The 125,758-nt window shown below is 41.5% G+C and overlaps 2 protein-coding genes, 2 non-coding genes and 1 pseudogene across 16 annotated transcripts; 2 read left to right on the top strand and 3 right to left on the bottom strand.

Annotated features, from left to right (window-relative positions):
* Nucleotides 1–17,814: 17,814 nt before the first annotated feature.
* Nucleotides 17,815–17,921, bottom strand: LOC120094412 (U6 spliceosomal RNA). The gene has a single exon (XR_005488736.1). It is a non-coding gene; the product is annotated as a U6 spliceosomal RNA (small nuclear RNA).
* Nucleotides 17,922–30,800: 12,879 nt separating this feature from the next.
* On the top strand, nucleotides 30,801–106,992 carry Rnf111 (ring finger protein 111). Of its 12 annotated transcripts, XM_039081135.2 has the most exons (15): nucleotides 30,801–31,141; nucleotides 31,595–31,657; nucleotides 66,807–67,693; nucleotides 74,009–74,135; nucleotides 79,251–79,414; nucleotides 80,419–80,613; nucleotides 84,888–85,204; nucleotides 88,872–89,127; nucleotides 94,145–94,493; nucleotides 95,412–95,564; nucleotides 96,802–96,928; nucleotides 100,938–101,030; nucleotides 101,854–101,949; nucleotides 103,118–103,245; nucleotides 105,326–106,992. In XM_039081135.2, the coding sequence occupies exons 3-15, from the start codon at nucleotides 66,826–66,828 to the stop codon at nucleotides 105,441–105,443; spliced, it is 2,991 nt and encodes a 996-aa protein (XP_038937063.1). In that variant the 5' UTR covers nucleotides 30,801–31,141; nucleotides 31,595–31,657; nucleotides 66,807–66,825; the 3' UTR covers nucleotides 105,444–106,992. The 12 variants fall into 12 exon arrangements, with proteins under 12 accessions (XP_038937063.1, XP_038937065.1, NP_001100306.1 ...); XM_039081137.2 differs by lacking the exon at nucleotides 31,595–31,657; NM_001106836.2 differs by lacking the exon at nucleotides 31,595–31,657 and having other exon boundaries at nucleotides 30,839–31,141; nucleotides 95,439–95,564; nucleotides 105,326–106,986.
* Snora20 (small nucleolar RNA, H/ACA box 20) lies at nucleotides 68,049–68,178 on the bottom strand. Its single transcript, XR_005488770.1, has one exon. It is a non-coding gene; the product is annotated as a small nucleolar RNA SNORA20 (small nucleolar RNA).
* Polr2k-ps1 (RNA polymerase II, I and III subunit K, pseudogene 1) lies at nucleotides 91,078–93,135 on the bottom strand (annotated as a pseudogene).
* A 3,113-nt stretch (nucleotides 106,993–110,105) lies between the features above and the next one.
* Ccnb2 (cyclin B2) lies at nucleotides 110,106–123,364 on the top strand. Of its 2 annotated transcripts, none has more exons than XM_063265775.1 (9): nucleotides 110,106–110,256; nucleotides 112,263–112,383; nucleotides 112,461–112,574; nucleotides 117,775–117,945; nucleotides 118,031–118,189; nucleotides 120,032–120,268; nucleotides 120,793–120,933; nucleotides 121,947–122,057; nucleotides 123,031–123,360. In XM_063265775.1, the coding sequence occupies exons 3-9, from the start codon at nucleotides 112,554–112,556 to the stop codon at nucleotides 123,139–123,141; spliced, it is 951 nt and encodes a 316-aa protein (XP_063121845.1). In that variant the 5' UTR covers nucleotides 110,106–110,256; nucleotides 112,263–112,383; nucleotides 112,461–112,553; the 3' UTR covers nucleotides 123,142–123,360. The 2 variants fall into 2 exon arrangements, with proteins under 2 accessions (XP_063121845.1, NP_001009470.1); NM_001009470.1 differs by having other exon boundaries at nucleotides 110,165–110,256; nucleotides 112,255–112,383; nucleotides 123,031–123,364.
* The last annotated feature ends 2,394 nt before the right edge of the window (nucleotides 123,365–125,758 follow it).

Below are 125,758 nucleotides of genomic sequence, written 5' to 3'. Positions count from 1 at the left end.
GTAAGGCACCTGTCTATCATACATGAGACCCTAGGTCAATCTATTACTGAATGGGCAGGAAGAAGAATGAACCACAAGAGGGATGGGATGCAGCTCAGTGGGGGTGTTTGCCTAGCATATGTGAGGCCCGGGGTTTCATCCCCAATAGTGAATATCAAACAGCCAACAACACCCCACTGGAACGAACTATGGAAAGGGTAAAGGGTGGAAAGTATGAAGGAATCTTAATCAGTACTTTGGCAAGAAAAAGATTTTAGACTCAAAATGAATAACTTAAGAAAAAAATAAAAATTATTTGCGAAGATGATGGTGGGATATATGAAATTACATGGTTGCATACACCTTTAATCTTAGCACTTGGAAGACAGAGGCAGGCAGATCTCTCGAATTTGAAGCTACCTTGGTCTACAAAGCAAGTCCCATGGCAACTAGTGTTACATAGAGAAACGTTGTCTCAGAAAATAAATCAAAACAAAAATAGTTGAATAAATAAAAATAAAACCTTAAAGAAAAAGACACAAATAGGAGAGGTATACCTGAGAAGGCTGTCATTTGGCAGGCCTGTGGCTCAAGGTGAGAGAAGGACCTCCGTGGGTAACTTCATAGCAAGGCAGCCATTGGGCAAGGTGGGGTTGAGGGTAGGGTCATAACAATATCTAGACAAGCCTTTATGTGGATGACTCTATAGAAGCTGTTAGGATTGTAGGATGGGTTGGCAAGGTTTGCAAGCACAGTATCAGAACAGGATAACCAATTGCATTTCATTGCATCATTTTTTAACAAATCTTTGGAAAAAATTACTGGGTGTAGCCATGCATTCCTGCACCCCAGAACTGAGAAAGCCAAGGAGAGTTGATAATGAGTTTCAGGCTGCCTTGGGCAACAAAAACAAAACCCTGTATCAAACCAAACCAACCAACCAAACAAGACACGACAAAACCCAAACTCACTGTTTAAGATTACCAATACTTACACAATCTGGTTCCAGTCTAAAGACAAGCAACAATTCATTCACAATACTATAAAGAACACCAAGTGTCCAGTAGCAAGACAGCCGTGGGAGACACTACATGGAAAACTGGAAAACTGACACAGTATTAGGACAAGTAAAGAAGACCTATAAGTAAAGGGAGAGACACCTAGTTTATAGATTTTTTTAAAACACTTAATATTGTAAAAATATTCATTCTAAATGTATTTACTCAATTTGATTCTAGTCACAATACTAACCTCCTTATTTGCAGTGTGAGCAGAGGAACTCATTTGGATTTTGTACAGAATGCAAATGGCTAAGAATACTCAATCTCTTGTTGCTCTGTCGTGCTCATGATCAAATCCAGGCCTCACTCATGTTACCAAAAACGTTTAAAGGAAGAAATGAAAATCAGCATGTGTTCTGTGTACATCAAGTACTTTTGTGGAATGTGGTCTTAACAGATAGTGAAAATGGGACAAAATAGGAAAAACCAAAACAGGCCTATGAAGTTGATTTTTTTAAAGACTTATTTCATGCATATGATTTTTTCTTTTTCTTTCTTTTTTTTTTTACTTCTGTGTATGTCTGTATACCACATGCAAGCAGTTTTCTCAGAGGCCAGGAGAGAGTGGCAGACAGTGGGCTGGTGTGAGCCCTCTGTAGGTGCTGGGACCCGAACCCTGGTCCTCTGCAACAGCAACCAAGGCTCTTAACTGCTGAGCCATCTCTCGAGCCCCATGCACTTGATTTTTTTTACCCAACTGGTACCATAGAGCATTAGTATAAGGACAGATTTAAAAAAAACAAAGTGAATTACACTGAAGCAAAAGAATCACCGTGAATCAGGGCTTGTCTGGGCTATGTAATGAACTCCAAGCCAGTGTGGCCTCAGTGTGATATCATGTCTCAAACCAAAAGTTCATTGCAATTGCTATTTTACACAAAACACAACTGAATTTCATGTAGATCATAAATTTAAATGAGTCAAAATAATTTTTTTTTTAAAGCCAGGCACAGTGGCACACACTAAAGGCCAGCCTGGTCTAAATAGAGAGTTTTAGGCCAGCTAGGGTTATTTAATGAGATCCTGTTGTTGTTATAATAATAATGATGATAATAATAATAATTAAAGATTATCATGCAAAAAAATACATGAGCATGCCATCGGTTTCAGTGTGTAGATATAACATGGAAATGAAAGTGGAAAAGCACAGGACAAAGTGTCAGCAGTGTGTGCACAGCGACTATGACAGGAAACCTAGAGATGGCATAGTCCTATGGCAAATAGGGACAGTAATGAGGTTTTTCTGTAACAGCATAGTTTTTTTTGATGCAGGAAAATTTTTTAAAGGATCCTTTTCCATTGAACTGAGTTGCCAGAGGGAGGAGTAAATCATTAGTTCATACATATGTCTCCTCAACGTCATTTTGGGAGCGTGTGGTCAGGAGTTTATGGTAGGAAAAAATTTAAGTACACCCTAGAGACCAACAGCAAAGGAAAGGACTTACAGAGATGACTTCAGTGTGACTAAGAATTTCTGGACATGGGGGATGTCACTCTATTGGTAGCGGGCATGTGTGCATGCACTAGCCTTGGCCTTGGGTTCCATCCCCAGCACTGCATAAAACCAAGTCTGGTGTTGCACACGAATAACCCTGACCCAGAAAGTAAAGAAGGATCAGCAGGGGCAGGGCGATCAAAAGTTCAAGGTAATTCAAAGCTGTGTATTCTTTTTAAAAAAAAAAATTAAATATATATAGTTCTTTTAGTATTCTTTTGGGTTTTTTGTTGTTTTTTGTGGCTGTTGTTTTCAAGACAGGGTTTCTCTATGTAGCCCTGGCCATCCTGTAACTTGCTCCATACACCAGGCTGGTCTTGAACTCAGAGACCTGACTGCCTTTGACTCCCCAATGCTGGGATTAAAGGCGTGTACCACCACTCCTAGCTGAAGCCACATATTCTTTTGAAGCCAGCCTGAGCTAACACAATGCAACACTGGTCACCATAATGATGATAATTAATAATTTGTTTTAAATTTCAGTAAAAAATGGTCAAGATTTGAAAAAGCACTTTGTCAAAATAAAAATTCAAGTTTAACTTATACATAACTATATGTAACAAATACATTTATTTAAAATACAATTTGTGTACATAAAATTAAAATGTACATGAAAATTGGAATCAGCATAGTCAACCCGATGCCTTGTCTTTAGATCCCAGTATCAGAGAAGATTAATAATGGTATGGTTGAAACTCAATAGTGCTGAGAGAAAATACAGGTGAAAGCACTAGCAAGCATCTAGGCTAATTTAAGAAAATTACAGGGGTTGGGGATTTAGCTCAGTGGTAGAGCGCTTGCCTAGGGAGCGCAAGGCCATGGGTTCGGTTCCCAGCTCCGGAAAAAAAAAAAAAAGGAAATTACAGATTTACATATTTCTTCTACCTAGAAGTATATTTCCATTTTTAAATATTTATTTATTATATCTAAGTACACTGTAGCTGTCTTCAGACACACCATAAGAGGGCTCCCTCTGTCATTACAGATGGTTGTGAGCCACCACGTGGTTGCTGGGAATTGAACTCAGGACCTCTAGAAGAGCAATCAGTGCTCTTTTTTTTTTTTTTTAAAGATTTATTTATTTATTATATATAAGTACACTGTAGCTGTCTTCAGACACACCAGAAGAGGGCATCGGATCTCTTTACAGATGGTTGTGAGCCACCATGTGGTTGCTGGGAATTGAACTCATGACCTCTGGAAGAGCAGTCGGGTGCTCTTAACCGCTGAGCCATCTCTCCAGCCCGCAATCAGTGCTCTTAACCACTGAGCCATCTCTCCGGCCCCAGAAACATACTTCTAAACATGTGCTCTATTGAAAAACAAACACAGCCATGTGCCACCTAACATTTTAGCCCTTGGTGGTGCCTTAATATTGCGTTGTTCAAGGCGGGAGAGGTGGTGGAGCAGCTGAGTATGAACCACTCTGGCTGGAGAGCCAGTTCACTTTCCTACCCTCATGTTGCACTGCCCACAACTGCTTGTAACTCTAGCTCTCAAGAATCTGACACTTTCTTTTGGCCTCTATTGGCACCTGCACTTCTTTGGGCGTACACACACACACACACACACACACACACACACACACACACACACAAACATACACATGATTAAAAAAATATTTTTTAAGCGGTAAAAATGAAAAAGTCCTATCACCGGTGACACCATCGCCATCTGGTTTATGTAAGCACTCTCTCTGATGTTCACATAATCACTCGGTGATGCAGTTCTCAGATCATATCTGTGTTGTTAAGCAACACATGACTGTGCACATAGCAGCAGTATCTGTATGCCACACCTCACAAGCCACCCAAATGTCAATTAACAGAGTAGATACACAGATTGTGGTATAGTCAGACACTGTCATATATATTCTCTAGTGCTCGGTATAAAGCAAGTATAGTTTCCTACAGCAATATGGTTACATGTAACAGAAATATTGGGGAAAAAAACAAATAGACTAAGGAGATAGAATATGGAAAGATACCTAACTTCAACCTGCAGTTTCCTCACATGTGCATAGACACACACCACACATGGAAATAAATGATAAATGAATTAAAAAATTTTTTAAAAGAAACCAAATATAGGGGGCTGGAGAGATGGCTCAGTGGTTAAAGCACCGACTGCTCTTCCAGAAGTCCTGAGTTCAAATCCCAACAATCACATGGTGGCTCACAACCATCTGTAATGAGATCTGATGCCCTCTTCTGGTGTGTCTGAAGACAGCGACAGTGTACTCATATATAATAAATAAATCTTTAAAAATAGAAACCAAATATAAAAGATCATAAATTATGTCATTTCATTTATATGATTTTTTTAAAAGGTTGTATTTTTTATATAACCATCAAAGATCTAAAAATGACTGCAAGCTGGCTGTGGTGGTCACACCTTTAGCCCCAGCACCTAAAAGGCAGAGGCAGGCAGATCTCTGAGTTGAGGCCAACCTAGACTACAAAGTGAGGTCTAGGACAGCCAGGACGACACAGAGAAACCCTGTCAGAAACAAACAAAAAGGGCAGCAGAAATATGATTGCCATGTGAAGGCTGTGCTCACTGGGACTGAGCGTATGGAAATCTTTTCATTCAAACCCTAGAACAAAAGAAAGCATAAAGTAATACAAATACTGGACTGTGCCAGAAGTAAACAGAGCTGAGGCAGGTAGAGAGGAAAATATTCACTTGGTAGAGTGGAGGATCAGAAAGTCAAGGTTAACCTCAGCTACATAGCATGTTTGAGGTTAGCCTGGGTTATATAAGCCCCTAAGGGGGCGGGGGGGGGGGGAGGACACAGAATCGATTATAAAATTCCTAATGAACTAATGAAGGTAAAATCTAGGGTGATGGGGTTTTTTTTAGATTTTAATTTTACATATATAGATTTTTGCATCTATACTGTGTGCATGTGAGCTACAGAAGCTCAAAAATGGTGTTAAATCCTCTGGAGCTGGAGTTACAAACAGTTGTGAGCCACCCTATGAGTGCTGGGAATTGAATCTGGATCTTTCCAGAGCATCAAGTGCTCTTAATTGCTGAGCTATCCATCTGTGCAGCCAGCCTAACCCCTTTTATATTAAAAATAAAAATAAAAAGCGTAATTTTAGGAGTATTTGGCTAATGTTGCTAATAACTGCCAACTTTGTAAACATGTAATATCAGCAACAAAAGCACTCACTATTATCCCTTTTAATGCAGGCGAAGTCTGTGTAATGAACAGTAGCAAGACAGTAACAGATTTGAAAGCTGACTCTTAAGATGTTTCTTTCAACTGCTACTTAGTTATAAATAATGTAACCCAAACAGACATAAACCTACAGACCCTGAGTCCTATGGGACCCATGGCCTCCTATTTAGAAGGCTCAAAGAATATCACATTGATGGGTTTTCTTTAAAGTAACTATTTATGTTTTAAAAATAACAAACAGCCGGTCAGTGGTGGCACATGCCTTTCATCCCAGCACTCTGAAGGCAGAAGCAGGCTGGTCTCTGAGGTTGAGGCCAGCCTGGTCTGCAGAGTGAGGGCCAGGTCAGGCAGCCATATTCACCCAGACAATCCAATTCCAACTTTCTAAGATCTGAATTTGATGTGACCTTAATGGAAGGTTTCTCCTAGCCATCCCATCAAAAGCAGGAGCATCTGGACATGAAAGTTTCAGACTTTTTTTTAAACAAAAAACAATCTGAGGAGCATGTTGCATCCCTTCTTTTAAAAATAAGAAATGGTGATGAGGTGAAGCCGCACAACCAGCATGTGGGGAACAGGAGACTCAAGGGAGTACTGCTGTCAGGAGACTGCATGTGTTGCAAGGGAGAGATGATGAGACATGTCTAGAGAGGCAGCACCAGGAGTCTCCTGTGTGCTACTTTGAAAAAGGAGGCAGCAGGACCAGTTAGGGAGCAATTAGTATGTAGAGTGAGGTGGGGTAGGAAGGGACGGATGACAGAAGTACAGTCCATAGGCCTTAGTCATTAGGTGGATGGGGTATCATGACATCAACTGCGATGCTGAACTCAGATAAATGATATTCACAAAAGAAAGTTATTAGAGTTGAGTTTAAAGCTAGGAGCCTCAAGGATCCAGAGTATGGTTAGAACAGAAGTGCTTTCTTATATGAAAGAAGCACTGGGTTCCAGCCCTAGCACTACAGGAGAAGAAATAGGGAAAGGAGGGACAAGGAACAAAAGGAGCAGCATAGGGTGGAAGGATAGTAATAAACTCTTCTTTCTTTCTCTCTTCCTTTCTTTCTCTCTTTCTCTCTTTCTCTCTTTCTCTCTTTCTCTCTTTCTTTCTTTCTTTCTTTCTTTCTTTCTTTCTTTCTTTCTTTTTGTGGGGCTGGAGATTGAGATGGGGTTTCTCTCTGTAGCCTTCGCTGTCCTGAAACTCGCTCACTCTGTAGACCAGGCTGGCTTCAGACTCAAAGAGAGTCACCTGCCTCTGCCTCCCATGTGCCAGGATTAAAAGCGTGAGCCACTACCACCGGGTAGATAAAGCTGGGCTCTACCCCCAGCACTGGAAGGAAGAGGAAGAAGAGCGAGGAGGAAGAGGACAGAGGGTAAGAAGGAAAGAAATTCAAATTTTATTTTATTTTTTGGTTTAGGGATGTAACTCAGGTGGTAGAACACTTGTCTAGCATGAATGACGTCCTGGGTTGCACCTCAAGTAACTGTGTAAAACTGGGCATGGTGGTGCATGCCTATAATCCCAGCACTCAGTCAGAAATCACACTGATTTGTTTTAATCTGTCTTGTCCTTATCTTTCCCTTTACAGGAAGCATCCAAAAAAAAAAAAAGCCGTCTCCATTTGCTCTGCACTCCCTTTCTTCTCATGTCTCCACTTCTTCTGAACTCCTTTTGACATGGCTTCTGTCCCCATTGCTGCACTGCATTTGCCCTTCCTAAATTCTCCTGTCACCTGCTGAGCACTAGAATAACATAAGCTTTCAAGTATTTAAAGTGCCAACCACCCGCTCAGCATTTGACGATAATTCCTGTTTAAAACTTCTTCCGCTCAAATTCAGCTATATTGCCATCTTCCAGTCTCTACTCCATGTGGTAACATCCTGCTTCACTTGGAGATTCTCCCCAAACATTCTAGTACTCAGGGTTTATCGGAGGCTGTACTAAAGGTCAAAGGCAATACATACCCATTTTAATTCCTCTTTCTCTAGCTCTCCTCTCTATAGAAAGATGAAACCCTCAGTTCTTTACTTTGAAGTTATGGAGAGCCATGTGCCACAGTTTAGGATCATGAAGCTTTCTTTTCCCCTTAAGAAGGTTACCTGACGGGGTTGGGGATTTAGCTCAGCGGTAGAGCGCTTGCCTAGGAAGCGCAAGGCCCTGGGTTCGGTCCCCAGCTCCGAAAAAAAGAACCAAAAAAAAAAAAAAAAAAAAAAGGTTACCTGACAGGGCTGAGATTGTGGCTCAGTGGTAGAGTGCTTGCCTGACCAGCCCAAGAATGGCCTGAGCTCAATACTCACTACTACAGGAAAAGAAAAAGAAAAAAGAAAGAAAAGCATGTGGCAAAGAGAAGACTTCATTCCTACAGCATGCATGCAGAATGAGAAGGGTACTTGCGATTGTCCAAGAGTGACATAAAGATGGTGTAGGAGAAACAAACAAAAAAAAATTAAAAAAAAAAAGATGGTGTAGGAGAAAGATGATGGTTGCTTGCTGCACCGTTCAGGCTTGTCAACAGCACACAAGGCTCACATCCAATTTTCTTACTGCATAACTAAATAAACTATGTGTTTGTTCTTAGCTAAATTAAAATTCTCTATGATAGAATTCTGTGCTCTTAGATCTAGCCCCACCTCTCATTATGGTAGAGGGAGATCTTAGCCACCGTCTTGACTTTACTCATCATCCACATTGAACTAGAAAATCCACATCTGGGGCTGGAGAGATGGCTCAGTGCTTAAGAGCATTGACTGCTCTTCCAGAGGTCCTGAGTTCAATTCCCAGCAACCACATGGTGGCTCACAACCATCTGTAATGAGATCTGATGCCCTCTTCTGGTGCATCTGAAGACAACTGCAGTGTACTTATATATAATAAATAAATAAATCTTTAAAAAAAAAAAGAAAAGAAAAGAAAATCCACATCTCCATCCAGACCTCTCAGTTTAGGAGCCATGTGTCCCTCTGCCTTCTAGAACCTCCACTTAGATGTCTATCTCCAAGAAACTTAAAATGCGTACATTTTCTTGTGCCTACCAGTTTTAAATAACTAAGATATTTTCTAAAGTATGACAAACTCTTGAAAGAATAAGTGTACAGGAGTTGATTATAGACAAATCTGTCTGAGATTTCCATATCTCCCAATTTATTCTAAGCCTTTCCATGTGAACTCACTCATCTAAGTAAGTGGAGACAGTGATATATCGTCTCATAAAGGTAGAAATGTCTGGGTTGGAGACCATGACTGGACAATAATTAGTGATGAAGATTCCTATTGGAGTGTGAGCTCTGAGGAAGATTCTGCTTGACCTCAGGACCCACTGTCCCTTCCTAATGACTGCCATCTATATAGAAAGCTGTATAGCAACACATTTCAGCTAAGATTTTACTTCACCTTCTGTGGGAAGGGGTAGTGTCTAACTCTGCTTTGACTCCATGTCACTAATGACACATCCTTGAAAATTCTCATCTGAAACATAAAGATGTTGACTAATCTTTTAATATACAGTGAGCCAGTCTGACCAAAAGGCCTGTCTAGGTTCAAACGTGGAGTGATCTCACAAGGCAATTCACTGTGATTAAACCTATAAAGGAGCTAGGAAGCTAGTGCTCCCTCCCTCCTCTCTCTCTCTCTTCTCTCCCTCCCTCTTCTGTCCCCTCTCCCTCCCTTCCTCCCCCTCTCTCCTCCCCCCCCTCTCTCTCTTTCTCTCTCTCTCTCTCTCTGTATGTGTGAGTGAACAACATATCAGGCCTACCTTTATTCCTCATGGTGGTCAGGAGTTCAGGTTGTCCAAGAAAATGAGTACTCTCCAGGCCAGAGGCACCAGAAGGATGGGCTCAGTTGCTTTTGATTTTACTTCAGAGCTGGGGTGAGGCACAGTGAGGCAACCACAGTTGCAGGGTGAGCAGATGCCTCTCCTGAATAGTTCAACGGGCTCTCTTCAAGGAGCCTACTTGGAGTTTTCATGAAGCAGGTCTACCAGTGGTTCTTCAAAGGGATGAAGCCTTTTCTTTGAGTTTTGGAACTTATATTTCTTAGACTTGAGTAATAGATAATTAAACCACGTAATTAGAGTAACACTTAGAACTGGAAAAACAGGTTCATAATAAATCCATCTGATTCATGGCACACACACAGCCCAGCTTCTCAGGCAGAAGTCAGTCACACTGGCAAGCAGCCGTCCCATTGTGAGTGCTCATGCTCTGAGTGTCAACCTAGTCTACAGAAGAACAATAAATAAGTATTACTACATTATGAGAGGAGGGTGATAATGTTCCTTCTCTATATAGGAGTCTGAGCAGTATGAATTGGCTCTGTGTGGGAGTTTGAGGAGGCCTCTCCACCCGTCCTTGTTTTCTTCCTCCTGTAGCTGCCATGGATTTGAAGGGAAGCTCCTCTGCTGTCCATCGCTAACTTCACATTCACTTGTTTATCTTTCTGTGGTACTGGGGACCAAGCCCAGGGTCTTACCTCCGAGAGACATCCTGAGCCATACCCCACAACCTGTGGAGAGCTGTAGGGAGAGCAAAGTTATGTGGTCTGTTCCCCCTGGGTACTGAGGGAGTTTGGTTAGTGGGATGTGGGTGGAACTGAGGTAAGGAACATTTCTACCTCGTCCTTAAAAGCCTGGTGGGCGACCTTCCAGCCTCCTTCTTTTTTTTTTTTGGTTCTTTTTTTCGGAGCTGGGGACCGAACCCAGGGCCTTTCACTTCCTAGGCAAGCACTCTACCACTGAGCTAAATCCCCAACCCTCCAGCTTCCTTCTTACTATGGCTTAGAAGACTTCATATTCTAGGTGACACACAGTTGCTAGATGTCAGAGAATCACCTGAACAAGATGTGGCCCAAATTGAGAATTAGATTTTTGCAACATTAACTCTGTGAGATTGGTCAGTCGTGGCGGATTGTGTTTATCATAATGAGCACACCGTTCCCAGCAGCAGAAGTGGATACGATCGCTTGCCTACAGGAAAATCTGAATGTCTGCAGAACAATTTGGGGAGAGAAAACATTCCTGAACAAAACAAATGTTCATGATACATTCTTCTGTAATACAAATAACAGTAAATGTGTGTATTTTCATCTGTTTCATATTGATAGGGGCATATTTGAAGAAATGTGATGTTAAAATTCCTATATGTGGGCATTATAGACTGTACAGAAACTAATATGGCGATAATATCACTAGATGATAGAATTTTTTGCAAGGTGTATTTATTTTTATGAGAATGAGAATTTGTCTTCGTGTTCTGTGCGCTGTGGCTGGGTGTGTACGGTGTCCTTGGAGGCCAGAACTATAGTTCTCATCGCTTGTGAGCTGCAATATGGGTTCTGGGACCCAAACCTGGGTCCTCTATAAGAGAACCATTCTTTTTTTTTTTTTTTTGGTTCTTTTTTTCGGAGCTGGGGACCGAACCCAGGGCCTTGCGCTTCCTAGGTAAGCGCTCTACCACTGAGCTAAATCCCCAGCCCCAAGAGAACCATTCTTAATCACTGAACCATCTCTCCAGCCCCAAGATGATTGAATCATGTTATGAAATAACTGTTGTTACACGGGATCCACGAGTGAACATTGCTTTATATCGAATATATTTGACTCATGACAACATTTTTAGTGGCCAGGAAGAATCCACAATATGTTTTTCCAATCAGTTCCTGCCTTCTCCAAGATAACCCACTTCTGAGTTATGTCACAGTCAATTCAGTCTGTATATTTTTAACATTTATGATGGATGTAGATACTATTTACTCTGTGAGGGTCTCTCTTACACACCACAGTGTGTAGAATGATGTTGGTGCATGTATCAATACCCTGACCTGTTGTAATATGCTGTGTGATGTTATATTGTCTGAATTTCAAATAGTCAATGATTAATTTTCCTCTCAATAGCCATTTAAGCTATTCACAGTTTGTGGCTGTTGTAAGAAAAGCTGAAGAACGAGGCTATGAAAATCCTTGTATTTGTCTCTTTTTTATTGTTTTGGTATGTGGGGCGAGCTTTGTTAGGAAATGCTTTCCCGGTTCATTTTTTCTCTGGTCTGCTGTAGCATGCTCCTAACAATAACAGAATCAGCTATATCGGGGATAGCCAGTGCGCACACCGTGTAGTATTTTCCACATGCTGTGCCCAGCTCAGTGTTATTGCCCCTGTACTAAAGGACACCAGTTCTGGCCAACATGACATAGTATTCTATTTCAGATTTTCTCTAAGCAAAGCAGTTGGCGAGAATGACCAGTTGCACATTGCTCTGTCTGATCTTCAGAGTCAGCTTGTACCCCAGCACGTACTGTCTGCTTTTCCTAGAACACCATAGCTGTAGCTGATTGATGCCACAGACTTTTCGGCACCTTTGTAGTCACCACCTTCCTGCTGTAAGAGGGCAATGGCTCCCAAGCAAGGGCAACCACAAACGAGGCCTGGGAGTGAGGAAGGTTTGCCTGTGTCTTTTGTGGATAAATGCTCTCAGTGAAGCTATGTATCTATTGGTAGAATTATGAAGCCCAGGCTAGACCTATGGTTAGCATCTTGCTGGATTTCTACATGAAATTTAAGATTTTCTATTTCTGTGAAGAAGGTCACTGGTATTTTATAGGTGTTTGGAATCTGATGATGGTTTTGGATATTATAACTGTTTCATAATCTTAATTCTACCAAACGTATGCATGGGCGATCATTCGTTCTTCTAGTATGTTCAGTTTCTTTCCTCATAGTTCTTTAGAGACAGAACTCATGTAGCCTTTAACTCACTAAACAGACAAGATAACCTCGGACTTTTTCCTCCAGCCTCCACCCAGCCATGTGTTGTTATCACAGCTATGAGCTACCATGCCCAGCTCTTCAGTGTGTGGTCTCGGTATTGGAGGTCTTTCACTCCCTTTGTTAGCTCAGTCTTAAGCTATTTTAGGTTACTGTGAATGGGTTTTGTTTTCCTTGATTTCTTGCTTAATAACTTATTAGTAGAAAGAAAAGCTGCTAATTTCTGTATTTTGATTTTTGTGTTCAGAAGTTCTCTGGATGTGTTTATCGTACCTAATTCAGGGTTTCCTGATGTCTCCTTCCTTTCTTATTTATGTCATTTTTTCTTTCTCTTGACTTACTGCTTCGCTAAAACTTCAAGCCACGTATTGAACAAGAGCAGTTCAGGTGGACTGGAGAGATGGCCCAGAAACTACCTTACATCTCTGCTAACTTATAATCTCTCTTTTTGTTTTGTCTTTTCTATTTTCTGAGACAGGGTTCCTCTGTGTAGCTTTGGCTATTCTGGAACTTACTATGTAGACCTCAAGTGGAGATCTGCCTGCCTCTGCCTCCCAATTGCTGAGATGAAAGGTGTGCCCCACCACTGCCTGGCTTTCATAACCTTAACAAGTTATCAAAAATGCTGGTACAAAAAGTGGCAAATACAGACTCATCCTGAAGGAAGTCAGGGTGGGTGGGAAGCAGAGGGTAAAGTGGACTGATTGGATAAGGGGTGGTGCACACTCTTAGAGAGTGACATCATTTGATTAAAGCTAAGGAGAGAAACGGGCCTAATAGCAGAAGTTACAGCCAACTTTCTTTGTTCCCAATCTTAGAGCAAGAAGTTTCAGAATTTCACTGTGAAGTATAATGGCGATTATTTGTAGACCCGTTTAACTGAAGATCTTTATATTTAAACATATCTTGTTTATTTTCATGTGTCTGAGTGTTCTGTCTCATGTATGTGTTTGCACTATTTACCTGGAGCCAGCAGGGGTCAGAAGAGGGCACCAGATCCCTTGGAACTGGAGTTACCCATGGTTGTGAGCCACCATGTGTGTGCTGGGAACTGAACCCAGGTCCTCTAGAAAAGCATCCAATGCTCTTAAACTGCTGTGCCATCTCTCCGGCCCCTGAAGACCTTTTAAACTATTTCATTCTTTGAGAATCTCATACTCGTGTCTGATATAGTTCAGTTATAGCCATTCCCTACTACTCTTGGATCTCTCCTAACTCCATGTCTCCTCATTGTTCAAAACAGCACACTGAGTCTCAGTTAGTGCTGGCTATATACACCCGAGGGTGGGGCCATCCACTGCAGCATTGGCCATCTACAAATGGCCACACTCAAAGAGGAAATGACTCCCTTCCTCAACGGTCATTAACTACCAGTAGCTCCGCAGCTAGAAGAGGGGACCTGTGATCCCTCCCTCGTCCATGCTGGAATTGCTACAGTCTTCATCTTGTGTGGATCACCACATAAGTACTGTGTGAGTCTGAGTGCAGCAGCCATGGTATGTTCAGAAGTTGGCAGATTGCAGACCATCTTGAAGGCTTAATTTTTCAAATCTTTTGCGAAAAATAACTTTAAAAATTGTATGTGTGTGGTTGTTTTCCCCCAATATGTGTCTGTGCACCTTGTGTGTGCCTGGTACCTTGGGAAACCAGAAGAGGAAGGCAGGTACATCCCTGGAACTGGAGTTGTAGACATTTGCGAGCCACCATGTGGGTGCTGGGAACTGAACCCAGGTCCTCTGCAGGAGGAGCCAGTGCCTTTAATCACTGAGACATCCATGAAGCCCCGCACTGTGAGGACCTTTTACATTCACAGTTCGCCGTGACTTATCACGGATTGCTGTTGAAGTTTGTCAAATGATATTTTTGAAGCAATTGGAATAATTATAAAACTTTCCAAGATGAGAATAGAGCAACTTAAATGGGCTATTTTTCAACGAAGTGAAGCATGTGCTCTGTGATAATCACATTTGGTAATGATACATTATTTCTTTGTATATCACTGGGTTTCATTAGTTAAAATCTTTTTTAAGATTTTTTTTTAATTGTGTATATGTGGGTGCCTTTGTGGGGGTTTGTACATGTAAGTGCAGGTGCTTGTGAAGTCAAGAAATAAGTATTGTACTCACTGGAGCTGAAATTACAGATGGTTATGAACCTTCTGACATGGGTGATAGAACTGGGCTCAAACTTGCAAATTCCTTCTCTATGTTTAGTATATTCCTGTTTATGGTTTGGTGTCTCGTGACTGACTGTGTATGATACAGACTGCTTTGCTTTTTTTTTTTTTTTTCAAGACAAGGTCTCTTTGTGTAGCCCTAGTTGTCCTGGAACAGCTCTGTAGATCAGTCTGGTCTCAAACTCACAGAGATCCTCCCAAGTGCTGGGACTAAAGGTGTGTGCACACCGCCCAGCATCTAATACAGACTTTGGTGTAGCCAGACTCCTAGGCATTTGTGGGTGGTGTATAATCCTGACCACCATCGAAAATTTTAAGGATTTTTGTATCTGCATGAGGAGTGTTAGTCTAAAATTTCCTTTTCCAATCCTTGGTGTTGTTTTTGGGATGATCTGGGACATACAAGTTGAGGCACTCGCTCATCTATTACCTAGATTATATAGAGTTAGTGTGTTTTGTCCTTAAATATTTTACAGAATTCATTGGCAAAGCCATTTGGACCTAAAGTTAAAAAACGACCAACAAACAAACATGTACTGATATGCACCGCTGTCCTCCATCCTGTTCCTGGTACCACAGAGAGAGTCCTTCCTTCTCTGCTCTTCCCAAACAGCATTCAGTGACAAGCTCTTCAGTTGACCTTGTAGAGTCAGGGCTAGTTCTCCACCCCCCTCTTTCTTTTTTCTTTTCTTTTTTTTTTTTCCGGAGCTGGGGACCGAACCCACTCTTTCTTTTTTCTTTCTTTCCTTTTTCTTTTTCTTTTTGTTTTATTTTTCAAGGCAGAGTTTCTTCGTGTAACAGCCCTGACTGTCCTGGAACTCACTTTGTAGATCAGACTGGCTTCTAACTCAAAGAGATCCACCTGCCTCTGTCTCCGAAGTGTTGGGATTAAGGGAGTGTGACACCTTACCTGGCCTAGATACATTTTTATTTATTTATTTATTTATTTAGTTAGTTAGTTTGTTTGTTTGTTTGTTTGTTTGTTTCCAAGGCAGGGTTTCCCTGTGTAGCCCTGGCTGTCCTGGAACTTGCTCTGTAGGCAATAGTGTTTTGGTTTTTTTTTTTTTTATAACAAGCGAGGTGAGTTCTAGCTCAGATGATAAGGCCACTGCTAGTTAATGATGGTAGACTCCCCGCCTCTGGTGTAAAGACCTTATGACACACAGTGATTCTGGAGAGCCTAAGTCTCCAGACCTCCATCACCATATCAAAGTCTGTATCAGTCAGTCACAAGACACTGAAGAAGCAAACAACAGAATACTAAAAACAGAGAACGAATTTGGAAGTTCAAGCCCAGTATTGGCCCAAAGCATAACAGGAATCTCTCTCTGAATTAATGAAGTGTGAAGAAATGAAAGAAAGCGAAGCTGTTGGAGTGGAGCGAGTGTTGACGTGATTTACGGTCATGCATGCTTTAGGAAGCACCTTCGGATATGAGTGTGAGAGCAGAGAAGAGGAACTGCAGGCAGCAGACATCCACAGGGTTGATATTCTGACCAGAGTGAAGGAGTAAGAGACTTAGCAGGGTATTTTTTTCTGGGCTCATAAACTCTTTGTGTGTGTGTGTGTGTGTGTGTGTGTGTGGGAGGGGGTAAACTGAGGCAGAGTGGCGGCTCCCTTTGGAGTCTGTGCTGTGTGTGCTTGTGTACCAAGAATACTGCTTATACATAACATGAGCTCTTCCTGAAAAACAAAAATAAAATTTTAACTTTTAGGTGGAGAATAAGTAAGAGTAGAAGTTAATGGAATGGCAAACAAAACCAATAAACAAACACTGACAGTGCTGGGCATGGTGGGGTCACGCCTTTAATCCCAGAGGCAGAGGCAGCCACATCCTAAGTTCCAGGGCAGGGAATCTGCCATCAGTAACTGGCCTTACCATTTCAGCGAGAACTCACCTCGTTGTTATTTAAAAAACAAAACCAACCAACCAAACAAACATTAGTGAGATATTTCTCAGGGTCTACTAAGAATGAAAAGATGCTTTGGGCCGGGTGGGGTTGGGGGGTCCAGTTCAGTTAGTAGGTGCTTGCCTAGTATGCATGAAGCCCTGGGTTCTATCCCCAGCACTAACATGGTCGTTCATACCAGGAATCCCAGCACTCAAGAAATGGAAGCAGGAAAATCAGTAGTCCAAAGTCCTCTTTGGGTACATAGCTGATGTGTGGGCTGGCCTGGGAAACATGAGACCCTGTCTCAAACAAACAAACAAACAAACAAACAAACAAACAAACAAACAAACAAAAACAAACCCAAATGGTCTGGTCTACATAGTGAATTTCAGATCACCCAATGGCTATATAGTGAGACCCTGTCTCAAAATAAAAATGTAAAAGGCCTATGAGATGGCTCAGCAGGTACAGGTGACTGCTGCCAAGCCTGGCCACCTGAGTTTGATCCCACAGACCCTCACTGGTAGAAGGAGAGAACCGACCTCTGCAAGCACACTGTGCCACTTCTGTTGACCCCAGGAAAGAAATAAACATAATGAAAACATTGCACCTTTGCTATTAGATAGCTTTATTGTAAGATGTCCTCTGCGTCTTACTATTCTGCCAAGGAAAACACCAGTGCAGACCCTCACGCTTACATGGCAAGCATTAGACTGACTGAGCCATCACCCCGTCCACTGAACAAGTTCATGTCTAAGTAGGGCATTCCTGGTTCCACTGAGTTGGGTGCACAGCCTGTGGACAGCCTGCTGCCCAAGAACCACTGAGGGTCTACAGTTTCTCTTCTGCTTGCTCTCTGTTTAATGGAAGCATAGGACACTGTAAAGCCTCTTCTTTCCCCAATATAAATACTTAATGCTGTAATTTTCTCTGAGAGCACTGCTTCAGTGGCATGCCACAGTTTTTTAATAGTCGTGGTTTTATCTCTGTTGAGCTAAAAATATACTTTTCTGATTCCTTGACCTGAGTCCTTAAAAGTGGTTTTTTTTAATTAGCTTCCAGTTTCAAATATTTTTTTTCTGTTACCTAATTTAATTTATATTTGTACATGAATCTGTTTATTCTAGATTTATAAGCATTTGCTTTACGGATGGGAGTATGATATAATTTGGTAAATATGCGCTGCTGCCTTGGTGAGCATGTGTTGTTACTGGATGTAGGTCAGGTTGATTAATATTGTAGACTTTTCCATGACTTTCATTTCTTTAAAAAAAATATATGGAACGCTTCATGAATTTGAGTGTCATCCTTCACAGAAGCCATGCCGATCTTCTCTGTATCATTCTGACTCTCAGTCTACGTGCTGCCGAAGTGAGCACAACTGTACTGGTGTAAAAAGTTATTCTGTCGGGGTTGTGGATTTAGCTCAGTGGTAGAGCGCTTGCCTAGCAAACACAAGGCCCTGGGTTCGGTCCCCAGCTCCGAAAAAAAGAAAAAGGAAAAAAAAGTTATTCTGTCAATTATCAATAGCAGAGTTAAAGTCACTAACAATACGTATTTGTACATTTTGCACTTAAATCTTGTTGTTTTATGGGGTGTGAGGCACATGACTTTAATTTCAGCATTTGAAATGCAGAGGCAGGCAGATGTCCGAGTTCAAGGCCAACCTGGTCTATAAAGAGAATTTTAGGCCATCCAGGGATTCTGCCTAAATATAATGATAACAACAATAATAGAGCCTGGAGAGATGGCTCACACTGGCTGCTCTTGCAGAGGACCCACATGGCAGCTTACAACAATTTTGTCATTCTAGTTCCAGGGGGTCCAGTCCTCTCTTATGACCTCTGTGGACACCAGGTATGAAAATGGTGCACAGACATAAATGTAGGCAAATACCCCTATACACAGACACATAAATACATAAATAAAATAATGCATAAACTAAACCTTTGGATGTAAGAACCAAATGACACGTAGATTCAAATCTGATTATGTGCCTCTTTGAGCTTGGAGTTCCCATGAAATAATAGGGTGGAGATACAGAATAGGCAAGATCGGGACAAAGATATAAAACTGAGACATCAGCACACATTCGAAGTTGCATACATAATTCCTCAGGAAAAAACCACACAGGCAGAACATCTGGGCTAGATAATTGGTACTTGCCATCCCACGGCAGATAACTAAAGAGATGTAAAAATCAAACATCTTGTAATTTTGTAGGAATTAGAAGTAAGACACGATCTAGATCTAGGGCCCAGAGTGAGCCATTTGGGAGCAGTTTTTTTCTATATTCTTTGCAGACCCTATGGAGGCAAATGAGACACTGAGGCATTTAAAGAAACCTTCCTGGGCTGTAGGGTGACGGCTGGAATATAAGCCTTCAAGGATGGCCATCCACAGGAGACATGGATAGGGACTTGACAGGCTGTGTCCTGAGAGGGTGGGTGTGGACCACAGTCCTCTAGCCGGGCAGTGATGGAGCAGATCACACACCTTTGTCCTAGACTGTGTACTGCTTTGAGCGCTTGACTGACACAACCAGAATCCCTTGAGAAGGAAGTTAGCATTGGGTGATATCTGTGAAAACCACTTCAAGCTTAGTGTCCTGAACTCACAATGAGAAACTATGAGGCAGAACATGAGGAAAAGGAAGTGACCAGAGACTCACAGGAACTCCAGAGACTGAACTTACCAGATACAGAATTTGAAAACAATGTTGGCTGTTGTGTTTAGGGGACAAAAAATTGGAAATTTTAGCAGGAAGCCATGAACTATATTCTTTGAAACAGTGACAGACACAGCATATTTACAACACAAACAATTTTAGAAATCAAGAATTATAATACCATATCTGGCATGGTGATGCCAGCCTTTAATTTTAATACCTGGAAGTCAGAGGTAGGTAGATCTCTGAGTTTCAAGGCCAGCTTAATCTCCAGCAAATTCTAGGACAGTTAGGGCTACATAGAGAAACCCTGTCTTGAAAAGACAAAACCAAGCCAAACCAAAATTATAATACCAATTAAAAAAAATGAAATTAGTAGATTAGACCTCTACTACAAAGAATTGATGGGTTCGGTCCCCAGCTCCGGAAAAAAAGAACCAAAAAAAAAAAAAAAAAGAATTGAATGAAATTCTAGAATGAAGTAAGAATTAATTTTAAAATGAAAGTAATGATGTAGACATAGGGATGTGTTATATGCACACAGAGACACAGACACACACACACACAGACACATAGACAGACATACATACACAGAAAGGCATATACACACACAGACACACACACACACACACACACACACACACACACACACACACACAGACACACAAAACACACATAGAGTTTTAACTAAAATGTCTATGCTGCCAATGGATAACTAATTAAAGGATGTAATTGTAGGGTATTCACCATGCAAAAAAGAAGATAATCTTGCATGAAAAAAGTCAGGTGAGGGGCTGGAGAGATGGCTCAGCGGTTAAGAGCACTGACTGCTCTTCCAGAGGTCCTGAGTTCGATTCCCAGCAACCACATGGTGGCTCATAACCATCTGTCACGGAATCCAATGGTGTCTTTGGTGTGTCTGAATTCTGCTACAGTGTACTCACATACATAAAATAAATAAATAAATCTTTAAAAAAAAGTCAGGTGAGCCAGTGTAGTGGCTCATTGAGTCCTTGCCCCAGTAGCCTGGTGATCTGAGCTTGATCCCTGGAACCTACATAAAGGTGGAAGGAGAGAACTGACACCCACAAACAAGTCCGTTGGTCCATGTGTCCAATGTGGCACACCGATTACCCTCCCATTGTGCACACACACAACAAACAATTTTATTTGTTCATTAATTTATTTGTTTTTTTGTTTTAGACAGGGTCACACTATATAGTCCTAAATGACCTGGAACTCACTATGTGGACTTGGCTGGTCTCAAACTCAGGGTGGTCTGCTTGCCTCTGCCACCTGAGTGTTGAGGAGAAAGCAGGTATCACTATAACTGGCTACAATCATTTTTAAAAATAAAAATAGGGGTTGGGGATTTAGCTCAGTGGTAGAGCACTTGCCTAGCAAGCTCAAGGCCCTGGGTTCGGTCCCCAGCTCCGAAAAAAAGAATAGAGAAGAAAAAAAAAAAAAATAGAAGCAAAACAAAAAGAAACAGAGGGTGTAGAAAGCAGTGGAGTGCGAACAAAGCTGAACCTGGTAGCCTAGTCCTGTAACCTTATCCACTCAGGAAACTGAGGCAGAAGGATGGTAAATTCAAAATTTTCTGAGCTATACAAGGTTGAAGTCAGCCTGGCTAATTTAGTGAGTTTTTTTGTACAAAAGCAGGGGAGGGGGGTGGAAACGGAGAATGGAGAATGACTATGAATAGATATGTCATATTGATTATGAAAATAGGGTTATGCAAAGCAGTAGACTGTGAGAGGTAAAAGTTAAAGAATTCTAGCACATGGTAGAAGTGAGTACGTTAGTTAGGGATATATATATAAAATATATATTATAGTATATGGTAAATGCTATTAAATTATTTATAGACTTTTGCCCAGGACATTAAAGGTATCAATACCAATCAAAATCTTTTCTTTAGATTTACTTTATTTGGGCTGGAGAGATGGCTCAGTGGTTAAGAGCACAGACTGCTCTTCCAGAGGCCCTGAGTTCAATTCCCAGCAACCACATGGTTGCTCACCACCATCTGTAATGGGATCTGATGCCCTCTTCTCGTGTGTCTGAAGACAGCAACAGTGTACTCGTATACATGAAAAATAAATAAATAAATCTTTTTAAAAAATTTAAAAAAGATTTACTTTATTTCATGTGTTTGCCTGTACCTATGGATGTGCATCATGGACATGCAATGTCTGAGGATGTCAAAAGAGGGTCTCAGGTGCGGGTGCTGGGAATTGAACCCAGGTCTTAACTGCTAAACTGCTAAACTGTCTTTCTAGCCCCACATTATCAGGGTTTTGATTTTTTTTTTTTAATTCAGGATAAGGTTTCTCTGGCTGTCCTGCTGCTCACTCTGTAGATAAAGCTGGCCTTGAACTCACAGAGATCTACCAGCTTCTGCCCCTGAGGGCTGGGATTAAAGATGTTTATCACTAGCACCGGGAAGGGACAGGTTTTGACTTTCTTTTTGTAGACCAGGCTGGCCTCAAACTAGAGATCTGCTCAGCCTGCCTGTACCCCTACGGCTGTCCTTGCCTCTGTGCTGGGATTAAAGGGTGTGCCATCACTGCCCAGCACATTTTGAATTTTTTAGAAAGGACTATGATACTTTCTAAGGTACTCACTAAGAAAAGAACACCCCCCCCCAAAAAAAAACCCACCAGTGTGACCACAATATATACCACTTCATGCCTCCTCACTTGGATGACTTATCAAAAAGACAAACTGGGAACCCAGCTAAGTGGGAGGCCGGCATAGGAGGAACACGTGAGCCCACATGCTCAAGGTCAGCTTGGAAAACACAGTGAGGGCAGGTCTCTAAAAACAAACAAACAAAACCAAACAGGACAATAACAAGGGTTGGTGTAGGGACACTGTAGCACTCTTGATACTGTCTTTTTGAAGTACACGTGTGTAGCTGCCATGAGAGACAGACTAATGCTTCCTTACTAAGTTAATCACAGAGTGACCATTTGAGCCAGCAAATCCTCCTCTTAGGTATATACCCTGAACCAACAGCAAGGATTCAGACAGACACCTGAACCTAAATGCTTACAGCAGCATTATTTGCAGTGCACAGAAGGTGTCTCAGTGGGTAATTCAGTAAGCCATTTTAGAATTCAGAACTCTTCTGTAGTCCTGGGAATTTAATAGGTTTCTCAATATTTCTTCTTCTCCCCGTGAAGCCTGGATGCCTTTGATCCCAGCACTTGGGAGGCAGAGTCAGGGGATGATCTCTGAGTTTGAGGCTAGCCTGGTCTACAGAATGAGTTCCAGGACAGCCAGGTCTATACAGGAAAACCTTGCCTTAAAACAAACAAACCGAAAACAAAAAACAAAAAAAAGAAAACTCTTAATAAGAAACCCCTATGTATTATAGCTGATATATAATATATATGTTTTTATATATCATATTATTTCATATATGGTTTACATATATATCATATGTGTTATATATCTCTATATATGTATAGTGCTGTAGGCTGCACCCTTACCTTTTCTTTTGGTATTCCTTTTTTTTTTTTTTTACATCTTGAAAGACTTTCTTGCTTTTATCTTTCAGTTTGTCTACTGAATTTTAATCTCTGAAATCATGATTTCAATTTCCAAGCATTCTTCCACGATTTCTTCATGACCTTTGGTCCCTGTCATAAGACTACAGTGTTGGGCCATAGACATGATTCATCTGTTGAGAGTCCCTGACTGCACTTCTACAAGACCCAGGTCCTAGTCTTAGCATCAAGCATGGTGGCTCACAACTGGCTCCAACTCCGGTTCCAGAGGATCCAGTGCCCTTTTCTGGCCTCTATGGATGCTGTGCACATGTGATCCACAGAAATACATTCGGGTGAAATACTAATTAATCCCCAAAGCCATGAGAGACAGTCAAGTCATGACAACATTTTTTAAAGCTTCAAAAAAAATGTTGAAGACTTGCATTTTAAATCTCTGAGTCTATTCGAGAACTTAAACCATTTTCCCTTTTATTTGTTGGATTACCCCCACCAACTTAGTCATTCAAAAACATTTACCCATGTCTCATTCATGTTCAGCTTCTCATAAACTGGCCTTTCTTCTCTGTCAATGAATATTTACAAATGTCGTAGTTGAAACACCAAACCTGAATTGTGCACAAATGGGTACCGTTGACTGTAGGCAGGCAGGTGTGGGCAGGTTGGCCCTGAGCATTGGAATGGGAAGTACTTGTTAGTCACAGCTTGCCCCACCTGCTGCTCTGCCTCTCCACAACTAATTCAATTGGTTTCTCTACTCAATTCCTGCCCTGTTCTCAGCCAGTATTGAAAGGCCTAGGTACCATATTCTTTATCTGTGGTGAAGAGAGAAGTGGAGAGGCCTGTCCTCGCCACAGAGAGACTGAAAACTACTCTCTTTCTCTACCCATCACCTCTTGTACTCTTGGCTGGCTTGCTCGTGGCCTGAGTCCCTGTCCTCTCCAAACCAGCGAGACATAAGCCACCAGCCTGCTCTGACAGACGCCTTTGCTGGTGCCTCTTCCACAGTAGTCTGGGTTACCTGATTCCTCTTCCAGACATTTGACGGACGGACTGACTTACTAGCGACCTGCTCCCATATCTTGTGTTAGGTTTGTATCTTTTTAATGCCTCTGCTTAGTCGTCAGAGAGATGTCGGGGATGATAAACACGCGTAGACAGCCTTTTTATCTGTGCCTGGAAGGAAAGATTAAGTTAAATCGCATGACACTTGCTGCATAAAGATCTGTTTAAATGTACGCTGACACACTTTTCTTCTACAAGGGAAACCACACCATGCATGTGGAGGAGGTCACAGACAACGTTTAGGAATTGATTCTCTCCTTCTACCATGTCGGTCCAGGGACTTGAACTCAGGTCATCCGTTTTTATGTTAAACACCTTCATCTACAGTCATTCCACAGGCCCTCAGATGTACATTTTTGAGAAGACAAATATCACACAGTCTTCAGAATGACCTGCGTGTGGAGTTGCTTCAGTAGCACCGATTCAGTAGGTGGCACCATTTCCCAGTCCAACACTGTCCCACTTTGGAGACCAAAGGGCTCTGAGTTGTACTTACCTGTGTACCTGAGTCAGCATTAGCCAACTGACTAAACTTCAACTGCAATCTCTAAGTCATTTCAAGTCTCTGAGGCATTAGCACAATGGTGACAATCTGTGGGCTGGCCATACTGTTCACTGATAGAACATTCCCAAGCCTGCAGTAAGATGCAGCATTTGATCCCCGCCCCCCAACTCCCAGCACCTCCAAACGTATTACCAGCAGCACTTAGTGCCAGCAGCATTCAGATTCAAGCTGTTAAGTAGTTCTTAAATCCACGCTGAGGCAGCTTGGGGTGATGACTTGGTGGTTAAGAATGTGTACTTCTCTTGAGGAGTTTCTGAATTCAATTTCTAGCACTCAAATGGGGCCATTCACAACCACCTGTTACCACAGCTCCAGGGGCATCTGATGCCTCTGGCCTCCATGAACACCTGTACACACACAAATCCTTTTTTAAAAACTCTCCCTTTGGGGCTGAAGAGATGGTTCAGTGGTTAAGAGCGCTGATTGCTCTTCCAAAGATCCTGAGTTCAATTCCCAGCAACCACATGATGGCTCACAACCATCTGTGATGGGATCTGATGCCCTCTTCTGGTGTGTCTGAAGACAGTGACAATGTACTCATATAAATAAAGTAAATAAATGATTTAAAAAAAAACACCTCTCTCTTTAGTACATGGGCATTACATTTCACTGTCCTTTCTTCTTTGTGCTAATCTTTATAAGAAGTACACTCTACAGTGCTATCTCCCGAAGTCAGTCAAGACGTCCTTTACACAGTCGAATCAATACTAAGGCAGTACCTGCTAATGTTCTTGAAAAACTTTACCTGGTCTATGGAGAATAAAAGAAAAATGTATAGGGGCAGCTTTACTTCCTGCTCTGAATTTACCAAAAACTTTAACCAGTATGGATATCACACATGAAATTAATCTTCTCAGGGTTCATATAAACCCAGTGACTAGCAAATGTGAAATGTAAGAACTCCGAGGGCCTTTGCCACGTACGGAGCCTTGTTTTTCAGTAATCGGAAACTTTCTCTTTCTTCTCTCTAGCAGCGGCGAACAGTTCAGAAATTATAGATTTCAAAGACAGCACTGCAGAGCTTGGAAAACTACCGAGAGCTACCTCAAGTCAAAGTTCAGACCGCAGCCTGTGTTGCCGTGGCCCGGCTGCAGGGAAAGTCATGTGACTAGCACAGTAAACCACCTCTGAAAATGGCTTTGAGTCAGCTGAGATTCTCAAAGTCCTAATTCTAGTCCTAATTTCTCACCAGTGGTGTGGCAAGGGCTTTCTCTTTCACCTTTCTACAGCTTTACTTAAAAATGCTTTCCTAGAACCAGCTGGCCTCCCTGGCGCCCAGAACTTGGCTTAATACCCAGAAATATCTGAGGATGCATGAACTTTCAAATGCTTATCTTTAAAGTTCCAGGATGGGGAGGGCAGTGTGGGCGGGCGGTTTTGAGACAGGGTCTAGTGTCACTAGGCAGTCCAGGCTGGCCTTGGTCAGGATCTTCCAGTCCCCTACGTGTTGACTGCTGAAGTCACAAGTGGGCGCCACCAAGTATGACTAAGATTCCAAGTATTCTGTATCACTTTGTTAGAACACAGTCTGTGACGTTAGTTTTTCAGATACTGAGCCTCAGAGAATTAGTTACTAATGATTCGAAATATCTTTTGCATTTCTCTCTCTCTCTTTTTTTTTTTTTCTTTTTTTCGGAGCTGGGGACCGAACCCAGGGCCTTGCGCTTCCTAGGCAAGCGCTCTATCACTGAGCTAAATCCCCAACCCCTTGATTCAAAATATCCTAAAGGTTAAATTCAATGCAATTAGAGAAACTTAAAGAATCATAAATATCCTTAAAATTTCTCTTTTGAGCTGGCTGTGGTGGTGCAGGCCTTTAACCCTAGCACTTGGGGTAGAGGCAGGTGGATCTTTTGTGAGTTCAGGGCCAGCTTGGTCAACATAATGAGTTCTAGGATAGCCAGAGCTACAGAATAGAGAGACGGTCTCAACAAAACAAAACAAAAATTATCTTTTGGGGTTGTCATTGAATCAAGTAGCTCTCATTTACTAGCATTTTACTAGCAGAAAATGAAAGTGGTGTCTACTGACCACCTTTGTCTCTACCCCCTTATATATACAATAAAAACCATGTAGTAGCACTACTTGAACTGCATGGTCTCTGTAATCAAGTAGTCTAAAATCTCATAAATGAAAGTAGAGAGCTCAGTCAGTAAAGTGCTTGCCGTACAAGTATGAGGCCCTGAGTTCAACCTCCCAACAGCACCCATAGAAAAAGCCTGCAATCCCAGTATAGAGAAGACAGAGACAAGAAGATCCTGGGCTCACCAGTGGGCCAGCCTAGCCTAATTGGTCAATAAGAGACCAAATTTATAAAAAAAAACAACATGGATGGTTACTCCAGGGTTGAACTCTGACCTCTGGAGTAACTGTGTGTGCATGTGTGCTCCCGTGTGCACACATCCACACACACCCATCCACATGCATACTTGGGTGTTCACACAGAGGAGATGGGCTACATTAGCTAAACTTGAGTGTTCTCAGAAGCTTTTCTGAGATTATTCTCATCCTGACCGAAGATGTCACAGGAAAGTAGCTCTGTAATACTCTTGATAATCTCCCAAGATCTTTCCAGACCATTGCCTTGTATCACTAAGATTTGCTTCACCGTCTTCATTAGAAATCTGACCAGAGCTCATCTCAGTGGTCAGGTTTATTCAGCTGTGATGGATGCAGTGGACAGTGCCCCCACTTTTTTTCTGGTTCCTGTACATTTGTAGAAACTATTATTTCCAGTTGTTTAGTATTCCCATATTACTTTTATTAAAATTTAATAATTATTTGTATGTGTGTGGGTACTTTGTCCTAGTATATGTCTAAGTACCATGTGTGTGCCTGCTCTCCACAGAGGCCAGAAGAGAGCATCAGATCCTGTGGAGTTACAGATGGTTGGTACCATGTTGGTGCTGGGAACTGAACCCAGGTCCTCTGGAAAAATAGATTCCCCTTAACACTGTGCTCTAGATCCATGTAATTTCATTAATACTTTTTAATTATGATTTTTTACATCTATTCTGGGGAGGCATTCACATGTGGAGACCAGAGAACAGCTTCCGGAGTCCTATGCCCTCCTCCATATGGGCTCCAGGGTGAAACTCCCGGGATGAGGCTCAGTGACAAACACCTGCCCACACACATTCTGAGCCACCACATCTGCCCCGGTGTTTCTGTTTAGACCAAGCTCCTAAAATTCCTGTGTGAAATGAAGAGAGTTAGACGCTGCTGACCTAGGAACTCAGGATAACTCCTTAAGTTTTATTTTGCTTTAGTTTCAAGAAATCAGATTTGGGCTGGACTATATATGGGTAATACTTTCCACAAGTAACTTCAATTAATTGTCAGCATTTTCAAGTGATTTGGTCAAAATTATAGATTGGCAGATTAATGATCGTATGAGTTAGTCTTGAGCAGGAGAAGGGCTTCTCCTTTCACTCCAACAGGCAAATGTGACTGCCCAAACAGAAGGCTACTAATGCTGGGACAGCAAACCCAGGGTTGGTGCTGGATGCTGTATTGGCTTGTTTTGTTTTGAAAGTGTACAAGAAACTTAAGAAGAATACTGAAATCTACCCATTGGGTAGGGGCAGGGTAGTAAGACCTAGCATGAAAAGATACTGTAGAATCTGGATTTTGAGCAGTTTTGTCAAACTAAGGTTTTAGGACCCGACGGTGGTGAGGGTTATTAAAAGATTTTAACCTATTTATTATCTCTGGTTTTGCTCTGTCCTGACAGTTCTTTAGAGTTTAACTGATGGTGGTATGGGAGTATGGGCGGGGGCAGAAAAGGCTATTGCATTAATTCAGGTGCAAGCTCTCTTTCTCTCTCTCTCTCTCTCTCTCTCTCTCTCTCTCTCTCTCTCTCTTCCTTCTGAAACTTCCGTTTACTTCAGCTCTTTAAATAACATTCCACATATCTATTTCCTCTAATTTCTACCTTGGTTGACCTCACCAACATTATTGCTTCAACTGTCAGGTAAGTTAATGAATCCAAATCTCCATCATTAGTCTAGCAGTCTCCTCAGTTTTAGACTTACACACTCGACAACCAACTGGAATCAACCCTTTGGGTAGACATTCTAAAACTCTACCTGACCAGAATAGATAAATCCTGCCTCTTAGCCTAAAGTCCCCAACCCAAGAAGCTAAGTTTTGTTAACCTGCCTTTCTTGAACATCATGAACATTCAACCACTTACCCATCACCATAAATCCCGAAGAGCTGGAATGTCTTCTTTATCTCTACATACCATTGGCCACCATCTTTCTTCTCCTTTTCTTTCCTACTCTCCTTATTCTTACTCAGTTGTCATCCTACTTTGTCTCTCACAGGCACTCTTGTCCTCTTTCCATCCCACCTTCAAGACAGAGTTTCTCTGTGTAGCTCTGGCTATCCTGGTACTCACTCTGTAGTCTGAAGAACAGGCTGGACTCAAGCTCAGAGATCTGCCTGACTCTGCCTACTGAGTGCTGAAGTTAAAGGCAGGCATCGCTTAATTCTATGGTATCCTAGTACTCAAGTCTGATAATCAGTATTCATATTATGCTTTTTTTTTAAAGACAGGGTCTCACTATTCAGATTAGTTTTCCTTAAGCCAACACTGGGAATGGTTTAGTGGTAGCATGTATGAGGCCCTCAGTTTGATCCCAAGCACCCCAAAAGAAAACTAGCAAACAATTGAAGAAAGCTTTGGTATAGAGAATTTTGTCATGGAGAGCTATCCTGTGCAAATAGGACATATTAGCTATATCCTGTATTTCTGCTTAGTAGATATTTATCCCCATTGAGTTAGGATGATTAAAAAAAATCATCTCTGATGTTATTAGTAAGTGGGAAGGAATTATCCCATCTGTATTTTGGCATGTGTGTATTTCTGAGATGTGTAGCTAAAATCCCAGGCTAATACCATGTTGGAGTTGATTTCAGAATCAATACACCTGAATAATGGGCTCTTCTGATCTTTATATTAATATCGTGTATGATTTTTTGTAAAAGACACAATAGACCACCTTGATAGCCTATTAACCCAAACAAGTAGAAATATTACTTTAACATACAATCAATAGTAAAAAGTATTGGGCTTTTCACATTTGTGTACTATAGTTCTGAAAGTTGATGTAGTTATTGCTTTATTTCAAGTGTTAAAAAGTCATATGTGGCAAGTCTCTCCACATTCTTATTAAAGAATGCAGGTCAAAAGATTCAGGAAAACAACAACAACAACAACAACAACAACAACAACAACAACAACAACAACAACAAAAGAGGGACAGATACAGAGTTTTGAGACATCATGAGTCAGTAACAAGTCCCGGGCGTCCATAGTCTCAGTCTACTTGTAGAGGGCAGCAATTAGGGACGCTAAGGAAATCTGAATCCACTATCTTCCATTTCCTCGTCGTTTATAATTTAAAAATACTCCCAGCACTTGGAAGGCAGAAACAGGTGGATCTCTTTTGAGGTCAGCCTGGTCTCCAAGAGTGAGTTCCAGGACAGCCAGGCTATTGCATTAATTCAGGTGCAAGCGCTCTCTCTCTCTCTCTCTCTCTCTCTCTCTCTCTCTCTCTCTCTCTCTCTCTCTCTCTCTCTCTCTCTCCAAACCAAAAGAACGACCTTCTTCACTAAATATGGAGAACATGAGTGAAGAAAACTATCAAGGAGCTGATGTATAGGGAAAGGATTAATGCTTGTTAAGTACTTAATTGGTAATATAAGGTACTTTATGTAAATCGTCGTATTTGACCTCACAAGGTCATTTTGAAGCATATACCGCTATCTTGGTTTATAAAGAAGGAAAATGAGATTTGTAAAGGTGTGAATAAGTTAGCTTGGGCACCCTCACTCTGCTTTCTCACCGGAAGGCTGTCTGACTGCAGAGCCCATGCTTTGTCCTTACGTCTTTCTAGGGCACATAATAAAACATTGCAATTTTGTGTGTGTGTGTGTGTGTGTGTGTGTGTGTGTGTGTGTGTGAGAGAGAGAGAGAGAGAGAGAGAGAGAGAGATAATTAGACGTCTTCTGCAATTGTATAGCCAGAGGTCCCAGGCTACCTAATACTACGCTTGAAATGATTCTGGAAATTAACTTGAATTCACTTTCAACAATGAGATGAGATCTCTGTTTTGGGTATCATCTGCTGAGAAAAACACTAACCCATGTTTTTGGTTTAACAGCACGACAAGTGCAGTCAGTAAGCTGAAATAATTTTTAGTTAGAGAAAAAGTAACCAGGATGTAGGCGGAATTATGTCGAAGTACTGTTGAGTTCGAAATCACGGAAGAAAGTGAACGCAATCAGCTTATTTTTAACTTCGTTCCACTGGGCCAACAGTTCGCGAAAGCCAATGCAAAGAGGAAGGACTGGGACGCAGTGGGGCGGGCAGGGGCGGCCGCAGGTTCGCGCATGCGCAGACATGCTGCTGTGAGAGGGCGTGAGGGTTCGACGCGCTCGCTTTCCGAACTGTCGTAAAAGGCCCCCGGTGTCGCGCTCGCGCAGTCGGGGAGGGCCGGCCCAGGCTGCGGCGGCGGCGGCGATGGTAGCGGGGCGCTGGGGCTGCGCGGCGTAGAGACGCCGGCCGTTCAGGGTCGCGAGCGCGCGTGGGCCGCGATCGGGTGCTCCGAGCCGGGTCGAGCCGAGCCGGGCGCAGCCTCACATTCCGCGGCGGCGGCGTTGTCAAACGCCCTCCTGAGGACAGCCACCCGGCCCGCCTCAGCGTCACCCGGCCGAGCGCTGTTCGCCAGCCCGCGCCAGCGAGTCCCGGACCTGGCCGCACGGGGCCTGCGGACTCGGGTGAGGGAGCCGGCGGAAGAGGGGGTGCGGGGGAGGGGAGCGGCGCGGCGGCGCTTGCGCGCGGCGGGGGAGGGGCCGAGCAGTAGGGAGAAAGAGGAAGGGCCGCGGCGGGCGGCCGGGGTCGGCGACAGGGGGATGACCGCTGGTCTCGGGTGGCGCGGAGTGGCTCATTGTGTCCCGGCGACAGTCCGCCCGCGGACACACCCACAGCCTCTTGGGAGGGAGTGGGTGAGGGGATTGCTCCCTGTGGCCGCCGCTCGCCAGCAGGACGGGGGCTCAGGGCCGAGGAGTGGGGGTGACAATGGAGTGAGGAAGGTAACCCCGGCCGGAGCCGGGAGCCGCCCGGTGCGGGCGGGCACGCGCAGTCCGCGGAGCAGAAGACAGGCGCGTCTGATATTGTGTGGAGTTGGCTGGTTAGTCATTAAAAAAAGATGTTTTCTTTATCCTGCCTAGATAATTGATCGGAGTCAGCAGTGGTGCGGTGGAAATATCGGGTTTTGTTCTGGAGAAATAGAGGTTTGTCGCCACACTTCCTAGATTATAGAGCTTTATAGATAATGTTTTAAAACAAGTGTGAGTTTTTAGGGTCAAAAAAAAAAAAAAAGAATACCAGGAAGTCATAGCGTCTTCATTTAATTTGCTCGTGTCTGTAGTGTGGGCTTGACTCCATTGTATTGTTGAGAGCTTTCCTGTTCCTTGATTTATGTACAGAGTGAGTTTAGAACTCCTGAGTAGCAGTGAGAGAGCCAGCTGACAGACTTCATTGTAAGAGTTCTGAAAGCTCTTGAACCTGCCTTGATCCAAACTTTATTTCGTTTGGCGTGTTATCTTTAATTTTCTTGTTTTGGGGGACCTCTTTAACCAAAAAGAGCAGAATCGGATAAAAGATGAACAGAGGTTCCATATCCTTAACATTTGTCTTTGCAATAACTATCATGCGATTCTGACTTTATATAGATATTCTTTCCATAATTCTGATTTTACTTAGCTTTATCAGGATGAATCTACATTAAAAAAAAAAAACCAAACAAACCCAAAAATTCTTTGTATGTGTATATGTATGGGTCCTTACATGTGAGTGCAGGTGCCTCTGAGGACAGAAGAGGATCTACTACTCTGGAGCTGGAGTTAAGGAAGGTTTTGCACTGCCCTGTGTAGGTGCTGAGACCCGAAGTTGAGTCCTCTGCCAGAATAGTAAGCACTCTTGACTGCAGACCATTTCTCCAGGTCTGGATTTACATTTTGTTAGTTTGTTACTAAGTGGGTTTTTTTTTCTTTTAGTAAAAATGTTTATGTAGAAACTGGTAACTGTAATATTGTGTTACATTGTGACATAGGTTATAAGGAAGCTCTTCTAATTTGAAGAGAAACAAATAATTTAGCTTTAAATATTACTTTTGTAACAGGAGTGCTGGGTGTGAAGGCTCAAGTTGCCTTTAATCCTGATATTTGGGAGGTAGAGGCTAGACCCTATTTTAAATACCTACCCCCAAATTATGTATATTACGTTTGATACTCTCTTAGGGTGTGGCCATGGACAAATCATTTCATTGTATCCTGTTTGCTTGTAACCTAAGATTCCCTGTAGCATTTGAAAAAATTACGGAGGACATTTGTGAGTTGGCTGAATGATATTGGGGAAAACTAGGGAGGATAGTTTTTTCTTAATGGTCAGGGTTGAGTGTCCTATGTGTGTTTTCTTTTGTTATCTTTCCATCTTGGTCTCAGTGTATTGGTCACTTGTATCCCAGATGTTTCAGTAGAAATAGTTTCACTAGAAATAGTCAGTCTTCAGCTCTGACTTGCTCAGCCTCCTGAGGAGCTGGGACTGAAGGTTTCTGTCATTGTACTTGGGTCTAGAGACTGTACTTGAAGAAAGCTATAATAAACATAATTAGGTTTAATGAAGAATGTGTGCTAGCTGGGGTTATATTGAGCACGTTGTTTGTTTGTTTGTTTGTTTGTTTGTTTTGGTGCTTCGTATTTGTGAGGTACTGAGACGTGGTTCTACTGTGTTCTAAGAGAACAGCAGTTTACTTGCATAAAGCCAAGGAGCAGCACATTTTTCAGCAGGTACATCTGAGTACATTTTTTTTTTCAAGTTGAAAATATGAAATAGAAAACTCATTGTATCAAAACATTTAGAGCTTTAGGGGCTGGGTATTTAGCTCAGTGGTAGAGCGCTTGCCTAGGAAGAGCAAGGCCCTGGGTTCGGTTCCCAGCTCCGAAAAAAAGAACCAAAAAAAAAAAAAAACATTTAGAGCTTTAAGTGTTAGAAATGCCATGGTAATAAAGGGCCCGTGGTATTGTGCATTAAGTATAGCTTAGGTATATGTGCCCCTGCCTTTACCCCAACCCCAAGGACTGGGACCTTAATACAGGGAAATAGACTGACAGGACAAACAAATTAACATTAAGATTTCTTAGATTTGTATAGGTGTAGTGTGGTTGCTGTACATTGGATCTATGAGTTTATTGTTAACCTTTCCTGAGGTTATAGCCTTCTCAATTAGTAAATTGGGTATAAAATTCATGAATGTTCATTTCTAGCCTCCGATTTTGGGTGCGTGTGCGTGCGTGCGCCGCATTCAATAGCTTCTAATTTTAGTTCTTTCACTATTCACTGTTAGATTTATCAGGACAGATCTCTAGAAAGAAATGGTTCTGTGGAGAGTATAAATGATGAGTGTATACAAAGTAAAGCACATACATAGGCTTCACCTATGATGAAGCTGTATTCGTTCGTGGTAGTAGATAATTCTGTCCATTGGAGAAATTACTCAGAGTGTTTTGTTTGTTTTGTGTTTTCCTGAGATGGAAGTGTACTATAACCTGGTTCTCATCATGAATCCCAGGCTGGCTCTTATGTCACCGAAGTGCTGGAGATTACAAGTGTGAGCTGCTACATCCAGCTTTACCAATCTTTTACAACTTTCAGGAGGTTCTAAAATATGAATACTCCCTGCAAACCCGAACCCCTATCCCTGTTTTTGAGACCAGGCTCTCAGGCATCTCAGGTTAAACTCACTATAAAGCCAGAAAGTACCTTGATTTTTTTTTTTTTCCTCCCACCTAACCCCTCCCCCCTTCTCCTTCCCTCCTACTCCCCTCCCCCTTCCTTCCCGCCCCCTCTTGGTTTCTCTGTGTAGCCCTGGAATTCACTTTGGAGACCAGGCTAATCTCAAACTCAGATCTTCCTGCCTCTGCATCCTGAGTGCTGGAATCAAAGGTGTGTGCTACCACTGACTGTCAAGTACATTGAATTTCTAATCCTCTATTGGGTGTTGGATAGTATGGGCTACTACATTGTTTATAAAAATGAGACTTTCTGATGACATCCTTTTTTTTTTTTTGAGACAAGTTTTCACTATGTAGCCTTCCATAGTCTGGAACTTTATTGTAGACCAGGCCTGGAACTCATTAGAGATCCTCCTGCTTCTGCCTGAAGAGTGCTGAGATTAAAGGCCTATGCTACCATAACTGGCTTAATGTTATCTTAAAAGTAGTCCCTGAGAGGGGCTGAAGAGATGGCTCAGCGGTTAAGCGCACTCACACAGACATATATGCAGGCACTGGTGCACATGGGAAAATAAATCCTGAGAGCTTTAATCTCAGCACTCAGGAGGCACTGTCAGGTGGGTTTGAGGCTAGCTTGTTTTTTCAAAGTGGGTTCTAGGTCAGGCAGGGTTATGTAGAGAAATCTCTCAAACAAACAGAAGTCCCAAATAACTTAATTTCCTTTCAGAAATGTGTGATTATTGCTTAGCAAAGTTCAGAATTATATTTTACCATCTTATTCTATTCTCTCTTGGGTTTCTGTAGGTACTCAGAAATTGCCATCAGATGAAAAGCAAGCTACAGATGATAGAAATGTAGCAGAGCTGATATTTTACATGGAGGTTTTCCATGATGATTTACTTGAAGTATGTGTTATATGTATGTTATAGGCACTGACACTGACATTTGGTTGAGTTACAACCTCATAAACAGGATAATTTAATTAGTGGTGATTGCCTTGAAGAAAATAAGGCCATGCAGTAGGGAAGAATGGAATTGGGCTTCTTGGATAGATTGAAAGGTGGTACAGCCACTTTTTAATCTCAGATGAGATAAATGTGATACTATGTTTACTTACGTAGGAACATGTCCATAGATTTTAGAGGAAGAGACTAAAGAGTGAGAAAAGGGGATGGAGATTTAACTCCAGGGTAGAGTGGTTACCTCAAAATTTCAAGGGCCTGAGTTCAGTCTCCAGCACTGAAGGGGGCGGGGAGGTTGGATGACAAGGTTCAATAGTAGAGTTCTTATCTGTCTTCTCTTGTCTGCATGTTCATGTGTATGTGGAGGCCAAAGGATACCCCTGAGTATTGGTCCTCAGATGATGTATTAGTAAGGGTTCTCAAGAGGAACAGAACTTAATGAATCTATTTATATATAGAAAGGAAATGTATTACAATGGCTTATAGGCTGTGGTCCAGGTAGTTCTAACAGTGGCTGTCTACCGGTGGAAAGCTCAAGAATCTAGTAGTAGTTCAATCCATGAGGCTGACTATCTCAGCATGTACTGATGTATAAAGATATCAGTATTACTTGGATGTCTTCAGTATACACTGGAATCCAGAAGTAGGCTCTAATGCCAGTGAAAGAATGAACTTGCTAGCAAAAAGGGGACAAGCAGGCAAAGAACAAAAGCTTTCTTTTCTATGACCTTATATAGGCTTCTACCAGAAGGTGTGCCCCAGATTAAAGGTGGATTTCCCTACCTCAAAAGATCTGTATTAAAGGTAGGTCTTTCCACTTCGAATCATTAATTAAGAAAAGTCCTTCCTAGGTGTCCCCAGCCACTTGGGTTTTAGTTAATTCTAGATGTGGTCAAATTGACAACTAAGAATGCCCATCACATATTCAGTTTCCCTTAGTTTTTTTGGAGTTGGGGTGGAGGTAAGGGAGGAATCAGGGTCTGTCATTGGCTTGGCATTCAGTAGGCTAGACTGGCTGTTATATGAGCTTCAGGGATTCATCTGTCCTCCCCTTCCCAGCACTGGTATAACTAGGGAGTGTCTAGTTACAGGCAGTTCCTATAACCTTTTCGTGTATTTCATAGCCATTCTACCACCCGTGTGTGTGTAAATGTTTTATTATTTATCTTTTAAAATGTTTTTTTGTTTCTTTGTCTTGAGACAACCTCTCACTGTAACACTAAGCTGACCTTGAATTTATAGTGCATTACCTCTGCCTCCCTAATACTGAGATCAAAGGTGTGTGGCCACCATGCACAACCTTATTTTTTACAATTTAAGCTGCCTTTTGCAAGCAATATTTTAAATTTATTTTTGAACCAGCTACTGTTTAAACATGGTTTTAAAAATCAGTTTCAGAATGCTAAAAATAAAAAATAATCAGCATCTCAAGTCACTCACTAATAGTTCCACATTTAGTCTTTTTTTTCCCCCGGAGCTGAGGACCGAACCCAGGGCCTTGCACTTGCTAGGCAAGCGCTCTACCACTGAGCTAAATCCCCAACCCCCCACTTTTAGTTTCTTTTTTTTCTTTTTTTTTTAAAGGTTTATTTATTTTATTTAAATGAGTATACCATAGTTATCTTCAGACATACCAGAAGAGGGCACCAGATCTCATTACAGATGGTTGTGAGCCACCATGTGGTTGCTGGGAATTGAACTCAGGACCTCTGGAAGAGCAGTCAGTGCTCTTAACCACTGAGCCATCTCTCCAGCCCCACTTTTAGTTTCTTAAAAGTTACAGTTCTGGGGCTGGTGAGATGGCTCCATGGATAAAAGTGCAATCTCAATTCCATCCTTGAATTCTTGAAAGTTGTCCTTTTGACCTCTACATGTGTGCCCATATATACATCATACAGCTACATTAATAGAATAAGTATTTTACTAGGGGCTACAGATGAGCTCATTAGTAGAGCATTTACCTAGCACAGCCAAACCCTAGGTTTGAATTATAATACTGCAGGGGAAGAAATAGAAGGAAAACTATCTTCTTTGTGTGTATATTTGTATTTCTTTCCTTTTTTTCCTGCTGGCTGTGGATTGAACATGGGCACATATTCTACTGCTGAGCCTTCTCCCTTCCCCCCCTCTTTCTTTTTCTCTCTCAATGTCTCTGTCTCTGTCTCTCCCTCCCTCCCTCCTTCTGTCTGTTTCCATTTAGACAAGGTCTCTTTATATAGCCCTGGCTGACCTGGAGCTCACTATGTAGACTAGGCTGGCCTTGAGTTTACAAAGACTCACCTGCCTCTGTCTCTCAAGTGTGGGGATTAAAAGCATGCATTGTCATACCTGGCCCTGCTGTTGTATATTGTCTAGAAAGCAGCTCAATGTATGAGGAGTAGAGTATACTTCCAAAAGCCTGCCAGGTTGAATCTATTTCACAGTAGTAATAACGTTTTATTTGTTGTATTAATAATGTCATCAGGAATGGACATTTGCAGTAAACATACAAAACAGCACTAGCATAAGTCACGACAGTGGCCACTATCCTAGCCATCTCTGGATTTACAGTGATGACAGTGACCACTACCCTAGCATTGCTGTATTCACAGTGATGACAGCTGGCAGCTGTGTTATCATTGTACTCATGGTTAGACATACACTTTTAAAAAGCTATTGCATTTAAGAATCCTATTTTTAACATTTTAAAAAATACTTTTCATTTTATGAGTATGGGTGTTTTTGCCTGTATATATTAAATGTTTGCTTGGTGCTCACAGACCAGAAGAGGGCATCAGATCCCCTGGAACTGTAGTTCAGATGGTTGTGAGCCACTGTGTGAGTTGTAGGAATTAAACCCAGGTTCTCTGCAAGAGCAGAAAGAACTCAACCACTGAGCCATGTCTCTGCCACTTTAAGAATACTCTTTATGAGTAGTCGGAATTATTATTTTGTTAAATTTACCTCAAACACATGCACTTTGTAATCCATGCGATGAGGCTGAGCATAGTGGCATATGCTTATGAAATGCCAGTTTTCAAGAGACTGAGAAAGTCTAGTTATGAGTTAAGGCCATCCTGGACTGTTGGGGATTCTAGTCAAGCCTGGGCTGTAATGAAAGACTATCTTTAAAAAAAGAGTCTAGGATGTAGTTGATAGAGTGATTGCCTAGCATGCTCACTCACCTGAGTGCAGGCTTAGTACCCTGTTGTCATGGTGACATGTGCCTCTTGGGGAGTAAAGGTAACAAGATCAGAAGTGCAGGGTTATCACTATAATCAAGTTTGAGATTATAGTGGTGTACATGAAACTCAGTCTTAAAAACAGAAAAACAAAAAGCAGCAACAAAAAATGTTCCGTATCATTTCATGTGAAAAATAGGATGTTAGGTTAGGTCAGACTTCTACTTACTGAGATGTAGTGCTTGTCTGCAGGAAAAGGATGTGAATAATGAACGAGTGAAGTGCACATGTGATTTCGAGAACAACTGAACATCTTACTCAGCGTTAACCTTAGAAAACCGAGTGTTGTTACGAGCCTGGTGGTTTCTCAGCACTTTGCTCAGAGAAAGTAATAGTTATGGGGCACTGCTGGTGCCTGAAGGAGTGGGGGTGGGCTCTGTCACAGGGCTGCACTCTTACCCCAGTTCCCAGGCTGTCTTCAAATTTGCATACTTGCCTTAGGCTCCTAAGTGGCTAGGATTACCTGTTGCTGTGCCTAGTTGTGAGCTGTGATAAATATCAAAATCTATTCACTTCTGCAAGGTGTGCATTTATTTTATTTATTTTTTTTCTTTTCTATTTTTCGGAGCTGGGGGCCGAACCCAGGGCCTTGCGCTTGCTAGGCAAGCGCTCTACTGCTGAGCTAAATCCCCAACCCCACATTTATTATTTTTTAAGTGACCAGTTGTGTCACATTAGAAAGTCATGGATAGGGAAAGATCTGTATGAAATGCAAGACAGAGCAGGAGAGTTTTGTTTTTGAGACAGGGTCTCACTGTATTCCATGTCATCCAGGCTGGCCTAGAACTTGATTTGTAGCTAAGGTTGGTCCTTGAAGCCTTAGGCTCCCAGGCCTAGTATTAGCAGCATGGGCCATAGCATTTGGCAAACAGACAGTGCAATTATATTGAAAAGTTTGACTGTTACAGCTTCAGATTCCACACTGTAGTTCTCTGTTAAACGACCCTTATTGCTACACTTACCTGAGAAAGGAATTATAAGCACTACTTCCTTTTTATAGTAAATAGTTACCTGAAACTGGACTTTCTTATAATTTAACCAGTACAACCAACCTATCAAAGGTTCAAAACTATTGCAATTCTTCTGTTACTTTAAATAGAACTCAGCAAAAACTGATTGAATGCCAACTCTGTTCTGCCTAAGCTTTGGGGTGAAAAATGAGTAAAGTTTGTAGATGATTATGGATATGAGCTAGAGAAAATAGTGGGTGAAGTAACTTTGTGTTTGATTTTTCAGAAACAGGTTAAAATTGTGATAACTTTTTAGAATTTGAAGGGGATAGTGTGGGTCTGTTGATAAGCATCTGAGAAGACATAAAGGAAGTGAGCAGGTGAAAGTTCCAGGAGCCTACACACTCCAGCAGGCAGTTCCTGGAGAGGGCTAGCTGAGGGTAGGGGTGGGGGAGTGGGGGGTGGGGAGGGTGTTGGGTTGTGGAGTAATCATGGAAGAAAGGGACTGAGGCAGAAATCCTTTGATTTCTGAGCCATATTGTCTCTCTTCATTTTGAGTTTCTGTCAGTTGGATGACAGGAGTTTTGTAGCCTTCTTTCTTTTTGTTGTGAAATTTAAAAAAATTGTCAGTGTATTAAGAATCGAAGAGTATTTAAAATGAAGATATGCCTATCATTTACCTTGTTTAAACAAAAATGAACTTTGGATAAGAATGATTAAGTTATATTACTGACATGATCCTAGGCTTTCTTTGCAGCTCTTCGTGGTAAAATGAGGTTTAAATATGTAAGCATGGGGCTGGAGAGATGGCTCAGTGGTTAAGAGCACTGACTGCTCTTCCAGAGTTCCTGAGTTCAAATCCCAGCAACCACATGGTGGTTCACAACCATCTGTAATAGGATCTCATGCCTTTTCTGGTGGTGAGGACAGCAACAGTGTACTCACATACATAAAATAAATAAATCTTTAAAAAATATGTAAGCAAATGCACTTTTTACATATTTAAAGAGTGGATTGATTTCACAAAACCTAAGCTAAATTCTTTAATACAGAATAATGTTTATTTAATGAAGAAATGTATAAATATTTATTTAGAGAATATAAAACATGGCTTATTTTTGAGTATTTGATATTTTCTATGAAGTTATATTTCCTTTTAAGATTTATTTCTTATTATATGTGTGTGTATGTGATTCCTGTAAGTGTGGATATGAGCATATCACAGTATAAATGTAGAGGGAAAGAGGATAACTTTGAGGAGTTGAGTCTTCCCCATACAATCTAGGGACAGAACTCAGGTCTTACTTTTCAGGGAGCACCTTTACTCTGAGCTATGCCACCAGACCCAAATACCACTTCTCAAAGCCTGCCAAGTCAGAAATTTCTCTTTTGGAAAATAAATTGTTTTTATATTTATATTGCTTTCTAAAGAATCAAGGCTTGTTTTCATTTCCCCAGGGCATACCCTTTCTCCAGCAAGAGAGGAAGGTTGATGACATCTTTGCGATAACTGGGAGCAATTTACTTTTGTGGACTTCTCTGAGTGTGCTAGCTTTTTACAGTGGACTTGAAAGTCAGCCAAGTGGGGGTTGGGGATTTAGCTCAGTGGTAGAGAGCTTGCCTAGCAAGCGCAAGGCCCTGGGTTCATTCCCCAGCTCCGAAAAGAAAAAAAAAAAAGTCAGCCAAGCTACTACTAAGCTTGAGTTGGTTTAGTTTGGAAATTCATGTGGTGCTATATCTGGTGTTTGTTCATCACATATTTTCCTTCTAATATTTTATTAACAATTTTAAGTGCTCTAGAAAATGAGTGGGTTGTGTACACCCAGATTCTGTAATTTGGTGTTTTTCCTCCAGATTTCTAGTCATCTATCTTAACTGTTCCTCTAACCAACAGTCAATCCAATAACTTCTTTAAAAAATTAGATTTGTTGGGGTTGGGGATTTAGCTCAGTGGTAGAGCGCTTGCCTAGCAAGCACAAGGCCCTGGGTTCGGTCCCCAGCTCCGAAAAAAAAAAAAAAAAAGAAAAAAAAATTAGATTTGTTAATTTTACGTGTCCCCCCCCCCATGTGTGTGTGTGTGTGTGTGTGTGTGTGTGTGTGTGTGTGTGTAGTAACTGGAATAGTTATGAGCAGCCAATGTGGGTGCTGGGAGTTGAACCCAGATCTCTGCAAAAGCAGCAAATACTTGTTGTAACCACTGGGCCACCTCTCCAGCCCCCTTTTGTAACTTTTTATTTATTTGTGTAGAGACATCATCTTCCTGTGTAGTTCTTGAAGCTTGGAATCCTGCTTCCTCTTTTTGAGTGTTGGAAATAACAGGCATGTATCATGATTAACATTTATTTTTAAGTTGGCAGGGTTTGGACTCTAGCTCAGTTTAGAACTCAAATGTACCAGACCCTGAATTTAATCCCTATCATCACAGTGACCAGAGGGAAAACACTTTGTAGGTATCTACACATTTTTAGACTTCCATTCTAAGTTTCTAGCTGGGAGTGGTGTGCACGCCTGTAATACCAGCACTGGAAAACAAGCCAGAGGAATGCAAGTTTGGCTAGCCTGGGCTGCAGAGCAGAACTTTGGGGAAAAAACCAAACAACCCTCCAAACAAAAAGAACACAAGTTCATTTTATTAACCACAGTTGTATATTTATTTACATTTACTTTGCCTTTAAATTTTACTTGCAGTGAAATGCATCTTTTGTTTTTTTTAAAGCTTTGCCCCTTTTGCTTGACTACACTGAGCAGTAAGTGATAGTAGATCACAGAGTGCCTGCTATGCCAAAAAAATGAAACAAAGGAGTGTTTCTTTGAAAATCTCCTTGGTATTTAGCTCAGTCTGCCTGGAATATGCAATTTAAATAAAGTAGAAATATCACAGGGGAATTGCTGGAGTCTTAATTACCCTAAGTAACGCCCTAACCCCGAGTGGTCAGAACTGCCATTTCAAGTGCTTATCTATACTAGAGGTACCTTTAGTTTTGATGGAGTAGTACAGATACTGTGTGTCTACTTTGTTCCCCTCAGTGGAGGTCCTGAGGTTTTCCTATGTTGCTGCTGATTGGCATCTCCTTGTATCTGTGCTCTGTCTAAAATTAACCATCAATAAAGCTGTGAACGTCCATATACCTTTTTGTACATGTTTTCAGAACTTGGTATTGAGTTACTGGATGGTAAGTTAGATGTCTGTATAACTAATTAGGAGCTTCAGAGTGCATAGCATTTAATTATGACGCTTCTTGGGGGTTGGCTCTTTCTACTTTTAGCTTTGTTTACATGTGTAATGGGAGCTTTCTGTAGTTTTAATTTATGTTTTTTTCTGGTGATTTTGAGATACTGAGCATTTTATTTACTGGCTATTTGTGTTTGATTGTTTGTTGTTTTAGAAACATCTGTTTATGTCTTTTGCCCATTTTATGGTAACCATGAGGTGTGTGTTTATCGTGAGTTTATCCATGCATTCTGTATGTGTGTGTAGATTAAAATTGCATATGCATTTGTAATCTTTACTATTTTTCAGTTTTTTACTACTATTTCTGAAGAGGAAAAGGTTTTGATTTTAGTAATGTCTAGTCCATCAGTTAAAAAAGAAACTGTCCGTTTTTGCTCTTGATTGACTGCCTGTTTTCTTGCAGAAGTTTTATGTTGAAGCTCTTAGGATTAGTTTTGTATTTGGTGGGATCCATACACTGAGACTCATTTTTTTCCCCTACTGCTCTTTGGTTGTTTTGACTAATGCTGTTGGAAAGATTATCTTGTCACTCTTGTTGGAGATTATATGATGGTATTTATAAGTATTTCTGGGTTTTCTGCTGTTTCTTTTTGTTGGTAGTGCCTGGGTGTGGAGCCAGGGCCTTGGACATGCTAGGCAACCACTGAACCACAGAACAGTTACCTGCCATCCTAGTGTCTCTAAGCTATTGACAGCTGCTTGCTTCCTGTTTGTTCCAGCTGTTTTGTGCTCCAGTTTTCTTCCTTTCTCTTGTCTCTTTTCAGTTGATTACAGTGCATTTTAATATCACTGTTGGTTGGCTTTAGTTTTGTCTGTTTTCCATGTGTGGTCACTTTTGAGTTTATATGGTACCTTTTTAACTTTATCATAGTTTGTCTGCCTTCAAGGAATGGAATAGTGGATTGTTGTTTCATGTATCATGTAAGTAATCTCTGCTACTGTGAAGGTTGAGTGAAGAGGATAGTCCCCGCAGTTAGGAAATGAAAACAATAAGCAGGACCCAGTTGTGTCATGGTGAGGACCTGCCCATCACATTTAAGGTCCTGCAACCGAAGCTACCACAGAGAAGTTAGGAGAGACATTAGGAGTAGTATATATGAATTTGTTTTAGCATCTGTCTCTTACTTATAACTTGGGGAAGGTTTCTGTGTGTGAAACTGGAATAATCCTTGTGTGTTCTAGGAGGGAAGTGCTAACAGTGTTCATGATAGAATAACGAGAGGGAAGTGATTTATAGAGACTGATACAATTAAATGTTTTTTTTTTTTTTTTTTTTTTTTTTGGGTGGGGGCACAGAGATCCACCTGCCTCTGCCTCCTGAATGTTGAGATTAAAGGAATGTGCCACCACTGCCCAGCTGAACTTTATAAGTTCTGAACAGAGTTGTAATACTTGAGTGAAACAAGGTGACTAGATTATATACACCTTTCTAGAAGTGTACCAGCATTAGAATTCAGACTATTGGTGTGTGGTGTCTGAGGGTCTGGGTTCTTTAAAAAACATTTCTTATACTATTGTGTGCCCTTTTTTTTTTTATTTGTCCAAATTTGTAAAGCTTTAGTAAATACTGGCCAAGATGATAGACACTAGTCAGGCCCATACTCAAGATTCCCAGAGTATGATTGTGTGCACTTTTATATGTAGGGTGAATAACTGCTAATGTTTGTAACCGTTCATGTTTTTCAGTTCAGGTTATACTTTCAGGGCTGTATCGATTGAGAACATGGTAAATAATGTGTTTATATTCTTACATGATAATGGCTTTCAGCACATCTAGAATAGATGTAGGGTAAATTTTAAATGTAAACCTCATTTTATATAGCTGGTTTGCAATCTATACAGATTCTGGGATTGATCTTGTTTTTTTGTTTTTGTTTTTTTAAGAAAAACATTAATTTAAAAAAGTTAAAGCTATGGGTGGTCAATACATATGTAATGAAAAAACTACTTTCCAAAGCAAAAGGTACTGTTTTTTGTTTTTGGGTCTCTGTTTTGTTTGTTTTTTTCTGAAACAGGGTTTCCTTGTGTAGCCTTGGCTGTCCTGGAACTCACTCTGTAGACCAGCCTGGCCTTGATCTGCTTCTGCCTCCACTTCCTTGTAGACCTGCATTATTTTTAGTTTTTATTTTTTTTTTCTAGTGCCCTGTCTGGTTTCATAGAAGATGGCTGTGTTCTCTACCTTCCTTTAACTTGTGGTGCTACACACGAACTGCTGAAGGGTGATGAGGGTGAAGGAGGGGGCTTAATGCTGAGATAAATGAGGAGAGTAGAGAACTTTCCAACAATGCCCTCTTCCAGCTAAGCTGCTGTGAAGTCTTAGGTCTTCTAGATCCTGGAGGCCTTTATCCAGTCTTCCAGATGTTGAAAAGCACCTATGATTCTAGAGAGATGGTTTAGCAGGAAGAACACTGGCTGGTCATCCAGAGGCCAGGTTTCAGTTCCCACATGTAAGCTCTCAGCTGTAACTCCAGTTCCAAGGGGATCTCACACTTTTGCACAGACATTCATGCAGGCAAAACACCAGTACACATGAAATAAGTTAATTTTTTAAAATCATTTCACTTTTTTTTTAAGATTTATTTATTATATATAAGTACACTGTAGCTGTCTTCAGACACACCAGAAGAGGGCATCAGATCCCATCACAGATGGTTGTGAGCCACCATGTGGTTGCTGAGACTTGAACTCAGGACCTCTGGAAGAGCAGTCAGTGCTCTTAACCTCTGAGCCATCTCTCCAGCCCATAAGTTAATTTTTTAAAAAGTACTTTATGAAGTCATCCCAATTTTGCTTTCCGAAAAGTAATTATTGTAGATAAATATCTGTTTTGAAGTAGAATTAATACCTTTGAAGAATGTAAATTGTCTATCATTATTTTCTTTTTCATTCTTTCAAGTAACTTTTCAATACATTTCCTTTTTCTTTTGATTCTTTTTTTTTTTTTTTTTTTTTGTTGTTGTTGTTGTTGTTGCCCTCTCACCCACCTCTAAGTCCTTTTCCCAAGGTCAGGCATCGGATAAAAGATAGCATCCTCTCACGTGCTTGAAGATAGTTCCTACTTGTTAAAAGGAACCATCCCCTTTTTCTCTGTTCAAAGGAATTTGTGGCTCTCCACTAACATATGACTGTGGTGCCTATTATCTGATCTCTAAACTTCCTCTGTTCCTGCTCACAAACTTTGGCCCTAGCTCACAGGATCCTTTCTCCCAGGTGCCTTGGCAGTTTAGGGTAAACTTTACCCCCTTTTACCAGAGTGGCTTTTTTTTTTTTTTTAAAGATTTATTTATTTAATGTATGTGAGTACACTGTCACTGTCTTCAGACACACCAGAAGAGGGCATCAGATCCCATTACAGATGGTTGTGAGCCACCATGTGGTTGCTGAAAATTGAACTCAGAACCTTAGGAAAAACAGTCAGTGCTCTTAATCACTGAGCCATCTCTCCAGCCCCCTATTTTTGGTTTCTTTACTGTACCCATTTTACTCATTTTGGAGACATCTTTCGACCATGAACTCATCAGGTAGCCCAGGCTGACCTTGATTTGTGTCTGTAGCCTCTCAAGTGGTGGGATTACAAGTATGCGCCATTGTAGCTTTTTCTGGTATAATTCTCCTTAAGGATTAGACCAGGGCTATTTGTTTCAAAGTGAGTGTCTGACATACTGCCTACATATGGCATTTGAATTACACCAACACACCTGTCTGCTAGACTAGAACATAGTAAGGTCACTTCTGTCTTATTTTTGTATTGAAGCACATTTAAGGTGTTCAGACAGTGTTTATTACAGTGACTTAACAGAACTGTATGTCTTAGAGTTAGAGAGTTCAGGATCAAGCAGTTGGCCATTTCTTTTGAGACCTGTCTCTTTCCATTTAGCCACCTACTTGCTGTATCTTCATATGGTCTTTCATATGGTCTTTTATTTGTATGTTTATAGCCATCCCCCATTTTCCTGAATTTCCTCTTAAAAAGACATTAGATTATGCTAGGAGCCATCCATATACTGAAGACTGTGAGTCAGGTGATGTGGCCCAAGCCTGTGATCCCAACACTAGGAGGCCGAGGCAAAAGGATTGCAAGGTCAAGGCTACATAGTTCCAGGCTATCTTTATCTACAAAAGATGTTTCAAAAACAACAAAAAGTCTCTCTGTGTCTGTCTGTCTATCTGTCTGTTTGTCTGTCTGTCTCTGTCTCTCTCTCTCTCTCTCTCACACACACACACACACACACACAAGAACTAGTGACTTAATTTTCATATTTTATTCTCGGTGACTTACCTAGGTTGCTACCATTTTACAAATAATGTTTATATTTTCATATCACAAAACTAGATAAAATAGACACAGATATGCCTAAGCATACGTGTGTTGCTGTTTAGTAAATTTTTAATGTATTACTGCAGAATGTTAGCAAGGTGTGCTTATTTGCAAATTAATTACCTAATTAATATAAGGTAACATAGGCCATTCATTTTCCTACAGAATATCCAGTGAATTATGCAGAATCTGTTAGTAGAATCCCAATGGAATGACATAGTTAGGAATCATCTTTTCACATGGTGGTCCCAGCTCTAGACTCTCTTCCCTCTTGTGTAAAACTTTTGGAGCTATTTGTAAGGGAAACTCTGTTTCTAAATTGTCCCCTACCTTTTCTAGATCCTAGGGAAGTTTTGTAAATAATAACTTCTATTTCTAAACTGATTTTGCAATAACTTTACATTTACAAGACAACGGTAGTATAGTATTCCCTTATGTCCCTCACCCAGTTCCTACTCCTTGTTAACTTCCCACCAACTGCATGTATGTATCTACAAAGAGATGACATTGAAGCATCTCTATTAGCTGCATTCCAGGTATTTAAATGCAGTGTCTGGCTTCACAGTTGCTCTAGGTATTTTCTTGCACATTATGGCAATATTACACATTTGTTATGTGTTTAACAGACTGTGCTTCAGTTTGTTTTGTGGGATAGTTTTATTATGATTATGGGTTGGGAGAATGCCTCAGCTGTGATGTTCCCTTATCGTTTCATAGTAGCCACATGACCATTAGTGATGTTGGTGGTGAACAGGGAAGGAACTAGCTAGCATTTGCCTGTTTTTTCCTCATAATTGCCCTCTTATCCACTTGAGGATAGTGAAAGGGGCTGTTGTCTAACTTCTGTGAGAGGTTGTAAAAGCTGACTTCCTTCTGACAGGAAGATTTGCTCATTTCAGTATGGACTCATGAATATCTGTTATTAGTGGAAGTTAGAATCTAACTAACTTAGTTGCCAAATTGTTTCAGGTTTGTGCTGGGGAATTCTTTCACATGGGTTACAAAAAAAATTTTTTTAAAGTAGGATCTCATGTAGCCTATGAACTCAGTAGGTAAGCAAAGATGACTGAACTTTTGATCCTCCTACCTTCCCCAAGAACAAGGACTAAAGGATTGTGCCACCGCGCCCAGTTTATGTAATGCTGGATATTGTGCCTGGGGCTTCATGCATATTAGGTAAGCATGCCACAACTAGGTAGATCCTAGCACAAGGGTTGGTCTTTTTTCTTTTTTCTTTCTTTTTTTTCTTTTTTTTTTGGTTCTTTTTTTCGGAGCTGGGGACTGAACCCAGGGCCTTGCGCTTCCTAGGCAAGCACTCTACCACTGAGCTAAATCCCCAACCCCGTCTTTTTTCTTAAATGTACAAATAAATGTGCATGCAATGCCACGTGTGTGCATGTATACGCGCAGAGGCCAGAAAAGAGTATCTGATTCTCTGTGATGAGTTATCCATAGGTGCTGGGAACCGAATGTGAGTCCTCTAGAAGCTCTAGAGTTCTTTGGTTTTGGATCCTGGGGACAAGGACTGAGGTGCATATTTTATATGTCAAAGGCTTGACCTCAGGTTCTCCTGGCTGAGCTGCTCTTCACCTCAGACATTCTTCCCTTACTCTTCCTCCTTCCTCCCTATTTCCTCTTTCCATAGTGACTTCTTGGCCTCTGCCCTTGGGGCCAGTAAACATGCCTGAGAACAGCTTCCCAGTAATGCCTACATTACTGTAATCTAATCTGGTTTGAATTGGCTCATTTCACCCATAGAGAAGTAACTTATCACTCTAGCCCCTACTCAGTCATGTCCTGAGGCATCTCATTTCATTGCTCATTTTTGTAGATACTGGGTTCTACAGCTCCTTTCATTGGCTTTTCAGTTCTGAGTCCAGGAAACTTGGATCGGGATATTTGTATGTGCAGTGGAGGTGGCTTCAGGGACGTGCATTTGTATCGGTAGTCCTGAGTAGCATCAGTGTGTTGACTCTTCTGCTAAGTAGCCTTTTGTTTGTTCTGTGACATGGTTTTCCTGTGTAGCCCAGGGTGGCTTTGAACTCATTCTTTTTGCCACAGCCACCACAGTTCAAGAAGTTATTTTCTTTTCTCCCTTCCTCATCCCTCTCTCCCTTGTTTCCTTCCTTCCCTTCTCCCTCCCTCCTTTTTTTTTTTAATGTAGCTTTAGTTGGCTGGGATTTGCAAGTATAGATGAGGCTCGCCTTGAACTCAAAAGATCTGCTCGCCTCTGTCTCCTGAGTGCTGGGGTTGAAGGCATGCACCACTATACAACTTTAGCACCGGTTTAGGAAATAGCTTTTTTTCTTTGTTTATTTTTTGTTTCTTTTTGACAGGGTTTCTTTGTGTAGCCCCAGCTGCCCTTGAACTTGATTTATAGACCAGGCTGTCCTTGAACTCAGAGATCTGCCTGCCTCTACCTCTGGAGTACTGGTACTAAAGGTGTGTGCTACTCCTACTCCATTTAGGAAGTAGCTTTTTAAAAAGCACTGTGAAGATTTTTATTCTTAAACGCTAGAGGGCCTGCAGGATGTCTCAATGAGTGGAGGCCCTTGATAGCAAATCTGAGGACCTGTAAATCAGCATGGTGAAGAGCAAGGAGAGGTCTAATCTTCCTTTGACCTTCACACATGCATCTTGACATGTTTACACACACATATTAAATAAAATTTAATAAAAATGTAAGTAAAAGTTACTAGAAAACTTGAGGGAAGGAAAGCATGTTTGTGTCATGGGGAAGTATGGGAAAGTTCGGTTTTTTCATTTGTTTTTTTTTTGTTTTTGTTTTTTTCCTTTTTTTCGGAGCTGGGGACCGAACCCAGGGCCTTGTGCTTGCTAGGTAAGCGCTCTACCACTGAGCTAAATCCCCAACCCCCTTCATTTGTTTTTTTAAAGATTTGTTTATTAAATATGAATACACTGCTGCTGTCTTCCTTTGGAAGAACAGTCAGTGCTCTTAACCACTGAGCCATCTCTCCAGCCCTTCATTTTGTTCTTAGCTTTTAAAAACAAAAATTTTACCTTGGTGCCAAGGGTAATTGCCCTGGCTTGGGGAATAAAGTAGGTATGAGTTTTTTCTAAAGAATCATCTTTGTCATCAATAATAGTGATATAACTACTAATAATGTTATTTTGCTATAAATGATGTTAGTACAGGCTTTAATCAACTTCATTTTTCTTTTCAAATAGTGGAAGCTTCCTCCTGTCCTCTCCTGTCCTCTTTTCACCTCTCAGTAGGATCTAGAAAGCCTTTTTTCCTTTTAATTATAATGAGACTGATGGTGGTGTGTGTGTCTGTGTGTGTGTGTATGATTTGCATGTGTAGGGTACATGTAACGTGATGTATGTGTAGAGGTGAGAGGGCAACTTTGGAGTTAGTTTCTGAGCATCAAGCTTTAAGCCAGAGTTGAAGCCAGTGCCCTCACATCTGAATCAGCTTACCACCCCTTTCCTTCTAGTCAAAAACGTTCGTTAGACCTGACTTAGGGCTTAGGACAGATGAAGAGGCGTGGAACCTCTTTCATTGCTCTAGTTCTATTAATAGGAATCAGAACATTTGCCTGCTTCCTCTTAGACACTCAGACATCCAGAAAGTAAGTGGACTGGTTTTAGGAGAGTTCATTGTTCGCTCACGTGTTCACCTGTGCCAAACCTGGTGTGCAGTAGCAGCTGCAGTTTTAAGAAAGGTTTTGGCTCGAGCAGCAGTTTTTTCTTATAACAGTTAAAGGAAGAGCCAGTGGGTTTTATTAGAGATTTAGGTTTTCTTTTTAATTTTCTTATTTCTTGCCATTTTAAAATTCCATACCTAAGTTTTGCTAGTTTGTCTAGATTGTAAGATTTGTACCACTTAGGGACCAAACTGGGAACATAAATTGGGAACATAAATTTGCTAATTAACATTTTCCCAAAATAAGAGATAAAGAATAAAAATGAACAAGCTGTTATGACAGTATAGAAGCACCCACCCTTTTCTTTATGGCTGTGGCACCAGGAAGTGGGTGGAAAGATTATTAGTCACTCTTCGTGCTAACCCAGTGAAATAGCTAAAACTCTTCTTTGCCTGTTCATTGGAGAACTTACCTGGGTATCTTTCTTTGTAGCTTATTCCTTTTATTCCCATATTTGTTAGATTTCCCTAAATGATGTTAGGCAGTGTGATCCCTCATTCTTTGATAATTTGACTCCAGTTGGTTTTCTCCTACCAAAGACACAAAACCAGGAAAACTCCTCAGCATTTGAAGGTCCTACATCTTAGGACCTTAGACATGTTGTTAGACAGATCTGTTCTTTTCACCCTTCCTTCACAGTTTCACTTGGGTAGCATATTTGCAGGAAGCTGGGTGCCAGAGTTCCTATGTGCTGCATCCCCTGTGTTCCTCCAGAGCATGATGTGTGTTTTGGCTCCTTAAAGTCTGTAAATGTAATTTTTATTGGCCTGTATTAATAATTGTCCTTCTAGGCTCACTGCCTCAGTCTGTTAACCTAGGCCTAGTCCTGGAAGCGTCTAGCTTCCATGCAGTCTAACCTAGGCCTAGAACAATGTTTTCTGCCTCTGAGACTTAGTCTTAAGCTCACCCTTTCCCTAGTTCTTCCTGAGCTCTGCCTGGCTGGTTCGATTTAGCTGTTCAGGCTCAAACTCCTCTTCAGGCTCAAACTGCTCTTCAGGCTGACTGAATTTGACTTCTCTCAGCTCCTTCTGAACCGCCTTGCTTGCTTCAGACTAACTAGCAATCCATTCTAATCTCCTGGCGCCTTCTCCTTCTCTGGCTCATCTCTCTTGACCTGTGTCTAGCTTGTTCTCTCTTCAGCCTGTCTCTGTTAATCTCTTCCGGTAAAAATGCCTCTTTTTTTTATTTCTTCTCTCCACACCGCTCTCTTAAGTAGCTTCCCTTTCTTCTCCTGATAGGTGGGCATATCCTATTCTGTCAAATCTTTGTCTGCCACTAAATTAGACATCACATGGTGCTTCCTTCTTCAAACTAACTTTACCTTCATATTGGGGATTAAAGTGTGTGTGTGTGTGTGTGTGTGTGTGTGTGTGTGTGTGTGTGTGTACTAAGGGTGTCTCTGTACTCCAGCCAGAGGGATTAAAGGTATGTGCTAGGGGCCGAGCCACAACACAACTAAACACAAGTTTTTCAGTAAATAACACAATCTTGGGGTTCACAGTATGGTCAAGTATCCTGCAACAAAAGTCAGGTTCTGTTTGATAGTAAATTGTGAGCTTCCTAGAGTACTGGATCTTGCTTTTCTTTCTTTTTTTTTTTTTTTAAAAAGAATATCTTGTTTTGTTTTTCGTATTACCCACAGTTATCCACAGCTCCAGCACATGGTTATTTTGTAATTATCTGAATAACCAAGCACAGAAACATTTTCGTTTTTACTGTGGCTCACTGTAATTTTGCTTCACATTGCCTGTTTGAAAGAGTTTTCATCTCTAACAGACATTCACTGTGTCAGTGGGCTTGTTCTCTTTGCAGAGTTCTGAATGAGCAGATCTTGTCATCTGAGGTAGGGTTGGAAGTTTGAGGCCTTATATAGAGACCCTGTGTGAAACACAGTACTGTGTGTGTAAACCACAGTAAGTATACTTACTTGTATTCTGAGATCTTTATTGTAATTTAGAAAAAATGCAATACTTATTCATTTACATTATTGACAAAAAATGTAGTTCAAGATGTTAAATGTGTAGCTGGCTCAGCGGGGCTGGTGAGATGGCTCAGTGGCCAAGAGCACTGACTGCTCTGAGTTCAATTCCCAGCAACCACATGGTGGCTCACAACCATCTGTAATGGGATCCAATGCCCTCTTCTGTATGTCTGAAGAGAGCCACAGTGTACTCATACATAAAATGAATGAACAAATAAATAAATAATCTTTAAAAAAAAAAAAGACCTAGGGGCTGGGGATTTAGCTCAGTGGTAGAGCGCTTACCTAGGAAGCGCAAGGCCCTGGGTTCGATCCCCAGCTCCGAAAAAAAGAACCAAAAAAAAAAAAAAGACCTCAAGAAAGCTTGCTTAGCATGCCTTGAAGCCCCGGATTCAGTACCCAGTACTACCCATCACCCCACATGGGCTGACTTAAAACAGCAGTGTGGTTTAACTCTATGTTTTCTTTTTGTAGAGGTATCTTTCTGTATATTATGAAAACATTAAGATGAGCACAGTGGGGGTTGGGGATTTAGCTCAGTGGGTTCGGTCCCCAGCTCCAGGAAAAAAAAAAAAAATGAGCACAGTGGCTCAGACCTATATTCCCAGCATTCAGAAAACAAATAGCAACAATGGTAATGACTTATGAAATACCAGTTATCTTCAAGTTTGTTTTAATTACTTTAAAATAGAGTACTTTTAGCTTGCTGCCTCCCAGTCACCAAAGAAACCTGGAGGCAGCTTGCACTTCAGTTTTTTTAGGAGCTGAAAAATGAAGTAAGAAATCTCTGGTTTGTAAGTTTAAAGCTTTGACCATTAGCAGATGGGAAGTATGGAGACTGTTTGCCTTACATGTTGCTTTCTGAACTCATTCTTTTCCTGACTCAATGTTACTGAAGCCAGAGTTTGAGCTAGGCTTCTATGTCACTGAGCTAAATGCCTTAATTTTCAATTCATTTTTTCTTTGTTTGTTTTTTTTTGTTGTTGGTGGGTTGTTTTTTCTTTTCTTTTTTTTTTGGAGACAAAAGTGTTTCTCTGTATAGTCCTGACTATCCTGGAACTTATTCTGTAAACTAGGCTGACCTTGAACTCAGAAATTTAGTCTCTGAATCCTGGGTGGTAGGATTAAAAGTGTAAGATATCACCACCTGACTTTATTTTTCAATTCTTTTCTTACTGACTTTTTTTTTTAGCTAACACAATAATAATTATTGTACTTTTTTTTATTTTTTTACTAACTAGGAGTTCTACTCCTTGTTTACTCTAAGAATTTTCTCTCTCTCTCTCTTTTTTTTTTTTTATTAACTTGAGTATTTCTTATATACATTTCGAGTGTTATTCCCTTTCCCGGTTTCCGGGCAAGCATCCCCCTCCCCCCTCCCCTTCCTTATGGGTGTTCCCCTCCCCATCCTCCCCCCATGCCGCCCTCCCCCCAACAGTCTAGTTCACTGGGGGTTCAGTCTTAGCAGGACCCAGGGCTTCCCCTTCCACTGGTGCTCTTAATAGGATATTCATTGCTACCTATGAGGTCAGAGTCCAGGGTCAGTCCATGCATAGTCTTTGGGTAGTGGCTTAGTCCCTGGAAGCTCTGGTTGGTTGGCCTTGTTGTACATATGGGGTCTCGAGCCCCTTCAAGCTCTTCCAGTTCTTTCTCTGATTCCTTCAACGGGGGACCTATTCTCAGTTCAGTGGTTTGCTGCTGGCATTCGCCTCTGTATTTGCTGTATTCTGGCTGTGTCTCTCAGGAGCGATCTACATCCGGCTCCTGTCGGCCTGCACTTCTTTGCTTCATCCATCTTGTCTAATTGGGTGGCTGTATATGTATGGGCCACATGTGGGGCAGGCTCTGAATGGGTGTCCCTTCAGTCTCTGTTTTAATCTTTGCCTCTCTCTTCCCTGCCAAGGGTATTCTTGTTCCCCTTTTAAAGAAGGAGTGAACCATTCACATTTTGATCATCCGTCTTGAGTTTCATGTGTTCTATGCATCTAGGGTAATTCAAGCATTTGGGCTAATAGCCACTTATCAATGAGTGCATACCATGTATGTCTTTCTGTGTTTGGGTTAGCTCACTCAGGATGATATTTTCCAGTTCCAACCATTTGCCTACAAATTTCATAAAGTCATTGTTTTTGATAGCTGAGTAATATTCCATTGTGTAGATGTACCACATTTTCTGTATCCATTCCTCTGTTGAAGGGCATCTGGGTTCTTTCCACATTTTCTGTATCCATTCCTCTGTTGAAGGGCATCTGGGTTCTTTCCAGCTTCTGGCTATTATAAATAAGGCTGCGATGAACATAGTGGAGCACGTGTCTTTTTTATATGTTGGGGCATCTTTTGGGTATATGCCCAAGAGAGGTATAGCTGGATCCTCAGGCAGTTCAATGTCCAATTTTCTGAGGAACCTCCAGACTGATTTCTAGAATGGTTATACCAGTCTGCAACCCCACCAACAATGGAGGAGTGTTCCTCTTTCTCCGCATCCTCGCCAGCATCTGCTGTCACCTGAGTTTTTGATCTTAGCCATTCTCACTGGTGTGAGGTGAAATCTCAGGGTTGTTTTGATTTGCATTTCCCTTATGACTAAAGATGTTGAACATTTCTTTAGGTGTTTCTCAGCCATTCGGCATTCCTCAGCTGTGAGTTCTTTGTTTAGCTCTGAACCCCATTTTTTAATAGGGTTATTTGTCTCCCTGCGGTCTAACTTCTTGAGTTCTTTGTATATTTTGGATATAAGGCCTCTATCTGTTGTAGGATTGGTGAAGATCTTTTCCCAATCTGTTGGTTGCCGTTTTGTCCTAACCACAGTGTCCTTTGCCTTACAGAAGCTTTGCAGTTTTATGAGATCCCATTTGTCGATTCTTGATCTTAGAGCATAAGCCATTGGTGTTTTGTTCAGGAAATTTTTTCCAGTGCCCATGTGTTCTAGATGCTTCCCTAGTTTTTCTTCTATAAGTTTGAGTGTGTCTGGTTTGATGTGGAGGTCCTTGATCCACTTGGACTTAAGCTTTGTACAGGGTGATAAGCATGGATCGATCTGCATTCTTCTACACATTGACCTCCAGTTGAACCAGCACCATTTGCTGAAAATGCTATCTTTTTTCCATTGGATGGTTTTGGCTCCTTTGTCAAAAATCAAGTGCCCATAGGTGTGTGGGTTCATTTCTGGGTCTTCAATTCTATTCCATTGTTCTATCTGTCTGTCTCTGTACCAATACCATGCAGTTTTTATCACTATTGCTCTGTAATACTGCTTGAGTTCAGGGATAGTGATTCCCCCTGAAGTCCTTTTATTATTGAGGATAGCTTTAGCTATCCTGGGTTTTTTGTTATTCCAGATGAATTTGCAAATTGTTCTGTCTAACTCTTTGAAGAATTGGATTGGTATTTTGATGGGGATTGCATTGAATCTGTAGATCGCTTTTGGTAAAATGGCCATTTTTACTATATTAATCCTGCCAATCCATGAGCATGGGAGATCTTTCCATCTTCTGAGGTCTTCTTCAATTTCTTTCCTCAGTGTCTTGAAGTTCTTATTGTACAGATCTTTTACTTGCTTGGTTAAAGTCACACTGAGGTACTTTATATTATTTGGGTCTATTATGAAGGGTGTCGTTTCCCTAATTTCTTTCTCGGCTTGTTTCTCTTTTGTGTAGAGGAAGGCTACTGATTTATTTGAGTTAATTTTATACCCAGCCACTTCGTTGAAGTTATTTATCAGCTTTAGTAGTTCTCTGGTGGAACTTTTGGGATCACTTAAATATACTATCATATCATCTGCAAATAGTGATATTTTGACTTCTTCTTTTCCGATCTGTATCCCCTTGACCTCCTTTTGTTGTCTGATTGCTCTGGCTAGAACTTCAAGGACTATATTGAATAAGTAGGGAGAGAGTGGGCAGCCTTGTCTAGTCCCTGATTTTAGTGGGATTGCTTCAAGTTTCTCTCCATTTAGTTTAATGTTAGCAACTGGTTTGCTGTATATGGCTTTTACTATGTTTAGGTATGGGCCTTGAATTCCTATTCTTTCCAGGACTTTTATCATGAAGGGGTGTTGAATTTTGTCAAATGCTTTCTCAGCATCTAATGAAATGATCATGTGGTTTTGCTCTTTCAGTTTGTTTATATAATGGATCACGTTGATGGTTTTCCGTATATTAAACCATCCCTGAATGCCTGGGATGAAGCCTACTTGATCATGGTGGATGATTGTTTTGATGTGCTCTTGGATTCGGTTTGCCAGAATTTTATTGAGTATTTTTGCGTCGATATTCATAAGGGAAATTGGTCTGAAGTTCTCTTTCTTTGTTGGGTCTTTGTGTGGTTTAGGTATAAGAGTAATTGTGGCTTCGTAGAAGGAATTCGGTAGTGCTCCATCTGTTTCAATTTTGTGGAATAGTTTGGATAATATTGGTATGAGGTCTTCTATGAAGGTTTGATAGAATTCTGCACTAAACCCGTCTGGACCTGGGCTCTTTTTGGTTGGGAGACCTTTAATGACTGCTTCTATTTCCTTAGGAGTTATGGGGTTGTTTAACTGGTTTATCTGTTCCTGATTTAACTTCGGTACCTGGTATCTGTCTAGGAAATTGTCCATTTCCTGTAGATTTTCAAGTTTTGTTGAATATAGGCTTTTATAGTAAGATCTGATGATTTTTTGAATTTCCTCTGAATCTGTAGTTATGTCTTCCTTTTCATTTCTGATTTTGTTAATTTGGACACACTCTCTGTGTCCTCTCGTTAGTCTGGCTAAGGATTTGTCTATCTTGTTGATTTTCTCAAAGAACCAACTTTTGGTTCTGTTGATTCTTTCTATGGTCCTTTTTGTTTCTACTTGGTTGATTTCAGCTCTGAGTTTGATTATTTCCTGCCTTCTACTCCTCCTGGGTGTATTTGCTTCTTTTTGTTCTAGAGCTTTTAGGTGTGCTGTCAAGCTGCTGACATATGCTCTTTCCTGTTTCTTTCTGCAGGCACTCAGCGCTATGAGTTTTCCTCTTAGCACAGCTTTCATTGTGTCCCATAAGTTTGGGTATGTTGTATCTTCATTTTCATTAAATTCTAAAAAGTTTTTAATTTCTTTATTTCTTCCTTGACCAGGTTATCATTGAGTAGAGCATTGTTCAATTTCCACGTATATGTGGGCATTCTTCCCTTATTGTTATTGAAGACCAGTTTTAGGCTGTGGTGGTCCGATAGCACACATGGGATTATTTCTATCTTTCTGTACCTATTGAGGCCCGTTTTTCGACCAATTATATGGTCAATTTTGGAGAAAGTACCATGAGGAGCTGAGAAGAAGGTATATCCTTTGCTTTAGGATAGAATGTTCTATAAATATCTGTTAAGTCCATTTGGCTCATGACTTCTCTTAGTCTGTCTACGTCTCTGTTTAATTTCTGTTTCCATGATCTGTTCATTGATGAGAGTGGGGTGTTGAAATCTCCTACTATTATTGTATGAGGTGCAATGTGTGTTTTGAGCTCTAGTAAGGTTTCTTTTACGTATGTAGGTGCCCTTGTATTTGGGGCATAGATATTTAGGATTGAGAGTTCATCTTGGTGGATTTTTCCTTTGATGAATATGAAGTGTCCTTCCTTATCTTTTTTGATGACTTTTAGTTGAAAATGATTTTATTTGATATTAGAATGGCTACTCCAGCTTGCTTCTTCTGACCATTTGCTTGGAAAGTTGTTTTCCAGCCTTTCACTCTGAGGTAGTGTCTGTCTTTGTCTCTGAGGTGTGTTTCCTGTAGGCAGCAGAATGCAGGGTCCTCATTGCGTATCCAGCTTGTTAATCTATGTCTTTTTATTGGGGAGTTGAGGCCATTGATGTTGAGAGATATTAAGGAATAGTGATTATTGCTTCCTGTTATATTCATATTTGGATGTGAGGTTATGTTTGTGTGCTTTTCTTCTCTTTGTTTTGTTGCCAAGACGATTAGTTTCTTGCTTATTCTAGGGTATAGCTTGCCTCCTTATGTTGGGCTTTACCATTTATTATCCTTTGTAGTGCTGGATTTGTAGAAAGATATTGTGTAAATTTGGTTTTGTCATGGAATATCTTGGTTTCTCCATCTATGTTAATTGAGAGTTTTGCAGGATACAGTAACCTGGGCTGGCATTTGTGTTCTCTTAGGGTCTGCATGACATCAGTCCAGGATCTTCTGGCCTTCATAGTTTCTGGCGAAAAGTCTGGTGTGATTCTGATAGGTCTGCCTTTATATGTTACTTGACCTTTTTCCTTACTGCTTTTAATATTCTTTCTTTATTTTGTGCGTTTGGTGTTTTGACTATTATGTGACGGGAGGTGTTTCTTTTCTGGTCCAATCTATTTGGAGTTCTGTAGGCTTCTTGTATGCCTATGGGTATCTCTCTTTTTAGGTTAGGGAAGTTTTCTTCTATGATTTTGTTGAAGATATTTGCTGGTCCTTTGAGCTGGGAGTCTTCACTCTCCTATACCTGTTATCCTTAGGTTTGATCTTCTCATTGAGTCCTGGATTTCCTGTATGTTTTGGACCAGTAGCTTTTTCCGCTTTACATTATCTTTGACAGTTGAGTCGATGATTTCTATGGAATCTTCTGCTCCTGAGATTCTCTCATCCATCTCTTGTATTGTGTTGGTGAAGCTTGTATCTACAGCTCCTTGTCTCTTCTTTTGGTTTTCTCTATCCAGGGTTGTTTCCATGTGTTCTTTCTCTTTTTTTTTTTTTGGTTCTTTTTTTGGGAGCTGGGGACCGAACCCAGGGCCTTGCGCTTCCTAGGTAAGCGCTCTACCACTGAGCTAAATCCCCAGCCCCCCATGTGTTCTTTCTTGATTGCTTCTATTTCCATTTTTAATTCCTTCAACTGTTTGATTGTGTTTTCCTGGAATTCTTTCAGGCATTTTTGTGATTCCTCTCTGTAGGCTTCTACTTGTTTATTAATGTTTTCCTGTGTTTCCCTAAGGGAGTTCTTCACGTCTTTCTTGAAGTCCTCCAGCATCATGATCAAATATGATTTTAAAACTAGATCTTGCTTTTCTGGTGTGTTTGGATATTCCATGTTTGTTTTGATGGGAGAATTGGGCTCCGATGGTGCCATGTAGTCTTGGTTTCTGTTGCTTGGGTTCCTGCGCTTGCCTCTCGCCATCAGATTATCTCTAGTGTTACTTTGTTCTGCTATTTCTGACAGTGGCTAGACTGTCCTATAAGCCTGTGTGTCAGGAGTGCTGTAGACCTGTTTTCCTGTTTTCTTTCAGCCAGTTATGGGGACAGAGTGTTCTGCTTTCGGGCGTTTAGTTTTTCCTCTCTACAGGTCTTCAGCTGTTCCTGTGGGTCTGTGTCTTGAGTTCACCAGGCAGGTCACTTGCAGCAGAAAAGTTGGTCTTACCTGTGGTCCCGAGGCTCAAGTTCGCTCGCGGGGTGCTGCCCACGAGCTCTCTGCGGCGGCAGCAACCAAGAAGTTCTGCGCCGCCGTTTCCGGGAGCTTCAGTGCACCAGGGTTCCAGATGGCGTTTGGTGTTTTCCTCTGGAATCAGTAATGTGTGCAGAGTGCAGTCTCTTCTGGTTTCCCAGGCGTGTCTGCCTCTCTGAAGGTTTAGCTCTCCCTCCCACAGGATTTGGGTGCAGAGAACTCTGTACTTTTAATATACTGGGTTTATGAGATGAATTTTAATGATTTTTCTATTAATTAACATATCTATAAATCCGGACACTGGACTAGTGTTAATACTGAGATTACAGCATATGTGTTATGCAAGTTTCCTCTAGGATAGAAATATTCTATCTTACCTTGCAGGGGAACTCCTTAGTCAGGAAAGTAAATAACTTATTATATATCCAGGCAGTCCCTGAAACTGTCTAAATTCACTAGACTTCTCCCTGTCAGAGTAAATAATAAAAGTAAGAGTCCTCACACAAATTGAGTAGCAAAGATAACTTTCAGAGGAGAAAGGCTTCAAAGAAGACTCTGAGATCAGACCAGCTGCCTGCAAGCAGTTGAGACCAGGGTCCAGCTTGGAAAGGACACTCAACCAGTTGAACTGCCTGCAGGCTGTGCCATGGGTTCAAGTTTCCCAGCTTTTGTGAGCTGTCAGTCATGCTGGGTGGGCCTGGGCAATGAGCCATTTCTGCTCCTGTAAGCAACTTCTCTCATAGTCCTGAAAGAAACTCCAGTGAAACTCATTGGTTCACCAAGTTGAACTTCGGTAGTATCTAAACTTTGGTCTTTCGTGGGATCCCTGTCTAGGGTGAGTAGATGTCTGTGCTTTCTCTCCAGGAAAAGTTTTGTTACACAACAGTAGTATACTCTGGTATCACATTCAGTTTCCCTTTAGGTTTTGTGTATAAATACATGGTAGACAGATTATATAGGCTCTGTGCCTCTCTTATTAATTTTGCTACTTTGGTACTAAGTATTTTACTTGGGTAGGTTGTTACGTATTTTCTGACTAGCTGTTTGTATAAGGGATAGTCAGTGATTGATTTTATCTGTCAGTTCCTTGCAAATAAAGTTACCTAGGTTTTCATTTTCTCTTCCTTCTCATTCGAAGGATCATTTGAGGGAAGTCTTAATTAGGGTTTTACTGTGGTGAACAGAAACCATGACCAAGACAACTTTTACAAGGATGACATTTAATTGGGGCTGGCTTATAGGTTCAGAGGTTCATTCTGTGGCAGGAGCATGACAACATCCAGACAGATGTGGGGCTGGAGGAGCTGAGAGTTCCTTCCACCTCTTGTTCTGGAGGCAGCTAGCAGAAGACTGGCTTCTAGGCAGCTAGGACAGGGGTCTTAAATTCCATGCCCACAGTGACACACCCACTCCAACAAGGCTACACCTCCTAATAGTGCCACCCCTTGGGCCAGGCATAACAAACCATCACAAAGGATAAGACTGATATTTTCAGAATAATACTGTATACCAGTAAATAGTCTTTCTTTTCCTTGTTAGGTATTTCACCATTAACCATCTTCCCACCCTTGCTCCTTCCATCAGTCTGTCTCTGTCTCTTATTACAAAGGACATACAGAATGGACTTGTGAGCAGAATCTAGCCAGTCCTCTCAGATCCTCAGAAGCTTGAAAGTTTTACAAATTACATTTTTTGACAACTTCATGCAGGTATTATAATATATTTTGATTACTTTGACTTTTCACCCTTTCTTACCTTGCTCCCACTCCATCAATCTCTTCTCCCAGTCCCCTTGCTAGACTCATGTTTTGTTTTCTTGTTTTGTGACCCATTGAGTTTTAAGTAGGGCCATCTGTGCATTGTGGATATGGAGCTATCCATTGGAGCTGGGTGGTTCATCACTGGGCACACAGCTAAAGACAGTGCCTGCCCCTTCCCCAGAATTCATCAATAGCCAATATTTAGCAGATAGTGAGAGTGCCATCAGCCCTTCTCTAATCCATGACATTTCTATTGAGAGGCCCAGTCTTAAGCCTGGCTCTGTGCAGGCCACAGTAGTTAAATGGTGATGAGTACAGGGTTTGTGTCTTACCCTGCAGATGCCATCTCATAGCCCTTCTCCATGGTTTCTGGTGTTTACATTTTTTTTGTCTTCTCCTTTTACAGTGTTCTCTAAACTTTAGAGGGGGTGGTATATGTTTGGAACTTGAACATATATGTAACTGTTATTTAACTGGACACTTTGAAAAGGCACAATTCTATGCATTCTCTTTTGTTTACTGCAAAGAGAAGCTTCTCTGATTAAGACTGAAAGCAGCATTCATCCATTGCTATAAACATAAATATTTAGAAGGGAGGTTGGTACCATGTCAGTTTAGCTAAACGATTAGTTTAATTCCCACTTAAGGCCTGTAACTTCCTCAGAGCCATGGGTTTTTGATTGGGTTTATAGTCCCAGGCGTGAATCCTCCCCTCGCATACAATCATCAAGTGGTTGATTAGCCCCATAAAAGTAAACTGCCATACTACTATTGCAGCAGTGGACACACCTTGGCTGGCAGGTTGGGCATATAGTTTGTACGGTTCACAGCTGGGTAGGACAGAGATGCCTTTTCTCCTCTCACAATGTACATGGCACCTTCTGATACCCTGTGAACATGTGAGCAGGGGGGAAACTTAGAGCTCAGTTCCAGCTTGATCTGTCTTGCAACAAAGGTATGTGGTGTCTTCAGCAGTAGAATCTTATCATGTAGTATTATTGGTAGGCAGTCGGAAACTTGAAATCTTAAAGAAAATAAAAAGTGGCCTTTGTACAGACTTTCTAAAGATGTGGTTATTTATTTATAGAATATTTGTTTTTAATTGCAAAGTAGCATACGGCTACAGGTAACAATTTGAGACACTTCTAAAAAAAAAAAAAGGAAGCCCTCTCGCATAATCTAATTCTTAAATCATTCACAGTCTTAGGCAACCACCATTCTAATTTTTATGTCTAAAGATTTGACATTTAAGAAGTTTTAACTGCATAGTCTTCACAACTTTTAAAAAACTAGGTTTAATTTTTTTATGCATATGAATACTTTGTATTTGTATATATGTACCATATATGTGCCTGGTGCCTGTAAAGCCAACTGGAAATTACAGATGCTTGTGATCTGCCCTGTATATGTTTCAAACTGAACCCTGGTCCTCTGTAAGAGCAGCAAGTGGTCTTAACTGCTCAGCCATCTCTCCAGCCCTAACTGTATACTCTTATGATTGGTTAGCATGATGTTCATTTGTGTGTAGCTTAGAGCAACTTAATTTCTTTTGATTGCTCAGTTATAACACCATTGCATGGGTTTGTTCAATCAGCAGCTGATTCTATATTGGTTTTGGTACTGGGGAATGAACATATCCTTGAATGTGTTCTGCCCCTGAGCTATTCCACATGCCCTAGACTTAATCTTTTGAGGAAGTGCTAGGCTACTTCTCAGTCTGGCCACATCATTTTACATTCCCATCAGTAACATATTATGATTCTCCTTCTGTCTCGTCTTTTCTTTTTGAGACAGGGTCTTCCCATGTATCCCTGGCTGGCCTGGAACTTGCTTTGTAAACCAAACTAGCCTCAAACTCTCAGAGATATGCCTGTCTCTGCCTTCAAGTGCTTGGATTCAAGGTTTGGGCCACTATACATGACTGGTTCCAGTTTCTTCCATCTTTTTCAACCTTGATTTGTATCTGTTACTAAAACCAGTGTCAAATACCTCCTTCCCTCATGTTAATACCAACCTGTGTGCCTCATCCTTTTGAACTATTCTTTCTTGCCCTTAGTTGTGATCATCTTGGTCTGACTAGCTGCCTCTTGTGAATCTGTTGTTTGCTATGCCCTTGTGTTTGCTCACAGTGCTATACTCTAGGTAGGATTTAATAATGATTGAGCTTGGAAACATTATTGCTTGACCTTGTAATAATCATGCAAAGAAAGGGTTGAATGGCTTTTTCTAGGGATAGGACATTGCAGTTTTTACTTTTATGCAATAATAGGGCTGTGAAGTAAAGCACAAGACCTATTATGCCTTTTGGTAACTTGTTTGCGGAGAGGGAAGAAAACCCTTGATATCAATTACCTGTTTTGTTTTTTAGAAATGATTTAAAAATGTCTGTTAAGTGTGAAACACTTCTATCATTTTGGAGGTTAGGATAGTGATTCCAACTATTGTTGGATGGAGGTGATGAGCACTAGTGATGTTTCTTCTGGGTACTAGTTGCACAATAGCTCACCAAGCTGGGTATGTACATAATAAAAGCTGATGTTGAAAATAAGGTAAATCCAGGTGTGGCATACATCTGTAGTCATGCCTACTTGAAGCTGAGGGAGGAGATGCCCCTGATTCTGGCAGTTTGAGACAGTCTTAGTAAGGTACTGAGACTGTCTTAAAAACATACACCACATTTACCCCTGCTTAGCGTCTTCTACTTTAGTGCAGTGCTCCACTTGTCAGGCTAACTACCTTTCTAGTGACTGCTCCATTTTGAGTGAAGTTCACAATTTTACATCATCATCCTTCTATGTACAGAGCTACACTGTGAGTCAGCGAGATGGCTAAGCAGGTGAAAGGTACTTTATATTCAGGTCTGACTGTTGGAATTGGCTTTCTCAAGAGAACCAACTCCACAGAGTTGTCTTGTGCCCTTCACATAAACACCATAGGACAAGTGCCATACACATCATGCATACAAAAATAATAAAATTTAAAAGGTTACATTACTATTGCTGTAAATTAAGCTCTTTTGGTCAGCAGCTCAGTTTCAGAAGTGAGATGATTTAAGCACATTTAGATCAGATTTTATTTTCTGCTGTGTTACTGATTTAACAGTGATCTTTAGCAACTTAGTTCTTACGCTGGGCTTTCAGTACTGACACTAAATGTATTAGCTGTGTCAAGCTTCTCTTAGAATTAGGTTCTTGTTAGAAAAAGAATGGAGTCATAGAAAGAATCTATATTTCTATTAGTTTTTAATGTAAAAACCATCTAAATGTACAGAAAGTATTATTAAACAGTTTTAACATGATGAATCAAAGGGAAGACATGAACTTTTCTGAGGAGAAGTGAACAAATGTCTCTTTATTCCAACTGGGTATCAGTGATAGAAACAACCAATTCAGCCATGGCTTGGTGAGCCAGTGAACGTAGCTGGGGTTTCTTGGGAGGAGTTGACTGCACTGCAGGAGCAGTCTGTCTTCCAACAACAGCTACTGGGGAAGGATGTGTGGCCTTAGAAGCTTGCCTCTGCCCCCAGCAGATGTTAGTAGTCTGCAAATCCTGGGGTGGGGTGGGCTGGGGTGACTTACTGCCTGTGCCTCAGCAGTAGTTAACTGTAAACCCTTGGGAAGAGGGAGGCCTCATGAGCCCTTTTCTTTGAGGGAAAGTTGATGGCCCAATCTTGTACAAGTCTCCTGGCACTCAGATTTGCTGAGAGTTTAAGAGGGCAATGACTGTATTACACCCTGAAGGCAATATTCCACAAAACAAGGCAACAAGCTAGTCCTTAATTTTTTTTTAAGGGTTTGGGGTAGGGCTGTGGAGGGTCTCTTGGGACAGCGTCTGTTGTGACTGGCTTTGCATTCATTGCAGCACTTTTGCTTCAGCCTCCAAAGTGTGCGATTACACCTGGTTTCCGGTTATTTTATCCTTTCCTTAGAACTTAATTACATCATATTTTAAAGTTTTTACTTGCTATGTGAATTACATACAAGATGGCTCTTGTTCTGACATTTTTGTTCATGTATGTAATGTATTTTAATCATATTCACCTGTTTCCCTCACTTGTGTCTCTTCCACTCTCACTGATTCCTTTCTTCTTCCCAGGTATTTCCTCTTTTGCTTTCACATCTTTGGTGCTGGTGATGGTGAGCTAGAGCTTCGTTAGGGAAGCTAACAGGAACATGAGTAAGGGATTATTTGCAGGAGTATGGCCAGCTTATCAGTGGCTACACTAGAGAAGAGAATGCCTCCCCTCCTCTAGCATCTGGTGACTCCTCAGGAGGAGTGTAGCCCCTAAGTTTAGTTTAAATGATACATAAAAACCTAAACATTGTAGATGTTTTTCAGTACCATGTGATGTTTTGATGTGTACATAGTGATGTTCAGTCAGGTTACCATGCTTCTACAGACATCCTTCTCTAGGATATAATTTTCAAAATCTTCTCTAGCCATTTGAAACACAAAGTCTAGTATCATCAGGAATCACTTTTATTGCACACTATCACCAGAATTTGTTAGTCACATCAAGCTGTAACTAATACCTATTGACTAGCCTACCCCACCCTCTCCAGCCTCTGGTAACCTTAATTCTGCTCTCAGCTTCTGTGAGATTCAGTTTAGTTGATCCATATGTGAATAAGGTCATGTGAAGGTTCTTTTCCAACTGATTTATTTCACCCAGGGTAATGACTCATAATTTCATCTAGATCATTACAGATGAAAGGATTGTATTCTTTTTCTATGGGTGAATGGCATTCCATTGTATATCTACTTTAGCAAACTGGCTTCCTTTGACTGTACCCAGAGGTGGGACTGTTGGGACAGGTGGCAACCTTTTGAAACCTAATTCTCTTCCCTAGTTTAATGAAGGAAGCTTTAAAGGAAGTGTTTGATTTTGACCAAATATGCTATATTGTCAAAGTTAGCAGGAATGTTGCAAGGCCCATTTGGTTATTAGAAGTTGTCAAAAATTGTGTACTAGTTAGCTGTGTCTGTGGGTAGCTAGAAGCAGAGATACTAAAAGAGTTCACGAGAACAATCAAGTGGCTATCTCTGCTTAGTCAGACTATGTCCTCAAGTGGAAGGATAGTTGCATTATGGCTGCTGAAAACTTTAGTTGGTTGGGTAGCATAGATGTACTTAGTTCTTTAAATGCCTGGCTTGTGTCTCCTAGGCCTTCCCTAAAGTTTCCCATGACTCAATGGACTCCTGAATATAACGAGCTCTACACCCTGAAAGTGGCTATGAAGAGTGGGACTCCTCCTGATGCGCCCACTACACAGGAGAGTCTGAAGGCGGTTCTTCTGCACCCACAGCCCCTAGGGGCCACTAAGAGCTTCCCTGCAGAAGTGGAGATGATCAATAGCAAAGTGGGGAATGAATTCTCTCATCTGTGTGATGATTCCCAAAAACAAGAAAAGGATATGAATGACAACCAGCAAGAACAAGAAAAAAGTGGTGTTGTGAGAAAAAAGCGCAAAAGCCAGCAGGCTGGCCCCTCATATGTGCAGAATTGTGTCAAAGAAAATCAGGAGATCCTCGGGTTGAGGCAACACCTAGCGACACCAAGTGATGAAGATGACGACTCTTCCTTCAGCGAGTGTCTGTCTTCTCCCTCATCTAGTCTCCATTTTGGGGACTCTGATACTGTGACTTCAGATGAGGATAAAGAAGTCTCAGTGAGACATTCCCAGCCTATTCTGAGTGCTAAAAGCAGAAGTCACAATGCAAGGTCCCACAAGTGGCCTCGAACTGAGGCAGAGCCTGTGCCAGGTTTGTTGATGAAAAGACCTTGTTTTCATGGCAGTGCAGTGAGGAGAGTCCCATGTAGAAAGAGGCCAGTGAAGAGCAGCTCCTCACAGAGGACACAGAAGCAGAAGGAGAGGCTGCTAGTGCAGAGGAAGAAGCTGGCTCAGAGGAAGTACGCTCTTCTCGCCAGCTCCAGTACCTCCAGTGAGAATGACCTCAGCAGTGATTCCTCTTCCAGTTCCTCCACAGATGGAGAAGAGGACCTGTGTGCATCTGCCAGTGAGAACCCCAGCAACCCCGCTGCTCCCTCAGGTGAGAAGGCTGAAGTGCAGGTATATAATGCCACTGTGCCTGTACCCAGTTCTTAAGCAAGTTCTCTTAGCTTTTATTCTTTTATTTTTGAAGCTATTAGCATTTTTTGATAAGATTTATTTATTTATTATATATGAGTACACTGTAACTGTCTTCAGACATACCAGGAGAGGCAATCAGATCTCATTACAGAGGGTTGTGAACCACCATGTGTTTGCTGGGATTTGAACTCAGGACCTTTGGAAGAGCAGTCAGAGCTCTTAACCACTGAGCCATCTCTCCAGCCCAGCTATTAGCATTTTTAATTAGTGTAAACACCATTGATTAAATCCCCCTCATAGGACATTCACACATAAGGTACCAAGAACAGTGTCTAGACAGACAAAACACACTCCATCTCCATGTATAATGGCCCAATATTGTTTTATTCCATGTGTATAACCACTCTTATCACTGACAGACAAGAGCAACAGATTAATGGGAAACTCTCAACTTTTATTGTTTAACAGTGTAATCAACTGTGTCAAACCGTGACTGCCTCCAGATACTGAAAGAATTTCTATTGACAAAAATTAAGCCATTTGATTTTCTATGTGTATGTAAATTGGTTTTGTAAGCAACAATTATAACTAAATGACAATAATGGTGGTGACAGTTATGATGATGATGAGTATAAGACAGAATCTCATGATGCAGCCCTGGCTGTCCTGGAACTCACTATGTAGACCAGGCTGGCCTTGAACTCAGAGAGCCATTTGCTTCTGCTTCCAGAGTATGTCACAATGTCTGGAACATAACTAGAATAACTTTTAAATGACTTGACTTGTAGCCAGTTTTTTCTTTTAGTACTTTTTCACTTTAGTGGTTATTTTAACAGATAACTCTATAATTTTTCCCATGTTTAATCCTATTAAGAACATTTATAATCACAGTAATGTCTGCTTAATCTTACTTTTCTTTTACTTTCCTCTTGCTTTTTTTTTTTTTTTGGGAGACAGTCTCCTTGTTGTAGCTGGCCTTGAACTCTTGATCTTTGTGTTTAGCTTCTCAGTGATGGGATTACAAGCATGTATTTTGTCACCACAATCAATTTATCTTCCTTTTTATTGCTAAAAAAATTAAGTTTAAGTCAGTAAATTGTTTCTTTGGAATGCACACCTGTAATCCCAGTGCTTGGGAGGCTGAGGTAGGTGAATCTCTGTGAGTTCCAGAGCAGCCTAGACTGCACAGTGTGATCCTGACTCAAAGAATAAAACAAAAATAAATGGAAATGTTTTAGTGGTTTTGCTGTTTGGTGTTGCATATTAGGGCTTGCAACCATATCCTTCACATGTTCTAAGTAAACATGTACCTAAGGTGATAGGGCTCACATTAATCCTAATGGTACTTGTGGAGTGCATGATCATTTGTCCTTGTGTCATGGGTTTTCTTATGCAACTTGACCTCCTTTCAAAGGAACACATACATAGAAAACCTACATTAAGTAGAATAAGTTATGCACATGGATGGCAGCAGAGGGGTAAGAACATGTGTGTGGAGGACAGAGGTTAACCTTGAGTGTTGTGTCTCCCTAATTTTGTTGTGTCTTTAGCTTTTGAGACAAGCCTTTGTTGGAATCTGGAACTCAATGGATTGGGCTAGGCTGGTAAGCCATCAACCTTGAAAGATCTTCCTGCCTCTGTCTCCTATCACTGGGATTTATTTTTTTGAAGACTGTGTCTCTTCCCCACTCTCCTTCAAATTCATGGCCTCTTTTTTTTTTTAATTGTTATTGCATACATATATGTATATACATATATATTTCTAAATATAACCTATTTAGTCTATATAATATCACTTGTGTGTATGTTTTCAGAACTGTCCATTTGGCATTGGACAACCAGTTGGTATGTTCTTCCCCTTTTCTTTTGTTCAGCTACCTATAGGCAACTCAGTTTTTTGTGTACAGTTGACACCTTAGAGGCTATTCCCCTTCTAGTTTTACATAGTGTCTGGGCTCTAACGTGCTTCTGCTTACATAGCACTTTAGTGTCTGAACTGTCTCCCATCCCTAGGAGAGCTTTGCAGATGTGTAGGGAGGGGTTTCTGTGACAGAATTTTCCCCTTTTGTTTGATATCCAGCCTACCAAGGTTCAAGCTTCTACTCCACTCTTGAGGCCTGCTGTTTCCCCTCTGTCTTCTCTCTTCTTCCCGTTACTCTTTACTCACCAACTTAGTTCTTACTCAGTCAGGCTTCATTTTTTCAGTCTTCTTGAATGTTGTTTGAGAAGTGTTCACTGAGCTCACATAATGCTGCAGAGTTTCATGGAGGTTCTTCCCTCATACCTCAGAAAAGAACAAAGTACTCAGGGTTCTTTTGGGTAATCGGTTACGTTTTTTTCAAATGGTCTGAATCTAAAGACTGATGTTGGGAAGGAGAAGCAGAGCCCAGTGTCTGTTTAAAATCATGAGGTGGTATGTTTGTGTGACATTTGGTTGAGGAGTTTGTCTTGGGAAATGAGGTTTAGCACTACTGTATCTGTGAGGGGGATATAAGTGAGCTCACCTGTTAATCCTAGTTATTAATACCCAAAGTGAGTGTCAGTGCACTTACTTATGTACTTGTCTGTCTTGGCAGTGTTAAATTACCACAACTACACTGCTTTTAGACATTAACATCAGGGCTGAAAGACAAGGCTCAGTGGTTAAGAGCACTGGCTGCTCTTTTGAGGACCTGGGTTCAATTCCCAACATCCACATAGAGACTCACAACCACGTGTAATTCCAGTTCCTCTAGAGGCCCTTTTCTGGCCTCCTTATGCATCAATTACATGCTTATATACATGTAAATAGAGCACTTGTGCACATAATACAAAGAAAGAAAAGCAAGCAAGCAAGAAAAACATTTATCTGGGGAAACACATCCTGAAAGTTTAAATGAACCTGACATTTCTTGGTTTCTAGAAAAATATTTTAAATTAGTTTTTTGTTGTTGGTTTTGTTTTTTATTTTTTTGAGACAGGATTTCTTCATGTACCCCTGGCTGTCCTAGAACTATCTGTGTAGACCAAGCTGGCCTCGGAGATCTGCCTGCCTTTGACTCCCCCAAGTTTGGGACTAAATTCATGTGCCACCACCATCCAGCCTAGGTTTTTTTTTTTTTTAAAACAAACAAACAACAACAAAAACAAGGACTTAGGGTTTGGAGAGATGGTTCAGAGGTTAAGAGCATTGGTTGCTTATATAGAGGACCTAGTTGAATCACCAGCACCATCGTGTCTAACAGCTGTATACAACTCTAATACTAGGGGATTTGACTCCCTTTTCTGACCTCGGTAGGCACTGCACACATGGTGCACACCATGCATGCAGGCAAAACACCCATATCTCTAAAATAAATACATTTCCTCCTCAGAGAATCCTTGATTTTTTTGGTTAGTTGAGACAGGGTTTTCTCTGTGCAGCCCTGGCTGTCCTGGAACTCACTCTGTAGATCAGGCTGGGCTCAGCCTCAGAGATCCTGCCTCCTCAAGAGCTGGGATTAAAGGTGTGCACCATCATTCCCTGGCCAGAGTTTCCATTCTTATTGTCCAGAAGCAATAATTGTTAACTATTACTTGTTAATTAATAAGTTTAGAAACCTCTCCAACAGAAAATAAGAAAGCATCTGTAGAGGCAAACAATAAAGGTTTTTATATCAGCATGCACAATTACACAATTCTGTGCTTGAGTGCTCCCTGTTTGTTCACCTAGCTCTTTCTGAGTTCTTGCTGTACAAACTTGCACACCTGTGTAAGCTTATCTGAGAGTGTCTTAGCTTATCTACACTAAAATGTCACCAGCTGCAGTGCCAGATGCCCAAGGAGTTATGTCCAGATCCTCTGCTCTCAGCAGGGACTGGTGCTGAGAAGGTGCCAGCTCCGGCCACAGTGTAGTCCTGAGAGTTTTATGTTTCTCATTTCAGCTTCTCCATGTTTTTCTGCTTATAGCATTTAAAGAATCATTTTAGAATAGCATATAATTCACAAGAAACTGAAATATTGGTGGGAATTCCTTTTTCTTTTTTGTTAAATTTCAGCTCTTTGGAAGTAGTTTTCTTTCTCCCGCAACATATATGAACACTGACATTAAAAGCATCATATGCCCAGTGACTGACAAAAGCCTCACTGGTAAAAACCTGACCTTGAGTCCAGGCTTGATGACTAAGTCAAGCATGCTTTAGTCAGAATAGCATTGGGGTGTCAGCTTAACTACTTTTTTTTTTCTTCTTTCTTTTTCTTTTTTTCGGAGCTGGGGACCGAACCCAGGGCCTTGCGTTTGCTAGGCAAGCGCTCTATCACTGAGCTAAATCCCCAACCAGCTTAACTACTTTTATCTACCAGTATTGCTTTACTTGGGTCTAACAGTATATATCAGCATTGTGGGCTCGTTGAGTGACTGATGGAAATCTGAGCCTTTTTAGTGCTTGTAAGTGCTAAGATACAACAATTTTACCTTACCCACTGCTTTTGCCAATTGACCTAAAATAAACTAGTTGAATTTAGTATTGGATATTGTTTTACAAGCATTGTTCACCAGAATTCTGAGAAATAGTTCTCTCCTAGTGCATCTTTATTACTTGGCTTCTAAGTTTATCAAGGATTTCTGTTCATAAATAGAAGACCAAAATGAAGTGTCAGTTGGATTAGTAGCAATTTTGTTGGACATTGTGTTACCCTAACTTCAAAATATTTGGAGACAGGATCTCACTGTGTAACCCTAGCTGTTCTGGAACTCACTGTATAGACCAGACTGATCTCAAACTCAAAGATCCTCCTGCTACTGTCTCCCAAGTGCTGGGATTGAAGGCAGGTACCATCATGTCCAACAGAATTTAGTTATTTCAAGATAATCAAATAAACTTAGGTTCAAATATAGATGCTCATTTTAGTGTTTTGTTACTGTTGAGTGAGCCCTATCTGACTCACCCACTGGTTTATTTTTGTTCAGTTTAAATTTTTTGGTAATTATTTCACTTATTATTATATATTTGCGTACCATGTGTATATAGTGTCTGCAGAGACCAGAGAAGGGGATTAGATTCTGTAGAACTAGAGTTACAGACTTGTGAGCCATCACTGTGTCCTGGAAATTTGAATACAGGTCCTCTGCAAGAGCAGCCAGTGAATCATCTCTCCAACCCCTCATTAATTTAGTTTTTAAACTTACTGTTTTATACCACTAAAACCTTGGAGTTTTCAGTTAGATATGCATATGAGACTTCTTATAACTCCCCCCACTCCCCCGTGTGTGTGTGTGTGTATATGTGTGTGTGTGTGTGTCTGTGTGTGTGTGTGATATTTACTTTGTGTGGTGCACATTTCTGTCAGTTGTGCATATAGTTAGGTGTCTCTTCTTGGTTTCTCTCTTATTTTAATATATTATATTTTTAACCTGTTTGTTTTATTTGAAAAGAATCGGTCTCTTACTGAAACTTCAGCTCACTATTTGGCTATGCTGACTGGCCATTGAGCGTCGAGTATCTACCTGTCTCCACATTTTACATGGGTTCAGGGGTTCTGAATTCATGTAGCTATCCTGCTGTTCTCAAATATATCCATTAACATTTCCCCCTATGTGTTTGAGATGACATCTTTGTTATATGTTAAATGTTGTTTTTATTTGGATTTACTATTGGAATTTTTAAAATTTGTTTACTGTCTGTGTGTGAGTGGTTGAGTGTACGTGTAAAGGTCAAAGGATAATTTCTGTTCACCCCTTCCACTGTTTGGGTCCCAGGGGTAGAACTCAGAACAGCACTCTTGGTAACAAAGTGCTTTTATCTGCTGAGCCATCTCTCCTACTCCTGATGAGAGGTTTAATATCTCATTTGTCTATGCATTCCTATAGAAGGACACACTTTGATTATAGAATCTTTAGCATTTTCTTAATATTTTTGCTTATACTTTCAAATATGCTTTATAATTGGTTTGCTTATCTGTAAAAGACCCAGTGAGAGCTCTTGGGATGTGGTTCCAAGTCCAAAGCTCATGAGTTTTGTACCCACTCACCACTCAGCACTCATTCCTACCCAGAAGAACCATCCACCACCAGCTGCTCTCACTCCCTCGCCTGCCTCTGTCGCCCTCTGCTTAGCATTTCTGCAGTTGGATTGGTTTTGACTTTTTAGGCTAATTTGCTGGCTCTTCAACAACAAGGATGCTGTATAACTCCCCATCATTTTCATATTACTTTAATATGAAAATAATTTAATTTTCTCCAAGGTCAAGATAAATTTTTGCTTAGTGGTTAGTATAAACATGCCTTTTAAACAGGTTTGCTTTTTTCTCTCTCCAGGAAGTATTGATGAAGATGTTGTGGTGATAGAAGCTTCCTTCACTCCCCAGGTCACTGCCAATGAAGAAATTAATGTTACCTCAACTGACAGTGAAGTGGAGATTGTTACAGTTGGAGAAAGCTATCGGTGAGACTTTAGTTCTTAGTTGTCTATTTGAACTTTTTAAAAAAATTGGTTATTTTATTTATATTTCAAATGTTATTCCCCCTTCCTGGTTTCCCATCCACAAACCCCCTATCCCCTATCCCCTATCCTCTACCGCCTTCCCCCTGCCTCTATGAGGGTGCTCCCCCACCTGCCCACCCACTCCTGCCTCAGTGCCCTAGCATTCCCCTACCCTGGGTCATTGATCCTCCACAGGACCAAGGGGCTCCCCTCCCATTGATGCCAGATAAGGCAGTCCTCTTCTACATATGCAGCTGGAGCCATGGGTCCCCTCACGTGTACTCTTTGGTTGGTTGTTTAGTCCCTGGGAGCTTTGGGGAGGGGTGGGGTCTGGTTGGTTGATAGTGTTTTTCTTCTATGGAATTGCAGACCCCTTTATCTCCAGTTCTTCCCCTAACTTCTCCATTGGGGTCCCCGTGCTCAGTCTGATGTTTGACTGCTTGCATCCACATCTGTATTGGTCAGTCTCTCACATAGCCTCTAAGGAGGCAGCTATATCAGGCTCCTGTCAGCATGCACTTCTTGGCATCAGCCATAGTGTCTGGGTTTGGTGTCTACAGATGGGATGGATCCCTAGGTAGGGCAGTCTCTGGATGGCTTTTCCTTCAGTCTCTGCTCTGTTCTTTGTCCCTGCATTTCCATTTGTGAGGAGGAATTCTGGATTAATATTTTTGAGGTGGGTGGGTGGCCTCTTCAACCGGAGGCCATGTCTATCCACTGGATATGGTCTCTACAGGTTCTCTTTCCCCTTTGTTGGCTATTTTGGCTAATATCATCCCTGTTGGTTCCTGGGAACCTCTTGGGTCCCTGGCATCTGGGACTTTTTAGTGGCTCCCCCAAGTTCTCCCTTCCCTACTGCTATACACCTTTCAAATTCCTGCCCTCTGTACTTTTCCTCCATCCCCTGTATCTGACCTGGCCCCTGTTTTTCCTCCCCCTCCTCTCTCCTTCCCAGTATACTTGAACTTTTAAATGTAGATACTTGACCATGTTTATGGTACCAATTCCCTCCAGACCCTCAGCTTGATACAAGGCTACATTAGATTTACTTTGGGGAGGCAGTAAAACTCACTATTGTAAACATTCTATTCTCAGACCAGTGGAGCTGGAATATTAGGGGATATATATTTTTATCATTACCCCATTTGCTCTAAGTAAGCAGCAGTTTTACTTAATATTTTTTTAACATGGGCTTTTTAATTTGTAGCACATAGAATCCATAAACTATGAAGTTTGGTTGTGGGTAAAATATAAATATTGGGTATAATTCTGAATTTACAGATGAAGAAAACTAATGATATATAAAAACAGCACTTGCTATTTGTGTACATCAAGACTGTCCTCATTGTTACGTGTGAAAACTGTGCTCTTCTGTTATAGGAGCCAAGTCTAAGGCCCTTGATGGTACTGTTTTCCATTTAATCATGCTAGCTAAGTTCTGAACTAATAAGTGAGTAGAAACATCTCATTTGTTTAGATAAATATTTGGACATACAATGACTTTTTTAGAATTACTTCTGACACCATGTCCCCTTGTTTGAAATGAAAAAGTTAACATTTTATTTACTCCATGCTTAAGCTGATAATAAATATTAATATTAGTGATCAAGAGTTGTTTATTTGATACATCAGACTACTCTGTGGATGAATATTAATTTTCATGTCCAAATATATTCAGAAGTACATTTGAGGATCTCGATCCTTTTCTACTCAGTAATTTTTTGTTGGAGTGTGGCTTCTGATGATATGGAAGTTTTCTCCCTCTCTTCTTAAATAATAAAAAAATTGTGTGGGTTATCATTTATTTGTATAGCTTTTAACTGCATGTATGTATGTTTATCATATATGTGCTCTGCCATCGGAGGTCAGAAGAGGTCATCTGGTCCCCTGGAACTAGAATTAAGAGAGAGACTCATGTGGGTGCTAGGATGACACAGATCCTCTGTAAGAGCAGTCAGTCTTCTTAACCGTTGACCCATATCTCCAGTCCCCTCCTCTCTGTCTTTGGTTTTGGTTTTAAGCGATTTCCCTAAACAGGAAATTGGTACTCTAGTGTGCCAAAGGCTGTCACAGTTAGCCTGCCACTGCTCACAAGGCAGAGCACCAATTCAGTTTTTATATGTTAGCTCTCGGCTGTTAGAAAACAAGATCCGCTTTTCTTGTGGAATTGGAGGTCCTTTTATCAAACAAACATTTCAAGTAAGAGTCTCATGATCCCCAGGCAGTTTCTTGTTAGTACCTGAAATGCACCTTTGTCATGGTTGGGCTGTCAAGGGTTCTCGGCCCTTCTGGTGTAAGAGAATATTTTTGTCTGTCTGCCTGCCTGCCTGTCTATCTGTCTGTCTAGGGTTTGACAGTTGCCATTGTCATAGTGGCCTTGAAGACCTCTGTGACACTGTTGCCTTATGTGTGCACTAGAGCTCTGTCCAGTAACTGTCTGGCTAGAGGAAGATCAACCTGGGGTGCCAAAAGAGCCATAAAGTAGCTGCCTGCTGTTGATGGCTTTCCAGAGAAGATAGATAGACAGACATTAAACATACAGACAGAACCCCACATTCATCATAGGCTCTGGACTTCTCAGGAAGGTCTTCTTTTTTTTTTTTTTTTAAATTTAGCCCTCCTTCTCCCCCCTGTCCACCTGACTCAAGGCAGGGTTTCTCGGTATATACCTAGTTATCCTAGAACTAGCTCTGTAGACCAGGATGGGCTCAAACTCAAAAGAGCTCCATCTGCCTGTCTCAGCCTCTGCCTACGAAGTGCTATACCACCACCACTCAGCCTAATTTAGGTTTTTTTAAAAATTATTTTATGTATGTATTTTGTCTGTGTGTATTTTTGTGCATTACAAGTGCTCCTAGTCAGGAGAGTATGCTGGATCTCCTAGAAGTGGGCTGTTAATGGCTGTGAGCCGCCGGTAGATGCTAGGAATGGAATCGGGATCCTCTACAAGAACAAGGAGTGCTATTAACTTCTGAACTGTCTGTCTCCCAGATAGGGTGTGTGCGCGCCTGCCCGGTTGTATGTCTTTCTGTCTGTCTGTTCATGAATATGTGTACTTGAGTGCAGGTATTCAGAGGCGAGAAGAGAATGTCAATTCCTTTGGAAATGGAGTTAAAGATGTGAGTCACCTGATGTGGGTACTTGGAACCAAGAATCCTTTGCAGGAATAGCAAGTGCTCTTAACCACTGAGTCATTTCTTTTTTTTTTTTTTTTTTTTTTTCCGGAGCTGGGAACTGAACCCAGGGCCTTGCGCTTGCTAGGCAAGCGCTCTACCTCTGAGCTAAATCCCCAACCCCGAGTCATTTCTTTAGTAGCCCTTTCTCAGAATTTTTTTTTTTTGAGATTTTATTTATTTCATGTATATGAGTACATTGTAGCTGTTCTCAGACACACCAAAAGGGGGCATCAGATTTCATTATAGATGGTTGTGAGCCACTATGTGGTTGCTGGGAATTGAACTCAGGACCTCTGGAAGAACAGTTAAGGCTCTTAACTGCTGAGCCACCTCTCTAGCCCATCTCAGAAGTTTTTTTGTTTTTGTTTTTTTGTTTTTTGTTTTTTTTTTTAATCTTAGAAGTTTTTAATGAGGATATTTGTCCTCATAAGAAAGTATTTTTATTTCAGGTTTGTTTACAGTGGTGGCTCGTGATATGCAGTGCTTTCTCACATATGCATTGTCTTAGGAATTACCTTTCATACTCTTATCTCTTCAGAATTTTAGGTTTCTAATTTCTTTTTAAACTCTTGGGCTTTAGTGTTGATAAAGACAGTTCAGCCCACTTTGAATTTTTATATATTTTCTTAATAGTGGAACCCCTGCTAACTTTGCATTTATAAACACATTACTTAATGGATCTGACTCATGTTTGTCACTTGTGCTGATAACAAACATAATATTCATAGTTTATGAATATTCATAGTTTAGTCTGAGCAGACAGAAGACACAAATTATGTAACAACTTGTGACTTATTTGCCTCATTTTTCAAAAGCAGATTTAATTGTTCTGAAGCCTTGAGTAGGTTAGGAATATTAGCATACTATCTGTAAATACTCTTCCATAATTATTATGATTCCTTAAGAATCATCTAGATGCTTGTGAGTGATTGAAAAGAGTACAATGCCATTCACTTCTGGTATTTAAGGTTGTGATTTAATGCTTAAAGTAAGTAGTTCAAGCAAGTAATGCTCTTTATGAATCACAGATTCATAAACTAGCCAGTGTTTTCATCTTTGCCAACTCCAGGGACCCTCCCTGCTGTCTTTATACTTCTGTGTATTATGTTAGGAGAAGACCAGAAGCATAGGGACCAGAAGCATGGCATAGGGTTTCTAAAGTTAAATTCTGCAAACCTAGCTTGGGACATAATTATATACATGACTCTTTGTCTTATTTGTGTTCCTTTATTATAATGGAATTTGTCTTGGTAAGGGTTTTACTTCTGTGAACAGATAACTATGACCAGAGCAACTCTTATAAGGACCACATTTAATTGGGACTGGCTTACAGGTTCAGAGGTTCAGTCCAGTATCATCAAGGCAGGAGCATGGTGGCATATAGGCAGGCATGGTGCAGGCAGAGCTGAGAGTTCTACATCTTCATCTGAAGGCTGCTAGCAGAAGGCTGCTAGCAGAAGACTGACTTCCAGGCATCTAGGATGGGGGTCTTAAAGCCCACAGTGACACACCTACTCCAACAGGGCCACACCTTCTAATAGTGCCATTTCCTTGGTTTAGCATATGTAAGCCATAACACAGTGTATGGTGATATTCACTTAAAATTCAAGTGAATATTTAAAACAGTGGCTATTAAGAGCAGTGTTTCTGTCTTTCCCTTTTCTGAATGGTTGATCTGACATCATCTATTGTCTGCTCTGGTTGGTGGTACCTTCATTTAGCAGCTTATTGAATGCCTGGCATTGCATTGGTCATAGTTTCTAATCCAAGGACCGTTATTTCTTGGGAGAGTCATGTATGAAGAATTAAAGTGTTTTATAAGCTTGTGGCACTTAAGAGTGACTGAAAAAGGATCTACCCTTCATTTATGTTTACTAACTTGATACTGACATCATTTAAGGTCTCGTTCAACCCTTGGGCACTCCAGATCTCATTGGAGCCAAGGTTCAAGTTCACACACAGGCCGGGCACAGGAGCCTCGAAACCGCAGTAGGATCTCTACTGTAATACAGCCCCTGAGGCAGAACGCAGCAGAAGTTGTGGACCTTACTGTTGATGAAGATGGTAAGTTGGAACTGTAGCTGTTGGGTTATGACGAAAATTTGATAAACTACCTTAAATGACTGTTTTGTAATCTGATACTTGAAATTTACCTTAGTCATAATTTAATTTTTATTGGAAAATATTGATGAGTGTTACTATTCTTAAAATATTTATATTTGTGTTCATTTATATTTATAAAATTTCAAAAACCAAGGCATGGAAAATGAGATGAACATAAATTTTAAAAGTCTTAGCTAATGTTGTGACCTGGTTGCTATGTGTAAAGGGTTAAAGTGAGGCGCATAATCAGTGATCATGTTTTGTCCTAATAGTCCCCTGTAGACACACCTTTGTTTATTGGTATGGTAAGGACACGAAGAGTGGTTAGTAAGCTAGCATTGTCATACTGTGGTAAGTTATAAACACTGGCTGGGCAGCCTGGCTTGGAATTGTGCTGTGCCAGAGAATGCAGTTTGTGACTTGAATGTGGCCCAAGGGCAGAACTTGGACTTCCGTCCAACTTTTCTTTTTTTAGTGGTAAATAAACCAGAAAACTTAGTAGGTACTGAAAACCTTTCTCTCTTGTTACTGGGGATTAAACCAAGGGTGTCAAATATGCTAGGTAAGTACAGCCCTAGTCCTCCTGGAAAACTAAACATCTGACCACTAGGTCGTACATGCATGTTGGGTTTTTAAATACAGTTCTTATCTTTCAATGACATTTTGGTTTGGTGTTGCAGTGACGTTTTGTGAGAGCTTTATTGTATGTTATACTTACTAGGAAGTTTGTTCTTGATGCTTTTTTTTTTTTTAAATTTAGGCATTATCGTAGTGAGATTAACTTGTCCAGGTGTGGGGCGTGTATGTATAAGCAACCCTTGGTAGGCCATAATAGGGGAATTCTGAACCCAACCTATCTATAGTAAGAGACTGTTTCAAAGAAAAAAAATAAGTTGCTGATTCAAATTAAAATACAACCTGTTTAATCTTCTGGTAAAGCTAAATTCATGTTTTATGTTTTTTAGAACCTACTGTAGTACCAACCACTTCTGCTAGAATGGACTCACAAACTACTAGTGCTTCCATTAACAATTCAAATCCATCTACCTCTGAGCAAGGCTCTGATACTACTTCAACTGTGGCCAGTAGCCAGCCTTCCACAGTGTCAGAGACTGCAGCTACTCTTACAAGCAATAGTGCAACTGGTTCTTCTGTGGGCGGTAAGTAAGAATGCTGGGATACTCTTTAACCAGTGTTGGCAAGAGTGTATTCCTTATGGTGCGATACTTCATGTTAGCAAGGCATTGTCAAAAAGGAAAAAACAGTCTATAGAGTGTAAGAAAATACATTTGTAACTCATGTCTGATAAGGGTTCTAATAACAATACAAACAGTATTCTGAAATAATAAAAACACAGCAGCCTAATTTAAAAATAGATAAAGTATTTGACCAGATACTTTCAAACAGCCAATGAACAGTGAACTTCATGCAGAGATGCTAAGCATCACATTGATTAATGGAACACGATGGAAACATGTTGAGGTACATAGTTACTTCACACCTACACAGGTGTCCATCCATAATTTAAAAGAACAAAGAGGAGCAGAGTCACCAGAACTGGTTGGTCATAGAGAGGAATTGGAACTCTAGTAACATGCTGGTAAAATGCAGATGGTATAGCTGCTGCTGGGTAAAACACTGGCTGCTCCTCACGAAGTTGAACAGAGTTCCCTTGTGGCCCACCAGTTTTACTCTTAGGCATAGTTTGAATCAGGTAAGATGGAGATAGGAGTCTTAAAGGTTTCGGTGATAACACTTTTCTCTACTTTTGCCTTGTTCTTCTGGCATTATACATAAGAAACTTTGCCTAACTCAAGTCCAGAAAGAACATTCTTTTGTTTGTTTGGAGTGAGCTGAGGATCTCATTTGTGTTGTGTGTTTTGTCTTTTTGTTTTGTTGTTGCTGTTCTTTTGTTTTTTAAGATGGCTTTCTTGTATATCTATAAGTCCACTGTCATATCCTCAGACACACCAGAAGAGGGCATCGGATCCCATTGCATGTGGTTGTAAGCCACCATGTGGTTGCTGGAAATTGAACTCAGGACCTCTGGAAGAGCTCTCAACTGCTGAGCCATCTCTCTAGCCCTTGAGTGTATTTTTTTTTTTTTTAAATCACTGAGCTATAACCATCCTAAAGAGTTTTGTATTTTCAGCACTGATCACATTATTTCTTTGTTCCAGTTAGCAGTTATATTGCTGGTTCTCTCTTACTAGCTTAAGGCAGCTTGGTGGCTCTGCACAGTGGTACAGATAGGAACTCACTAACAAGGACACACATGATAGATACTATAGCTCATAAATTGACAATATCACTATTTTTAGTGAGAGCACTTTATGTTCTTTCTGTAATATATTTTGCTTTTAGTTCTGATAACATCTTTGTGACTTTCATCATTCATCAAACTAGAAAATGACTGAATGCGAAAAGTCTTTCTTTTCTGGAAGAAAACTAAAGACAGAATTGAGATATTCATGGAAGGGTTTCCCATGGATGCCTTTCAGATGCCATATTCTCTGAAAGGAAATGGAGGCAGAGGCAAATGGACTTTAATTTACTAAGTGCATATTCTTTCGTGGCACTTTACTTGGATATTTTACATGATTTTTTTTTTTTTTTTTTACATAATTTTGTTTTTTAAACTTGGTACCCATGGAACTGGAGTTATAGACAGTTGTAAGTCACCATGTGGTTGCTGGGAACAGAATCTGGGCCTTGTAGAAGACTAGACTTTTTTTCTAAAGGATTTATTTATTCAGTTTATGTATACAAGTACGCTGTGACATCTTCAGCACACCAGAAGAGGGCATCGGATCCCATTACAGATGGTTGTGAGCCACCATGTGGTTGCTGGGAATTGAATTTGGGACCTCTGGAAGAGCAGTCAGTGCCCCTAACCAATGAGCCATCTCTCTAGCCCCAGCCAGAACTCTTAACCCCTGAGCTATTGCTCTAACCCCTTTTATGTGATTTCATGTTGTCATTTAATACTTAAAAATGCCTTGGTATTTGCATTATATTTCCCATTTTATATAAGATGAAAATTTAAAAGCTAAATACTTAATTTGGGGTTCATAGTATCTTTGTGGTAAGGATTTCAACTCTCCATTCACTTTTCTCTTGATAGCATTAATACTGTTCTTCCTACCTACATTTCATAATTACCTTACAGCTTTCATTTATGTATTATACATGACTACTTATTTTTAGTAACTTCTGTTTCATTTCTTAGGTGTTAAATTCACTGTAGTTCCTGACAGTTTGTTCTTGATATTACACTATACAATTTTTGAGACAGATGATTGTCCCAAGCCAAATTGTTATACAGAAACTTGATAAAGTGGCATATGTAGTTGTACTGAATTAAAGCAGTTGGATTGTGTTTCCTCTTCACATTCAAGATCATATGGAATTGTCCGTTCAGCTTTCAGCTTTATCACTTGTTCCCTGATCCATACAGGTTTTCTACTTTGAATCATTTAAGCCAGCTAACTACCTGATATCCAAATAACTAAATGACGCAGTTAATGACCAAATGTGCAAGCCGCTGCCTCCATAAGTGCTGAGTACTTTATGGTAGGCTCTTCGTAGTGATTTGCCCTTCATGTTGTGTTAGCTCTTCCCCTCTCACCCCCCCCCCCCGCCCCCCACCCCGCCACCATGAATTTCAAAATTCTGTTCTTTTTCTCAAGGCTTTCATCTTTCATGGGAAGGAAGTTAAAGAATAAATTCTCGGGCATGTGCTTCTATAATAGAGGACCTGATATTAGCTTCATAAAAGCCTTTGTGTGTTTAGCTTGCTGTTCTTCCTAAATGCCTGATCCCCAACTGTCTATTTAGAATCCCTGAGTCTGTGTTCTATCTCCATTCTTTTTTTTTTTTTTTTTTCCCCCGGAGCTGGGGACCAAACCCAGGGCCTTGTACTTGCTAGGCAAGCGCTCTACCACTGAGCTAAATCCCCAACCCCCCATCTCCATTCTTTTTTTTTTTTTTTTTTTTGGTTCTTTTTTTCGGAGCTGGGGACCGAACCCAGGGCCTTGCACTTCCTAGGCAAACGCTCTACCACTGAGCTAAATCCCCAGCCCCCCCATCTCCATTCTTAACCTTGTGTTTTCTTTGTCTTTATTGTCTTCACCAGTTCCGTTTCCTAGTGCATGTACAGGGTCTCCTGCAGTCTCTGTGCGTGCTACGGGTTTCCATTCTACATTCTTTTTATCGAAGTTATCTATCTGTGAAGTTATCTATCTGTGCGTGTGTGCGTATTCACACCACAGTGAGTGTGGAAGTTACAGGGCAACTTGGTGTTCAGGGATTAAACCCAGGTCTTCAGACTCTGTGGCAAGTGCTTCCAACCACTGTTTGATCCCTGTTCTTTAATTTGCTTCTGACTTATTCAGAGTGACAAAGCATGCATTATGCCTGTCATCTTCCCGGGCCTTTCCTTGGCCCTTCTGTATCATAATTGAAGTTGTTTTCACCTGCCACTGGGAAGCTGATAACTCTCATTCTGTGACTTTACAGTGTTGTCCTGTCCTTGTATAAAGTTTAACTGTCCTTGGACATGGTCCCTGGACTATTCTGGAGTCGCCCTCAAACATATACTCTAAACAGCTCACTTTTCTAGCTTGTGCATATACTTGAATTGTGCAAGTAAAAAGCAAAAGTGTTCAGCCTCCTGATTGGACCCCTGTTCTACTGACCCCTCCATTTTATGTGCAGTGTACAGTAACAATTAATTCGATTCCTTGGAGTCACATTTTGTTACCAAAATTAGTTTTATCTGAGTTTGGGCAGCAGAGGAAATGAAAAGATTGGGAGATAGTGATCCAGCCAGATAGTCATAAGGTGGATACTGCGGCTTCCAGTTTAGTTGAATATACCCAGCAGACTACAGTACGGAAAGTGATTTGTGTTACTGGTTAAAGGGACTTAGAAGATCTTTTCTTTGTAGAACAGAGCGGAAGAATTCACATGATACTTTTGAAACTTTATTGCTAAGAAATACTAAGAAAAGATAATCTCTTTGTCAGATTTGATACATATGAACTCCCTGAAGAATTTATATTCTCAGAAGAATCATAGTGGAAACACTACACAACATTGCATACTGTGTGTTAAGCATATTACCATCATATTATTTTTTTATTTTAAAAATTAGATTTTGTGTGTGTATGTATGTGTGTGTGTGTATATACATGTATGCACACACATGTGCACTTCAGAAGACAACTTGAGGTGATAGTGATTTCTTTTCTTCTGTCATGTAAGTCCCAGGAATCTAACTTAGGTGTTTTGACTCAACAGCAAGCCCCTTACTATGCTGATCAGTCTCACCAGCCCACTCTCTTCTCTACATCAGATTATTTTCAGATTATACACAGTACTTATTTTTATACACTGGTATTTGATCATTTTTTCCATTTGTTTCTGTTTCAAGATGACGTGAGGAGAACTGCATCAAATGCTGTCCCAGAAAGTGGTCCTCCTGCAATGCCAAGGCTACCTTCATGCTGCCCCCAGCACTCACCATGCGGAGGGACATCACAGAGTCACCATGCATTAGCACATCCACACTCAAGTTGTTTTCAGCAGCATGGCCACCATTTTCAGCATCACCACCACCACCACCATACTCCCCACCCAGCTGTCCCAGTTTCTCCTTCCTTCAGTGACCCTGCTTGTCCTGTGGAAAGACCTCAAGTACAGGCGCCTTGTGGAGCAAATAGCAGCTCTGGTTCCAGCTACCACGACCAGGTGTGTGGGTTTTACAAGTCACTTCCTCCCTTCTCCCTGTACCCCTTTCCTTCCTTTCTCTTCCTTTTTTTTTTTTTTTTCTTTTAAACTTGGGTTGTGTTCATAAAGAAGTAGAAAATCCCAGTGATATATTTTAGTGTATGTGTTGCCAAAATGAATTTGTTTATAAACTAAGCCATATTCTTGAATGCAAAAATGAACTAATTTAATGAGCTGTGAATTTTTAAATTGAGTCTTGGTATACAGAAAGTTAAAATTATTACAAACAGTTAAGGGGAAAAGTAGACATGATAGCTATCGTAAAATTCACTTGTCGGGTCATGGATATGGCATGGTGAGTAAGAGCACTTACTGCCAGGCCTGACCTGAGTTCAGTCCCTGGAACCCACATAGTGAGAAGAGAGAGCCAATTCCTACAAATTGTTCTTTGACTTACATATGCATGAGCACTGACACTCTCTCTCTCTCTCTCTCTCTCTCTCTCTCTCTCTCTCTCTCTCTCTCTCTCTCTCTTTCAGTGCAATTAGAAACAAAAACAAACCCAAAAGATACTATTTCAGGGAAGTTAATATAACTTTTAGTTGTCATGTGGCTGAACAGAGCCAAGATACCTTGAGAAAGGCTGCCTTTCTGTGTCTCTTGACCTTTCCTGAAGCACCAAGTTTTGCCTTTAAATTTTGCTGGCTGTCTCTTTTGGGACAATAATGGAGAGGTCTTCTCCAGTAGGAATTTGAAAAGAGTTAGTTTAATAATGAGCAGGATTTCAGATGTTGTTTTGCTTCTTTGTGTTAACAGTTCAGGATATTAAATGGTTATCTGAAGCTTTTGTACTTCTGGGGAAGGAGGTATGTTGAAGGCTCTGCCATAAAGGAAAGCCTCCTTTTACCAGCAATGGGAGTTGAAAGGAGAGGAAGTTAACTAGAGTTGTAGGCCATGGCAGGGTAGCCCCACCAGCTTCCCCATTCTTGAGAGAGCTCCCAACAAAGGAGTTTATCACATAGTGTTCTCTTGTTGTAGTTGATAAGAATACAGTTGGCTAAGAGATAACTTCAGTACTCTGAGATACAGAATGCTCTGAGTTCAAGGACAGCCAGGGCTACACTGGAAAAATCCTGCCTTGAAAAAGGAGGGAGGTCTGAATTCAAATCCTAGCAACCACTTAGTGGCTCACAACCATCTGCAATGGAATCTGATGTCCTCTTCTGGTGGACACCAGATATAATAAATATTAAATATGTACTCATATGTAATAAATAAATCTTTTTTTTTTGGAAGCTGGGGAATAAATAAGTCTTAAAAAAATTTTTAAAAAAGAAAAGAAAAAGGAGGGAGGTGGGGACAAACAGAAGTCAGACAGAAAGGTAGCTAACCCTAGTACTCGAAGCAGAAGCAGGTGGATCTCTGTGAGTTCTAGGCAAGCCTATTCTATAGAGTTCCAAGATAGCTAGGAATATGTAATGAGACCTTGACTCAGAAAATAAAAGATAAAGGTGCAGGTGAGATTGAATTACAGAAACAATGCTTCCTTTTGCTCAGAGTCAGTAGGTGACTGTCTTTACCAGTTCCAGTTACCTTAAAACAGTGGTTCTAAACCTGTGGGTCATGACTCTTTCTGGGGGTTGGACAACCCTTTTTTTAACAGGGTCACCTGAGACCAGTGGAAAACACAGGTATTTCCATTACAATTCTTTTTTTTTTTTTTCCTTTTCTTTTTTTCGGAGCTGGGGACGGAACCCAGGGCCTTGCCCTTGCTACCACTGAGCTAGTAAATCCCCAACCCCTACATCACAATTCTTAACAGCAAACTTACAGTTAAGAAGTAGCAGCGAAAGTAGATTAATGATTGGGTATCACCATAATATATGGGACTGTATTTAAAGTGTTACAGCATTAGGAAGGTTGAGAACCACTGTTTTAAAGGAAGGGATAGCTTATCCCAAAGTTGTCTCATGGACAGCAGACTGGTGTTGTTGATAGGGATGAACTCTAAGAACTGTCCTCTCTGCCTCCCCAGTGCAGAGATTACAGGTGTGCACTTAGCTTTTCGTGTAGATTCTGGAGGAATCAAACTTGTATCCTCATTCAGAACCATCTTTCTATCCATGTTTGACACTGGTCAGGGATAAGATCTTCACTATGTAGGCTAGGCTCACCTTGCTTCTTTTACCTGAGGGCTAGAGTGACAGGTATATCAACCACACCTGGCCAGATCCATTTTGAAAGCACAACTGTACTGAACCTAACTAGTAGACATTGTGTTTAAAATACTTAAAAATATCAACAGTAAGAACAACCCAACAATTATTTCTTTTTTCTTTTTTTTTTCTTTTTCTTTTTTTCGGGGCTGGGGACCGAACCCAGGACTTTGTGGTTCCTAGGCAAACGCTCTATCACTGAGCCAAATCCCCAACCCCCCAACAATTATTTCTTTGTAATCTGCTTTAGAGTGAGACCCAAGTGTTCCTGGGGGTTTTACATAACTAACACATAGTTATGTCTGTTTCTCTAGATGGTAATTTTGATACATGTATATAATGAATATGTGAAGATCAACAGAGTAGCCTCATGTCTATCACAAAAGTCATCATTTCCATGTAGGGAACATGAAGACTCTTACAGCGGAACATGAAGACTCTTACAGCTATTCTGAGATACTCATTGTTGTTGGCTGTAGTTACCCTACTGTGTACTTTGAACTTTTCAAGTCACATACTTTAAGAGGAGAAAATGTTAACTCTAACCCACTTGTATATGTCAGGCTGGCCTCTAGTTCAGAGTCTTCCTACCACTGCCTCCCAAGTGTGGGACTGGAAGCTGTGGGCCACCATGTGCTGCTTGGTTTTCTTTTCTTTTCTTTCTTTCTTTCTTTTTTAAATCTTTTTTTCCATTGTTAGTTTTAATCTGTTATAAAACAATGTAGAAATTTTTGACAGATTGTTACTAGAATTCTGATATTTTCAGTGCTGTGATAGCATACTGTCTCTGGAGTCCTGGTTAGAATTTCAGAGTAAAGAAGGTGTGCTTTCTTTCTTTCTTTTTTTTTTTTCCGGAGCTGGGGGCCGAACCCAGGGCCTTGTGCTCGCTAGGCAAGCGCTCTACCGCTGAGCTAAATCCCCAACCCCGAAGGTGTGCTTTCAAACCTTGTGTTCTCAGTTGTACATAATATAAGAACAATCAAATCTTTAATTTGCTTTTCAAATTTTGTGTGTGTGTGTGCGTGCGTGTGCGCGCGCATGCGCGCGTGTTCTTGCTTGTCTTTATACACCTCATTCTTGCATTCATGTCCATGCCTAGAAAAGGGCCTCAGATCCTCAGATCCCTGGAACTGAAGTTTCAGGCAGTTGTGAGCTACCTGCTTTGGATACTGGGTATTAAACCTAGGTCTTCTGCAAAAGCATCAAGTTTTTAAACCATTGAGCTATCTCTCTAGCCCCAAGAAATAAATCTTACAGTAACATTAATTGTTTATCTTATATTTTATATTTAAAGCTCTAGCTTTACATATTATTTTCTTTGTGCTTGATTTTGTCATACAAAGAATTGCCATTTCCAAATTCATCAAAGACCTTGTTTTTCTAGAGAACTATAGGGATACTTTTTTCATGTGACAAGAAATGATGTTTTCATGAAACTTTAGAAAGGTAAACTCTAATTGTTCTTTACCCAGCAGGCATTGCCAGTCGATCTGAGCAACAGTGCTCTCAGGACTCATGGAAGTGGGGGTTTCCATGGTGCATCTGCCTTTGACCCTTGCTGCCCTGTCTCTTCTTCCCGGGCTGCAGTCTTTGGCCATCAGGCTGCTGCAGCCCCAACTCAGCCATTATCAATAGATGGCTATGGCTCCAGCATGGTTGCACAGCCCCAGCCCCAGCCACCTCCACAGCCTTCTCTCTCATCATGTCGGCACTACATGCCACCTCCTTGTAAGTATGAACTGAGGGGCAAAGAACTAGAGTGTGAAAATGGAATTACACCAGTCCTAGCTTATCAGTATTAGTCAGCTTTAAAAATGGACTTATTTTTCCCATATAACTGTCTATGAAATTGAGATGTATTGAGTGGTACCTTATATTCTTACACAAAAAAAATTTTTTTTTAAGGAATTTGGTTTAAGAGTATGAAGAAATGTGAAAACTTTGTATCATCTCTAGGCACAGTAAAGGAAATCTGTTCAAGAACTCTTAAATTTTATTCAAATATTTCTGAGTCAACTAAGACATAAGAGAGAGGGCTGTGACAGAAGGTCTTGCCATTTGGAAAAAGAGTTTTATATATCATCTCAAATGGGCAGCTACAGCAGAACCAGGCATAGCAGCTATATAAGGAAACTGGAATCTACTAGATTGGGCTATATTACCTAGTATTTTGTTCTTTTTGTTCTTTTTGGTTTTTTTTGTTTTGTTTTGTTTTCCGGAGCTGGGGACTGAACCCAGGGCCTTGCGCTTGCCTAATAGGCAAGCGCTCTACCACTGCGCTAAATCCCCAACCCTAGTATTTTGTTTGAGTCTGAGCTAACTATAAAATGGAAGCTTAACAAATCCTGTTAATAGCTCACGTGAGAGTGGACCAGCGAGTTAGTAAGGAAGCTGTCTTTCATATTGGTTGTGTACATTTCTGTTATTTATCTTGACTTTGTTCTACTTCAGGAGTAAAATCTCTTCCTTGCAGACACATCTGGTAGAATCAGGCCAAACTTTGAACAATAAAACTAGTGACATATTATTTGAGCCTCACTATTACAGTATAAAATACAAAGTTTAAGTTGGAACGTGTTTAGAAACAATTTGTTTTGCAGTTAATGTGAACACTGAGACAACAATGAACTATTCTGTTAAACTTGCTGCTGGTCCTCAGGCCTCCCCTTCCTACTCAGACCTTCTGTGCGGCTTCCTGTCTTTCCCTTATCTATGAGGCAGAGGATGTAATTTGACTGCTGCTATTTGACTTAAAGTAGTTTTATCTTTATCATAAAAGTGTGTCATATATATTCTACTGTTCTTTCTTTCTTTCTTTCTTTCTTTCTTTCTTTCTTTCTTTCTTTCTTTCTTTCTTTTCTTTTCTTTTCTTTTCTTTTTTTTTTTTTCGGAGCTGGGGACTGAACCCAGGGCCTTGCGCTCACTAGGCAAGTGCTCTACCGCTGAGCTAAATCCCCAGCTCCTATTCTACTGTTTCTAAACCAGAATATTGTAAAATGAAAAACTAAAAGTTCTTTTTCCTGTCTCATTAATCTTAGTTCCTCAGAGGAACTAGTTCTTTAGAGTTTATTATAAAAACTCCCAGATTTTTTTCTTTGTAAATATACATAAGTATTCTACCCTTTAAAAAACATTAGCCTTTTCATTATACAGCATCCTGTTATTTTCTTTGATTTAACAGTACATTATTTTCTCATCATACTGACTCATAAAACTCAGTAGTATTTGTCTTTTTCATTCCTTTCCCTTACTTTTTTCAAGAATTGAACTCAGGACCTCTGGAAGAGCAGTCAGTGTTCTTAACCGCTGAGCCATCTCTCCAGCTCGTTACTGTTGTTTTTAAACACTATCGGAATATTCCATTATATTAAATCCACTCTCTCTTGATGAATATTTAAGTTGTTTGCATTTGTTTGAGTTTTTCTATAGCCAAACAAATGTGCTTTCAAGTCAGTATTGTTAAATTTCCCTCCACAGGATCATCCAGTTTATATTTGTTATTAGGGGACTCTGGGAATGAAGGTAGGGTTTGACTTTTCCTGTGTCAAAGGTATCTTGACTAATGGCCCCATTGTTTTTCCTCAGTAAAATGTATTTGTTATCTGTGTAGGTTCCCTGCTTCCCCATTTCTGTTTAAAAACATTTCTAGTATACTTTAGTTTATGTATAATACATGCTGTTCTAATATCCCCTTTTCGTTGAAATTGCACTGGGAAAAGTGGTTAAAGGAACACAACTGGGTTTTCCATGAAATGATGGTCTGAGTGGACTTCCCAGCTCTGAGGAGGTAGCTTAGTGACCTTGGGCGAGTTATCTACCACTTTGTTTTCAGTTTCTTCACATTGGCCAAATGGGAATGATTCTGACTGACTATTACAAAATTTTGACCCAAGTGACTGACTTGTATACCACTAGTACTATTATGTTAGAAAAATATTTCTTTGCTTTTGAAAGTATTGAGTAGGCAATGAAACCACTATATTTGGAAAGCTATTTTTGAAATGTTATCTATAAAGCTGTGCTATGAGATGATAGCTATTATGTAGGGAGGAGTTTGAGTCAGTGCCTTAATTATGTGCCCTGGTACTCATGATCTGCTTCTTGCCTCAGACTTCTGAATGCTCAAATACAGACATGTAGTACCACATAAAAAGAGGCTCTTTTTCAGCCATGGAGCCATGATGCACACTGTGTGACAGTTTAGTAAGTATGGAGTTAAGCAGTCTTGATACTATAAGTGACTAGTGGAGCTTTTCTTAAACCAAGATTTCCTTTATGTATAGTATTAAAATACAGTCACTTTACTAAAATGAAATCATAGGTATACAGTTGTATTTATAAGTAAGCTAAGTAAAAAACTATATAATAAAGAGAAATAGCAGTGGAGCAAGTGAAGTTTGAATAAAGATACTCCTGAATTCCGACATTTCATCAAGCATCATAAACCACCAATCTTTTAGGCTCTTTCTTGTACATTAGTTTCTATTCACATTCCCTGCATCTGACTTGATTCCTGGGTTTTATTTCATTTTCAGTGTGACCCTCTCCCCAGTTATATATCATCAGCTGTTGCTTTGGGATTGAGTGTCTTTCTGAGTGTCCATTGCTGTGTCCTCTGAAGTCAGAAGCAGCTTCCCTTCTCTGTGACAAGTGGAGCTTTTAGGAAGAAATTTCAAGAAGAATTTATTTTAAATTTTACTTTATGTGTAGTTGATACACATCTACTTAAACAGATTTTCTAACTTGGTAACAGTACCTATAAACTTTGAAAGGATGGATTTAATGGCACATGCCTGTAATTCCAGCACTTTAGAGCTTGAGACAGAAGACTCTTAAATTTGAAACCAGTCTGGGCTACCTAGTGAGACCCCTTGATGAGAAACCAAACAAGAACATAATAAAAAGTAATGGGATAGGGGCTGGGGATTTAGCTCAGTGGTAGAGCGCTTACCTAGGAAGCGCAAGGCCCGGGGTTCGGTCCCCAGCTCCGAAAAAAAAGAACCAAAAAAAAAAAAAAAAAAAAAAGGTAATGGGATAGGATTGGGAATGAAGAGCAGGTGGCCTGTGCAGGTAGCAGGCTGCCCCTTAGAATGCTTGCTTAAGAGTTCTAAAACATTGTAAACAGAACTCTGAGATGCAGGCCATTTGGTGTGAATAGTAGTAACCTGCTTTATCACCTGACTTCTCTATCAGCTGACTTCTGGGGCTGTGTGCCTTCTTGAAGAGTAAATCATTGATTTAGTAAATTACTTGAAAAATGGTGTTGGGCCAGAAAAATTATAAACCATGCTGAGAATACTGCCATATAGTTCCCCTCTGCCCTCCTGTGTGCCTACTGACACATAGACAAATAAATGTTAAAAAAAAAAACAAAAAACCTTAAAGGCAGTTCTCTGCTAGTGAACTCTTGAGTAACTAGTTCTAGACTAGACACCTAGACTGTCTCCAAATAATGGTTTGGGAGGGGCTATCAGCAAAGTGCATATTGTACAAGCTTGAGGACCCGAGTTTCATCTCCAGAACCCATGGGAAAGGGCTTAGTATGATGGCATGTGCCTGTCGTAGAAGTGCTGGAAGAACAAGACTGGAAGATCCCTAAGGTTTTTTGGCTAGTGCATTAACCCCACTGAATCATTGAGCCCTGCTTCTCAATGAGAAAAACCTCAAAAAATAAAGTGGAGTTGTCCTAGTTAGGGTTTGTTTCTGTTGCTGTGATGAAACACCATGACAAAAAAAAAAAAACCAACTTGAAGAGGAAAGGGTTTATTTGGCTTACATGTATGTCCACATTGCTGTTCTTATTGAAGGAATTCAGGACAGGAGCTTAAAGCAGGGTAGGAACCTGGAGGCAGGACTGATGCAGAAGCCATGGGAGAGTACTGCTTACTGGTGCCCTCCTCTTGGCTTGCTCAGCTTACTTTCTTATAAACCCATGACTACTAGCCTAGGTAGGGATGGCACAACCCACAGTGGCCCGATGCTCCTCCGTCAGTCACTAATTTAAAAAATGCTTTACAACAGAATCTCTTAGGGGCATTTTCTCAATTGTGACTTCCTCCTTTCTGATAATTCTAGCTTGTGCCAAGTTGACATAAAACTGACTAGCACAAGAGTTAAAACATTAACTACATTCCATGTCAAACTCTGGCATACACACATACATGTGCACACATACACCCTTCCATCCAAGTACTTTCAAAGAATCTGTGTTCAATTCCCAGCACCTACATGGTGACTCATAACCATTTGTAATAGGATCTGATGTCCTCTTCTGTCATGCAGGCATACATGCACTTATATAAGAGCACTTATATACATAAAATGCACATACAAATAAATCCTTAAATATATATACTAATATATTGGTAAAATTAATGAAAATCAAATCTTTTATTAAATATTTGGTGACTGTGGGATGGTAAAAATGTATACCAATGTCTTATAGATACTCATCTATATTAATTATGGTAACCTTTAAAAAGCCTGTTTGTCAATAGCTATATGTATTTAAACTATTTCTGACCTATACCTCCTTATTGTAGGAAAGGTCTGACTGAGCTTGTGTGTGTGTTTGAGAGAGAGAGGGAGGGGAGAGAGAACAAACAAACAGCACATATGGATGTCATTCAGCATTTACCAGTTTTCACCAGGGACTTTTCCAGAAATTTTGGTACAGTCACATGATAGGATGTCGTGATGTTTGAATGAAGGGCTATGAGTATTGACAGAAACATTTTTCTTGCAGATGCTTCCTTGACAAGAGCACTGCACCATCAAGCCTCAGCTTGCCATCACTCTCATGGGAGTGCTCCTCCTCAGACTCAGCCTCCCCCTCAAGTGGATTATGTGATTCCGCATCCTGTCCATGCTTTCCATTCTCAGATTTCTACTCACGCAGCATCTCACCCTGTGGCGCCGCCGCCCCCAACACATCTAGGCAGTACAGCGGCACCCATCCCTCAGCATCTTCCACCTGCTCACCAGCCAATTTCACACCATATTCCAGCCCCAGCACCTTCAGCCCAGAGACTGCACCCTCATGAAGTGATGCAGAGGATGGAAGTGCAGAGGAGGAGGCTGATGCAGCATCCCACGTAGGTTTTGTGGGTTTAGGAAGACCGTGCTTGCTTTCTTCATGTTCTGTTCACCTTTAAAGTATGACATCTTTGATGTTTTGAACTAGGTTTCACTGTATATGCCAGACTGGTCTTGAATTTTTAAACCTCCTGCCTTAGCCACATAGTGCTAAGATATATACCATCACACCTAATTGTGGGAAGCGAAATGAAAGAAACTTAGTAAAACAAAGCAATGTGGATCTCAACTTACTAGGAAATTAGCCTTTTTGTTTTTTATTTGGTCATGCTGGGAATTGAATCCATGGCTATGCACCTAATGGACATGCTGGCCAATACACACAGGAAATCCTGTCTGAAAAGCCCACAAAAAAACCCGTTCTTTTATTACGACTAGCAGAATAAAATTTTCTATCCTGTGTTATATATTTATGTGATTTATGTAACTTGTTTGTACATATGATATGACATTTGTTCTTAGGTGTTTAACATTTTGAAGTTAATATTTCCATTCTATTATTCTCCCAATTAAAATATATATTGGGGAAGTTTCAAGAGAACATGAAAATTACCATTCTCATGGAATGATTTTTATTTTTGCTGTTGTTGTGTTTTGGTTTTGAAACAGGGTCTCATTATGTAGACCTGAACTTATAGAGACCCAGCTGCCTCTGCTTCTGACTCCCAGTTCTGGGATCAAAGGTTTGCACCACTATTCCTGGTTTCTGGGATGATATTTAAATTAGAGATGTTAGAATAAATGAGCATTAAGTTTTTGTAGAGAGTATCATGGACCTTTTTTTTCCATTTAATAAAAGTTTTATAATACATGTTTCTTAGTATAAATTAATTTCATGATTATCTGTAGATTTTCGTAATATAATAGGATTTTTTTCCCTTACATTAAGAAATAACCAATTATTCAATTATTTCCAGTGGTCTTTTTGTGTTCTGTGTTTCCAGGCGGGCACATGAACGGCCCCCACCCCATCCACATAGGATGCACCCAAACTATGGCCATGGGCATCATATTCATGTGCCTCAAACCATGTCTTCACATCCTCGCCAGGCTCCGGAGAGAACTGCCTGGTCAGTACCTTCTTTACCTCAAACTGTGCTAAGTGGTAAAACTGGGGGAAGAAGTGCTTTGCAGTGGAGTGCATGTCCTAATGTGTGGAAAGACAGTTCTGCTGGGACTAATCATCTCTGGGTGATAAGACCCAGACAGAAAGAGCAGAATCTTGAGTCCTGGGGCAGGAGCCACTTGAATCGGGGAAAGATTCGTTGGTTTTCAGTCAGATAATAATTGTGTGGACTGGGTTCATTGTAGAAGGATCAACTCAGGCAAAGTTGTGTATCCCTACCTCAATATTTATCATTTCTCTGATGACACTTAAAATCCCCCTTTTAAGTGGTTTATACTGTGTAACTATTGTTGCCACTTCATCCACGAGGACATACCATAGAAACTCAGAACTTAGTCCTGTTGAACTGAATGTTTATCTCTGTTGACCACAGTCTTCATGTTCCCCTGTGCTTCCTTCTGCCCACACTCCAGTTCTCTACAGCCGAGTTGGACTTTGACAGATTCCGTACATGAGAGGACTAGAGCTCTCTCCTGTTTTCGTGAGTGTCTGTCTCTGAGGTCAGACTCACGATGCGGCCCTGCTTTAGCCATCTCCCTAGTCATGCTTATGTCTGCTGCACCTGCAGTGTCCACCATTGAAAGGAGAGATCTAGTCTGTGTTCTGAAGAAATGAAGGGCTGGCTTTAACCTGCTTGCCGCAGTTATTGTAGCACAGTACGCAGTGGGAGTGAGTAAGGAGTGGGCCTTCAGCAGAAGCCGCTTCTGCCCTTGCTGTAGAGGCGCTACTCTGGCTTTAGGCACTGAAGAGTTTTTAGATGTAGAAGCGCTTCTAATTGTAACTGACACCAAGAACCCAGCAAACATAGGCCCTGGGGGAGCATGTTTCACAATCAGATGAACCAGCTGAGTCAGCTCTATTTGGCGTGGTCCTTCAGGTCCTGGGTCAGAAAAGATCCTTGCAGCCACTCAATATCTCTCTTACTTTTGTGACTGAATAAAACTGAGCTGAAATGTTCTCCTGCTTATACTCAAAAGATGAAGCTTTTTGAACATTTATTTCCGAAATGCACTTAAAATTATCAGTAAAATCTGGTGGTGCTAAGATACATTTGCCTTCGCTTTGTAAGTTAAGAAACTTTAGAGGATTTTTGAAATTCAAGTCTATGCTTCCATTCTCTTGCACTAAAAAGCCAGGCTGTAAGGAAGACACACAGTTAAACTGCTCCTCATCTTTCTCAGGGAACTGGGGATTGAAGCTGGAGTGACTGCAGCTACCTACACACCTGGTGCACTGCACCCTCACCTGGCCCATTACCACGCCCCGCCTCGACTTCATCACCTACAGTTAGGAGCACTTCCCTTAATGGTAAAGTGGGAACCTTTAACATTGTGAACCATTTGCCTTAAAAGTAACCTCTCTTTTGGAATTAAGTATTGTATTGAAATATTTAGGTACAGTAGATGTTTTGCTAGAATTTAGGGATAATTCTCCTAATTAACCAGCTATTCTTTAAGAGTAGATATATTAAAATAATGGGTTTGTAATTTGAATTACAAAATATACTCTGATGTCCAAAATGCTGAGAAGTGGGCTTTTCTGCACATTGAGATGACCATGACCAGCTGTCATGGAGATGCATTGGTGCATTGGTAAATTTGCCATCAATGGATCAGTTCTGCTTTGATGCTATCACAGTATAGCAGCTTCTGATCGACAGGTGCAGATTTTGTTGTTACAATGTTAAAAAAGCTATTTGTAATACTATAGACATGAACAGAAAAGGCAGTACTCTAATTGGAGAAGTACTGCAGAGAGGCTCATTGTCCCTTACCCGGGTCCGCTTTGGACTTGGGTGCTGCTTTTGCAGAAGCTAAGGCTGAGGAGCTGTCAAATAGGAACAAGCACTAGGAGTCCATGTAAGCTAGTGTTTCCAGATATTCCGGCTGCTAGAGCATTTTTGGCTCAGCACTCATGAACTCATGAGCCTGTGTTCAGCACTGAGAGAGACAGACAGACAGACAGACAGACAGACAGACAGAATATGAATATGAAGCTGCTCTGACAAGAAACTGGGATTCAGCAGCTACAGAGGGTATTTTGTTGTTTGCTGTTTGTTGTTTTGTTTTGTTTGAGACAGTGTCTCTCTGTGTAACCCTGGCTGTCCTTGAACCTAATATATAAACCCCACTGGCCTCCAACTCAGAGATATGCCTGGCCTCTGACTCCAGGTGACATATTCTGATTGTATTTGTGCTTTTTGAGTGATTTAATCTGATTATCGTTGAAAATGTTGCACCTTCTCAATTATAGGAAAAGTAGATTGAGAGGTGGAAGAAGGAAACTCCTTTAAGTGTTGCAGTATATGACATAAAGGTATCTGAAATATGAGCACGGGGAGATGGCAGCCAAAGTACCAGGACACAAGAAGTACCAGGACACAGGCTTCACTGTGTTGGAGAGTATTAGATTTGAGAGTTAGGTGGGAGGTTTTGGACTTACTGAATCTGAGATAGTTGTGTCCAGCAAGAAGTTTTTTTGCTCTGGACAGAACTTCTTTTATATCTGGGCTAAACATATGTTTTTGACCTGACAAGAGATCACGCAGTGCTAAGGAATCCGAGGAGGAGGAGTAGATTTTCAGAGAGAATGTAGAAGATGAAAGACGGTAAGCAGACACTAGAACTAGAGCGATCAACTGACCGTGCACCTCAGTCAAATGACAAGAGCTGCCTCCAGAGCTGAGAAACAAAGCAAGAGTCAGTAGTGTCTGATCACATAAAAGAATCAAGTTTGGAAAGTGTTGCCATTGGAATGGGTTTTGTCAGTGGTGTAACTAGCTGGTAAGAAAGGAGATGGTTACATTTTCTTTCCTTCCCTCTCTCCATCTCCTTCCAGTCTCTTTCCTTTCTTGAGGTAGTAGAATTGAACTCATGGTCCTGTGCTTTCTAGGTAAGCACTCTACCACCAAGATACACTGTTCACTCTTGGGGTACTTTTTAAGAAATATGAAAACTTGCAGACAGTAAATACACATTACTTGCAGTTTGGCTATGAAGAGTAAAATTGGTAGAAATTCCAGTATTAAGGAACATTGAAGTTTGGAGGAACAAGAACTGTTTTATCTTGACAGAAAGCCAGGAGAAAGAACTACTTGTTCAGAAAGAGAAATAAGAAGTGGTCAGTTATTAAGTATGGACCAAGTAAGTAAGTAAGGGAAAAGAGAAGACTAAATTTGAATAGGAAAAGGAGATCCATTCACAGAAGGTAGAGGAGAGAGAGAGAGAGAGAGAGAAAGGGTTTCAGAAGAAAGATTCACATATGGAGGCAGGATTGCTTTTTACATTGCGTGGAGGATTTGTTACTCGCCCAGTGTGATCTTAGTTAAAAATGAAGCAACAGATAATGTAATATGCCATTGAAGGTTAAGAGCTCTGCCTCCCCCCCCCCCCCCCAGCCGAGGACCGAACCCAGGGCCTTGCGCTTGCTAGGCAAGTGCTCTACCACTGAGCTAAATCCCCAAACCCAAGAGCTCTGCTTTTAAATTGTTCATTTTTAATTATTTTTCCCATGTAAGAGTTATCAGTATATTATATAGTCTGCTAGAAGTGTGTTTTGATTGAGCACAGGCTGATTGAAAATCCAGCACTGGCTGAAGAGATGGCTCTGTGGTTAAGAGCACTGTCTGCTCTTCTAGAGCCCCAGGTTCAATTCCCAGCAGCCACATGGTAGCTTACAACCATCTATATATATAACTCTTGTTTCAGGAGATCCGACTCCTTCATACATGCAGGCAAAACACTAATGTACATAAAAATAAATTATCAGTTAAAATATAGTGCTGGAGAAGAATAAGAAAACAATTAAAAATCATGTTGGAGGTTTATTTATAAATTGATAGTTACTTATAAAGACAGAATAGTTCTCTGTCTCCTCCTTTATACGTTCAGTTGATTTTTGGTTCTGCTACAATAATGCCGCACAGTGACTGGAAACACAACCATTATAGAGTAAATAGAGTGCTGTAAGCTCCTAGTCGTGATCCTTGGCTTGTCCGTGATTCTGTTTAATCTCTGATCTAATGTATACTGATTTGTTCCCAGAGAGCATGCAGCTGTAGTACTACAGTGCATACCTGAGCAAAACTTACCTGACATATGTTTGCTCTCCAAGCAAAACACAGCCTTCATTGGGGTAGAAATCCTAAACAGTGCTTGAGATCTGTTTTCAAGCCTGTGGTTGAAAGTGTCACAGGAGAAGCATGCCACTAAGTAGATGCAGGAAAGCTGAAAGGGCAGGGCCTACTCAACATCACTGGGAGCAGCAAGTCAGTCAGTACCAGTTTCGCAACCACACACTGCATGGCCATAAATGGCCATAAAGAACACGTGTTCCTAGTGTAACAAATAAATTTAACCTGTGGCCAGCTCACAGAAAATGGAATCTGAAGTATTCAGGATTTACTTACACTGAACAGAATAGTTTTTTTTTTTTTTCTTTTTGTTTGTTTGTTTTTTTTTTTTTTTTCTTTTTTTCGGAGCTGGGGACCGAACCCAGGGCCTTATGCTTGCTAGGCAAGCGTTCTACCGCTGAGCTAAATCCCCAACCCCCCCCCCCTTTTTTTTTTAATTGTTAAAATTAGATTCACTGACAGAATCAAGATGGGTAATCAAGAAAATTTCATGCTGATCTTATGAAAACTTTAATTTCTTTCAAGTTCCTTTGCTACTACCAAGAGACCATCAGCTTAGTAAACTTGAGCATACACAGAATTAGTTAATTAATTAGTTTACTTATTTATTTTCTGAGATAGGGTTTCTCTGGGTAGCCCTGGCTGTTCCAGAACTCTCTGTGTAGACCAAATTATCCTCAAACTCAGAGATCCACCTGCCTCTGTATCTTGAGTGCTAGGAATCCAAGGCATGAGCTCTCCTATGCCTGGCTTTTTTAAATGAGGGACTTTATTTTACTATGTTGCCCAGGTTGACCTTGAAACGAGAGCTAGCTTCAAACCACCTTAGTCTACCTTACCTGAGCCCTCTGAGTAACCAGGGCTGAGTATGTCTCCCAACGTCCATCTGAATACAGTTCTTTGTGTAGGGTTGTATTTTTTTTTTTTTTTTGGTTCTTTTTTTCGGAGCTGGGGACTGAACCCAGGGCCTTGCGCTTCCTAGGTAAGCGCTCTACCACTGAGCTAAATCCCCAGCCCCTTAGGGTTGTATTTTTAAGGGGAGCCTAACTGTCCCTCTTAATAGAATGTGTAGTTGGGAGTCATGGCTTGTCTTTTGAGCTGAGTATATGAATTGAATGGTGTTGAGTAACTTCAAAGTTATCACAAATCTCAGTTGATTTCATTCATCTCTTGTATGACAAACAGGTCCCTGACATGGCAGGCTATCCTCACATCCGTTACATTTCTTCAGGATTGGACGGAACATCATTCAGAGGTCCTTTCAGGGGCAATTTTGAGGTATGAAATAAAATAAATGAAGATATTTGCCATGGTGTTTTTAGTGCAGACTGAATTTATTGTATATTGATGACTAAGTAATATGGCTACTGTGGCTGGGAATCAGCAGCAAAATACCTGGTTTTCTCGTGTTGCTTCTGGGACTACATGAATTGAATCTTCTGGTCAGAATTAACTATTTAAAGGAGAGTGAATATAGCCTGGCAGTGGTGCAGAACTTTAATTCCAGCATTTGAGAAACAAACAGACTGGTCCCTAGAGTCCAGGCTCAGCGGCACTCCACAATAAAACCCAGTCTTAACACAAAGTAGGAGTAGCAAGACAGCTCAGTGGTTAAAACCACTTACTGCTCTTCTAAAGGACCCAGGTTTAGGTCCTTGTACCCACTTGGTGTCTTAGAACTGTCTGTGACTCCCAATAAACAACTAAATCAGTCTAAGCATCCAATAAAGAACCATTTGAATGTGGCAGGAAAATTGTAATTATTTTTATCAAGCTTTATTTGATAAACAGTTTGGAGAAAGGAAAGCCAAGTGATTCTTGTGCAGCTTTGGATCTGACTTATGGTTGGCATTCCTTAGAACAGCTTGTTTCCTTGACGTAATGGGTAGAATTCATCTTCTGCCCCCTCCTATGTGCATATCCAGACTTGCCCAGTGCAGTGGTTACTTATTTACATGGCTAGCCATGCAGTGCCAGCATTGATAGTGTCTGTAGTATAGAGCTCTGAATATTTACATTTGTCACATTTGTAGAGTTGACAGTGCTCTCCGAGGGAATTTCATTCACTGTGGTCTTAATCCTAGTTCTTTATTACTTTCAGGAATTGATTCATCTGGAAGAAAGATTAGGAAATGTCAATCGTGGAGCCTCCCAGGGAACAATTGAAAGATGCACATACCCACATAAATACAAAAAGGTGAGGGTTCAGTCCACAGACTCCTAGACGGGTATGGAAATGCAGGAAATGAAATGTGATAGACCCTTGAGTCTGGGATTCCTAGGATGAAAAATTAGCTGAAACATATTCTGAAGTTGTAATCTCATCATATATCCCTGGTCTTCCTTTTCAGACAGGAAGTCATAGAGTTCTTAAGTGTTCTCCAAGATACTTTTATGTATTTTATAAGACTTTACTACATTTATATGTATATATTGTAGGTTAGAAAAGAAACCTACAAGGGGACACTTAGGGTTCACCACCTTTTATTTGTGTGTAACCTCTCACCTATGCTATGTAGCCCAGGCTAGCCTTACATTTAAGCTTCTTCTGCCTCAGCCTCCCAAGGTGGCATTACAGATCTGGCTGCCATGCCGAGCTTCCATCTTCTTTTTAGTGTCTTGTGCAAAATTCTATTATGTTAATGCTACAGCTTTTTAAACTATGTAATCCCAGTCCGAGAGAGCCTACAGAAAAGGATTGCATGGGTTTGAGGCCAGCTTGGGTATAAAAAATAAAACAAGCAAAAACAATGAAAACAATGACAAAGGGGAAAGGAAAAACCATAGGTAAAACACATAGCCAGACCTCTTCGCTGATGTCTAGATCCTATTTCTCATAACTTTAACCTTCTCTCTGTGTAGTGTTATGTGGAAATTCCAAATTAGACATGTGAAACCAGCTGTTCACAGTGAACAGATAATGCTTAATGTTGTATGAGGACAGTAAATGTGAAAGTTACTGCTGGTATTTTTCATGTTTTCTAAGAGTGTCAATCAGGCATTACCACTAGCTACGTCCTGTCTAAATATTGTAATTGCAATTAATTTATAAAGATGTTTGAAATAGGCACTAGAAGAATAATTTACTTAACAGTGTTGAAATAGTAATTATACAGAGTATCATCATCACGAATTTACAGTAATAGGATTTAACCTAGAGAATTTCCTACAGTATGATTGCTTATGCTGACTTTCAGGAGTCAATAATTAATTGGTAGTTGCTTCATTTATCTTCTAATTCATGACAATGTTGTGTAGGAAATAAGTTGCAAATGAATATGTGGTCTTGTTTTTTTGTTCTTGTTTTGTTTTAAATAAACACAGACTTTACTCAGTTGTTCAATAATGTCATCTCTGCTAATAAGGTAACAACTGATTGGTTCTCACAGAGGAAACTGCACTGCAAACAAGATGGGGAAGAAGGGACTGAGGAAGACACAGAGGAAAAATGTACTATCTGTTTGTCTATTTTAGAGGAAGGTGAAGATGTGAGGTAACTAGAGACTTCTTACTTAAAGTCCACTCTCTTAAACAGAAAGATCTGGATTATGGCTCAGTGGCAAAGTGCTTGCCTGGTTGCATGGCCCTGGCAACTTTGTGCCACAGATAGGTGATTGATTCACAAATAGATCAGTAGGTCTTAAAAGGGCATGTATTTAAAAGGAAACTCGAAACTAAATACAGACTGTTGCTGATGCACCGCTGCCAGCTTTGTAAGCAAATAAATGAGAGGATCAGAGTCTCCCTGTAGAAGGCAGAAGCATGGTGGAGAGTGCTACAGCAGTCTGGGCAGGGCACTCTGTAGTGAACACCATCTTCTGGAGATGAGTGCAGGAGAGAGTTTGAGAGGATTTTCATATCTGCATTATAAGGGATCAAGATCATCTCTGTGTACTTTTTTCTCTCTCAGTTTTCTGAGACAGGGTCTCACTGTGTAGCCCTGGCTGGTCTCAGGCTCACAGAGAACTGTGTGCCTTTGTGTGCCTGTATGTCCAGCATAACCATACTTTCTTTGGTGATTTAGCAATGATCTCGTTCTAACATATTATTTGAAAGTATTTTCTTTGTATAATTGCAAAGATGATTATTTTGTTGTTATCTTGACTTTTAAAATAATAATAATATGTCATATCAAATATAACAGAGCTGTGGGTACCAGTTTTGTCTCTGTGAGGATATCTTTATCATAACCTTTTACTAGTAGCTGAGAGAGGAAAAAAGATAAATTATTGTCTACTTTTGTACATCATGTACGAGCAGGTGTCCAGAAGACAGTGTTAGGTCCCCTGGAACTGGGTGCTAGAAATCTAATTGTGGCCCTTTGGAAGAGCTGCTGGCATTCTCTAACTGTTGAGCCATCTCTGCAACCCCTGTATTTTTTTTTTTTTTTTAAGCAATCTTTCCAGTGATGGCATGTAGTTATTAAGTCAGTCTCTTATGGTATTACTGGGAGTGTTAAAGAAGGAAGAGAGCACTTGTAGGTATTTTTTGTGAGAAATGTTAGGCTATTGGGATGTGAATAGCACTCTTAATAATAAGTAAAAACCTAATTAAGCAGCAGTTTCATCCATCCCACTCTTAAATTTTGATTTAGTGTTACCTGGCCTTCTCTGTCAGCTTTATTTTTCAGTTTCTAATTGGCAATTTGGTGTGATATTCTGAAATGAATGTCTCCCATTAGCTCACCTATAAAGCAGTAGCATTTCACTAAGTGGGTATCCTGGTTGTCCTATGAAAACATTATTCCTTACCTCAGGAATGTTCTTCAGCCTAATGTCTAAAGAGTTTCAGGATTGAAGTATTGTTACATATTACAGTGTTCACTAATTCCTACAGCATGGCTGCTGCTACAGCAGTCTCTAAAGCTTTTGGAAGGCAAGCATATTACTATGTATTTCAAAGAGTCTTCACAAGCATCATAATGATTGACAGTTAAAAAGTATTTGCAGCATCATACAACAGGGTATTTTCATCTCCAGCACTTTGGCCACTCATTTACAAGACAAAGCTAGAGTAATTGCCAGTGCTGCTTGACAGGAGTGCTTCTCAGGAGTTTTATATAGTTTGCTTCCATAGACATGCCAGTTAGTGATCTTGGTAACTCATACATGATACTGTCCAGAATGCCAGTTTTATAATGAGTAAATCTTCTTAGAGAAGGTGTGTGCATGCTTTTTAAGTCCCATGGTACACATGCTGAGGTCAGAGGACAACCTTTGTTCCCACCTTCTGCTTCCTTTGAAGCAGGGTCTCTGTTTTTGTTCACTATCGTATGTACCAGACTAGCTAGCTGTCTAGCCTTGGGAGTCTCTCTCCATTTCATATCCTTTTAGGGCATCCTGAACTGCAGCTATGACATGCCACTGCACGCTGCTCTTCACGTGGGTTCTGAGGCTCTGAGGTCAGGTTCTCAGGCTTGCTCAGCAATTACTTTGCCCACTGAGCCATCCTAGCCAAGTCCTAGTCTTCATAACAGAGAGGTGCTTAGTAACTTCATAACATTTATTTGCAAATCAGTACCCCACGGAGTTGTTAGGAAATTAATTTTTGCTTTTTGTTTTCTTCAATGACAGACGGCTTCCGTGTATGCACCTTTTTCACCAAGTGTGTGTTGATCAGTGGCTGATCACCAATAAGAAGTGCCCCATATGCAGAGTGGACATCGAGGCCCAGCTGCCAAGCGAAAGTTGACATTGTGTTTCAGAACTCTTGCTGTCCCTCTCATTCCCATCCTTCCTGGTACTGCAGTCAACCAAAGATGGCATGACTTACCTGCGCAGGTCTGGAAGCCTTGATCTTGAAGTGCTGACTCTGCTACATGGTACAGCTACCGCTAGACCTACAACTTATGTACACAGTTGATTTCGATGTATTTATAAAAGCTTTTGTGTTTTTTTCTAGATTTGACATTACTTCCTGTATCATTTTACTGTATTTTTGCATGATTCCTTGTATTGCATTTCTTTGCACATATTATGGGCTTGTGACCCTAAACTTGCAGGCAAGATTAGCTGCTTTAGTAAGTAGTATTTTGTGGTCTTTTTGGTTTTGTTTTGTTTTGTTTTTTGTTTTTTGTTTTTTTTTTTTTTACATAGTACCTTGAAAATTATGAATTTGTTTTTATCCATTACTAACCTTTAATTTAATCAATCATGTACTTTAGTTTAATGTATAAAGATCCTCTAGGAAATGATAATATTGTGTATTAAGACATTCCTTCATTAAATTAGGACAAAATGGCTGCTGTATATTTACAATATGGAGTTCTGAGTTAAGTACCACCCTTAATACTGGGAACAGAATGTAACCCGTGTCAATCAGATGCAGGTGGTACTCACGACCAGAGTGATCAATAGGAATCTTCTTGGTGTATCCTTTCTTCCAGCACAGTGCAAGATAGAGTTGCTGTTGATGCCGTATGTTTAGACTGCTGTTCTGACCCTATTTATCTCTGCCATTTGGAACTTTATCCCTAACCCAGGTTTTGCTGCTGTGAAACAGCGTTGATGAACACTAAATATTAATTTGAGATAGCTGGATTGTATATACTTGCAGATTTAAAAAAATAGGGAAATTGAAAAAGACATGTAGAATTTTGTTAGGTCTTCTGCTAAGCACGAATAAGATATCTGCTTACATTAATTTTATAAAGTCATTCAGTCAGAATTTAGGATTCAGTCATTGGCAGGTATCTATGCATTCGTAGAACTTCTAAGGGTCCCAGGATCACTTTTAAGGGATTTTTTTTTATAGTTTAAATAAAGTCAGCTGAATCTACATGTCTCTTGTTTTATTTCTCTCTAAACTTGAAAACAATAAATCTGCAGATACTGTGAGGCACAGATTATATTGTCAAGCTACTGTTGCTATGGTTATAGACACCCACTTCAGACATTACCAAGAGTCGATCACTGACTTAAAAATTTTAATTTCTATAGTTAAGATTTACAACATAATATAGAGTAAAAGTTAACATACTAACATTTCTCCTTTGGAGGAAGTTTTAATCCACTTCAGGATGCATATTATCAAGATACTTTCATATACAGGATAGTCTAATTTTATTTGTTTAAATATGCTTAATATGCCCAAGATTGCAAATGCATCCAGTCAGTAATACCACTGTCTGTATGTGGAAGACATGTTCCCATGGATCATATGTGAAGATGTCAATAAGCTTGCATTAAGCCACCTGCTTTGTAAGTGGATTGATTAATAAATAACTTATATTTCTATTGTCTTTGTGTTTCATAATTAGTGTTTATAAAGTGGTTTACATTGGACACTTTGGACTTTAAGTGATATCCACCTGATCGGTCACTGTGTATTCTGGTGCTTGGATTCATTCAGTTTTGCCCTTTATATTAGTAAATGTCATGGCACAGTAATTTTAGTATCAACAATGTGTCTACAGAGTATGCATGTTGGGTGAAGGGTGGACATAGTTAAAAGTATACTTGTGAGCTAGCATGAAGCCTGATATTAAGACATTTCTAAACTGCAGGGGTCCTGAGATCCATGACTGACATTGCAAAAAGAGGGCAAAAGCACCTCTGCTAACCAGTGTACATTCTAGAAGATCAGGAAGAGATCTAGAAGATGGGTAGTATCTGCTCTCTTAGAGGAAAAGCCCCAAAGTAGACTGTGATTCATGTAGGATTGCCGTCAGAGGACCTGGTGTGTGCAGGGGGCTGAGAATAAGAGGTGATAATGAAGGATGTGTGGAGAGATGACTCAGTGGTTCTCTCACATATTACACGAGGTTTAGATACATAACTCCCTGACCTGTTTTATAAAACAGTCGTCTTCGGCATTCATAAGAGCTTTAGTTTTCTTTTGTCCCATAGTCATGGGAGAGGCTGGTCCATGTGTATTTTGCTTCTCACCTTATAATCACAGTAGCAGTATGTATAAACAGTGCTAAATGCTGTGTCAGTCATGCTGCTGGGGGGTGAGGATTGATGCCTTCTGCTTTAACATTACATTTTGTGTGTGTGATGGTGGTGTATGTGCGCATATAGATGCTGTAAGTCACCATTGTGCATCCTTCTCCATTGCTTCTGTTTGCCAGGGCCATGCTGTTTTGTCTGCCTGGTGTTTTAGAAGTAGGGTTCTTGCCAAGACCTTGCTCTGGACATACTGTCTTTTGTAGGTAAACATTCTCTGGAATCAGAAAGATTGCCAGTTGCGTCTGATTCCTGCTTCCATGTTGTATAAACATGCTTCAAGACTCTTATCTAATGGCAAACATCTGGAAATGCACTCAGTTTTTCTGTTGAGCACATTGAGAGTTCAGATTTTTAAAGGGATCACATGTCCCAACCACTATAGTGTATCTGTTAGCCAAAGTGTGGCCCCATGAGAAGACAAAAGCATATTAACCAGCAACAAAAGACTTGCTTGTCATCAGTGTTTTGTGACAACCACCGCAAAACTTGGTTTCAAGTACTTTGATTTGCTCACAGATGCTCAATTAGGGTAATGCTAATGGGGTCTAGCACATCTTTCACTGTGGTGTTCCTATAGCTGCATTCATCTTAGGAGTGCTACTGGAATCGTCTGTCCAGTATGCCTGACCTAGACATCTGACCCTTTCATTTGCATGTTGAGAACAGCTGGTGGTTCACTGGGTCTTTTCACTGTCATCTATTTAGCAAGGCGTAGCCAAACCTCTTTACACAGCGGGTCAGGGATCCTGAACTGCTAGGCCACCTTACTGACGATCAAGGATAGCTAAGATGACCGGGCAGGGTAGAAGGCCCCAAACCAGTGCAGTTTGGCCATTTTTAATCCAGCACAGTAAGGGCCGCCCATGTAGCTCAGCTGGTGAAGTTCCTAGGCCTCAGGAAGCCCTGGCTTCTGACAGTGCAGTACACTAGTTGTAGTGCATGCTTGCACTCAGGAGGTAGAGGCAGGAGGATTAGAAAATCAAGGTCATCCTCAACTCCATAGAAAGTTGTAAACCAGCCCGGGACACACGAGATCCTGTTGTAAAGTTCACCACAGTAACCTAAAGTACAGCCTATAGTTTTGGTAAAGTGCCTCATTTCATTTAGAGATGAGGTCTGTGTTGCCAAACTGGTACTGAAATCATGATCTTAAGGCTCTTCCTGCCTTAGCCTCCCAAGTAGCTGGAATTACAGGCACTGCCGTAGTACAAACTGCTGAGCACAGTTTCCTCCCCAATCCAAACCAAAGCTTCCCAGAAGGAGAAGGCTATTTGTGGCATCTTCACGATAGCAAGAATGCTGAACAAAGGAATCAGTCACAGAACTTTCATTTCCTTGAGCAAGTATTTGAGAGAAAGAACTTAATGGAATATAAATAGCTATTTCTGCTCCTTTGATTTCCCATATTCTTGTGTAATTTAGAGTGATGGGTAATTCTGCCAGCCTGTCTTCCAGGTGGGAGTGTTGGGACAACACTGGTTCTTCCTTTAGACTCAGATTGATAATGTCAGGTTTGGGTGAGGTTATGGGGGTAGGAGGGGGGCAATTGCTGTTTCCCAATAGAAGAGACTTGAACTAAAACAATGAAGACTAATGGGGATGCCTGATGTGAGTCAGGTTTTATATGAGCCTAATCTCAAGTCCTTCTGCTGGCACTGGACCATTTTCTGTTGATCTCTCCTTTTCAGGACTTTGCACGTACATCATATCACTAAGCAGTGGCTCCTGCCGTAGCATTTTTTCCTGTCTTGATCACTACCGTCTTTTCCCCAGGGTAGAGTTCTTTTGTTTCATCTCTCACTATTCTCAACTTAGGATACTCCTTATTTTTCTTTTGAAATCTTGTGCACATCACACCACCGTTTGACAAACAGTTTTTGAATCCGGTTGTATCGTGCTGGAACTCATACAAATCACGTCTAGCTTGAATTATGACTCTGCTGGGGGTCTGATTTAGAAAGACCATATATAGAACACGTTCGATCCTCAATCATCTTGTAGCCCTGAACGACCTGGAGACGATTGCTCCATTTGCCAGACCATTCCAATCCAAACTCCCAGGTAGACGTTTCCGGAAGAGGAAGTAAGGTCAGAAGTAGCATTTCCAGAATGTTCTCTAGAGCCCACTTCTACCCAATCCAGAACAAACTTGTAAAGACAACTGTCCGTATGGCTCCCCCCATCCAAAAATTAAGATAGTCTTTTCCAGTAGAAGGGAAAATTATTTTATTTAATCTCAGGGACTCGGATTTGAAAATACGACTGTAGGCTGGGAAACAGCAAAGCCCGGCAGCCTCGCTGGTTGCTATGACAAGCAAATACAAGCCGGCCAATCAGCGTGCAGAAAGGTCTTCCAGTCTAGCCAATGGGATGCGCGCGCCCTGCGTGCGTCCACCCAATGGTGCGTGAGCGGCGCGGTATTTGAATCGCGGACCCAGGCCGTGGACGCAGAGCGGCAAGGCCCTGAGACTCCCAACGGTGTCGCGGATCGGAGTGGCAGTGCCTCGTCCGCACTTGCCAGAGCGGCCCTCATGGCGCTGCTCCGACGCCCGACGGTGAGTTCGCTGGGGCTACGGTGCCCTGCCCTGCCGGGTGGCCCGGAAAGCTACAGGCGAGGCGCTGGCAGAGCCAGAGCGGTCCAGAGGCCCGGCTTGGGGTCTCCATTCCTGTCACCGCTCAGGGCTGTGCTGCTCTGGGGATGAGGACCGGGAGGAACCGGGAAGCCGCCCCGTACCATTTCGCTGCTTTTCACACTTTTCAGTTTGCTTTGTTTGAGCTTCCCATTCCCGTCTCCATACTGCCTTCCTGGCCAAGTTTATTAAAGTGTGGGTTTGTCCTCTTCAAAAACAAATAACAAAATGAAAACAAAAACCCACCCAAGTGTAATAGGAAAATTACAAAACTTGAATCCTAGGATTGCAGACAGTGGGGCAAAAGGCCAAATTGATTTAATTATCTTTTTGAGAATGAAAGTATTACTGACTTTTAGGCTTTAATTGTACTTGGATCTACTTTACCTTAGTTGAAAACAAGAGGGCCCTGACACAGCTGCCTGCCATTGTCCTGGCTAGTTAAAAGCTGCCAATTTAAGGGTACTCATTACCAGGCCTCAACTCATAAGACATTGAACTTTCAAACACGTTTAGAATTTAGCAGTGGGGTGCTAGCAATAATGACTGAACAGCTTAGCCTTAGGGATCAGAATCCTAAACAATGATATACAGTCAGGGTTCTTGTAGATGTAACTGCCACTAACAAGTACTTTTGGTCTAACTGGTTCTTTTAAATTATTTAATAGTTAAGTCTTCTATAGAGACGGGGTGCATTTTTATCTGGTCTATCCTAACAGGTCATCTTAAAAAACAGTTTTGGGGAGGTGTTTGTTTGTTCGAAGGATTAGGGACCCCCTAACTCCCAGGAAGTTAAGTATTTTTCCTCATGAAATATTTGTTATTGTACCACACAGTAAACTTTGAAGTCTGAATAGCAAGTCGTGTTTCTTAACTGTATTCCAGATGAAGGCAGTTAAGATCAAGTAACGCTAGTTTTGTTTTGTTTTTTTTTTTCTTTTTCATACAAGTCTGACTCTCCCAATACTTGAGAGGTAAAATTATTTTACCCATCCTATTGTTGGTAAAAATATCCTTAATGTGAGTCTATGCTGTAAAAAGCTGTGTTTCTGAAGGTCTTCCCTTGTGGTGCTATGTCTTATTCTTTGGTTGACATTATAACCCAAGCTAGTGTTAAGTCTGAGACAAGCAGTTTTAAACAGCTGGACCATCATTAACTATTGGTATCAAAGCTCTTTATCCTTATAGATATACTGTGTGAATGGAAGTTTCCAATTGTCTTAACCCACAAGGATCACAACAGGTTACTTAGAAGAAGTAGTCATTTAGGTGGGAGATTTTGGTGTCTCTTAAAAACTGCTTGAATATGCAAAACAATTTACATGACCAGTAATAAGATTTTTGTTTTATAGGTTAGGCAGGTGGTGGTTTGCCAAATTGAGAGTGATATTTCAAATAGCATTTTTAGATTTCCTAAAATGTACCTTTTCCCTTAAAAATAATTAAATTTTAAAAACAACAAAAGCCCAATTCTGTAAGTTTGAGGCCAGCCTTATCTACAGAGTGAGTTCCAGGACAGCCAGGGCTTCAGAGAAACCCTGTCTCAAAAAACAAAACAAATTAAGCTTTTATTTTGAAGTACATAAATCAAGTACATCATGTGTGTACAGTACGTTCATGGGCCAGAAGAGGACGTCAGATCCCCTGGAACTGGAGCTACAGATGCTGTGTGGATACTGGGAATTGAACCCCAGTCCACAGCAGGAGAAGCCAATGCTCTTAACTGCTGAGAGCCATCTCTAGTCCCACCCTCCCCTTTTTAAATAGATTTCAGCATATTTACTTTCCTCAAAGTAGTTCTGAATTTGAGAACCTGACCTCATGTGGGTAGGTATTCTTCATTTTCTCTGTATTTAATGGTTTTTTTTTATTTGTTTGTTTGCTTGTTGTCGGTTGTGGTTTTTTTGTTTGTTTTGTTTTAAGGTGTCCAGTGATTTGAAGAATATTGACACAGGAGTTAATCCTAAAGCTAAGAGCCATGTGACTGTCCGGCGAGCTGTTTTAGAAGAAATTGGAAATAAAGTTAGAGCCAGACCGGCTCAAGTGGCTAAGGTAACAAGGGCAAGGTGACAAGTGTGGAGGGGCTACACTGGCCATCTTGCCCTGCTCACTCTGCTTCTCTCTTATAGAAACCTCAGAATACCAAAGTACCAGTCCAGCCCACCAAAGCAATAAATGCCAGCAAACAGCCGAAACCTACAGCTTCTGTGAAACCAGTGCAGATGGAGACACTGGCCCCGAAGGTGGGAGGCCCTGAACTTACAGCATTTAAATCCTTTAATTTTAATTTTATGTATATGGGTATTTTGCCTGCATATATATCTGGGTACTGCGTTTGAGTCTAGTGCCCTAATGGTGGGACTGTGGCGGGTGGAGAGAAGGCATCAGATCCCCTGTAACTGAAGTTATAGGTTGTTGTAAGCTGACACATGAATGCTGGCACCAACCTCGGTCCTCTGCAAGAGCAGCCAGTGAGTGCCCTTAACCTCTGAGTCATCTCCCCAGGCCCCCGCTTGGTGATGCTTCAATTCTACCTCCATTAATGGTGGTCTCTGTGACTGAGTAGCTCAGCTGGAGTTAGAGTCCTGAGCTAAGGGACTTGGTTACTTACCTGTTTTCCATAGGTTCAAGTGTATATGTGCTCTCCTACATAGTTACTATAAGATAGCCCCCCCATCTCTGTCTCTGTCTCTCTCTCCTTCCCCCACCCCATGTGTGTGTGCGTGTGTGCGTGCGTGCGTGCGTGAACATCTGGAGGTCAAATGCACAACTTTCCTGAGTTGCTTTTCTCCTTCCTCCATGTGGGTCCCAGGGCTAAGGTGGTGGTAGCAAGTACTTTATCCACTGAATCATCTCACAGGGTTCTCCACTCCCCCACCCCACCCCCCGGCCCCTTTCAGGGTCCGGTACTGTAGCTCAGGCTACCTCAAAGCAGTCTCCCTGCCTCAGCCTCCCAAGTGCTAGTAATATAGGCATATGTCACCACTGTGCCTGGCCAATGAATATTTCATATATGACAGAGATAATCTGAAATTGGAGGCCCATTCAATACATTTAATGAGATACTATACACCAATAAATATGAATTAGTACAGCATTTAAAGATGTCAAAATGTTTGGAACATTAAGTAACAATATCGGATCATAGCACTTAAATACTGTGTAAAGTCAGATTTGCTCTTTAAACAGCTGCATTTATATAAACTATTAATTGTAATTTTATTTTTTAATATTGACTTTCATTTAAAATTTTCAGGCTTGCTGGGTGGTGGTGGTGGTGCATGCCTTTAATCCCAGCACTCTGGAGGCAGAGTCAGGTAGATCTCTGACTTTGATGTTTGCCTGGTCTACAGCATGAGTTCCAGGACAGCCAGGGATACACAGAAAAAACCCTGTCTCAAAAAGTATTCAGGCTTCTGAGGCAAGGGATGTAGTTCAGTAGAGGCTTTGCCTAGCATACATGAAGTCCTAGGTTCAGTGTCCAACACCGCATAAACTAGTCACGGTGCTACCACCTATCTGTAATCCTACCAGGAGTATTGAAGTTCAAGGTTCAAGGCCAACCCAGCAGATGTGGCTTTTTCCCCAGACTATCACATAAAACAAAGAAAAAAGACATCTATCCAGCCATCAAGATGAGCATTAGCTCAGCTATAGAAACTGTGCTTAGCATGTAAGAGGTCCAGGGTTTAATCCTCAACATTGAAAAGTGGGAGTGTTAGAAAAGAAATAGAATTCTTTCTTCCTATGACCTTAATGCTCACCTCTTTCTGACTTCCTCTATTCTATGGCTGACTGCTTTTTCTCTATTTTCTACCAGAACTGAGGCCACAAAACATGGGCTAAAAGCTCAGTCCATGTAAAAACTACCCAGGGGTTGGAGGGATGACTCCGTTGGTTAAGACTGTATGCTGCCCTTACAGAGGATTGGAGTCTGGGCCCAGTACTCCGTTGGGTGCTCACATAACTTGAGCTTCCAGGGATTCAACCATTACCCTCTTCTGGCCTCTGTGGGCACCTGCATTGATGTACAAATCTTCCTTCCTCCCTCCTCCCCACATACACATTATTAAGGTCACCTGTATGTACTGGATGTTGTGACTTTAGAGGTCACCAGGGATTAAGGTTACTCCAGCTCAGACACACTGATTTCAGAGTCACAGTAGCACGGGACCATCAAGTCTTTGGTGTAGGTAGAGGAGCCCCACTCTGGCAGGAGTGCCCCTTCCTGCCTGGCACTGACCATACCCTGCCTGCCCTATTTGCAGACTCTGCTGCCACTGTACAGACAGTCCCTGGAACTGTGCACACACCAGTGGATCACAGGAGGGAATTCTAGGAACTTCCCCAGAAAGCTGTCCATCTGTATGTCCACGGGGCAGATGTTCCCAGAATCCTAGCTGTGTAGACAAGCAGCTGCGTCTCAAATGCTGAGACTTAATCTCGGCATTCACAATAGTTATACGCAGAATTTTAGGGGAAACCAGTGGCTTCTTTCCCCCTGGGTTATAAAGCCTTGGTAAACACTGACTAGTTTGAGGGAAGAAGGGCATTTGCTCTGCCCTGGGCAAACAAGTCGGGCCCAGGCAGACCAGGCAGTGAGGGGTCTGGCTGGGAGCTCACTCTTTCCACAGAATTACAGAGATAGCATGTGTAGCGTATGTTCCAGAACTGAGGGCAGGGATGGAGGGTTACTTCAAGATGATGGAGCTCTAGTTCAGCCTGGGCTAGACAAGAGAGAGGGAGAGGAAGAGAGAGAATGAGAACGAAAACAACCATAAAACAGGAAACAGATGGAGTACACAGAGCTAAGCCTCCTCGTTGTTGCCTCTGGGTATCAAATGCATGTTCCTCAGCTAATCACAGTAAAGGCTTGAGCCACTGCGTGCTCTGAGTGACCAAGTGCTTGCTCTGTGTGACAAGTTCATCTGTGGGAGTTAGAACAGTTCTTCCTGGAGCCCCTCCCTGCTGCACTTTCTACCCTAAGTATTGTGAGTCGGACCCATAGTCCCAGCACCGGAGGCAGTAGGATTGGTAGGGCCAGGACAGCCTGGTGCTACACAGCAGATCCTGTACAGAGAAAGAACTCTGAACAAGTCAGCACAGGAGCCACTGTCAAAGCCTGAGCTTACTGCCTGCACCTTTTGACACTCTGTCCAGTCTACAGCTCAGCAGCCTTACTCACCCCACCCAGCCCTCCACATCCTCAGCTTCTGATTGGACTTTTCAGTTGTCCCTGACAACCAATGGGCCTCTTCCTTAGTCTAGTGTGCCAGTTTTAATTTGCATACTACTAACCTTAATTTTTTTTTTTTTTTAATGATAAGGTTTCTCTGTGTAGCTGACCTGTAATTTGTTGGTAGACCAGGCCGGTGTAGAACTCAGAACTCAGCGATCACCTGCCTCTCCTCCTGAGTGCACCACCATGCCTAGCTTAAGATTGCTTTTAACAATTCATTTTTTCTTTTTTTTTTTTTTTTCGGAGCTGGGGACCGAACCCAGGGCTAGCAAGCGCTCTACCACTGAGCTAAATCCCCAACCCCAACAATTCATTTCTAAGGGTACATGTTGACTTGCTAGTCCTAACTAATGATGTTTAGGCTTTATGTTCATGATTTTTTTTATTTTTTAACCGATAAATAAAAATGACACTCCCAAGGAGCCATGTGACTTTTTGAAACACACACACACACACACACACACACACACACACACACACACACACACGCGTACACACAGGCGCGTACACACAGGCGCGTACACACACGCACACATGCACGCGCGCTCGAGCACTCAGTATGATGTGCAAATGAAGATTGACCACCCTTCCATTAGCTTTGGAGAGGTGTGCAGCATGTTGTGAGGTTGCTAAGAGGGAAAGACAAGGGACAGTGACTCAGGAACAACGTAGGCTGTGTTCAGGAAAGGGCCTGTGGCTGGGTCTCTGTGGTAAGAAGAGAACCTTTCGGCGTCCAGGCTGGGGTAGTTGCAGGGCAGAAAGGGACTGAAATTGTTCCTTTTTTGCAGTTGGCCATTGCGCAAGTGCTGAGTCAGTAGGGAGTAAGGTCAGTGTTGGGTTGGTGCTGGGAGGACAGGAATCTAGAAAAGCAAGTGGCTTTAGCTCTTGAAGCCAAAGTACTTTATAGTTTCAGGAATTGTCAGTGCTCAACTAAAGTGGAGCAGCTTTCCAATGTGGCGTGGCCTTGGCTAGCAGCATGGTTGTCCTCCACCGTTGCCCTGCTGTGGGACAGCAAACCTCTGTCATCTCCCACCCTGCCCACCTCTGTTCTCTCAGCCTCCGGATCACATGACTGAGGCAACGCAGCACCTGTCATCCTCTCCTTGCACTGTTGCCACCACAGTGTTGAGGCAGTTCCTACTGTGCAGCATAAGCCTGTCTGCCCAGGCTGACCTAAGCGCTGATCCTGGTGGCACCTCAGTGGCTCACAGTACTTAGGGTAATGTGCAGACGGTGAGCGTTCACTTCCCCAGGACATGGCATCTCGTCCATTCTAGTTCCCGAGGTTTGTAAGTTCTGAGTAAACGGCAGGCTTACCTGCGTACCTTCTGGGGCGTATCCCTTTAAGAGGCAGAGCATGTTGTGTACAGCTTCCCCTCACTCTCCACCCTTCATTTTCTACCACAGGACTAGAAAGTATTAATTTTCAACTTAATTCAACTTAATTAAAATTACTCATGTGGTTTCATTTTCTTTGTTATTTCTGAATCATGTTCTTACTCTAGCCCAGGTAACCCTAGAATGCTACACCTCAGGCTGGAATCTGGCTCATAGCCATCCTTCTACCTCAGCCTCTCAGTGCTGAGATTGCAGTCCTGAGTCAGCACACTCAGCTTTTAAACCTACTGGATTGCATGAGCTGTGCTCTGGTTTTGTGTTTTATTCCCTTAAGCATGTATTCTTTATGATCTAGAAGTCCTGTTAGGTATTTTGAAATGGGCCACTTAATCTTTTTCAAATAATGGTTTATTTATACTTCACTATGAAATATTCTTTGAACTATACAACTTTTTAATTTGTGTGAGTTTTATAAATAACCACCTGTCAGCATAAGTACATAGAGTACAGTGCTGTATCCTAGCTCAGTCCTTGCATCCCCTGCTCTGTTCACTGACTGAATATGCCCTTCTGCTTCCTGCTTGCCAGGGTCTGAATTCAGCAGGAAGCGGTGGGACAGACACACTATGATTGCAGGTTACAGCCAGGGAGCCACCAGTCCCAGTGTTCTCTGACCTCAGCGGTTGCTCACGTTCATTGCTGAGTGCCTACTGTGTGAGAGCTAATATGAGTATGAACAAAGCTAGCTGACTATATACACAGGCGCTTACCAGGCGACAGAAAACAAGCCGTATGCCACGTAGACACGTGTCGGGAATAGGCTCTCCAGCGGTGTGGTCATTTGCGTCTTCCTCTTATTGGTACAGGATCCTCTGCCTGCCCCTGAGGATGTCTCCATGAAGGAAGAGAGCCTCTGCCAAGCTTTCTCTGATGCTTTGCTCTGCAAGATTGAGGACATAGATAATGAGGACGGGGAGAACCCTCAGCTCTGCAGTGACTACGTGAAGGACATCTACCAGTACCTCAGGCAGCTTGAGGTGGGCGGGCCATTGTGGACTTCAGCAGGGATGGGGGAAGTGGGAGGGGATGGCAGCCTGTTAAACTTTTGAATTCCACCAGCAGGCTTTGCAGTCCATCAATCCACATTTCTTAGATGGAAGAGACATAAACGGACGCATGCGTGCCATCCTGGTGGACTGGCTGGTCCAAGTCCATTCCAAGTTTAGGCTTCTGCAGGAGACTCTGTACATGTGCATTGCTATCATGGACCGGTTCCTTCAGGTGAGCGCATGTGAACATGGCGGCGATGCTTTTCAATGGGAAGCTGAGCTGGGGCTCATCTGAAGGGAAGACTGGCAGCCAAGCTGGAGATGCCAGAGAGTCTCAGCTGCTGCAATGGGCAGTAGGACAGGGGTGGGTGTCAGGCCTCTGCTGTCACTGAGCACTCCTGTTAGCCCAGGAGCAAAGGCTCCGGAGCACACATGCGCAGTGTCCCTTCCTGGAGTGCTTGAGACCAGAATTTTTTTTTAAATTTGATTTGATTTGCACATAGATAATGGAAGTGTCTTGGGGATAGACTGACTCTAATCCTGAGGTCACTGAGAGGTCATGAGTGTTCAATGGGTCTGCAGTCATTTATTAGAGGGAATATACCATTGCACGGCACAGAAGGCAGCCAAAGGCACTGGTGTCACAGCCCTGCCTCACTGTTCTCAGCGTCCGATGCTCTTCAGTGTCATTGTCCCCTTATCTTAGAAGGAGCTGAGTGAGCGGATCTGGACTACTGTTCAAGTGTGGTAACGAATCACCACAGAAATGAAAGGGGGCCAGCTCCTTCCAGAACAGAGCAGGGAGCCATGTGTGGGACAGACTGAGAATCTAGGGTAAAGGAGGAGGAAGGTAGGGAGTGCTGCCTCTTAAATATTTATCAGCAGTAAATGCAGGAGCTGTGAGGGGTAAAGAGGCAGGCATCAGATGTATTCTTTTACTTCCCTGCTGCTGGTGGTAGCGCCTCACAGCTTTGAGCCTGTGTGGCAAGCTCCTCTAACTCTAGGCTCCGGCCCTAGCCCTCGGATCCAGACAGTAAGCTGCCAGGGTGTCCTCCACAGCAGCACCCTTGCAGACAGGACTGACTTAAAAGTCAGCTTATGAAATAGGGCTAAGTACAATATGGTGACAGTTATCACATTAATGGCTGTGAGATACTTCCAGATAGATCGTGTGGTCCTCAGACACTCACTGGGCAGGAAAATAGAGCAAGATTTTGTGTGGATTTCCAGTAATGAAAGCAGAAGCAAGAAGAGCAAAGTCCCAGTTAAAAAAGAAAACTTGGAACAACCCATGCTTTTCCTTGTGGCTGTATGGGGCATGGGTGTGGTGCACTACAGCACGCAGGCAGAGGAAGGAAGACAGCGTGGCTCTCACCTCCGCTGTGTGCGTTTCAGGGACTGACCTCAGGTCATCAGGCTTAGCAGCAGGCACTGTTTATTAGCCACTGCCCCTCAGCTCTTGTTTAAGAACTGTCCACTTACTCAGTGCGTGTACAGCACCTTGGGGGGGGGGGGGTAAGAGGACAGCTTTTGAGAGTTGGTTCCCTCCGTCCGCTGTGCGATTCCAGAGCTTGCACTCAGGGCCACGCCTTTGCTGCTGAGCTGTCACCAGCCCTGATTTAGGACCTTTAAAGCACACACTTAAACGCTGTGCACCCCCAACTCTGAAGCATTGATGAGTCTGTGTTTTCTCTTTGTTTTAATTGATAAGAGGTTCTTCAATAGTTGATGAACTGCTCTTCAGTTCTCACTTTTGCAGTGATCCGTGTACAGCCACACTGAGTACAGGTCAGGACCGCTGTGCACACATGGGACCATTACCTAAAGCTCCAGTGTCAGCTCCTCTGCCGTCCTCTGTTGTATAAATGACCTCTTCAGGAGGACCCAATGACTGGGGGAGGACCCAATGACGTAGTGTGTCGGATCTTATCACTGTGCTCAGCGTGGTTACTGTGATGGCTCTGCCAAATCCAGGTCTCTTGTGTCCTGCAAGAGCCTGGCTTCTTCACAGCGTCCACCCTGAGCCTCAGTTGACTGTGCATCGGTGGTGACTGATGTGTTTGTTTTTCATTAGGCTCAGCCAGTCTGCCGGAAGAAGCTGCAACTGGTTGGGATCACAGCTCTGCTCTTGGCTTCCAAATATGAGGAGATGTTTTCTCCAAATATCGAAGACTTTGTTTATATCACAGATAATGCTTACACCAGTTCCCAAATCCGAGAAATGGAGACTCTGATTTTGAAAGAGTTGAAATTCGAGTTGGGCCGGCCTTTGCCACTCCACTTCCTAAGGCGAGCCTCAAAAGCCGGGGAGGTGAGTGCCACCATCTCCGTGGGAAAGTTGACTTGTGCTCAGTCTCAGCCCAAACTGTAAGACAGTAGTTCTCAACCTGTGGGTTGCATCCCCTTTAGGGTCAAACAACCCTTTCACAGGGGTTGCATATTAGATATCCTGCATATCAGATATTTACAATTCATAGCAGTGAAATTGCAGTTACGAAGTAGCAAAAAATACTGTTCTGGTTGGGGGGGGGTCACCAAAACACGAGGAGTTGTAAAAGTGTCGCAGCAAGCGTTAGGAAGATGGAGACCCACTGCTCTAAGAGAAGCTTCTTCAGGGAGCTTTGATACTTAATTCACCTGTTTCTTTTCTTTTTTTTTTTTTTTCTTTTCTTTTCTTTTCTTTTTTTTCGGAGCTGGGGACCGAACCCAGGGCTTTGAGCTTGCTAGGCAAGTGCTCTACCACTGAGCTAAATCCCCAACCCCAATTCACCTGGTTCTTAAGGCAGGTGGGAGTTAAGTGGGTCAAGTTCAAAGCAGTGTGCTGCGTTCTCCCAGGTGGATGTTGAACAGCACACGTTAGCCAAGTACCTGATGGAGCTGACCCTCGTCGACTACGACATGGTGCATTACCACCCTTCTCAGGTCGCAGCTGCTGCTTCCTGCCTCTCTCAGAAGGTGCTGGGCCAAGGAAAATGGGTGAGTGGAGAAAGAAGGCTGCATTGGGAGCCCTTGTGATATGAACTCAGGTCCCTCTGCTTGCAAGGCATGAACTTTTACTGAGCTATCCCCTCAGCCCACACAGCTTCTTCCCTACTCTGAATTCACCGTGTGTATGGCTGGGCCCTACTGATCTGGGTGTGAGGCAGGTTCCACTCTGAGAAGAGGGTTGGCACTCCAGAGAGCAGGAGTGTGTGTGTTTCCACTCTGCCTCTCTTTCCAGCAAGGGGTGGAAGTATGCTTGTTACTCGAGTACCCTCCAGACCTGTGCAGCAGCTTTCAAGCACGCCATGAGCACTTGGTCTGCTGGAGCAGAGAGCCTCTTACTGCCCTGTGCTAGGCCTGTCTGAGGGACAGAGCCAAGTGTAGGTTCTGGGGAAGTGGTTAGGCAGGATCAGTTTTTCCAAGATAAGAATTTTCCCACTGATATATATATCCCACTGATATATATATATATGTGTGTGTGTGTGTATATATATATATATATATATATATATATCCCACTGATATATATATGTATATATATATCCCACTGATATATATATGTGTGTATATATATATCCCACTGATATATATATACGTGTGTGTATATATATATATATCCCACTGATATATATATATATGTGTGTGTGTGTATATATATCCCACTGATATATATGTGTGTGTATATATATATATATATCCCACTGATATATATATATCCCACTGATATATATATACATATATCCCACTGATATATATATATACACACATATATATATCCCACTGATATATATATATATATGCATACATATATATCCCACTGATTATATATGTTGTTACTTTGCTACAGGGCTCCTCTAAGATGCCCTGTTTGGCCTTGAGCAGTCGCTGGGATGTAAGCCTGCACCACCAGCCCAGCTCCTTCACAGCTCTTACTTGGGAAATGTATGTGTTCCCCTGAAGGGAAGGAAGCATTCTTTGGCTCTTGGTGTCTTCCTTCTGTATTTTAGAATTTAAAGCAGCAGTATTACACAGGCTACATGGAGAGTGAAATACTGGAAGTCATGCAGCACATGGCCAAGAACGTCGTGAAAGTCAATGAAAACCTCACCAAGTTCATCGTAAGTGCTGGGGCCCTGATCCCGGGAAAGCATTAGGTTCTGGGCTGTGTGTGCAAGTGTTCTTCTAGCAAGCATGGTTGTCATAGCAGAGACTCTAAGGAACGGGATGGACTCATTGGTTCACCTTGGCTAGCTAGGGTCAGTATGTGGTCAGCCCGCCCATGGTTTCCCACACTCACTAATGTGTATGTCACGCACTCCAGCATTCTGCACCCAGCAAGCCAGGAAGGCTGTTTCCCATGGGCCCCTCTAGTGGCCTCAAATTCAGCAGCTGTTACTCAGCCTTTTGAAAGGTTCTTAGTGAACAAACATGGAGAAGGACCTGTGGAAGGAAATGGGGATTTGTTATGCCTGTCGGACACAGCTATTAGAATAGCCCTAAGGGTCCAGTGACAAAGGACAAAGCACTTGTGTCCTTGCTGCACGATCTGCCTACTGACTCATTCTGTGTGACTGCAAACTGGAGGCACAGTAGCTGGGATTTGGAAAGCTGCACACTTTTATTGCCATTTAAAAAAAAAAAAACATGTGTGTATAAGTGTTTGCCTATCACATACGTCCCAGGTGCCTGTAGAGGCCAGAAGAGAGTGTCTGATTCCATAGGACTGAAGTTATAGGTGGTTGTAAGCCAGTGGATGTGGGTGCTAAGAATCGAACTCAAGTCTTCTAGAAGAGCTGCCACTCTCCAGCCCCTTATTTCTAGTTTGTGTTGCCCTTTCCCACTGACAGAGAGCCATCACCTCTTGGAGAGCTCCTAAGAGGGCCTGTTCCTCAGACCCTGAAACTATTTCCCTACTGTTGATGTGACTAGCAGGGTTGGACAGCCTGGTCTGGTGCAGGGTGTTCTTAGGGGGAGACCCAGGATTATGCATCATCAAACTATCTGGAGATGGCAGTCAGCCCTTACACTGGGGGGTACACTGGGTCTGCTGGGAGGTTCTGGAGCATACTTAACCACAGCTGGCTTCTGCAGGCTGTCAAGAACAAATATGCCAGCAGCAGGCTCCTGAAGATCAGCACGATCCCTCAGCTGAACTCCAGAACCATCAAAGACCTGGCCTCCCCTCTGATGGGCAGACCCTAGGCAGCCGGGCTTCCTTCCATCGTGTGCTTCTCAGATTTGTATATATTCTAGTTTACATCACAAAACCTAATTTTCTAATTGTGTATTGATGAAAAATAAAGCTATTGATTTTCTTAAGGTACCCGTGTATATCTGTATGCTCTATACTGAAGAAATGTAGAATGGCCTACCATAACCGTGCTCTGTACTGAAGAAAAATAAAGCCACTGATTTACTTAAGGTATCCGTGTGTACTGTTTTAGTCTACACTGAAGAAATGCAGAGTGATCTATGATACCCATGCTTTGGCTTTTGAATGGGTATAAGTGGCCAAACAGTTTTATCTGTACATGAGTCTTAGCTAGTGGTCCATACATTCCTTTTAGTCTTCAAAGTTTATAAGGTCACAGGTGAGTATCAGCATTCAAGACCAAACCAATAAGAAGAAATAATCTGCTTTTACCAAAGCCTAACCCAAAATGGTCTCTGGCTTGATTTGGAGTGACCAACTACTTGGACGCCTGTATCCACAATCATCTGCTTATGTGTCTGTAAACGGAGGGAGACAACCCCCCCCCCCCCAAAACACTTAGTACTCTTTCTTTAGACTCTGCTAACAAGAGGATTTGAAATACAGGTGGGTCAATTCTTGCACGTAAATGTCTCAAAGGACATTGGGGCCACACCTCCTGACAGCGGTTCTGAGCATGTGAGGTTCTGCTTGAGAAGGCAGCGGAGTTAGGAGGAGTCCTGGAGTATGAGACTTCTGGTTAGGGCTCTCTACTTTGATTCTCTATGTGCATATCCAGTCTGTCCCAGGGAAAGGCTGGAACCAAGTAATACCCACTGCTAGTGCCCTGCACCTCCTGTTTTCTCCTTTAGTCTTCCTGGGGGGCCACACTGCCATTTGTTCCTGGCCACAGGGACTCAGGACCAGGTCCCCTACAGCTACATTTGTGAATATTGCCAGTCCTTGTAACACTTGGTTTGCTTTAGGAGCCACTTTCTTGTGAACCACAGCAGCCCTACGAGATGCCAGAAACCCCGTTTACCAGGCTCACTGAACGCATGTGAGGGCGATGGTCACTGCTCTGCTAGAGCCTCACAGGATCTCTCAACCCAGGGTTAAAGCATTTCCAGTGGTCAGGAGCTCAGCCAAGGTCACAGAGTTGGAGGCAGGCAGATTCAGAAAGGCCAGTCAGTGGTCTACTAGGGAGAGCCTAGAGCTAAGGTTTCATCAGGAATAGCTTCTAAGAAGTTTAGAACGGGGGCTCTGCCTCATTCTGGGACCTATCTACCAACCACTTTGATATTCTCCCACTGTTCGTCATTTGTGGAAATCCCAGAGACGCAAGCGGGGTTGGCCCGCCCTCACATTTGCCTCTGCTGCCCATCACGTTTCTATCTGGTTCCTGGATGAGCAGGCTGGAAGCTTTTGGGGGAGCGGTGATGGGGCCCCGAGTCAAGTGTCACCAACTAAAACAGGTTACTTACAGTTCATGAATCCTTTAAGACTGGCTAGCAAGGGTTCAGACAGCCAGTGGACCTGTATTCATGCCAAGGCTACTTGGCAACTCTTCTGCCTGCTTTTCAGCAGGGATTGGCTAATCCTATTCCTTCTCTACTACATCTCACTATACAGCCATGAGACCAAGGCTTCAAGGTTGTACAAGTAGCAACTGTAGGATAGAAAGCAGTCATAGAGAGGGTGGATCTCAACAGGGAGAGGTCTAGAGTCATCCCTGGTGTCGTGCGATCTATTTGGGAGGAAAAGTAGAAAGAATACTTCCAAGGACACCTGTCAACTAGGATAATAGTATCCTCTCACCTCAGGGGATGACCCTGGCCATGGGGACCAGATGAGGGGCAGGCGAAGGGGTGGCATCTGAGGTAGAAAGGCAGCAGGAGGAACAATGCTATATACACTTTTTAACTATGAGAAGCCGGAGCCAGGCAGTGGTGGCACACACACTTAGTCCCAGCACTTGGAGGCAGAAGCAGGTGACTGAGTTTGGGGCTAACCTGACCTACAGAGCGAGTTCTAGGATGGTCAGAGCTACACAGAGAAACTATGGGAAGCCAGCGCCTAGAACGAGAATCACCCCAGGTGCTAAGAGCATTATTTGGGAGCCCCAGCGATTAACCTTCCTGTTGACCCTACAGCACTTGAGTGACTTGACAACGAATGTACTCCCTTGATGACTCTGGGGACGGCCAGAAAGTGTTTCCTGTACTGATTAACACCTGCCAGAAATTGTAAAGCCTTAGGAAACATGGGACTGCAGCAGCCTCTTAAGCTTCACCCAGCAAGGAACTGGTGTATCTCTCAGCCATGCCACAGCCTGCTCCCAGTTGGGACATGTTATGCCTTACTGGGTTACTAAGTAGTCACAGACTCGGATAGGGGCCATCTTCTCATCCTGCAGCTTCTACTGAGGCCAGGCCTATGTGTGTACAATACTGGGTGTTCTTCTCTTAAGGCTAGATCCCCAATGGTTAAGGGCACACTCAGGGGAGGTTTAACTGATGAGTACCCATCGATAAGACAAAAGATATGTTGGAACACTTTCCAGAGCACGTCTCCCTCTCTAGAGCATCCACAGAACACTTTTTCAACAAACAAAGGTACCTGTACCCT

The sequence above is a fragment of the Rattus norvegicus genome, chromosome 8 (genome assembly GCF_036323735.1).
Source record: "Rattus norvegicus strain BN/NHsdMcwi chromosome 8, GRCr8, whole genome shotgun sequence".
Taxonomy (NCBI): Eukaryota; Metazoa; Chordata; class Mammalia; order Rodentia; family Muridae; genus Rattus; species Rattus norvegicus.
Note: the sequence above shows the minus strand (reverse complement) of the source record. Positions and strands in the feature narration are given on the sequence as shown.

What these genes read in the sequence shown, in the direction of transcription:
- Rnf111 (XM_039081131.2), top strand. Translation starts at nt 31,277, where the DNA reads ATGACCGCTGGTCTCGGGTGGCGCGGAGTGGCTCATTGTGTCCCGGCG. An exon ending in CTTTCAGGGGCAATTTTGAG is followed by an intron (nt 101,031 to 101,853) that starts GTATGAAATAAA and finishes TATTACTTTCAG; the next exon opens with GAATTGATTCATCTGGAAGA. An exon ending in ACCCACATAAATACAAAAAG is followed by an intron (nt 101,950 to 103,117) that starts GTGAGGGTTCAG and finishes TCTGCTAATAAG; the next exon opens with GTAACAACTGATTGGTTCTC.
- Ccnb2 (NM_001009470.1), top strand. Translation starts at nt 110,233, where the DNA reads ATGGCGCTGCTCCGACGCCCGACG. An exon ending in TGCTGGGCCAAGGAAAATGG is followed by an intron (nt 120,934 to 121,946) that starts GTGAGTGGAGAA and finishes TCTGTATTTTAG; the next exon opens with AATTTAAAGCAGCAGTATTA. An exon ending in AAAACCTCACCAAGTTCATC is followed by an intron (nt 122,058 to 123,030) that starts GTAAGTGCTGGG and finishes TGGCTTCTGCAG; the next exon opens with GCTGTCAAGAACAAATATGC.